At 30.5% G+C, this 121,896-nt stretch overlaps 1 protein-coding gene across 1 annotated transcript; it reads right to left on the bottom strand.

The window, feature by feature from the left end:
- Positions 1-4,133: 4,133 nt before the first annotated feature.
- On the bottom strand, positions 4,134-61,074 carry LOC133323832 (longitudinals lacking protein, isoforms H/M/V-like). The gene is made up of 6 exons (XM_061532731.1): positions 60,836-61,074; positions 60,362-60,770; positions 59,676-60,290; positions 58,420-58,500; positions 7,383-7,617; positions 4,134-4,322 (listed from the first exon to the last, which is right to left on the bottom strand). Exons 1-6 carry the CDS (start codon positions 61,007-61,009, stop codon positions 4,205-4,207), a joined length of 1,632 nt encoding a protein of 543 aa, XP_061388715.1. The 5' UTR covers positions 61,010-61,074; the 3' UTR covers positions 4,134-4,204.
- Positions 61,075-121,896: the final 60,822 nt, after the last annotated feature.

Here is a 121,896-nt window from a genome sequence, read left to right as displayed (position 1 = left end):
TTGCAATGAATTTGGTTTATCAATTTGACAAAATATTTCATTGTACTAAATATTTCATATTTGGGGTTTCATGTGATATTTTTGAAATATTTTCCGAAAAAATGATATTAAAATTTAAAATAAAAATGTCTTTGGCACAGGGAATTTAAAGAGGAAGAAATATTGAAGAGAAAATAATTTTGAAAACCCGAAAAGAAATCAATGGCGAGGGAGAAAAAATTGTCTTCTATTGTAAAGCCATTTTTCTGTAATTTTGGTAACTTAACATTTTGAACGATATTTCGATAATTTGTTGAGTTATGGATACATAATATTAAAAGAAAATCTTGTTTAAACTTTTATCATTCCAAAAAAATACAAATTTTATTATGATCCAATAATAAATTTTAAAATTATTGATCAAAAAGTATGATACGCTAAAGTATGAAATATATGGGGTATTTTGGGTGACTTTCAAATTTGCGCGATATCTTGAAAATTGTAAGGGCTACAAAAATATAAATTGAAAAAAATTTATAGAGGATATATCTATCTTTCATATTCATGATGTTTCATAAAAATCGAATGGAAATTTTAAAAGTTATGCCCATCGGAAAGACATTACTGAAAAAAATTTCAAGACACTGAAAATGATCAATATTTTTATTTTCATGGCACTATATCTCCGATTATTGTGAAGTTATGGGCTAAAAATTTGCATTAAGCTGCATGCTAATTTCCATATTTTTCCAATAAAGCCAATTTCATTTATATCTGTCAAAAAAACTCCCAAGTTATGACCCCTCAAAGCCAATACGCAAAAGCATAAGAAATATGGGGTACTTTCCGTAACTTTCATATTTGAGCGATATCTTCGTTATTTTCGCAGCTAGTGTAACACGATCCATAGATAATACATGGAAGAAATGTTAGTTGTTCCAAATAAAGTTATTTAATCAAGATCCATGAAGAAATGAAAAAGTTATGCCATCTTGAAAATGATTACCGAAAAAAATTTCAAGGTAGTGAATATCAAAAATATTTTCATTTTCATGTGACTATATCTCCGATATTTTTCGAGCTATGGGAAAATATTGCAAATAACATTTCGAGTGTATTTTCTCATCTTTCAAAAAACTCCATAATTTTAAAGATCCGTTAAGTAGTCACAAACTTATGGTGCCTTAAAGTAGTTGCACAAAAGCAAGGAAATATCAAGGCATTTTTGATAACTTTCAATATTGAGCGATATTTTGACAATTTGCAAAGCTAGGGTAACATGATTCGTGGTGAAGTTATAGCTAAGTTAATTATCTTTCAAAAATCAAGCTCTTTGATAAAGATAGGCCGACAAATTTTAATGTTATGGTCACTGAAAATGTTTACACAAAATATTTTCTACACCGTAAAAATTTGACATTTTCTCATATTTGTGAGGCCATATCTCCGATATCTGTGGAGCTATAGGAAAACATTGTGAGTAAAATTTAGAGGGTATTATGGCATCTTTCAAAAATGTACAAATTTAAAAATATCCCTTAAGAATTTTAAATGTTATGGTCCCTCTGGACAAATGCGCAAATTCATCGAAAATAAAGGTCATTTTGAGTAATTTGAGATTTGGGCGATATCTCGAAAATTTGCGGAGCTAGCGAAATACGGCTCGTGTAGAGTTTGTGGCCAACATAATTATCATTCCAAATCAAGTTATTTCATAAAGATCGTTTAATAAATTTAAAAGTTATGGTCACTGAAAACTGTTGACAGAAATAAATTTCTGGATACTGGAAATTTGAAATTTTATCATATTCATGGAGTCATATCTCCGATATTTGTGGAGCTATAGGAAAACATTGCGAGTAGAATTTAGAGGATATTTTGTTATCTTTCCAAAAAAGTTCATATCAATAATAATCTTTAAATATCTTCAAAATTGAGGCTCCTTAACACAGATACGCAAAATCATCGAACATAAGGGCCATTTTGCGTACTTTAACATTTGGGCGATATCTTGAAAATTTGAGGAGATAGTTAAATACGTCTTGTGTAGAGATTGTAGCCAAGATAATTATCGCCACAAATTAATTTATTTCATAGAGATCGGCTAATAAATTTTAAAGTTATGGTCACTGAAAACTGTTCACAGAAATAAATTTGCGGCCACTAGAAATATGATCTTTTCTCATATTTGTGGTACCATATCTCCGATATTTGTGGAACAAGATGTAAACTTTTCGAGTAAAACATGGAGGATATTTGATTATCTTTCCAAAAAAGTTCATATCAATAATATTCTTTAAATATTTTCAAAATTGTGGCTCCTCAGAACAGATACGCAAAATCATCGAAAATAAAGGCCATTTGGCGTACTTTAATATTTGGGCGATATCTTGAAAATTTGCGGAGCTAGAGAAATACGGCTCGTGTAGAGTTTATAGCCAATATATTTGTCTTTCCAAATTAAGTTATTTCACAGAGATCGGTTGAGAAATTGAAAAGTTATGGCCGATGGAAAATGATTACCGAGAAGTAATTCTACACCCTAAAAATTTTACATTTTCTCATATTCATGGAGCCATATCTCCGATATTTGTAGAGCTATAGGAAAACATTGTGAATAAAATTTAGAGGGTATTGTGTTATCTTTGTAAAAAATCCAATTTCATTACAATCCCTCAAGTAGTTTCAAATTTTTGACTCCTCAAGTCAGATACGCAAAATCATCGAAAATAAAGGCCATTTTGCGTACTTTAACATTTGGGCGATATCTTGCAAATTTGAGGGGCTACAGAAATATGACAGTGTAGAGTTTGTAGCCAAGATAATAAGTATTCCAAATCAAGTTATTTCACAACGATCGGTTGAGAATTTTGAAAGTTAGCCCAATGAAAAATGGTTACACAAAAGAAAAATCAAATAGTTTCATTATTAGAGGATATATCTCCGTATTTTTGGCACTGATTTTTTCAGAACTTTAAAAAGTTATTTTCTTCAATATTTAACTTCCAGTGAATGAAAAATAAGTTGTAATCCTTAAAATATTTGACTAGTCCAATTTTCAGAAAAAAAAATATTTCTTTGTACAAAGTTTTGGTAGAGAATTTCGAAAATGACAGTTTCTTTGAACTATTTTGTTTTTGGAGGGGGGTCAGAGGGTTAGTGTCGTTATATAATTAATTTTAAAGTCGTCTGAGGCCGACTACTTTAATTTTCCACTAAAATATTTCATATATATATATGTATATTGTTCATCAAATGTCCTAGCTGAGTTCATCTAACTTGGTTGTTGGTTTTTTTCCTTTTTTGTTAAATGTTAATTTAAAATTAACTACTATCGTTATTATTTATATAATTATATTATATTGACTATTAAAAATTAACAATATATATTTTTTTAATTTTTTTGTAATTTGTTAATCAACATTTTTTTAAACTGTTTTTTTTTTCATGTTCATTTCCATAAAAAATATGATGATGTGGCATCCAATAAATTCGTTTTGTTATCCATTTTTTTTTATTATTTTTTTTATATATTTTTTGTAACTATTTTGGTGGTTAGAGGGGGGTGGGTGAGGGAGCGGAGTATATGTTGAGGGGGGAATTTTTGGGATATTAAGGATATGAAGAGGTTACTTTTTTTGTTTTGTTCCTTCAAAAAATCTTCTCTGTATATATATGTTTGTTTCTTTGTATGTATGTAATTAACATTTTTTGTTGTTGTTGTTTTGGTTTTGTCTTGACTTAGATAATTTCTTGTTGTTGTTGTTGTTGGTAACAAAAAAATATATATGTGTTAAGGTAATAATTATAACAGCTCAATATTTTTTAAGGATTTTTTTACACAAAATTATGTCTCTCTATTTAAATATATATTTGTATGTGTGTACCTAACATGTGTATGTATGTCGGCTGTGTACTGTTTCTTTTGTTTTTTGTATTATAATTTTTGGTACTTGGTTTTCATGTTTGTTGTTTTATTGACTTGTTGTTGTTGTTGTTTTGTTTTCCAACACTTTTTGTGGTATATTTTCATTTTTTTCATAAATATTTTTTTGGTGTTTTTCTTCATTTTCTTCTTCTTGGCTACGATGATTTTTCTTTTCATTCTAAAATATTTGTTCGATTTGTTCTTGTTGTTGTTGTTGATATAATAATTATTGTTGTAATAATAATAATAATGATGAATTGTTTGCTAATTCTATGTTATTTTAAAGAAAACATTATCTCATAAGTAATATTTAACACAAACACCCGACTCCAGGTGTCGTTTTAGGTGGGAGCTTTGTGAAAATGCTTTACCGCACATAAGGCAGCGGAATTTTTTCTGACCACCACATTCATATCTATAATTGGGGGAGGGATAAAGAAATATACATATATATAGAGATATATATAAAACGGGCAGCAGATGGGTGGTATGATAACTAAGAAAAAAATTAACTAACCTAAAAAAATATTTTTGGAAAAAATATCATAGCAGAGTAAGAGAGTAAGAGAGAGAGAGAGAGCGTGAGAAGCAATTGAAATGTAAGAGAGAAAATTAAAAAACCCCATTCCCTTGAAGTTATGCATCAATTTTAGGCAAAATTTTGAAATTTACAAATTTTCGAAATTAATTTCGAATTTTCGAACATAGAAATTTTATAAAGAAAATCATGATTTCCTCATAAAATAGTCTTTATAAGATTTTAGAAGACATTTTTAAGCAAATTATCGACTTTTACAAATTTTCGAAATTAATTTCGAATTTTCGAACATAGAAATTTTATAAAAAAGATCATGATTTGCTTATAAAATACTCCTCATAAGACAATGGAAGACATTTTTTGGCAAATTTTCGACTTTTAAAAATTTTTCGAAATTAATTTCGAATTTTCGAACATAGAAATTTTATAAAGAAAATCATAATTTACTCATAAAATAGTCATAAGAAGACAATTTAAGAAATTTCTAACCAAATTATGAACTTTTGAAAATTTTCGAAATTAAGTTCGAATTTTCGAACATAGAAATTGTATAAAAAAACACGATTTCCTCCTAACTAGTCTTTATAAAACAGTAAAAGACATTTCTAAGCAAATTATTGACTTTTGAATAATTTTCGAAATTAATTTCGAATTTTCAAACATCGAAATTTTGAAAAATATATAATATTTTTACATAATATAGTCATTATAAGGCAATAGAAGACATTTTTAAGCAAATTATCGACTTTTACAAATTTTCGAAAATAATTTCGAATTTTCGAACATAGAAATTTTATAAAGAAAATCATGATTTCCTCATAAAATAGTTCTCATAAGACAATGGAAGTCATTTTTAGGCCAATTTTCGACTTTTAAAAATTTTCGAAATTAATTTCGAATTTTCGAACATAGAAATTTTGTGACAAAAATATTATTTTTACTAAAAATAGTCATTTTAAGGCAATGAAAGACATTTCTAAGCAAATGATTGACTTTTGAGAATTTTTCGAAATTAATTTCGAATTTTCTATGTTCGAAAATAGTATAAAAATCATAATTTGCTCATAAAATAATCATTATGGCAATGAAAGACATTTCGATGCTATATTCTGATTTAAAAAAAAAAAAATCGAAATTAATTTCGAATTTTCGAAACTAGAAATTTTGTGACAAAAATATTATTTTTACTAAAAAAAAGTCATTAAATGGCAACGAATTACATTTCAATGAAAAATATTGAATTTTAAAAGGTTTCGAAATTAACTTCTAATTTTCGAACATAGAAATTTGAATAGAAAAAAAATCATAATTTCCTAATAAAATTGTCATTATAAGGCAATAGAAGACATTTCTAAGCAAATTATCGATTTTAAAAAATTTTCGAAATTAAGTTCGAATTTTCGAACATAGAAATTTTATAAAACAAATCACTATTTCCTCATAAAATAGCCACTTGAAGACAAATATAGACATTTCGAAGCAAAATATGGATTTTTAAAAATTTTCGAAATAAATTTCGAAAATTCGAACATTGAAAATTTAAAAAATTTATTAAATATACATATTATTTTTACATAAAATAGTCATTAAATGGCAACGAAAGATATTTCGAAGCTATATCATGAGTTTTAAACATTTTCGAAATTAGTTTCGAACATTGAAATTTCTTACAACAATTCAAAAAAAACGTCCGAAAATATGAAGGACCGTGGTGAGTGATTAATTTTAGACGTTTTTAAGTAATTTTTTTTAACTTCGAAAACAATTTCGAAAATTCGAAGATAGGAAATATTACAAAAATATATGTCAATTCTATAGAAAATTACAATATATAACGTAAGATTTTTAAATTCAGCTTATTTTTATAATAGAAATTTGGTATTTTGAGAAATTTTATGTAATTTCGAAAATTCAAACATTGAATTTCTTTTGAAATGTTCACAAACTTGCTAAAACTATCTATAACTTAATTTCTAATGATTTACAGGAAATTAGAAAATTTCGAAATTAAGTTCGCAAATTCGAACATCGAATTTTTTTATCGAAAATAATTTTTTTTCGAAAAATATGTTTAAAACCATATATAACCTAATTTCGCATCATTTGTAAGCATTTTTTCGAATTTCGAAACTATGTTCGAAAATTCAAACATAAGAATTTTCTGGAAAATTTTTGATTTTTTTTCATTTTTCTTTAATAAAAAGGTTTAAAACAATCTATAATTGTATTTGTCATGAGTTAGAGACATTTTTCGAATTTCGAAACTAATTTTTTTTTTTAATTTTTCTTAAAAAAAATGTTTAGAACTATATTTGGATTTGTCATAAGTTGGAGGAATTTTTCTAATTTCGAAAATTCGAACATAGAAATTTTTCGTCAAAATTCGTAATTTCTTTGAAAAATGTTGTTTAAAGTCATTTAAAACCATATTTCTCATCATTTGGAAGCATATTTCGAATTTCGAAATTATGTTCGAAAATTCGAACATAAGATTTTTGATCAAAATGTTCATTTTTTGAATAAAAATTAAATGAAATGTCTTATAATTGAAAAAAATATATGTTTAAAACCATCATAAGTTAGAGGCATTTTTCGAATTTCGAAAATTCGAAAATTTTTTTTTTTGAAAAAATATATTTAAAGTGATTTATAACTTAATTTCCCATCATTTGAAAACATTTTTCGAATTTCGAAATTATGTTCGAAAATTCGAACATAAGATTTTTGATTAAAATTCACAATTTTTCGAATGACAAAATTAAATTACTTTATTTTACAAAAAAAAAATCTCACTCATTTAACTCTCTTCACTCTTCATCTCTCTCTCAAACGAGTTTTCTCTCTCTCAAAAGTCCCTTAATGGCCCTAATTCTCTTATTTTCTCTTTTAATTTTCAAAATTTAATAAGAAAATGTAATGGAATTTGTGTGGACTCACCTGATATGTCGCTGTAGAGAGCTGGCATCCTTGTAACTTTTTAAACAATTATAGCGTGGACACTGATAGCGACCATCGGCATTGATGAACTTGAATAAATCGGAAAATTTCAATTCATACCAATAGTCACGAATTAACGATTGTGGAGGCGGAGGTGGCGGTGATGTTTGACAATTTGACGACGAGTTGCCCGGATTCGAGAGGGATGATGATGAACAGCTGCTGGCACCGCAAGCTAAAATAATAACCAAAAATAAAATGATGGAACGAACGAAAGAAGAAAACATTCCAAAGGTACAGACACAGCGAGCGAGCGAACGAGAGGCCAAAGAAAAAAACACATGAAAGAAAAAAAAACGAGAAGAGAAAAAAAGAGAAGAGAAAAAAATTATTTAAAAAAATGTTGGTGATAAAAAATTTATAGTTAAAAATATTTTGTTTATATATATATAAAAATATTTTAATAAATATAATATATAAATATATATTTTTTAATATTAAAAATAAATTTTATTTTGTTGTTGTTGGTGGTGGTAAATTTGTTTTAGCAAGTTAAAAAATGGTGGTTAAAAAAAGTGTAGTGTTTTTTTAGCAATGCGTATTTTAGCACTTTTAAAAAAATGTGTTTTATTTTTTTTTAATTAGCAACATATATAAAAAAGTATTAATGTGTTTACAACAAAATAAAATTAAAATAAAAATTATTTGAAAATTATTAATAAAAAATTGTTTTAGAAAAAATGTTATGATATTTACAGTTACTTGGTATAGCGATTTTTTAGTGGTGGTGGTGGATGGATGAATTTTTTTGATTTGATATTCGGAGATGGTGGTGGTGATGATGATGAAGTGGTCGAATATTTACTCTCCCCAAACTAGCTGATTTTTTGCAAGCGAGCGAGCGTTATGAGCAATGGCAAATAAAAGCTTGGCGGTTAGGTGGTGGTGGTGCTGGGTGCGGGACTATTTTTTTAAATGAGTTCTTAAACGGCGATGTTTGAAATGAATGATGATTGTGATGATGATGATGGTGGTGGTTATTGAGTTATCTGCCTTCATGATGATGATGATGATTTTTTGCTCTCAGAGAAATAACTATGAAGAGGAGATCAACCCAACCCCTCTCTCTCTCTACAAAGAGAGAATTTTTTTCTTGGCTCTGGAAAAAAAGAAATCTCAACAAAAAAAAATCGTATCAAAAAAATAAATAATTGACTCGAAAATTCTATAGAAAATTTTGTTAAGACACATACGCCATGGTTCTTCTCGTAGTTTATATATATTTATTAAAAAGTACAAAAAATATATGTAAGTATATATAAGTTTATATAAAATTATTTTTTTTTTAAGAATAGTTGTAATTTTTTCCAAATAAATTATATATGGAATGTATAGGTTGTTACTTAACGATTTTCATCGATTAAGTATTACAATAAATTATAGGTAATTTTATATATAAATAAATATAAGCTTATATATTACTAAAGTAAAAACAACAACAAAAAGTTGTTTGTTTAAAAAAAATATTTGAAAAAAAAATCAGGAAATTTATGTACGAAAAAAATTAACAAAAATTAAGGAAATCTTTCAAATCACTTAATTTTATATTAAAAGTTAATAAAAAGCAAAAAAAAAAAAATCATGTTCGAAAATTTTCGGAATTAAAAAATTATTTTCGAACATTGATTTTTTTTTTCAAAAAATTACTCAGATAAGAATAAGAAGACAAAATAATATGTTTATAATGAAATTAAAACAAAAAAACAGTGTTCAAAATTTTCGAACATTGAATTTCCAACGAAAAATCACCTAAAACCCATGAAAAAACATTAAGATCTACGGGATAAGCAATTAAAGTTGTTAAAATTTGATTTTAGACAAGAAAAATTAAGTTCGAAAAAATTTCGAAATTTTCGAAAATTTAATTTTCATCGAAAAATCATCTAAAAATCATGTAAAACACATTCATATTCACAGGAAAAGTAATAAAAGTTGTTAAAACTTGATTATAGACATGAAAAATTAACTTCCAAAAAATTTGGAAATTTTCGAACATTAAATTTTCCACTTAAAATTCATCTAAAAACCCATTAGAATTCATAGGAAAAGCAATAAAAGTTCTAAAAAAATCGTTTTTAGACATGAAAAATTAACTTCGAAAAAATTTCGAAATTTTCGAACATTGAATTTCCATTGAAATATCATCTTAAACACATGTAAAACGCATTAAGATTCACAGGAAAAGTAATAAAAGTTGTTAAAACTCGATCTAAGACAAAAAAAATTAACTTCGAAAAAAATTTCGAAATTTTCGAACATTGAATTTCTATCGAAAAATCATCAAAAAACCATGAAACCACATTAAGATTCACAGGAAAAGCAATAAAAGTTATTAAAACTTGATTTTAGACATGAAAAAATAACTTCGAAATTTTCGAACATTGAATTTTTAGTTAAAAATCATCTAAAAGCCCATGGAAATTCACAAGAAAAGCAATAAAAGTTGTAAAAACGACAAGAAAAATTAACTTCGAAAAAAATTTTGAAAATTTCGAACATTAAATTTCCACTTAAAAATCATCTAAAAACCCATGGAAATTCACAGGAAAAGTAATAAAAGTTATTAAAACTCGATTTTAGACAAGGAAAAATTAACTTCGAATAAGTTTCGAAATTTTCGAACATAAAATTTCCATCGCAAAATCATCTAAAACACATGAAAATTCACAGGAAAGGCAATAAAATAAAAAGAGTTATAAAAAATCGATTTTAGACAAGAAAATTTAACTTCGAAAAAATTACGAAATTTTCAAACATTGATTTTTTGTGTGTAAAAATCATTAAAAATAATTTTTAAACAATTATACATTATTACATTCACACATTTAAGAATTTTATATAAGTTTAAGAACAAAAAATTCCATTTCGAAAATCTGCAAAATTTTTCGAATATTGAATTTTTGGCAAAAAATCAGCAGAAATCTTAAAACTATTACAAATATCATTAGAATATACAATTTTGTCATCAAATTTATGGAAAATTCAATTTCGAACTTAACTTCGAATTTTTCGAACATTGATTTTTTTGTTGGAAATTGAAAATTTACAAAGAATACATCTAAAAAAAAGCCTAATTTTTGTTAATTTTTACATAAATTTCCCAATTTTTTTTATATATATAAAATTAAATATTATTATTACACAAAAATAAATTAGAGAATAATTATTAAATTATATATAGTATATATGTATGTATAAATATGTATATGAGTATATGTATGTATGTTTTACTGTTTTTAACAATATCTTTGTTTTTCGTTTTTCTTATATATTATCGCAATAGTTTTTGGTTTTTCTTCTTTGGGTTTCAATTTTTTTTCTTTTTTTTTTTTTTTTATAAAATTTTTTTTGTAGTTTTTGCTTCGTTTTCTCTCAGTTTCTTTTTTTCTTTGTTATGGTCTTACATATCTATTCTATTCTCATAGTGAATTGTACTGTTTTCACAGGTTTCTATTTTCTTAGTTATTTATGTATGTATTTGGTTTGTTTTAAAAACTATTTGTTATCACTTCTTAATGAATGCGTTATCGTTTTGTATATAGAGATTTGTATAAAAAATAGATATATTTCAATGAGTAGTTGTTGTTTTTTTTTCAATATTTTATCGTTTTCTTTGTCTTCTTCTTTCAAAAAGGAACTTACAATTAATATTTTTTAGTATTCGACTTATAAGCTACAAAATTAGAATTACTTTCAATATTTAATTTGGCAAATTTGTTTTTTAATTTCTTTAATAATTAAAAAAATAATATTTCAAAAAATTGAAGAAAATAATAATTCCAAAAAATATTTTTTTAACTTAATTTCATAACTTTCAAAAAATAAAAAAAAAAAATATTTTTTTTTAATAACTTCAAAAAATATAATTTTAGTTTTTTTTTAAATATAGTTTTAAAAAAATATTTTTTGAAATTATTTAAAAAAAATATTTTTTGAAATTATTTAAAAAAATATTTTTTGAAATTATTTAAAAAAAAAATATTTTTTGAAATTATTTTTTTAAAAAAATATTTTTTGAAATTATTTTTTTAAAAAAAATATTTTTTGAAATTTTTCAAAAAAAAATATTTTTTGAAATTTTTTTTTTTTTTAAAAAAATATTTTTTGGAATTATTTTTTTTTTAAAAAAATTATTTTTTGAAATTATTTTTTTTTTAATTTTAATTATTTTTTGAAAAATACATTTTTTTAAAAATATATTTTTTTAAAAATATAATTGTAAAAAAATATATTTTTAAAAAAATATATTTGTAAAAAAATATATTTTTAAAAAAATCTACGCCTTTGAAAAAAATATATTACAAAAAATATATTAAAAAAAATATATTTAAAAAAATATATTTAAAAAAATGTATTTTTAAAAAAATAATTAAAATTTAAAAAAAAATTTTTTAAAAATACATTTTTTTTAAATATATATTTTTTTTTAAAATATATTTTTAAAAAAAAATTTTTTTAAAAATATATTTGTAAAAAAATATTTTTTTAAAAAGATATATTTAAAAAAAATATTTTTAAAAAAATATATTTAAAAAAATATATTTAAAAAAATATATTTAAAAAAATGTATTTTTAAAAAAATGTATTTAAAAAAAATGTATTTTTTAAAAAATAATTTCAAAAAATGTTTTTTTAAAAAAATAATTTGAAATATATTTTTTTAAATAATTTCAAAAAAATTTTTTAAAAAAAATATTTCAAAAAATATTTTTTTTAAAAAAGTATATTTTAAAAAAAATTTATATTGAAAAAATATATATATATTTTAAATTTATTAAAAAAATATATATTTAATAATTAATAATTCCAAAAAATTATTTCAAAAAAATATATAATTTCAAAAAATATTTTTTTTAAATAATTTCAAAAAAAAATTGTTAAAAAACTATATTTTTTTAAAAAATGTATATTGAAAAAAATATATATTTTTTTAAATTTATTAAAAAATATATATTTATTTTTTTTTTTTAATTCAAAAAAAATTTTTTTTTAATTATGGTTTTAAAAAATATCTTATTTTTCATAGTTTTTATATATTTTTTGAACCTGAGACGACTGGATTTAGTTGTTGTTGTTTTCTATTGAAAAAAAAATTTAGGAATATTTTTTTTTCATTTCAATAAATTAATTGCTTGAGTATTTTCTTAAATATTAATATAAATTATATATAAAAAAATATTTATTTTTTATAACCTAAATATAAGCTGTTGCTGCAATAATTTAAGCAAATTAGTTGAATTATAAAAAATACTGGATTCGAGAGACTCTTAAAATACTACCAATTAGGACAAAATTAAATTATGTTAATACAAAATTCGAAAAAGGGGGGAGATGCGGAATTTCAAATTTAAAAGTGAATGGAAAAAAATTAATTAAAAAAATTTCTCAGTATTTGGCTGAGTGAGAGTGAGAGGTGCTTCCCCTTATTTGCGCGTTTTTATTTTGATTCTGTTATGGAAAATTTTTTCAAAATATTTGAATTTTAAATTCTAACCTAAAATATGTGTCTGTGTCTGTCCACCTCTTTGGATGGCTTCTACGTTCCATGCATTTGAAATTATTTATTTGTCTGTTGGCCACAACAGAATTTTATATTGAAATGTGTTGTGGCTGCAGGTTATGGCTGTTGTTGTCACAATTGTATAATAAAAAAAATTTGCATAATTTTTTTTTAAGAATACAGGAGAAAGACTACAAATTTATACAAAACACACGTAAATCAAATGTAAATTTTATGCAAATTTTCTCAATTGCTAAATTAGAATATTTATGCAAAAATAAAGAAAAAATATTCACAGAATTTTAAAGAGGATTGGTGGATTGACAGACAGACACAACACACACCGAACATGACCAAAATACAAATTTAATTATTTGTTTGGTTTGTAAAAATTGTCTCCTCTCTTTGGCAAAACAAAGTCATATATCATATCGAAGAAAAAAAAAAACTTGGATTGGCTTGTCTCACTCGGCCAGACTTTGGCGTTCAGCAGTTGTGTGGCAATATTTTTCGTAAACACACACAAGTTTTTAAGGAGTGGAAGAAATCTAAATAAAAATTTTTAAATTTAAAAAAAAAATCCCCCTTTTTCCGTTTTTACAAAACTTAAGTTTACACACACATAGACAAAAATACATAATATATAGTCGGATAAATAAAATGGATATTCAATTCACCAATAGGAATATAATATATTAAAAATAAATTTTATATATAAAAAATATATATAATTTTTTTTTTTGTTAAAATGAGATCTTTTTTTGTGAGAGATGCGCAAGCACAAACACATGGATGGAAAATTAAAAAAAAAATAAAATAAAAACTTGTATGGGTGATAAAAAAGTGAAGCAAAAAAATGTCAGTGGAAAATGTTTTGTGAACTGTGTTTGTTTTAAAAAAACGTGTAGAGGAAACAGAAATATTTACATTCAAATTGTGAAAAATGTCTCAAAACTATTTAAAATTGTTAAAAAATTCATAAAAAGTAAATTTTTTGATTTTCGAACTTAAGTTCGAATTTTCGAAATTGAGAAAAATGACTCATAATACAATTTACTATCATTGAAACTAAGTAAAACTGGTAAAGAATTGAATTTCAATCATTTTTGGGAGTTAAAATTTTTTCGAACTTAAGTTCGAATTTTCGAAATTCAGAAAAATGACGCAATATACAAACTAGTATCATTGAAAGTAAATACAAATGCCACAGAATTGCATTTTGGTCACTTTTGGTACTTCGAAAAATTTCGAACATAAGTTCGAATTTTCAAAATTGCGAAAAATTCTTTAAAATATATATTTAATGGTGGAAAACTTCTTAAAACATTTGAAAAATGCTTTGAAATTCATAAAAATGATTTTTTTGAATTTTCGAACTGAAGTTCGAATTTTCGAAATTGAAAAAAATGTCTCAAAACATAATTTTTTATCATTGAAACTAAGCACAAATGCCAAAGAATTGAATTTTGATCACTTTTGGAAGTTAAAAAATTTTCGAACATAAGTTCGAATTTTTAAAATGGTGAAAAATCCATTAAAACATATATTCTTACAAAATTTAAAAGTGGAAAGCATAAAAACGTTTAGAAATGCTTAAAAATTCATAAAAAAGTGGATTTTTGAATTTCTGGAATTTTCGAACTTAAGTTCGAATTTTCGAAATTGAGTAAAATGACTCAAAATACAATCTATTATCATTGAAACTATGTAAAAATGATAAAAAATTCCATTTTTATCACTTTTGGTACTTCGAAAATTTTCGAACTTAATTTCGAATTTTCAAAATTGTGAAAAATCTTTTAAAATACATATATTTTTACAATATTTAATGGTGGAAAACTTATTAAAACTACTAAAAATGCTTTGAAATTCTTAAAAAAAATGAATTTTTTAATTTTCGAACTGAAGTTCGAATTTTTAAAACATCATAAAATTGAAGCAAATTACATCTGGAACTCATATATGATAGAAATACACAAAAATTTTAAGTTTTTGAACAATAATTTTCTTTTGAACTTAAGTTTGAATTTTCGAAAATCCATAAAATTGAAGGAAATTGCATTTATAGCTCATATATGATAGAAATACACAAAAATTTTACTAAAATTTGAAATTAAATTTTTCGAACATAGTTTCGAATTTACGAAATTTCATAAAATTAAAGAAAATGACATTTATTACTTAATTACGATGAAAATACACACAAAAATGTTAGTTTTTAGCCCTTGAAAATATTTTCGAACATAAGTTCGAATTTTCGAAACTTCATAAAATTGATGGAAATTGCATTTATAACTCATAAATGATAGAAATGCACAAAAAAAATCAATTTTTAGACATTTAAATTTTTTTTCGAACATAAGTTCGAATTTTCGAAACTTTATAAAATTGAAGGAAATTGCATTTTTAACTCATATATGATAGAAACACATAAAAATTTCAAGTTTTTTAAGCTTAAAAATGTTTTCGAACTTAAGTTCGAATTTTCGAAATTTCATAAAAGTGGAGGAAATTGCATTTTTAACTCATAAATGATGGAAATACACAAACAAATTAAATTTTTAGACATTTAAATTTTTTTCGAACATTGTAAAAATTTATGGAAAATGTCAAAAAAACACGTTAAAATGATTTTTTTAAATTCCAAAAAATTTCCAGCTCTTTGAAATTTTGCTTCACTTTTTTTTCAAAACCGATTTTTTTCAAATTTCTATATATATTTTTTAAACCGTTTCCATGTGCGATTGTTGCAATGTGCTTTGGATTTTCACAGCCAGCGGCAGGAATTCACGTTGCATTTTGGCAAAATGGGTTTTAATGTGTTTGGTGAGATTATCACTGCGCTTGGCAGCATAACTACACGAGGGACACTGAAACACCGGACGTTCGGCTGTAAAACGACACTCGAAACGACGATGACGCGAGAGGGATTTTCGTGTCTTGTATGTTTTGCCGCATTGATCGCATGAATGCTGATACCAGGTTAGCACAAAACCTAAAATGAGAGATCGAAAAAAAAAAGAGCGAACAAAAAAGAGAGGAACCCCCAAACATGAAGAAAAAAGAGAGGGGGATATGAAGATAGGTAAAGGAAACCAAAAACAAGAATACAAAACAAAAAAGGAAGAAAAATTAACAACAAGGATCGTTGTAAAGATGGCAGAGGACATCAGGCATTTCCCCCCACACACACACATAAGAGAGAGAGAGAGAGAGAGTTGTGTGAGAGAGATATAAAGCGTTATTTACATTAAATAGAGAGCGAGAGCGCACCATCAGAAACGATCACACAGGATATATGTAGATGGGTGGTGTTGGTTGTTGGGTGGTGATAGGAGAGAAAAAAAGAAAAACAAATATGACATGATGAGTATTTTTTGTTGTTGTTGTTGTTATGTGTAAATATGAGTATTATGATGAGAGCGAGAGCTGTTTCTGTTTAAGAGTAAATGTTGAAAGAGAAAAATCAGTACAAAAGAGCAACGGGGTTGGTGTTAGTAAAGTGGAGAAAAATTAAATGAAAAAATGAAAGATGGAAATGAAATTTAAAACTACTTAGAAATAGAATAAGGAAAATAAATTACAGCTAACCTAGAACTATTCGTGCAAAGAAAAAAAAAATTTTTTTTTTTGGAAAAAATTTCAAATAATTTTGAAAAATCGAAGAAAATTAACTTTAAAAAATTAATTAAAAATAAAATTTTGTTGACGAGATAAAAAAAGAAATTTTAAAACTAAACAATTTTTTGAATATTTAAAAAAATCATAAAAATTATAAAAATAAATATTTCGAATAAATTACACTTAAAAATTATAGGCCAAAAAAATTTTAATGATTTTTTGAAATAAAAGAGAAACATATATATAAATATATATATATATTTTTGAATTTATAATATTTTTTAATTGTAATAAAAATGTTTTATAATTTATATTTTTTTCTTATATAATTAATTATTATAAAAATATTATTATTTTTTTTTTTAATTATATAAAAACTAGATATTTTTTTCTTTTGTACACACAAACACATACACAGAAGACAAGAGAAAAAAGCCCACAGAGATGAGGAGTATAGTAGTTGTTGAAAGTAGTAGACCGATCGACCGTCAGAGAGTTCACACACACACAGACACACTGAGGAGAAATCTACTATATCTTATAGAATCAGTTTTTTTTTTTAGATTTTTGTTGATGATAGTAAAGGTAGTAGTGGTAGTAGTAGAGGTGTTGTTGTTCTTGTTGTTGATTGGTTGGTTTGGTTGATAGTGTACGGAGGAATATCTAAAAGAGATTTAGTTATAAAAATAGGTTAGAATAAAAAAATTCAAATTTTGTTGTTGATTTTTTTTTATTGATGAGACATTTTTGGAAAATTAAGATAGAAAAAAAATAGAATAACCAAAAGAAAAGGAAAACCAAAAGCAACCAAAAAGAGAAAAGAACCAAAGAAAGGAAAGAATAAAAAATATTAAATAATAAAAAATATTAAAAAAATCATAATATAAAAAACAAAATTAAAAAAAAATAATAAGAAAAATATTAAAAAATAATAAAAAAATAAAAATATTAAAAAATAAAAAAATAAATAATAAAAAAATAAAAAAATATATAAAAAAAAAAAAATATTAAAAAATAAAAAAAAAAAAAACTATTAAAAAATAAAAAAAAATATTAAAAAATAAAAAAATATTAAAAAAAATATATTAAATATATTAACAAAAAATATATTAACAAAAAAATATTAATAAATATTAAATATATATTAAAAAATATTAAAATATATATATAAAAAATAAAAAGAATATTAAAAAATAAAAACAGAATATTAAAAATAAAGTTAAAAAATAAAAATAAAAAACAATAAAAAAATAAAAATAAAAAACAATAAAAAATTAAAAAATATAAAAAAGTATTAAAATAAAAAAACATATTAAACCAGTAAGGAATGTAGTAAAGTCGGACGACGGGGCCGACTATATGAATATACCCTTCACCACTTTGGGTATATTCAACAGATGAATCCTAACAGACGTCGCATTTTTAAAGGACCCAAGTAAAATGAAATTGGATCCATAAACATGGCATTCTGCAACCGGATATAGAAGCTATATCTAAATCTGAACCGATTTTCAGGAAACTTAACACACATCACTCTAGATCTAATTCCTTACGCTGAGCCAAATTTCGTGCAAATCGAAAGATATATTCGGACTTTGGTGCAACATTTACATTAAATCGGAAGAAAATATATATGGGAGCTTTATCTAAAACTGAGCCGATTTTCAGGAAATTAACACACATCATACTAGACCTAATTTACTACGCTGTGCCAAATTTCGTGCAAATCGAAAGATATGCAGGGACATTGGTGCACCATTTACATTAAATCGGACGAAAATATATATGGAAGCTATATCTGAATCTGAAACGATTTTCGCGAAACTTAACACACATCATTCTAGACCTAATTCACTACGCTGTGCCAAATTTCGTGTAAATCAAGAGATATCTAGGGACTTTGGTGCACCATTTACCATAAATCGGACAAAAATATACATGGGAGCTATATCTAACTCTGAACCGATTTTCTTCAATTTCAATAGGGTTCGTCCTTGGTCCAAATAAGTGACCTCTGCCAAATTTTATATATATTTTATATATAAATATATATATATATATATATATATATATATTATAATACTTTGGTTCAAATCAAAATAATGTAAAACAAAAACAAAAAAAAATTTAACTAAAATAAAAAATAATTTAACAAAAAATATGTATAAATAAACATAAATATGTATAAGTTTAAAGTAATTAAATAATAAAAATTTTTTAAAAAATTTTAATTTTTTTTCTGAAAATATAAAAATTTGTATTATAAAAAATTCTTGTTGCAGAGAAGAGATTACAGTTGAATCTTTGCTGAAAAAAAGAAAATAAAAATGAATTGTTGGTGAGTAAAAAAAATATATATATTTGCAGTGTACTTTTCCAGGTTGGCTGTAAAAAAAAACGAACATCATTTGTAAGAGTGTCATCATCGGATCATCAATATCAACAATAAATAAATACACAATTTTATTTTTGTTTCGTTTTCTTGAGTTTTTTTCTCATTATTTTTTTGGTTGTTATTATTTTTTAATTGATTATGTATATGTTTTACTTTAAATATTACAGCTTAGAGAGAGTGAGAAAAAAAAATAAGAATAAAAAATATATATTTTTTTATAAATTCTTATATTTAGTATTTGTAAATAAGAAAAATGTTAATAAATGTAATTTTTAAATCATTATAAATTTGTTGTTTTTTTTCGCTTAAATTCTAATAATACATGGCAAGACAAAAAAAAATAAATATATGACAATATATATTATAATGAAAAATTAAAAAAAAAATATTATGAAATGTATATATTTAATATACATTATGAATAAAATTAATTATTTATCGAAAAAAATGTATAAAGAATTGTTTGGTTTTTATGCCACTCCAAGAGCTATGGCCATGACAAATAAAAAGTAAGTACAAATATTTAGCCTTTTTTCGTATTTTTTTGTTTTTAATTAAAATAGTAAAAAATTCAAATTTATGTAAAATTATTTTGAAAACTTATATTTATGTTATTTTCTATAAATAAATTTGAGATGTCTTCGTAGTTTTTTGGGAATGTTTGTTTGTTTTGTTTGTTCTTCATTTTGTTTTTTGGTAAATGTTTTTTTATACTTTTTGTGTATAAAAATGATCAAAGAAAAAAAGCAAAAGGTCGATAAAAATAGTATAAGAAGGAAGAGAGATTCACAGAGCAAAAGCCGTATTATTTATTATTTAAACGAATTTAGGAACGGAATTTGGGAAACGAAATTTTCAAAAAAAAAATAAAATAAAAAAAAAAAAATAAAAAAAAATGACATAAAAAAATCATTTGCGAGCATTGCCATACACGTTAAATATTTTTTAATAATTTTTTTTTTTTTTAAATAATCAAATATGTCAATATTCCAATTCTAAGGAGGTTTTTTTACAACAAAAAGTCTGGGTTTATAAAATTTTTGTTATTAATTTCTTAAAAAAAAATTTTCTTTAAAAAAATTATTTGTTTTCCAATCATTCAAATATATTATTGGACACTACATGCAAACATAAGAAGAGTTAGAGAATCAATTTTGAATTGAAATAAAATGAAATAAATTCCTTTAGGTTTTTTTTTTTTGTAAAGAAAAATTCCTTCCATCCCAAAATTTTTGTTAAAATAATAATACATGTTTTTGGTCTTTAAAAAAATTTTTTGTTTATATATAGAAAAAACGTATACAATATTTATTTTTTATTATTATTACAAATTATAATTATTATTTTTAATATTAATTTTTAATCACAAATTCGATATGAGTAGTAGTATAGTAGAGTTAGTTAAAATACAATTATATATAGTATATATATAAAAATGAAAGAGAGAGAGAGAGAGCCTTCCTCTCTTCCTTTCAGATAGACAGACAGAAAAAATGTTATATTTTGAAAACAAAATTGTCAAATAAATAAGACATATATATACGACGACAAAAAAATATTAAATAAATATTATATATAAATAATTGTGATGTAAACTAAATCTACACTAGAAAAATAATTATTGGGAATGCTTAAAAATAAAATATCATAGGGGCCAATAAAAAATGGAATGTTTGTTTTGCTTTGAGTGGTGGGAATGTGCTTATATGAAAAAAATTAAATTAATTTTAAATTAAATTAAGTAAAAGTGCATATAAAGGAGATCTTAAAATTTCTTGGTTTTGGAATATTTTTTTTTTTAAAGTAATGTAAAGAAAAAAATAATTGAAAATAAATTAAATTAATTATTAAATCTATTTATATATAATTTTTTGGTTTCTTTAAAGAGAAAATTTAATAAAATTTTTTGTTTGTTTCGTACAAAAAAATAAATTATATTAATTTCAAAATATTTATTTTTAAATATTTATAGTTATTTAAAAAATTAATTTTGAAAATATTTAAAAATTAATTTGAAAATATTAAAAAATTAATTTGAAAATATTAAAAAATTAACTAAAAACACTTTTAAAGAATTAAAAAGAAATTTTAATTAATTAAAATATAATTTTAATTAATTGAAAAATATTTTTTAATTAATATAACAAAATTTTAATTAATTAAAAAATAAATTTTTAATTAATAAAAATATAAAAAAAATGGTTATTAAATTAATTAAAAAGTAATTTTTTAATTAAAAAAATAAAAAAAAAATCATTTTAATTTATTGAAAAAAATAATTTAATTAATTAAAAAAAATAATTTTAATTAATTAAAAAAACTTTTAATTAAAAATTAAAAAAATATTTTCAATTAATTAAAAAGTAATATTAATTAATTAAAAAATCATTTTAATTATTTAAAAAAAATTATTTTAATTAATTGCAAAATCATTTTAATTAATTTAAAAAAATATTTTAATTATTAAAAAAAATTATTTTAATTATTTAAAAAAAAAATCATTTTAATTATTTAAAAAAATCATTTTAATTATTTAAAAAAATCATTTTAATTATTTAAAAAAAATCATTTTAATTAATTAAAAAAATCATTTTAATATTTAAAAAAATAATTTTAATTATTTAAAAAAATAATTTTAATTATTAAAAAAATCATTTTAGTTATTTAAAAAAAATCATTTTAATTATTTAAAAAATCATTTTAATTATTAAAAAAATCATTTTAATTATTAAAAAAAATCATTTTAATTATTTAAAAAAATTATTTTAATTAATTTTTTTTTTGTTTCTAAAAAAATTAAATTAATTTTTAAATATTTTCCAGTTAATTTTTAAATATTCTGCAATTAATTTTTTTCTTTTTAAAAATTAAAATAAATTATTTTTTTGGTTTAAAGAAAAAATTAAATTAAATTGTTGAGGGCAAGAGTATTTGGTTGGGGGTTTTACTTAAAGAAAAAATTAATATAAATGATGTCTTTTTTATATAGCGTCAAAATAATTCAATAAAAATCTTAAAAATTAAATTTGAGTATTTTTGTATAATTTGTGAGTTCGCTGTAATTTCGTTTTTGGTTTGAAAAAAATTTGGTTTTAAAAAAAATTGGTTTTTTGGTTTTTCAATTGTTGTTATAGGCAAATGGCAAATGGGTGTTCATTAGCCGCTCCTTGAGCAACGAATTCGAGATGAGCTGTAAGCTTAGCTTCATTTTCCACTCATCGTCGAGCATGCTGAGGGCGGCGGTTTTGTTGGGTGTCATTGGTTCCGATTTGATCATGTCCTTGCCTTTAATAACCGATGTGGTGGTGCTGCTGTTATCCTCATTTTCCGTTGTCGTCGTCGTTGTTGTTGATGCTGGTGGTAAACCGCCTTCAGCTCCCATTCCTCCAGCCGCTGCTCCACCTTCACTTCCATTAACCATTAACTCCTCCGATGCTGACGAGGACGATTCCATCATTGTATTTCTATTTTCATTATTTTCCATTTCATTATTATTCTCAGTTGTGGTACCAGCAGCTGCTGCATTGGCCTTGGCTGTGGCAGCAGCATGGGCCGCTGCGGCAGCTGCTGCAGCTTCGAGCAATATCTTGGCATCCTTTTCCTCAACATGGGCCGCCGCTGCGGAAATGGCTGTTATCGCTCCCGTCAAACCATATCTTGGCATGGGCATTATATGGGCTGGTGGTATGGGTGAGGTACCCGCCGTACCGCCACCATTACAATCACTACCACTATCACCGCTGGTTATGTGCGAGGGGCTGGAACCGCCGCCACCACCCAATTGCTGCAAATGATGCTGCTGTAAATGCAAATGACCGGAGCCGCCTCCCAAATGATCTGCCTCATAGTTTTCTTTCTTCATTGTGAGATTTTCAGGTCCATCGCCCAAGTCTTTTTTCATTGAAACGCCGCCAATGCCGCCGGTGCGATTTCCCGTTGTCTGTTGGGCAATAGCCACCGGTATGCCATGCTTCGAGGTCAGATGGCGCACCATGTGATACTTGCGGCGAAAACGTGACGGACACAGATCACAGCTGAAGCGTGGTGGTATGCCAATGCATTCATCGCGCATATGACGCTGCAGATGGCGTTTGCGCAGATAAGATTTGCCACAGACGGCACAGGCAAAACGTTCACCATATTGGCCCAGACCGGCGGAGTGGTTACCGCCGCCAGCAGTTAAATTCAAAATTTGTCCATCCTCGAGTAGAGTCTGGGAGAATTCGTAGGACATGTCTGATGATTCGATTTCGAACATTTATTAGTAAAAAAAACGGAAAAATGTGGAGGGTGGTTGGGTGTTAATGGAAAATCAAAATTTGGTGATAATTTTTGTAGGTGTTGGTGATGATAATGATGAGGTCGAGGTTATTAACATTGGATTGATTTTTTTGAGGTTAGTTTTATTTTTTGCCAATGGTGATGATGCGGATTGGGTTTTGGTGTGGTAGTAGTCGTTCGGATGAATGGATGCATGATGTTGTTATGTGTTTTTTAATTAATCATTTGTGTTTTTTTTTTCGATTTGTTGGTTAATGTTTTTTAGTTATAGCGCACGCACGCACACACACACATATTGAGTGTTAAGAGAGACACACATAACAAATGATAAATTTTTTTATATGAAATGAAAAGAAAAAAAAAACAGAAAATGAAAATAAATTAAAAATGAAAAATAAATTTCTTATAAAAAATACATTCTATATATATATATAAAAACATAAATTAAATTAAAATGCTAAGACTTAAAATTAAACATTTTTGTGAGAAGGGGAACAGATTTGAAGATGGAAATAAATCTTAAAACTAAAATGTTTTTTAATAAAATGGAAGAAAATACTAAATTACAAAATATTTTTTTGGAAAACAACTACAAAGAAATACAAATTTATAGAAAGTTATTACAAAATAATAAATAAAAAAAATTAAGTCGTAGCGGGAAAAAAACAAGGCAATTTTTATTATTATGAAATGTCCATAAACACAATTTAAACACAAAAATACACAGAGCTGTTTTTTTAATTTTGTAAAAAAAAAAAATAAAAAAAAATTAGAGTTTTTTTTATTGGTAGTTTTGTATATATCAATCAGTATTTTCGGTGGGCCTAGGACCAATATCGTATGGTCCGACTATACTGTCCGCTCACTGGTTTTTATTTGTTATTTTTATATATCATTTATTTTATATAATTTTTAATATATATATATATATATATATATATATATTTAATTTTTGTTTATTTTTTATTTTTATATATTTCTTATTTTTATATACCATTTAGTTCTTTAATTATATGTATTTTTAATTTATTTATTTATTTTTTTATATATGTATTTTTTAAATGTATTTTTTTTAATATTTATTTTTTTAAGTATAAATTTTTTTAAATATATATATTTTTTAAATTAATATTTTTTTAAATATATATTTTTTAAAATATATATTTTTAAATATATATATTTTTTAAATATATATATTTTTTTAAATATATATATATTTTATACCCATTTGTTTTATTTTTTTATTTTTTATATTAAATTGCAATTTTGCACTTAACATTTTTGTTGTCTTTCCATATAATTTGAAAATAATATTATTCTAACAATTTAAGAGATTTTGAGAAAATATTTGAAATCCCATAAAAAGTGATTTTAACAAAAAGTGCATATATGTGGTATACCATATGATGTTAATGTTTATATAATTTTCACTTCCAATTGATATCTTATATAATTTATTGTTTTTAATTTTTATATATTTATGTCTGTTAAGATTTTTATATATTTGGAACTTAAATTTTTATTATATATATAATGTCTACACATGTCAATATTTAATTTTTGTATATTGTTAAAACTTATAGCCTTTTTATATATTCATGGTAGACTTTTATATATGTTTCACATATAATGAGATTTTGTATGCTGGCCTTTTTTCATGCAGAACCAAGGTATTTACCTTATATATGTGTTTACTGAAGAAATGTCTTATATATGTGGTGCAATCGCGCATATTATATGATTTTTAGTTTATACTGATTATTTTAATGCTTTAGTAATAACGATTAAAGTACATCCGTATAACAAAAAATTATTTTTAAACTTCAAAAAAAAAGTTTTATAAAAATTTTATTTTTGGTATATTCTCAACGTGATTTAAATAAATTAAACAGGTATTGCTATCTTATTTTTTTGAGAACAGCAAACTATAGAACATGTTTCAGTTATTCTAAAATTTTCAGTTTACAAAAAAAGTGACTATACCACATTACCAACCTATACCACATTTGCATCACTTCCACTACATTTTTTTAAATATATAATTTTTTAAATATATATTTTTTCAAACATATATTTATTTAAATTTATATTTTTTTAAATATATATTTTTTAAATATATATTTTTTTAAATATATATATATTTAAATATATATTTTTTTAAATATATATTTTTTGAATATATAATTTATTGATGGTTTTTATTTATTTTTTTTATTTTAATTTGTATATATTTTTATTTTAATTTTTATATATTTTTATTTTAATTTTTATATATTTTTATTCTAATTTTTATATATTTTTATTCTAATTTTTATATATTTTTATTCTAATTTTTATATATTTTTATTCTAATTTTTATATATTTTTATTCTAATTTTTATATATGTATTTTTATTCTAATTTTTATATATGTATTTTTATTATAATTTATTTTTATGTATTTTTATTTTAATTTATTTTTTATATATTTTACTTTTTTATATATTATTTATATATTTATGATTTATATATTTATTATTTATATATTTATTATTTATATATTTATTATTTATATATTTATTATTTATATATTTATTATTTATATATTTATTATTTATATATTTTTATTTTATTTTTATTTATAGATTTTTTTTAAGAAAAAAATATTTTTATAAATATTTGTTTTAACAATTGCCTTGTTTTTTCCATGCTCATTATTAAAGAATTCTAATAAGAAAAAAAATATATATAATTTGTTTACAATGCAATACTTTTTACGAAACGAAAAAAAATAAATACAAAATTCGAAACTACAATCAATTGTACATTAAAATTAAAAAAAAAATGAGTAATAATAAAACAATTAGTAATTTTAAATATATATATATATATTTTTCAGAATAAAACATAAAATTTAAAAAAAATTATAATATGGTTAATTTGTCTATATACATCAAATACAGGGTTTTCATAAAAATCACTTATTTTTATAAAGAACAATATTCTGAAATTTGTATTTCATAAAAAAAATATTGATTCATAATTTTTTTACAAAAATATTTGCTAAAAAAATGCTTTATAAACTAATAAAAAAAAATATATTTATATATATATATATATAAAAAATATTTTATAAAAAAAATCTGCGATAAAAAATGATTTTTAACAAAAATATATAATATTTTTGTCTAATATTATTTTTTATTCCTTAAAATATTTATGTATTTTTTCCTACAATTTATGAAAAATATTCTTGTTTTTTAGTACAATTATTCATAAAATTGTTGTTTTGTTTATTTATGCATACGTTCCGTATGCTTGCGCAACGTTGTCAAATAGTAAAAGGGCAGCGAACACAATTCGCAGACATGTTGCGGCTCCTTGTGGCATTCAACGCGTTGGTGGCGCAACAGACTGCTGTAGGTTTGATACGATTTGTTGGGACATTTTTGGCAGATGAATTTATTGAGACGTGGAGATTTTCGGGGAGTGCTGCTGCGTCGATTGGCACGACATGATGGGGAGGGGGAGGAAGAAGAAGATGTTATTATCCTAGATGGTGGTGGTGGCAGTGGTAGTGGTGTGTTAATTGATGCTGAAGATGATGATGATGATGGCAAATTTAAACTACAATGAACTACCCGCTGCTGTTTATGACTCAGCATATCCTTTGGAGGAGGAAAAATTATTCTTTCCTGATTCGGAGGCGGCTGATTTGAATTCAAAATAAATAAATTCTGTTGTTGTTGGTGTTCAGAAGAAGAAGAGTAGACTTTATAAAAGAGATCACCTCCTATACACACAGACAATGAAAAATGAAGAAGGAGAAAAAAAACAACAAGGATGGGGGATGATGATGGGGATGTGTTGAGGTGTTATGGAATTAATTGATGGACAATTGTGTATGTGTGTGTGTGCGTAATTTCAGGGGTATTAATTGGGAGGGGAGAAATAGAAGAAAAAAAGACGAAGAAAATACCATTGATATTTGTTGAAATCGTACACATCATGTTGAATATTTAAAAAATATATATTAATTTTTTTATATATAAGCTATAACTTTATAAAAAATTCTTATAAGAAAATTATAAATAAACAAATAAATAATTTTTTTCACCTATTAAAAACAACATGATTTTTGATTATTTTTTTTTTTAATTTATAATTTTTTTCAATTCTTTAGAGATATTATGTTTTTTGTTTTTATTCTTTTTTGTTTCAATTTACAATTACATTTCGAATGAATTATATTTATATATAGGGTTTTTTTTGTAATGGAAACTACAACTAACACACACACAGTCGTTAATATATATATCTAAATATTTATATATTTTTTAAATATAAAAGGAAATGCTAAAAAAAAAAAAAAATACAACAAATTATTTTTCTTATATATATAGAAATATTATTTATATACATGACACAGTGGTTACAATATGTATATATAGGTATAAATACATAAATATTACTTGTTTTGGGGTTATGTTGAAAGAAGACGAAGAAGAAAAATAATATCAACACATTATTTCGAAATTTACATTACATAATATTTTGAGATTGGCGATCATTCTACATAAGCTTAAAAAATTGTTCAAAACTTCATCATAACCTCAAAAAAAAAAAAATATTTTTTTTTTTTGTTAAATTTAAAAAAATCTAACCTATTTTTTTCGAAAAAAAGTAACGCTTATTCTGATGCTGATATTTTGTGTTTATTGTGGAATCAAATTACTCCTTATATTTTTTACAAAAATATTTGTTAAAACCAAACTTTGGTATTTCAATTTTTTTTTATTATTAATCGAGAGATAATGTTCGAAGGTCATGACAACACTTGGGCTAGGGGGGCAAATATTTAAATAAATATATAAACAACATATTTCAAATAATTAAAAAGAAATTTTTCAAAAAATTTAAAAAAATATTTAAAAAAAAATTTAAAAAAATATTTCAAAAATTTTTAAAATATTTCAAAAAAATTTTAAAAAATATTTCAAAAAATTTAAAAAAAATATTTCAAAAAATTTAAAAAAATATTTCAAAAAATTTGTTAAAAAAATATTTCAAAAAATTTAAAAAATATTTCAAGTTTAAAAACATGTTTCAAAATATTTCAACAATTTAAAAACATGTTTCAAAAAATTTAAAAAAAAAATTTCAAAAAATTGAAAAAAAAATTTCAAAAAATTGAAAAAAAAAAATATTTCAAAAAATTGAAATAAAAAAAATATTTCAAAAAATTTAAAAAAATATTTCCTCTTGGATACGCCAATAACTTTTCGGTTCTATGTCCTTCAGGAGTAAATATATACGCCATAGAATACAAAATTTGTAATTTTTTACACAAAAGTCAGGGTCCATTTGACCTGGTAAATAAATATTGATCGATCCTTATCAAAACAGGCATGTTTATTCTTCTTTTATTCCCCTTCTCTATGGAAAAAATCGCGATGTTTTTGGGTCATAATTGCGGCCTCTAGAGCGACCAGAAAAACCGATAAAAATTAAGTATTTGGTCCATTTCACCCGATCTTTACCAAAACCAAGAGGGGTCTTCATTGGGCCGGAACCCATTCTAAATGCAAAATTTCGTGAAGATTGGTCCATAACTGTGGCCTATATACAATTTATAATGGACGGACGGACACACATGTCTAAATCGCCTCAGCTAGTCGAGATATGATGATCGGTATACTTAATGGTGGGTCTAGGACCAATATTTCGCGGCGTTACAATCTCTTGGGACTGCACAAAGCTATAATACCCAGACAACATAATTGTGTAGGGTATAAAAATATTTCAAAAAAAAAAAAAATTTAATTTATTTTAAATATGTTTTTTTTTAAATATATTTTTTTTAATATTTTTTGTTATTTTTTTAAATATTTTTTTTTTATATAAAAAAATTAACTTTTTAATTTTTTTCTTCAATCTTCCCCACTGTCCTTAGCCCATGTGTTATTGTTTTTTTTTTCTAATTCTGAAAACCTTCAAATCCCTCTCCTCTTCTAATCCCAGTTGTTGTCAGTTTTCAAATCCAAATCATGCGCCGACTTGGCATGCTGGACCAGCGAACAACGATAATAGTATTTGGTTAGACAAATTTTACACGAGAATTTCGGTTCTCGATTGCATTCGACACGAAGATGACGATTCAAATTGCATTTCATGGTATAGGATTTGGAGCAGTTGGGGCAGGAGAAGGGTTTGCTGCTGTCGCCGGTGGATTTTAATTTTTTGGTGGAGGAAGCTCTAACAGACATTCTTCGATGTTGTAGTTGTTGCTGCTGAAGTTTAGGAGGGGTACTGGGTGGACTATACAAAATTCCCAAATCCTCGTAATCATCATCATTGTCCTCGTTAAGATAATCGTCCTCAGCAGCAGCAGCAGCAGCACCCACCATAAAATTCCATCTGAGCCTTAGATGTTGTTGGTCCCGCCTCCTGCTGATCCCAATCTACTTCATTTTTAACAGTAATCAAATCAGACGACGTAGTTGCCACATTTTCCTTTTTGAGGAGGGAAATTCCCTCGTCTAGGGCAATATTTGTTTTTTTTTCCAGAGCATGATATGAGTAACAAGGTTTGTTGGGTTGGTATGGTTGTGTGTTCGTTAGTAGGAAATTAAAAAAATAGAAATAAAAAAAGAGGCAAGAAAAACAACTGATAAGAATTTTTTTGGAAAACAGACACAACAACAACAAACAAAAAAATCGATACGAAGCTAAAAAGAGCATTTCCACAACACTATGTACAAAAACTACAAATACTTTTTTTTTAAAAAAATGCACTTCAATTCAATAAAAATTAAAACGAAAAAAAATTGAAAAAAAAATTATATCAGCATAAGATTAAGTGTTACTTATTTCTTACAATCTATTTCGGAGAATTTCTAAATTTACATTTTTTTAAATATGTTTTACATATATATAGACAATTTTTTTATAAAATAGGGGGGTGGGGTGGATATGTATTATATATAATTTTACAATTATATTTCAAAAAAATAAATATATATATAGCACCAACTTTATGTTTATAAACATAAATACCAAAACAAAAATGTTGCAGCAACAAACAGGTTTCAGATACCATCATCGTATGATTTTAAATACGAAAAAAATTTAAAAATATAATTTCAAAAAAAAAAAAAAAATCTCTCGATTTTATTAACTTTTTCTAAAGTTAAAAAAAATTGAGACATTTTTTAATGAAAAATCTGCTTAGCCTGATTAAGAACCCAATTTTTTTAGTAATTTTTGGAATTCAGATTCCCTATCTAATAAATAGTGGGAAAAAGGGACAAGAAAAATTAAAATCAAATTCAAAAAATCGTCCAGCAAAATCACAACAATTTTTTTCAAAGCTATTTTTTCGGAAGTTCGGGTGCAGGTACCCGGTTATATCCGGTTATACGGATCTACGTATCCGTTTTAAAGGTTATAAAAATAACTTTCTATTCTATACTGGGTTTTGGACCTCGATTTTATTGAAAAAACTCCTTAAAAGTCGAACATGGGTCCAATTATAGCCCCTCTCCGATCCTGACTCAAATGATAGACCACAATTTGCCCTTTTCAAAATGGTGCGATATGTGGCTGTATCTATTGGGGATCAAAAGATATGGGGCCTTAGAACCCTATAAAAATAGAAAGATATTTTTATAACCTTAAAAATGATACCCATTTTATATTAACCGGATCCGTAGTAGAACCGGATATAACCGGGTACCCGTACCCGAAAATAATAATCGGGTAACCGGGTACGTCCCCATAATTAGGGTAAAAATCCTACCACATCTGGAAAAAAATCCAGAAAAATCTGATCGTTTTTACTAAAGTAGAGTTGATCCTATACTATTTTAAAATTTAAAAAAAAAATCTATTATTTTAAATTTTGAAAAAAAAAAATTATTTTTTAAATTTAAAAAAAAATTATTTTTTAAATTTAAAAAAAAATCAATTTTTTAAATTTTTGAAAAAATCTATTTTTTAAATTAAAAAAAAATTAAAATTTTTAAAAAAATATTTTTTTTAAAATTTAAAAAAAAAATATTTTTTAAAATTTAAAAAAAATATTTTTTAAAATTTAAAAAAAAAATATTTTTTAAAATTTAAAAAAATACTTTTTTACATTAAAAAAAATTACATTTTTTTAAAAATATATTTTCTTACATTTTTTAAAAAATATATATTTTTTTTTAAATTTTTTAAAAAATCTTACTTTTAATCTTTTAAAAAATATATTTTTTAAATTTTTTAAAAAATATATTTTTTAAATTTTTTAAAAAATATATTTTTTAAATTTTTTAAAAAACTATTTTCTTTAATTTTTTAAAAAATCTATTTTTTAAATTTTTAAAAAAAAATTGATTTTAATAATTTTTTTTTATGTTTAAAAAAAATAATTTTTTTAAAAATTTAAAAAAAATATTTTTTTGAAAAGATGAAAGTTAATCTCAATATTTCCTATGCGACACCTTCCTCCCTCTAAATATTTCAGTTCGATGTATGGTCTCAGAGACCCAATGGAGCTAGTTCGTTCTTTGAAGGATACGCGCTCCTTGGAATTCAATTTTGGAATATTTTTTTTTAATTCTCAATTTACAGGAAAGGAAAATCAGCTGCTATGACACAACAAAAAAAAGTTTTTCACAACTTTGGTAGTATTTTGCGTGACCCTCCCCAAAAAATAAATAGGGTAGGCGAAGAGGATTGGGTCCATACTCCCCCCATTTTACATCTTCTTATTATGTATGCCATGCTTCTGGCGCATGTGCAGCTTCAAATCGTATTTCCACGAGCAGGAGAAGGTGCAGAACTCACATTGAAAGACGGTGCTATTCGGTTTCTTTGCGACCAAAGAGGTGGTGATGGCACCCGACAAAGAGGTACCGCCGACCAATAAACCCGCCGCATTAGAACCAGATGTTAGTGAGGAGGAGGTATTATTGCTATTGGAGGAATTTGCCATAATTTTGGGTTTAACAACAACTCCCGACGAAGCCAAGGCCGATGAGCCCTGTTTTATATTGCTTGATGTGACGACGGAGGTGGAGGAGGAGGATGAGGGGGTGGTGTTCGAGGCCATTAACATATTGGAACCCAATAAATTGGCCAATTGATATGAGGCAGCAGCAGCTGCTGCAGCGGCTGATATTTGGCATTCCTCACAATTGTCGGGATTGGTGGTGGGGGGAGGATTATTGCAGGATGTTTTCAATGAAGTGTGGTGGTGATGATGATTATGGCCGGATGTGGAGGAACCCATTACAGAGGCCGCCGAAGTTGACGACGAAGAATGATGGTGATGATGATGATGTGGTTGTGGCGGCTGTGGCTGTCTCCCTGAGCTGTTGGAATTAACACCAGCCAGGGTTTCCAAACTAACCACTCCCAGACTACCCATCACACCACCACCACGACTAGAGGAGTCTCCTCCTCCTGCTCCGCAATTATTTGAACACATTAATGAAGAAGAATTTGGCAGACCTGTCGTCGTCATCAATGGCGATGAGGAGGCCGACGACGAGTTAAGTCGTTGCGGTTGACAGCATTTATAGATTTTGTGAATGCTTAGCTGAGGGTCCTGGTCATAGAAATCGTTGGTGGAAAGGGCGGAATTCAATAAATTTGTGGGACAATCTAAACTATTGCGACTGTGTGAGGATCGTGGCGTGGTTACACACGAGGAATTTGTATTGAGATTCGGGGCACTGGCTGTTGTTGTCATTGTTGCTGCAACATTTGCGGAACTTAGGGTCTTACTAAAACTAAGGCTATTGCTATTCGAATTATTTAAAATAATATTGGAATTGTTGTTGTTGGTGGAAGTTGTAGATGTTGTTGTTGTATTTTCAATGCCAAAACAACTGCTGCCACTAGTTTGTTGTTGTTGTTGGTGCTGATGTTGTTGCTGCTGCTGTGATGTGGCGGCCGCAGCTATAACAGCGGCTGCTGCTGACGCTATATTATACAGGGTCCGCAAATCTGCAAAAACAAAGCCATGATGGAGAAAATATGCAAAAAAGCTAATTGGTTTTGTTTTTTGTTTTCGATTTTTCAATTTTCGTTTGAGCAGAAATATGTTTTTAGGTTGTGTGGAGAAAAAAATTTAAAAAGTGGTCGAAGGACCAAAAAAATATTTTAAAATTATTTAAAAGAATTTTTCTGGAATATGCAGAAGAAAAAAAATTTAACTGAATGGTAAAATGAATGAACAAAGATCGGAGTAGTATTTTTTTGTAAATATATTTTAAAATAACAAAATTCGAAAAAATCACATGGTCGAAGGACCAAAAAAAATTTTTTTTTTTTAATCTTAAAAAAATGTGGAAAAAAATCCGACTGAATGGCAAAATAATTGAATTTAGCAGTATATCATAATTATTTATTTTCTTTGAATAAAATATCTAAAATATATATATATTGACATTTAATCGAAGGACCAAAAAAGTGAATTGAAGCAGAAAATAGTTGTGGGAAACTTTGGTTCGAAGGACCAAATATATTTCTAATTTTTATATCCTTCAACACACTGTGGTACAGGGTATTATGTCTTTGTGAATATGTTTTTGTAACAGGCAAAAGGAAACGAGATAGGCACATGGTCCCTTTTGAGAATATGCATAGAATCCGTCCGTCCATCCATCTGTAGATGTTAAATTGTAAACAAAGTACAGGTCGCATTTATGATCCGATTTGGTTGAAATTTGGCACAAGTCACTTATTTGGCTCCAGGACGAACCCTATTGAAATCGAAGAAAATCAGGTCAGATTTCGATATAGCTCCCTTATGAATTTTCTTCCAATTTAAGGTAAAAGGGGTACTAATGTCGCTATATATCTTTCGATTTGCACGAAATTTGGCATAGGGTACTGAATTTAGTCTAGAAAGATGTGAGTAAAATTTCGTGAAAATCGGTTCAGATTTAGTTATAGCTTCCATATATAGTTTCGTCCGATTTTATGAAAATCATGCATTAAAGTCCCTATATATCTTTCGATTTGAATGAAATTTGGCATAGGGTAGTGAATTAAGTCTAGAAAGATGTGTGTTAAGTTTCGAGAAAATCGGTTGAGATTTCGGTATAGCTCCCATATATATTTTCGTCCGATTTAAGGTAAATGGATCCGCGAAGTCCCTATATATATTTCAATTTGCACGAAATTTGGCATATGGTAGTGAATTAAGTCTAGAAAGATGTGAGTTAAATTTCGTGAAAATCGGTTCAGATTTCGATATGCTCCCATATATAATTTCGTCCGATTTTATGACTATAACTTTCGATTTAAACGAAATTTTGTATAGTGTCCTGAATTTAGTCTTAAATGACGTGTGCAAAGTTTCGTGAAAATCGTTTCAGATTTCGATATAGCTCCCATATATAATTTCGTCCGATTTTATGTAAATGATGCAGCAAAGTCCCTATATATCTTTCGATTTGCACGAAATTTGGCATAGGGTACTGAATTAAGTCCAGAATGATGTGTGTTAAGTTTCGTCAAAATCGGTTCAGTTTTCGATATAACTCCCATATATAATTTCGTCCGATTTTATATAAATGATGCATTAAAGTCCCGATTTTATATAAATGATGCATTAAAGTCCCTATATATCATTCGATTTGCCCGAAATTTGGCATAGGGTACTGAAGAATTATAGTGGTCGAAGGACCAATTTTATTTTTCTATTCAAAAATAGGTCATCTTTTCAAAAATAGGTCATTATTATTGTGACACAGGAAAAAATCAAACTGAATGGCAAGCATGATTGAATTGATTCGAGAAGATTTATTTTGTGCCTATTTAAAAAAAAAATGATAAAATAAATTATCGAATGGTCGAAGGACCAAAAAATATAATTGCAAATATTTCTTTGTTAATACAGGAAAATAAAAAAAAAATTTGAATTTTTTTTTTTTGCAAGAAAAATTTTTTTGAAAATTATTTAAATAGTTTTTTGAAATTTTTTTTTTCTTTTTTGAAAAAAAAAATTTTGAAAATATTATTTTTTTTTAAAAAAAAAAATTGAAAATATTTTTTAAATATTTTTCTTAATTTTGTTAATAAAAAATACTCAACAATTTTTTTACCATTCAGTTATATTTTTTTTATTCGCATGGTTCCATAAATAAATTTAAACGAAAAAAAATTAACTCCTAAAAGTAGGCAATAGTTTTGTTTGAAGACTCCCAATATTATCTGAGTGGTCGAAGGACCAACATTTTTTTTTACAAAAATAGCTGATACAGAGATAATCAAACTGAATGGCAAGCATGATTAAAATTGATTCGAGGAGTAGATTTATTTCGCATTTATTAAAAAAAAATTGTTAAAGTAAATTATCGAATGGTCGAAGGACCAAAAAATATAATTGAAAATATTTCTTTGGGTTAACCCTTTGACGTATCAATTAGCGCAACGAAGTTCGCTTCCAATTATAATATATATTATTGATTACATTATTCCGATGGTCTTCAATACGCCTTTGCCCTTGAATGAATTGAATTTAATAACAACTTACACCTCTAAACATTAATAGTCCGCCATGGTGTGGTATTTTTGAAAGCAATTTGGTAGATGTAAGGCTACTTGACACTTTGAGCATTCCCAGCTTGTTTCGCTTCGTATTTTGTGTTTTGTACACACTTTGCACTGCCTTGTTGGATTTTTCTTTCGAAGCGTCGAATCGATATGTTTAGGGAAATGGGCCCAATGTTGGGCTTGAAGTCGAAGAGGTGGTTCTTCACTTGGTGGTGCAGAAGATCTCTCACCACATTTTTTGTTGTTCACATTATTAGCTGAAAATAACGGGGAAAATTGCAATTCTCTTTTCATCAAATGTACACTTCTACACACACCAGCCACGAGTTAGACTCGTGATAATCAATTTTGGACACAAATTGTACCACGAGTGAGACTCGTGGAAATACGTCAAAGGGTTAATAAAGGAAAATAAAAAAAATATATTTTTTTTTGCAAATCTTTTTTTTAATATTTTATCTTTTCGAAAATATTTTTTTTTTTGATTTTTTTTTTTTTTTTTTTTTTTTGAAAAAAAAAATTTAATTTTTTTTTTTTTTTTTTTTTGAAAAAAAAAGTTTTTTAGAATATAATTTTTTTTTTTTGAAAAAAAAAAATTCAAAATATTTTTTTATTTAAAAAAAAAAAATTCAAAATATTTTTTTTATTTAAAAAAAATTCAAAATATTTTTTTTTATTTAAAAAAAAAATTTATTTATAAAAAAAAAATTTTTTTTATTTTTTTAAAAAAAATTTTTTATTTAAAAAAAAAAAAAAAAAAAATGTTTTTGTTTTTTTTTTTAATTTTTTTTTTTGAAAATATTTTTTTTTAATTTTTTTCGTTAATAAAAAATACTCAACTATTTTTTCTACCATTCAGTTATATTTTTATTCGCATGATTCCATAAATAAATTTAAACAAGAAAAAATTAACTCCTAAAAGTAGGCAATAGTTTTCTTTGGAAACTCCTAATATTATACCTTAAATTTTTTAAATTGAAAAAAATGTATATATAAATAAATATGTTTAAAAAAAACACACCACGCCAAAAATTAAATCTTAAAAAATAACCCAACAAAAATATAGATAATTTTTTTGTTGTTGTAGAAGAAAAATATACAAAACATAGTTTTCAAGGCCAAGGGGGATGGATACGAGAAGACGACAAAGGATTTTTTTTTTCGAAGATAAAAGTAAATGATGGTAATTGTAAGGAGCTTATAAAATAATTAAAGAATATATAAAAATAATATTAAAAAATATACAAAATTTGTATTAATGACCACATTATTATTATAATTATATATGTATGTTTGTTTCATCACTTATATATAATAAACTTAATTATTAAAAAAAGAAAAAAAGAATATTTAACTAAAAAACACAAACATGCAAAACCATATTTATAACCAAAAAAAAATAAAATACAAGAAAAAATTTATATAAATATATAAAAAAATTTAATAAAAATGAAATAAATTATCTGTAAAAAATAGATGAAATTAAAGGGGGTGGGGGTATGATGTTCGTAATTATAAAGTAGTGATAGAGGAGATATGTTTGGTGGAGAGGACGGACGGACCAATCATCTTAAGTTCTTTTTAGAGAAAGATTAAAACACATTGTTGTTTTTTATTTTTATAATTTTTTCATTTTTTTTTTTTTGTTCACTTTAATAAGATATTTTGTTTTTAATAAAAAAAATTTAAATTAAATTAAAAATTGTTATTATATTTGTTGTTGTAAAAAAATTCATAAAAGAAAAATTATTCAGTTCATTAAAAAAAAATCATCGTTGTAATAGAGAGAAATAAAAATATTAAAATAAAAATAATAATTTACATTTGATTTAAATATTTTTTTTTTTAATATGTATATAAAAATACTTGTTCTTTTTTTTTTTCTTTACACAAACTTTTTTTTTTGTTTAAAAAAATAATCTCAAATGCAGTTTAATATCTGTTAATATATGTACCTTACAATAACTAAATGTTAAATAAAATCAATATCATTTGTTTTTTTTTAAATCTTTGGTTAATTTGATTAGTTTTGTTGTTGTTGGTTTTTTTGAGATATTAACCCAAAATTAAGGAGTTGGTTTTTTTGTTTTTGTTAAAACATAAAAAAGTAGTAGTTGGCTTTTTTAGCACCGCTTAAATACTAGGGTTTTTTTGTATTTTTCCTATTCCTATTATTTTATTTTTATGAAAAAAAAATTGCACTTTGAAAAAAAAAAAACTAAAAGTATGTCTGAAAAATTAATTTGGAAAATATTGATTCATATATAGAAATTAATTTGGAAAATATTCGTTCATATATAGAAAAATATATATTTTAAAAATATGTATTAAAAAATAATATATTAAAAAAATAATATATTTAAAAAATAATATCTTAAAAAAATAATATATTAAAAAATAATATATTAAAAAAATAATATATTAAAAAAATAATATATTAAAAAAATATATATTAAAAAAATATATATTTAAAAAATATATATTAAAAAATAAAATATTAAAAAATATATATTAAAAAATATATATTAAAAAAATATATATTTAAAAATATATATTTAAAAAGTAATATATAGTTACAAAAATATATTTAAAAAATATATATTTTTTAAATATATATATTTATTTATATTTAAAAAATATATATTTAAAATGTATACATTTAAAAAAAATAATTTAATAATTTAATATTAAAAAAAAAATATTTACAAAAAAAATTTAAATTTGTTTAATAAATATTTTTTTTTTTAATATATGTTTGTAGATATATTGTTTTAATATATATTATTTTTTTTTTAAATTTTTAAATATATATTTTTTAATAATTATTTTATTTTTTTAAATATTTTTTTTAATTATTTTAATATTTTTTTAAATATATATTTTTTTAATATTCACAAATATTTCCAGCACAATGAATTAAAATTTTGAAAAAAAAAAACAGAGAGAAATAAAATAACATTTTGGCACTTTATTTTCGACTTAAGAAAAATAGCTCCTAAAAGTATGCATTTATTTCCAATAACCTCCAAGTATGTAAACACAAGAATAAGAAGAAGCAGTTAAAAGATGTCCTTAGATGGATGAAAAATTCTATGACGAATTTGAGAAGATCTTCTTTCAAACGTATACTCAACTTTTTTACAATTATCGCATTGACCTGGATATGTGCTCCCTAAAGTATGCAACACTTATTAAAAAAATATTTTTTGAAGTATACCAAAATAGAAGAAACATGTTACTCTTAATTTTACAAAAATTTGTAAAATTTATCCCAAAAATTTAGTCTTTTCCAATAGGAGACTCAATTTTTTTTAACAATTATTTCTCTCATTGACCTGGATATGTGCCCCTATAAAGTATGCAACACTTTTTTGAAAAAAAAAATATTTTTTGAAGTATAACAAAATAAAGAAAAATTTTGCTCTAAATTTGTTGAAAATTTGTAAAATTGATGCCAATCTTTTTTGGCCACGCCTTATTTTTTGTTACATACTTGTAGGTGTCGGTGAAAAAATTCCTTTTTTTTAAAAAAAATTTTTTTTTGTGAAGAATGAAGAATTTGAAAACTTTTTTAAACTATTCTTCGCAAAAATATTTTTTTAAAGTCTACTTTTAGGCAGAAAAAAAAATTAATTAAAAAAAATTAAATCCCAAAAATTTCAAAACTTAATTTTGTATTATTTTCCTAAAATTTATTTATTTTATGTTAACTGTGACCACACACAAGTGCATACTTTTAGGGAGGTGGTGGTGACTCAAAAAATTAGAGTCTACTTTTAGGCTGCAAAATTTGATCAATCTACTAATATTGCTTTGAAAATGAACTTTTTTTTAAATAGTTTACGGAAGATGTTATGAACTTCCTGACAAAAAAAAAATTAAAATAATTTAAAGCATACTTTTAGGATTGGTAGGGGGAAACAATTTTGAGAACCTTTAAACAATAATGGTTTGGATATTTTTTTCACAAATTAAATGAAAATTGTTCAACTCCAGGATTTGTTATGCTAAAATTTAGAGCCTACCTTTTAGAAAGGCCTTTGTAAAATAAGGTGGGGTATACTTTTAGGATGACGATTTATTAATAACAAAACACAGGGATAGAGGGTGGTAAATGCAAAATTCCTTTCGGTTGTAACGAAGTTGGTAAATTCTATTACGAAGACCCTTTGTTTTTGGATTATTTTTTATGGGGAGGCATCTTGAAAAATAATGGCATAGTTTTAGGGAGGCATTTTTAAAAAATTGTGGCATACTTTTAGGGAAGCATTTTGAAAGATTGTGGCATACTTTTAGGATGACAAATTTTGAAATATCAAAACCAAAAGCTTATTTTTAGGCGTGAATACAAACTTAAATCCTCTATGAAATAAAAAAAAATCCAAGTCGAAAAAATTTTGAAGCATACTTTTAGGAGAGTGGTTTTTGATAACCTCAAATAAAAACGGTAATGGCTTGGTTATTTCAGTTTATAAAAATATAAACAAAACAAAAAACGAATTAAAAATCTATTATCTAAAATTATGAAACTCTTTGTTCGGGGTTATTTTGATTTTCCGCACTACTTAAAAAAATACAACTCTCCGTCAATCTCATTCGATGGCTTTTGGTCACTCAAAAACTGCTCTCATTTTTTATACACACACAGATTAGACACATAAAAACATTTAGGGGGCAGGATGGGTGCAGCAGGTGGTGGTGAATAAAATTAGGACCCACTTTGACACGCCCACAACCACCATTCTTAAGCCCATAAAGTCATCCGGAACTTATTTTCTTCCTCTGCTTCATCTTTTCATATTAGGTTATTTAATGGCAGCTGAGGTGGTGGTAGCGGAACCAGGAACCTTATTGGGTGTTGATGTTGCCTGATGGTGTTGTTGTAATTGTTGATAAAAATTAGAATGGGGAGGAGGTGGAGATTCCATTCCCGTGTGAGACGACCCTGGTGGTGGTGTAGATGATTGCGAATTGGTCAGGTCCATGTGATGATAATTATTATCATCCTCATAACCAACATCGTCGATGTCGCCGTTTTCGTCCTCGTCTTCATCATCATCGTCCAACTCAACAATGGGTGGTGGTTGCAGAGGAGGTGATGAATGATCGCCGCCGGCCACCATCATTAGCTGCTCCTCTTCGTTGGGATGATTTTTCACCACAGCCTTTAGATTCAGGGCTGCCAAGGTGGCAGCAGCAGCTGCTGCAGCACCTAATGGATGACCCGCACCAGCACCACCACTAGAATCATCATGATGATGATGATGACCAGATGCCATCGAGGCATGAGCTACACTACTACCTCCTGCGGAATTCCTTCTCCTAAACAGAGAACGCATTGCAATCTCGGGATGCTTCTTGCGGACATGTTGCCTCAGATGATCGGCCCGTTTGGTACGATGGCCACACACCGAGCACACCATCGATTTGCCCTTGCCACATTCCTGACGCAAATGACGTCGGAGGGTGCCATGACGACGATAGGTGCGAAAACACTGGGGACAGGTGAAACTTTCTTCGTGATTCAAGAAGTTGTCATAGTTGCCGGTCATGTGAGGTGGTGGTGGGGGTAGGGGAGGCAAATGTGATGATGGTGGTGCAACATGTGGACTTGATTTCATGGGGGATAAAAGAGAGTCGTTGTTGTTGTGGTTAGTGATGTTGCCGCCGCTGCCGCCAGCACTGTGGGGAGATGAGGAGGAGGCACACGAGGAGGACGACATGTTCTTAAGGTGTTGTTGTAGGTGATGGTGTATCTGTTGTTGTTGGTGGTGGTGAAATTGTTGTTGTTGCTGCTGCTGCAGAAGATGACGATGATGGTGTTGTTGGGTTACTGGGGTGTTGTTGTTGTTGGTGGACACAAAGCCTGAAAATTGGGTTGTTGGTTTGTTCATGATTCAGATTTTTTTTTAAGGATAACATGTTTTGTTTTGCAGCTTTTTAACAAAATTTTCAAACATTTTTCATCAAAAATAAGGGGTTAACATTTTTTTTAACAAAAAAAAACTTTTATTTTTAAATTTAAAATTAATTTCGAAAAAAATTAATTTGAAAACAAAATTGAAAGAAATTTTATTTAGTGTTGTTGTTGTTTAGGTGGTTTGAGTTGTGAGTGATTCCTTGTTCGGCATGCCAATTCGTTAATATTTTGTTTCGGGTTAATCGAATTATTTTGAAGAGGGAGAGGAGAGTAATTAGGAGAGAGAGAGAGTTTGTGAAAAAGAGAACAACAAGCATTCGTTGTTTGAGGTAAGGGTGGGAGAAAAGGCATTATCTTGGTTAAGAAAATTGATTTTTTTTTTTTTTTTTTTAAATTTTTTTTAAAAAAAAAAAAAAAAAAAAAAAAAAAAAAAAAAAAATTATTTTTTTAAAAAAAAATATTTTTCTTTTTTTTTTAAATTATATATATTTTCAAACAAAAAATAAATTATATATATTTTCAAAAAAAAATATTTTTTTCAAAAAAAAAAATATTTTTTTCAAAAAAAAAAATATTTTTTTCAAAAAAAAATATTTTTTTCAAAAAAAATATTTTTTTCAAAAACAAATTATTTAAAAAAAATTTTAAATTAAAAAATAATTTTTAATATTTTTTATTGTCTTTTTTTTAATTTTGATCGCATGTTTTTAATCTGGTGTGTTTTTTGGTGGTGAGTAGCAGTTTGGTTTGAGTTGAGTTTTGAGGCTGTAGTTTTTTTTTTTAAGTAGTGGGTAAGTTTTATTGTTTTATTTTTGTAGGCAGGAGAGGGGAAGAAAGTTGAACGAACACAAGCAGGGGTTATTAAAAAAAATATTATATATTAATTAATTAAATAAAAAATATATAAAAAAATATATCAATTAAAATAATTTGTTGTGTGTTGGAGGAGCATATATGGCATTTAAAAAATTATTTAGAAATAAACAAACAAAAAAACACAGAACATTTGCAGCAAGCCATACCAATTTTTCATGTGTGCTTCTTCTTGTTGTTTGCTTTCATCAAGTGGTCAAAAATTATATATTTTGGTTGTTGGGACATATAAATTGTTTTGTGTAATGAAAAAAAATCATATCCTATTAAGTCTTTTTTTTTTGGGGAAAATATTAGCAAATCACCTTAAAGAAAAATATAAAATTGAAATGAGTAAAACCTCCCAATATACAGAGCTAATTTTTTTTTTGACAAAGAAACACATACATACACATACACACATAGACAAATAACTTTTGGAATTAGTATGAAAAAAATAAAAATATGAAGTCAAAGGACGAATTGAATTGAAATACAAGTAGAGGTATTTTATGTGAAAAAATCGGATTTATTTATTGACTTGAAATAATCCTGGTTTTATTCAATTTTTTTTAATATTAATCCAATTTCGACTAGAAATCTATTTTATCCTCGAAGGACCAAATACAAATATCGTCTACTTGTAATATTGCCGACCCGAAGGACCATTTTCAATTTGGAAGACTTAGTCGAAGGACCATTTTTTCAATTTTCATTATTTTTTCTCGGGCTATTCTCGAAGGATCAATGGCATTTAAATACAACAAATTCAAAAGTCGAGGAAAACTTAGTCGAAGGACCATTATTTTCTCAATATTAATATTTGCCTATTTCAACTAGAAATCTAGCTTAGCCTCGAAGGTTTACTTAGAATATTGCCGACCCGAAGGACAATTTTCAACTCGGAAATCTTAGTCGAAGGACCATTTTTTCAATTCTCATTATTTTTTCTGGGGCTATTGAAGGTATTTCTATATTAATTTTTTAAATATGAACTCGAAGGACCTATGGTTTTGAAATACAACAAATACAATAGTCGAGGTATTTACTTAGAATATTGCCGACCCGAAGAACCATTTTCAATTAGGAAAACTTAGTCGAAGGACCATTATTTTCTCAATATTAACATTTGCCTATTTCAACTAGAAATCTAGCTTAACCTCGATGGACCAAATACAAATATCGTTTACTTAGAATATTGCCGACTAGAAGCACCATTATTTTAAACTTGGAAAACTTAGTCGAAGGACACTTTTTTCAATTCACATTATTTTTTCAGGGGCTATTGAAGGTATTTCTAAATTAAAAAAAGTTTTTTTTTTTAATATGAACTCGAAGGACCAAATATTTTTCTTAAAAATCCAAAATAAATCCTATAATAAACCTATTTCAACTAGAAATCTTTCTTAGCCTCGATGGACCAAATATAAATATCGTCTACTTAGAATATTACCGATCTGAAGGACCATTTTCAATATGGAAAACTTAGTCGAGGGACCATTATTTCAATTCGGAATATTTTTCAAGGGGTTATTGAAGGTATTTCTATATTAAAAAAAAGATTTTTTTAAATATGAATTCGAAGGCATTGAAATACAACAAATACAAATATCGAGGTATTTACTTAGAATATTGCCGGCCCGAAGGACCATTATCAATTAGAAAAACATAGTCGAAGGACCATTATTTTCTCAATATCAATATTTGCCAATTTCAACTAAAAATCTATCTTAGCCTCGAAGGATCAAATACAAATATCGCCTACTTAGAATATTTCCGACCCGAAGGACCATTATTTTCCGACCCGAAGGACCATTATTATTTATTCAGGGGCTATTGAAGGTATATTCTCAAGATACATACAATTCAAATGTATTATATTTTATGCAAAAAAAAATCATCCATAAATCTTACTCGAAGGACCATAATGGGTACCGAAGGACCAAATCCAGGGATTTTCGAAAGACTATAAAGATAATTGAATGCATTGATATCCAAATTTCCATAATGACTCAACCCCCAGCAGTCTTTTGAGGACTATATATCCACGTAAAAAATCCAAGCTTTCCTAATGCCTTTCCCGAATTTATTGTATACAAATTGTGATAAAAATCTTGACACGATGTATCAAAATCTTGACCTTACAAGCTATCTTCTATCATTTAATGCTACTCGAAGGACCACTTGAATTGAATATACATATTCAAAGACCTTTACGAACCTCACAGAGCCCTCTGCAAAACCAAATTTGCATAAATCTTACTCGAAGGACCAAATTTCGAATTTTTTAGAATATTCCAAGTCTTGAATTCGTTCGTTAAAACTTTTACAAATTTTTACAATGACTCAACTGCTATTGAGGATCAAAATTCGCCCAGCATTCTTTGAGAGGACTATATTTCCACATAAAAAATCCAAGCCTTTCTAATTCCTACCCCGTATTTATTGTGTACATATTCTGATAAAAATCTTGACACGATGGATCAAAACATTGACCTTACATACTATCTTCTATCATCATTTAATGCTACTCGAAGGACCAATTGAATTGAATACACATTCAAATACCTCCACGATCCTCAAAGAGAGCCCACTACAATGCCCAATTTGTATTTCTATGTTAAAAATTCCTGCATAAATTTCACTCGAAGGACCATATTTCAGACTTTGGGAATTTTGAATTCTAGTATTTTTATTTTTTTTTTGTATTTTAATTTCTGAACAAATAATGGAATCGAAGGACCAACTCGAGGGATTTTAAATGACTTTAAAGATAGTTGATTGCTATCCAGCAACAGCCATAATGTCTGGCTTCCTCAAATTCTGATTAAAATCTTGACCTTTGGAAGATCTTACACAGGCTGGCTTCTATCATTTAATACTACTCGAAGGACCAATTGAATACATTACATACATTCAAAGACCTTCACGAACCTCAAAGAGCCTACTACAATACCCAATTTGTATTTCTATGTTAAAAAATTCAGCATAAATTTCACTCGAAGGACCATATTTCAAAAACTTGTTGAATTTTGAATCCTAGTATTTTTTCTTTTTTTTTGTATTTTAATTTCTGAACAAATAATGATATCGAAGGACCAAATCCGGGGATTTTTTAAAGACTCTTAAGATCATTGTTTGCATTGTTTGAGGTATCAAAACTTGGACCTTTGGAAACCCTTACACTGACTGTCTTCTATTATTTAAAGCTACTCGAAGGACCAATTCCATTTTTACCAAAAAAATCTCACTCGAAGGACCATATTTCAATCAATTGAATATTCCAAGTCATGATGTTTCGCATCGTTTAAACAACATACCCATCATCTTTCCCTCTCAAAATTGTTCGGTTCAATAAAAAAAAACTTCTTATTTTTTCAAGTTTTCAAAACTTTTTTTTGCATAATACACACACATATAATTTCAATATTTATTTAAATATTTTTTTTAAATCGATTTTTTTCTTCAAAAATATTCTAAGAGAAAGGGGGAAAAATGATCTTAGCTTAGTGTAGGGGGTTTGGATGGGGTGGCTGTACATTTTTTTCGGGGGGTCTATCGAATTTTACAATACATGACTTTTCCATAGATTTTTGTGCAGACGGCGATAATGATCGGCCAATTTGAAATTGTGATGAAAGCCACGATTACAAATGCGGCAGATGAATTTCTTCGGCTGATTGCATTCGCTGCGCATGTGACGTTTCAGGGTCGATTCGGCTTGATATTTGCGGCCACAGTTCAGACAATTGTAGGGGGTGGTGGTTGTGGCGGAGTTGGAGGTGGAGCTGCTGCTGTTGGTGTTGATGCTGAGATTGGTGTTGGCTGAGGTTGCTGCTGCTTCATTTAAATTAATATCTGCAGCGGAGGATGATGTTGTGGTCGGTGGTGGTGGTACAGGTGGTGCTGGCAGAACAGCTTCTTCAATTTTACTTATAAAAAATTTCGCTGTTGGTCTGCTGTTTTTGGCGGGGCGAAATAATGTGACAACAACAAAAAAAAGGAAGCTTTAAAAATGTTTTTTTTTAGGCACAGAAGTTGGAAAAAATAATTTTCGACGAGGTCAAAGGATTTTCGAAACTTGGGAAAAATATTAGAAATAAAAAAAAACTGTGGGGATGGGTGGGTGGTGTTAGGAAATTCGGTGAAGGCCCAAAGTGGGGAGGTTGGGTAGGTCGGTTGTGAAAAATAAAGCAAATTTGTTCATGTTTACCTGCGTTTTCTACTACTACGCGTAAACTCTCTGATATTTGAGGCTGATGAAACCCGCAATGTGGCTGTCCTATTTGATGATCTACGTTTGGGCTGTGGTGGTGCGGGTGGTGGTTTCATCAAACGATCTGGGTGGGCGGTTAGAGGAGATCCTGCAACAATTCGACTAAATTTACGGGAATGACTACTACTACCACCAACACCTCCAGTGGCAATGCGGATAATTGGTATTGTTGGAGGAGGAGGTGGACCTATAGATGATGATGATGACGACAATGATGATTGCGGTGGTGGTGGTAGTGGTGGGGAAGAAGCTACTACTAGTTGTGATGGTGGTGTTGCTTGTTGTTGCATTGCCTGCTGCTGTGGCATTTGTAGAAGAACAAGACGTTTTTGATCAATTATTTCATCTTGAGATTCTTCTTCTTCTGCAGAATAGACAGAGAGAGAAAGAAAGAATGATAACACAACAAATAAAGCACAATTATTTTTTGAATTTTTTCTTATAAGAAAATTTGTTAATTGGAATATTTTTTTTTTTTTCAAAATTTCGTTCCTTTTTTGGAAATTTAATTTTTTTCCAATTTTATTTCTTTTTTCGAAATTTTAATTTTTTTCTTTTCATTTTGTTCTAATATTCAACCACAAACAAGCAACAAAAACTTTTTTCTCATCAGTGTGTTATAAAGAAAGGAAAAAATATTGGGGGGAGGTGAGGGCGAAAAAAAATTAGGAAACAAAAAACGGCAATGCAACGCAACCAACCAACCACAGCACCAGCCAGAAGGAGAAAGAAATTGGATTCCCTTTTTTGTAGATTTTTTTAAAGGAAAATAAATTAAAAATATTATAATTTTTTTATAAAAACATTAAAAAAAATTGTAACACAACACCAGAGTGAAAAAAAAAATTGGGAAATAAAAGTTCGGAAAAAATGTATATTTCAGAGAAAACCCAACTAAAAGAAGACCATGTGGGGAAAGGACATTAAGTGGTAACAGAAAAAAATATATATATAGAAAAAAAACACCACCCTTAAATAATCCTCTTGTGTTCTTTTTTTCACCATAAACGGAAAAAATAAGTAAATTTTTGAAATATTTTCATCATGCGCAGTGTTGTTGTTGTTGTTTTTGTGTAAATGTGATGTGTGTTTTGTGCCACAAAAAATAAAAAAAAATCCAGTTTTAAAAAATAAATAACAAAAATCTGCAACCATACCTCCATCTTATTCTCAATCAACAACAAACAGTAGCAGCAGCTTCAGCATCACCAATCTCAGCAGCAGCAGACAAACAGATATCAGCAGCACTCATCGGGCAACAACAACAGCAAAAAAATCTGGGTCAAGGTCATTCGATTTGTATGTCTGGGTGTTTGTTATTCTTTTTTTTTTTTTTTTTTGTAAACATATATTCACAATACATGCGCATTGTAGCAATGGTGGTGTAGGGAAAAAATATGTGTATCACAGCCATCATTTGTAAGGATTTTGGGCCCTATTTTTCCCATACATTTTAGGAAATTTTGAAATTCCATTTCAAATTTTTTTATTTTTATTTTTCTATATTTTATTATTATTATGAAAATTTATAGACATATTTTCTTTTAAATATTATGAAAATAAAAATTTGGGTGGGATTTTTTTTATACTAGGAATTTCAAAAATATGTATATTTAAATATTATTATATACAATACACAAATATAATTAATTTAAACAATTGAGTTATTATTATAAAAAAAAACTCTATTATTTTTATACCCTACACAACTATGTTGTCAGGATATTAAAGCTTTGTGCAGCTCCCAAGAGTTTGTAACACCGCAAAATATTACATCTTTAAGTATACCGGTCCTATCACAACTAGCTGAGTCGATCTAGAGACATGTGAGTCCTTCCGTCTGGTCTGTCCCCGTCTGTCCATTATAATTTGTAAACACGATACAGGCCACAGTTATGGATCAATCTTCAGGAAATTTTGCATGTTGGATCGGTTAATATTTAGGTGATGAAATGGACCAAATATTTATATTTTGTCGGTTTTTTTCTGGTCGCTTCAAAGGCCGCGATTATGGCCAAACATCTCGAATTTTTACATAGAGAAGGGGTTTGGACCAAAGAATAAGCATGCCTGTGTTTTGATAAAGATCGGTCAATATTTAGCGGGTCAAAAGGACCCTGACTTTTGTGTGAAAAATGGGTAAATATATACGATAGCGTATATATTTACCCGAGAGACTAGACCCAAGAAGTTGATAGCATATCCAAGAGCAGTGATTGGCCTTTAAATTGATACCAATTATATGGTTGGATGAACTCGGATGAGGGAGTTATACGTAAATATTTCTAACTGTCTACGTGCTATGATATTGTTTAGAGGCGGAAATGTCGCGCTGATTGCTTTCAAATTTTACATAAAGGTCCGGTTTTTATTTTATGGGTTAAACATTCACCTCGGGAAAACCAGATGTGGAAAATATGCCAGGGTTAGAACGTGAATCTGTTGATTTATAATCCGTCAGGAGAGTGCAAATATCTCGAAATTTTGCCCAGGCTCAGAGAAACCGCAGAAATTATATATATATATATATATATACTGGTTTTATTTATTTTTTTTTTATTTATTTTTTATTCTATTTACTTTTATTCAATTTCAATAAAATTCTGATTGCAATATTTTAAGCAGAATATTTATGGGGAAAACGAAAATCGAGCTTAAGAGAATTTTACTTAAAGGACCAAATTTCAAGGCATTCTAAATATGTATGACCTTGAAGAACCTCAAAGCAAATTGTTTGAAAATAAAAATCTATTAAAGACCTGCCAACAACTTTCGAAAATATGAAATTCGAATCTTTTTGGCTCGAAGGACCAAATGTCAGGCTTCTGGAAGGCCTTTAGGAACGTAAAAAAATATATTTTCCAAATAATGGACAATCTTTACATATTACATGCCTCCTTCCAAAGCCCATTGTCTATCGTTAAATGGTATCGAAAGACCAAATGTATACCTTTGAAGACCTTCAGGGACGTCATCGTCATCGTCCTTCTATGTCCGTCTTTTCTCGTTTAAATTTAAACAAAGACTATATGTTTACCTTTGAAGATCCTTACATGGAACAAAAAATAAATCAACATCATCATAACATTTAATTGAAAATCCTAAAAGTATGCAATACAATTTATTCTCTTTGTTGCCCAGCTATTAACAATGTAGGAAATTTCTTTATAACGCCTTTGGAAAATTCCCTTGTATAGGATTGAAATAAAAAAGTCAGGAAGGCGGCAATTAAATATCCCTAAAAATATGCAAAAGAAAATGCCATATACTCATCCTAAAAGTAGGCAGCAAATAGTGTGTATGTAAAAAATATCTCCCTTTGATCTCTTTTGAACATATTCTACTCTGGTTGGACTGAATTTAAATTTTGAATACAACTGCTTTCCATCCACTGGAACAGTAAATTCATCATGATAGAATCGACAATGTGTATTCGGATCGAGTTCTATTAGCATGATAAGGCATAAATCAATTATTTCGATCCCCTAAAATAGAGAGAGATAGAGAAAGAACGATCTTTTGTGGACCCAAACAAAAATCTGAAATGGCTAGATTTGAAATATCCACAGTTAAAAGTTTCCATCCACTGGAAATATTTGAATTTTACAAGTTCTACGGAAAAATAATGGACATATTCATTGTTATCTATATTGGATTTTTTTATTATTTTATTTTTAAGATTAAAAAAAAGTTTCACAGTCTTTGTCTTCCTATCTATTGCATAAACATGTCGGAATTCTCTAATACAACAAATATTAGCAAAATAAATTATTCTCAAAATAAAAATAGTTGTCCAGACAACAATTTTTGTTTTCGATTTGTTTAACTGCAATTAATTAGAGGTGTTAGAGAAAGAAAATTTGAAATGTCGATTTCTTGTTTGGGGTCAACAAACGCTTGCCAAGCCACCAAGGCCACTGACTATTGGCAAAACAATTAAAAAACACTTCAGCTATTATTAAGAAAACTTAGAGAGGAGGAGGAGGAGGAGAATAAGAAGAACAAAAACAAATATTTTGTTTTCTATTTTTGGCGCATTAAAAACAACAACCAATCAAGCCAACTTTATTTGTTGTTGTGAATTAAGAAATTGCATCATAAATTAAAAAAACCATGACAATGACAAGTTTGGCAACAACAACAACAAAAATCCAGAATTAAGACAAACAAATTTTTGTAGTATAGAAGAAAGAAAAGCAATTACCACAAAAACATTTTTTTTCTGTCAATTCAAAACAGGTTTTAATATTCCAATTGTTGTCGCCGCCATGTTGAAGTGAAGTGAAGGAGAATATCATCTGTTTTTTTTTTTTGGTTTTGAAGAAAATGATAAATAACTCTTGAGATAACCAAAATAATTCCATGAAAATTTTCGCCTGAGAAAGCGTAGCATTCAATAATCAGAAGAAGAAGAAAAGTAATTTAATTAGAAATCAGGCAAAATGGTTTAATTTCTTTCCGTCTCAGTAATTCCTGATATTATATAATATGAATGCCCAAAAGTAGGCTACAAAAATTGATAAATTTATTTATATTTTTTAATTTTGAATGGGGAGGGGGGAAGGGGGATAGACAACCATAAAAATCACGATATAAATAAACCGATTTATCCACACCATTATCCATATTTCTGACCCGACAATTTGAATTAAAATTTTTGTATCTTTATGTTCTCCTCAAAGTATGCAGTAGAAACAAATTTCAACATAATCCTAAAAGTAGGCAATAAAACACAGATCCCACTGTGTTGGCGGCGGTATTTAAATTAAATAATTTATTAAATTTTCCCTTTTCATTTCCTGCAACTTTCCATCCACTGGAAAAGTTAATAAAAAAAATTAAAACAATTATTAAATAACACTTCTCCTTTTAACCAAATTAATGCGGAGGTGTCGATAGATAGATAGAAACCTATTCACATTTCAAAATCGGTGTACATAATGATTTGTTGGCTGACAAGGTGCCGGAGTCAAATGTTATCACAATCAGCGCGGCATGCCTTTGTGATTTTGAAAACAAACAACAAATTTTGGTTCTCACATTTTGGCAAATCTGTGCTTGATCTGTTCCAAATATATCGCAAGAAAGACTAATCAGTTTAAATTAAATATTTCGGATTATTGAGTTGTGGTGGTGAGATGAGTTGGAACTTTCCAATTTTTATGATTTTTTTTTTTTTTTTTTTTTTTTTTAAATTTTTTTATTTGCATTTATTTTGCAATCTTTTGCTGACGCATTCTATCTAGTTTTATTAAAAACATGTTTCCATTGCTTATATCAAAAATTTTATTGTGGCCTTGAACTTGATCCGCCACATTCAATTTGTGAATAGATTTTATTTTCTATGAAAAAAAGATTGCAATGAACAGCTGATGTGTCTATGGGAGGAGGCATAAAGGAAGGTAGAGATTAAAATGTATTTTAGAAAATTTCCAGCTGTTACTTGGGAGGAGGCATATATATATATATATATATATATATATTAATAGGCTTTTTTCAAAATTAAGATCAATATTGTATAATATATATATATATATATATTTTTTTTTTTTTTGAAAATGTCGATGGTTTAATTTAGGCGGGCGTGTGTCAAGGAAACATACTAAAATTATATTATCCGATAAATCGGATGCTAGGCAAAAAAACATGACGAATAGAACATGGAATATTAAATCAATATTTGATTATATTTTTACGGTTTTGTTATTCAATTTATTTTCGAATAAATTTTTTTGTAACATTATCTCCTTCTCCATCTCCATGCATCTCATATTTTAGATCCTTCTTGGCAATTGGGAGTCTAATTGTAGGATTTTTTTTTAAGGCGGATGAATTTTACAAATCAATTTGCCATTTTATTGTATTTTCTTCTTTAAAATTTTTCGAAAATATTCAAATATTCTTCTAACATTTTTATTATAATAGTACGTTTACATTGTACCGGATTTCGTTAACCCAGTGGGGTTTCAATTGTCAATTCCATTCTATACATGCCAAATAAATCCTCATAGAGTGGGTTAACCCGGTAAAAAGTTGGAATGTAAATGCCGTTTTATACCGGATTTCGTTAACCCAGTGGTTTATAATTGTCAATTCCATATATATGTCAAGTAAATCCTCATAATGTATAGGCCAACTCGATAAAAATTCTAATGTAAATGTCGTTAAGGGTGTATTTATTTTCCAGCCTCATGTTGAAAATTTTATTTATGTATTTATTTTCCTATTTTATTTGCAATTTTAGTCAGCATGTGTGTGTAATTTGAATTTTTTCTTATTTGATTTCATTCTAAATTTCATTAAATTTTTTAAATTGCAATTTAATTAAATTGTAATAAATTTATTTTATTTAAAGGTCTTTTTTGCATAAAACTCTCATTCAAAAATTATATTTTTCTTTAAATGATTTTTTTGCTTCATAACACTCCCAAAAAAAAACTTTCTATCACTCCTATATCAAACTTGATTTCAATTTGCTTTCCTGTTCTACTATCCACCCTAATAAACAAATATTTAACATTTCTTATATACAATAAAAAAATATATATAAAATCATCAATAAATATAACAATAATAATAATATCTACTTACAGTTTGGTTTTATTCATTTGTTATCGATTTATCGTTTGCTCTCTTCTCTCCAATCGAAATGTGTATGACAGACAATACGAGGAGATGCCCTCTCATTACATTTTGTCACCACAGTGTCTCCCTCCATTAATGGGAAAGAGAGAGAGAGTGTGTGTGTGTGTGTTTGTGGTGATACACTAAATGTAGTGAGAGATGTCTTCTGTTTTGTATCATTCACAATAGTTGGATGACAAGGATTGATTGCTTTGTTATCGATAACATGTGTGTTTGCCATTCTGCCAGAAATTAAAGCAAATCTTCTTTCGTTTTAAGTGTTTTCTTTTTTTTTCATTAGAAAGAATGGAATTTGCTGTTGGTTATTTTTGTTAAAGTTGCACACGCTTAGTTTTTGTTGTGTAGACGACGAAGAAGAATTGTTGATGATGGTGATAATAATAATGATGATTGAGAGGGGCTACAGATATGTAATATATGTATATTTTAGCAAGATATAGTGATGAGATATTGGTTTACATCATGAGAGTGAGGTGTTGGGGGGTACGTACCAAGAAAAAAGGACACACAATTTATTAGTGATTTTTGAAATAAGCTATTTAGGATCTTCTATTATTTAACAGCAATATTTATATCATGTAAATATTTGCTCTATTCAAGTATCTGCAAGATGAGTACGGTAACATACACGTCGTAAAATTTAATATGTTTTTTGATTTTTTTTGTAGAAATCGATTGGTTCCACCAAGGAATATTAGTAGTATGGTTTGCAATTTATTTAAAATCGGACTTTGAGGCTTCAAATTGCATTTTTGAATGAAATAAATAAAATAAATATTAATGTCCATGGCTTCAAAATAACTTGGCTATGGAATATATTTGGATTTTGACTTGAAAATATCTTGAAATCAAATGTATTTTTACAGATTTGGAATATTTTTAATAAGATGCAATCTTTTCATACTACACACAATGAACATTATAAGAAATAAATGGAAAGGGGGTTTTTTGTGATGATGATGTTGGTAGTGGGAAAATAGACAAAATTTGAAAAGCTTACCCGGTTTGTTGTATTCACAAAAAACTAAGCGTGCGGGGTGTTGAATTTAATCCTTTCATAGAAGAAAGGAGTATTTTCGAAAACCAACCTGAAAAGTTTCTTTTTTTGTTGTTGGGATGTATGAAAGTTGAGGAGAATTGTGGATGATGATTATGGAAAATGTTGTTTCTTTATGATGAGTGTAAGTGAACAAGGAGGAAGGAATTAGAGAATGAAATTAAAGAAATATAAAGAAGATATTAAAGGAAGGGGAAAAGGTATAATTTAGGAGAAAATTAGAAAGAATTGTGAGTTAAATAAAAACCAGAAGAGAAAATGAAAAAAAAACTTAAAAATTACAATTTTTTTAAATTCAAAAAAGAAAAAATAATTATTAAAAAAATAAATATTAATAAAATAATTATTAAAAAAATAATTATTAAAAAAATTATTATTAAAAAAAATTATTATTATAAAAAATAATTATTAAAAAAAATAATAATTAAAAAAAAATTATTTTTTACAATAATATATTAAATTTTAACAAAAAATTTTAATTTAACAATTACATTTTTAATTGCAATAATTATTAAAATGTAAAATTTAATTAAAAAAAATTAAATTTTTATAATTAAAAAAATATATATTTTTATTAATTAAAAAAAAATATATTTTTTTCAGTTAATTCAAATTTTTTTAATTAAAAAATATTTTTATTATTAAAAAAATATTTTTTATCATGTAAAACATTTTTAAGTTTTCTCATTTTTTCTTCAAGTAAATAGGAAAAAAATCAAAAACAGGAGGTAAAAAGAAAAGTCAAAGAAATAACATACCATAAAAGAAATTAGGGGGGTAGGTAACAAATCAAAAACTCAAAAATATAATAATATAAAAAGTATATATATCATATATTTTCAAGGCACTTTACCCGGCCGATACTGCCGGAGCAAAGTAATACTTACCTGAAAAGGGGGGCGGAAGCGAAGAAAGAATATAACCAACAAGTGAAGAGAGTCCACCACACATACCATACACAAAATCGCTGAAGACAAACCCCACCAGACCAGATGATGATGCTGCTGACAGCTACAAAACTGATGATGCCGACTGCTGTTACTGCTGCATACTACACTGCTGTTGTTGCTGGAGAGCGATGGGAGGAGTACGATATCAAAAGCTCAAACGTACCTCACTGTCTTTTTGTGGAAAAATTGTGGAATTTTTGGTTGAAATACATTACCTGTTTATTTTTCTCGTTGAAAAAAGACAGCTACATGCTTTATCAATCGTATCCCCTCGACAGACACACAGGATGGCTGGGAAAGCAAGAAGCAGAAGAGATCTGGGGCATTTTGCTGGATGGCTGGCTGGGCAGGTTGACTGGTTGTGACTTGGTTGTTCTGGTTGTTTGGTTTCAAAACACTTTTTCACTTTGTTTTTCTTTTTTTTAATATTTTTTCTTTACTTCTTCTTTTTTAAACACTTTTTTCACTAAAAATTTATGTTGTCAGGGGTTTTTTAAACCCAAAAACAACACAATAAACACTACCTTTTTAAGAAGGAGAAATTCAAAAAAAGGAATTCTCTCCCCAAAAAATTGGTAGTAAAAATACGCCCGTAATTTTCTTTTGAACGATGAACGCGTTTTCAAAAAAATATTGTGTGCCATTTAATTATTACTAATATATAATTAAAAAATTAAAAATCTAACAAAATCTATGTTCTTTATATAAACAAATATACAACAAAAAAAGTCCCGTCAACCAAAAAAAAAACTTAAATAAAATTAAAAACTATATTTTTTACACAACTATTCAAAAAAAAATTTTAACTAAAAAAACTTGAATTCAAAATAATTTTTTTTTAATTTTTTGTAGACCTAAAAAACTTATGCATGCGTATTTTTTTTTCTTTGTATTTCTTTAAATATATTCTTTGCTGGCTGAGAGAGGTATTTCGAAATAAATTAAATTTTAAGAGGGGAGTGGTGGGGTTAGGAAAATTAAGGGCATTGGCAAATTGAAATAGAACCGAGGAACGCTTCAACAATTTTAATGGGCAAGGTGTTTTAATAAAAAAAATATTAAAAAAAAAAAAAAAAAATTAATAAAAAAAATTTTTTTTAATAAAAAAAATATTTTTTAATAAGAAAAAATATTTTTTAATAAAAAAAATATTTTTTAATAAGAAAAAATATTTTTTAATAAAAAAAATATTCTTTAAAAAAAAAAATATTTTTTAATAAAAAAAAATATTTTTTAATAAAAAAAAAATATTTTTTTAATATTTTTTTTTTTTTTAAATCCAGAAAATAGTGGCCTCCCATTATTTTAGACAAAACATTTCTTCCCATTTATCTCTAGCCATGAATTTTCTAATAGAAGAGAGCTGGACAGAGAGAGCTCATAATTGCAATTGAATTGAAATGATTGGAGGAGGGGGGTCGGTCTATGACGTGGACTAGATTTCTAAATTGATATCTAAAAAATATATGTATCATTTGAATAACATGTACATGTATGTATGTGTTGTTTGGGTTTTTTTTTTCAAAATGGATTTTTTTTAAACTTAAATTTAAAAAAAAAACTATTGAATTTTTTGATTTGATACAATACTAATTTGAAATATAACACAACAATCAGCAGAGAGAGATAAATTATGCAAGGGCAATACTAGAGAGAGAGCATGATTAAACATGAAGCAGAGAATGGTATGATATTATATGAAGAACGAGCGAGCGAGCGCTTCAAATAAATGGGATGGATGATATGGTGATATGGATGGCATGATTGTTGATTTGTTGTTGTTGTAGCGTGAAGTGAGACGACTTGCTAATATAAATATTTTTCCTAATTTTTTCGTTTCATATTTTTTTTTTATGAAACCCAAAAAAAAATTTAAAATATATTAAAGAAATCAAAACAAATTGAAAAAATACAGTTTGGTTTGAATTTAAAAAAAAAATAATGCTACTACACAAACACCAACAAATTATAATTAAAAAAAAAAATAAAATAAAACACAATAAAAAAATAGCTAAACAAAAAATGTTAGTGTTAATCAATCATTTGTTAGTATTAGTTGTTCTTGTAATGAGTGGGTTGGGTTGATTTTTGTTTGTTTGGGGTTAGGGTTAATTTAAACAAAACTAAATTAATTTTAAAATATAACAACTTGCATTAATTAATATAATAAATAAAAAAATAGATAATATAATACAATATATGACAGCGATAGAGATGGTTTTGTATTAATAAAAATTAACAAACAAAATAGAGATAGAGTTAATACAAGAAAAAATATATGATTTTTATAATAAACAACAAAAATAAAAAATAAACCAAAGAGTTATTAAGGGGAGAAAATATTTAAAATATAACAAAAATTAAAAAAAATAGAGCAGTCATATTTTAAACATTTTCCCCCTTAAAAACAAAATAAAAATAAAAACTATTTAAGTAAGGAGTTTGGTGGGAGGGTTAAAAAAATCTTTGTTGCTTGTTTTTTGTTATTAAATTCTCTTCTTTTAATTATCTCTAAAATACAGATTTCTTGTTGTTTTTTTTTAAATAATTTTTAAAAATGAGCACGACTTTGTGATATTCTTGGGGGGAGTAATATAAAATTGAAAAGTAAAAACAGCTTTTTTAAAAAACAATAGTGGGGAAATTATACATGAAGTCGGAAGAAAAAATTCATTTCTTCCTTTTTTAAAATATTAAAATAAATTGAAAATAGTTTTAGAAAATTATGCTGTCTTTTGTTGTTGTAGTGTATTATGTGTTAGATTGTTGTTTTGAAATAAATAAAATAATTGAAAAAAGAAATTATTTTGCATTTAGTAGTCGTCGTCGTGCTCTTTTTAGCTTTCTTTTGCTTTTTCATTTGTTTATTACTCTTATTATAATAATGTATATATTTCATATATATATTCTGTTGTTTTTTTAGTTATTTGTAAAGTTTTCATTTTGACTCACCTTGAGGATCCCGTTGCTGTGCTTCTTGTGTTGCCAATAATAATTCATCCTGAGATCTATCGTGTTGCCAGGGTGCATATCCTGCAAAAACAAATAGAGAAAAGGAAATTAGTATAATTCAAAAAATAATTGTAATAAATAAAATTAGTAGACATACAAAAAAACTCGATTCTTTAATTTTTTAGCATGTTTTAAAACTTTTCCTAGTTTGATAATAATTTAAATATTTATTATAATTTTATTTTTGAGTTTTTTTTTTAATTATATATTTTTTGTTTTAATTTTTTTCAATTTACCTAGTTTAATTTTTTTTATTAATTTTTCAAAATTCATTTTTTTCTAATTTATTTTTTTTAACTTTCCAATTTTGTTATTTTCCTAATATTTTATTTAAATTTTCCTTTTATTCCATTTTCTTATTTTTAATCTTCTATTTTCTTTTTTTAATTTTCTTTTTTTTATTTTCCTATTTTTTTTTATTTTCCTATTCTTTTTTATTTTCCTATTTTTTTTATTTTCCTATTTTTTTATTTTCCTATTTTTTTATTTTCCTATTTTTTATTTTCCTATTTTTTTTTTTTTCTATTTTTTTTTTTATTTTTCTATTTTTTTTTTTATTTTATTTTTTTTATTTTTCTATTTTTTTATTTTTCTATTTTTCTATTTTTTTATTTTTCTATTTTTTTATTTTTCTATTTTTTTATTTTTCTATTTTTTTATTTTTCTATTTTTTTATTTTTCTATTTTTTTATTTTTCTATTTTTTTATTTTTCTATTTTTTTATTTTTCTATTTTTTTATTTTTCTATTTTTTTATTTTTCTATTTTTTTATTTTTCTATTTTTTTATTTTTCTATTTTTTTATTTTTCTATTTTTTTATTTTTCTATTTTTTTATTTTTCTATTTTTTTATTTTTTTATTTCTTTTTTATTTTCCTATTCCTTTTTTAATATTTCTATATTTTCCTATTTTCTTTATTTTATTATTTTTTCTGATTTTCTTTAAATTCTCCTGATTTTTTTAATTTTCCCAATTTTTTTATTTTCCTAACTTTTTTTCCTTTTTTGTTTATTTTCCGTATTTTTTTTATTTTCCTATTTTTTTTATTTTCTATTTATTTTTGTGTGTCCGAATGTTTTTTCCATCTCCTAATTTTTTTCTTGCGTTACCTTTTTCTCTTTTTTCCTAGAATCGAGTTTTGTTTGGCCTATCATTGTTTGTTGTTGTTGTGTGATTTTTCCACCACCTTTACTTACCTTGACTAGATCCTTCACCACCTTGACTTGTGCCAGCATTATGATCCAAATCATCCATACCCATATCCTCTTCATCTAATGTCAAATCCTCAACAGTTTCATCATTTGCTTCATCATCATATTCCGCTTTAGGTTCAATTACCAATTCCGAGCCAGTTACACTTGCAGTATCTTTTGATGCTGTGGCTTTCTGGTGGTGCTGTTGTTGTTTATGATTCGATTTGTCGGCAGTACTGGCATCTGTGGCGGCGGCATCGGTATCCATAGCGGGTGTTGCGGTGGCCATTGAGCCAGCAGCTGAACCTTGTACATTATCGGTATTAATGGCATCTTGTTGTTGTTGAGTGGATCCTTTAACATTGTCAGTCTTTTTGGAGGAGCTTAAGGTCGTGCCGGATGCTGCTGGGGTAACAGCTGATGAGGAGGATTGTTGTTGTTGTTGTGTAGCGGATAGGGGGACTACTGTGGATGCTAATGCGGCGGCAGCAGCAGCGCTTGATGGTACACCGGCAGCGGCAGCAGCCAATGCAGAGGCAGCTGCTGTGATGGCACCCAAACCGGGGGCATTCGACGATTGTGTTGGTTGTTGTGATGAATTGGAATTATCATGGACATCTGTAGAGGAGAAAAATGCAAACAATAAATATCCATTTTGCGTGTTGTGTTGGAAATTCTTTCAAACTTACCAGTCATGGCATTTTCAATGCTCCTGCGTCTCACTTTTCTACGTCTTCTTGATGGACTAGATGAACCCTCTCGTGAGCCCATTTCGCTGGCATCCATGGCTGGGCCAGCAGCACCTGTGATGCGTGCTCGTTTTGTTTGCTCTAGTGTATAGCCACCGCTCAATTTGCCGGGCATTGTGGCCCTATGATGTTCAGGATGTTTGGGCTGTGATGCACCGCCGCCAGAACGATTATCTGACAGACCCTTGATTTGTAGAGATTCTGCAGCCTTTAACAAAGCAGCCAATTGATCCTGGGAGATATTCACCTCACCACGATACATATAATCCATCATGGCTCTTAGTTCTTGATATTTCACATCTTTTAAAATGAAGATGGGATGTTTATCGTATTGCTCTTGTAGAAGGGTCTGCAAAAAGAAATTAAAAATAAGTTTTTGTTGGGATATTTTTTGTTAGATTCAGAGAAACTTACCGCAAAATAGGGACTACACGCTGAGAGCACAACTTTGTGGGCTTTTAAGAATTTGCCTTCGGCGGCCAATGTGCAATCGACTAATGTCTCATTTTCCAGCAGCGTATCGAATACACTGATTAGTGTACTCTGATGGTTGTTCCATCTTAAACAGAATTGCTGATCGTCATCCATGGTGGTGGACGATGATCGTTTAGTGTTGTGTGTTAGAACTTATTTTGACAAAATGATGGAGCCGCTACTTGGTGTTATGGCGTAGATTTCGGGGAGATTATAAGAAAGCGGGGATGGTGTTAGAAAGAGAGAGAGAGAGTTGCTCCTCCTCCAAAAACAACAAATGTGTTGCCGTTTCCTTTCGTTTCCTTCTTCCGTTTACACAAATTTTATTTCCTCTTGCCTTATTCAGTGATGATTGTTGTTGAAGAGAGAGATGATGTGTTTGCTTGCTTATTACAAATGTTTTGTATTTTTGGTCACTACAAGTTAATATATTTTTTGTTTTTGTTTTATTTTGAATCCTGAGTGTAATTACGTCAATTTAAAAATTACTTCTTTTTTGTCGTAGTTTTTCTTTGCTTTGCTTTCACAAAGTGAGAGAGACTTAGAGAAAGACTACTGTGAGGAGAGAGAGAAATTCTGTTGTAAATGTTCCCTTTTTTCTGTTGACAGACACCAACGGGGGGTATTTTTCTGCTTATTGTTGTTGTCGTTGGTTGGTTCTTGTTCTTCTTTGTTTTCTATTTTTGTTGTTGTAGTATGATGCTTCTTCTATTAGAGGAGGGTTAAGGTGGTTTTTCTTTTTATATTGTTTTTGTTGTTTGTTTCACTACTAGATTTTGGTATGTTTTTGTTGTTGTCGTTTTGTTTTTCATATGCTTGGCTTTTCTTCTGGGTTCTTCCTTTTTTTACACACTTTTATGGTATCATTTAGGAATAAATAGTTTGCTGTTTGGTATTTGTTGCTTTGCTTTAGCTTTTGTTTGTTGTTGTTGTCAAATTAAAGCTGTAAATAGAAAAAGAAGACACAAAATTAGTATTTCATTTTTTTATGGAATAACTAGAAAAATATTTTAGATTTTCCACAACAAATAGAGAGTAGGCGCTGTAGTGTGTGTGGTTGCTCATATTTGTTTTATTTTATTTAATTTCCATTTTAATTGATTTTATGCGTTTAATCGTGTTGCCTTGCTTGTTTGGCGCCAAAATGTGTGTGTGTGTTACTTTGATGATGCCATTCTCTGCGATTACCATCATTACAACAAGCCGTTATCATCATCACTTATCGATTGCTGTCAAAAGGGCCCGCCGCCGTTACAATTAAGGCGCTTGGCGTTTAACGGCAAATGGGGGAGAATTGAAGAAAATTTTGTTTGTTTGTTGTTTTTGTATAAAAGCCCTCGATTTTTTTGTATTTTAATAAAAAATTATAACGAAAATATGATTTGGACTCAATAATCTTTACATTAAAATGCAAAATAAATGTGGTTCGTAATTAATAATGCAAAAAGCAAATGTAAATTCATTTTTATTATATAACTTTGTAAAAAATTATTGAAATTATATTCCCACACATTTGCCTTTATTATCAATGTTAAGAAAAGACAATTGCAATCAGTACAGTCAAATTACTTGAGACTTAAAAATTCAATTAGGTAATCCCAAAATTTGTTTTGATGTCATTTTTATGTAAATTAGGCAATATAATAATTGAGTGAGTTGTTGTGGAACCTGATTTTGCACGATCAAATATTGAAGAGAAAGAAAAAAAAAACAAAACTGGCAAGTAAACAAATGAAAAATAAATTATTATTCCACATTTATACTGTGACAATGATAAAAAGAAAAAGTACCGTTATTGTGTGTTGGTTAAAAAAAACAAAACCTGATAGTTTTTGCATAAAACAAACAAGAATGTATTTTACTAATTTTTCTAACATACAATTTAATTGTATGCAATATTTTTTTCTCTAAATTAGCAGTATTTATAGACGAAAACTATTTAGAAAAAAATCATATGCATTCATTTGACATATATTTTTATGCATGCCGTTGTTGTTTAAATATTTATTTTTAGCCAATATTTTAAACTTGTTTAATCACTATTTTTATTCAAATTTCTTTCTGTTTGGTTTCATTATGCCATGTACAGACGAGCGTCGTTCGCTCTCTCATTCGTTGTTCGACCCTTAATTATGAAGTAATTACTTAGTTCCCCATACAAAATTGTCTGAGCGAACACCGATTTTTGTACGTTGTTCAATTCGAATCACTCTCTGAATAACCAATAAATTTGTCCCATCCCTAACAATTGAGAGTATTTATCGAAAATAAATTAATTTTGACAGTTTGAAAATATTTATGAAATTTTCAAACTTTTTCAGTAAAATTGAAAATTATGAATGAAAAGTAAAAAATTGTATAGTTTTTATATATGCAGCAGGATGTAAATTTTGTTTTCTACATAATGCAATATGCATTTCTTTTCCCTTGGTTCTAATTAGCGTACAAAACAAGAAACAAATGTGGGGCAACTCAAAAAAAAAATTCTCCAAAATTTTATTTGTGACAGTATGTGACATTTGAATTGAGAAAATATAAAAATGTATTAAAAACAACAACATTTTCAGAAAAAATGGAAAACATGAATGAAAAGTAAATAGATATGGGTTCATACTATAGTCAGGAGAAAGAGAATTATTTTTTCTATTTAGATCCCTATGTAATCCACTAAAATATGTTACATATTTGGTGTAAAACAAGAAACAAAAAGTTTGAAATAAAAAACTCTGATGATATGAATTATGAATAGTGTTGTATGAACGGGTTAATTCATGTACGTAATTCTGAGAGCGAACTACGTTGTTCGGATGCCCGTCAGAACATGGCATTAAACAGATGTTTTTTTTTTTATCACTGTGAACACTTATCGATAATTGTGTGAAGTGCAAGACAAGTAATCAATCATTCGATAAATGACGTGACAGTTATGCTCTCAGTTATTACAAAGAGAGATAACAAAGAAAAAGTAGCTGTGATTTTCTTTTGCATTTAATAAAGAAGTTATCAAAGAAAAATATAAAAAGAATGCAATTTGTTAAATATATATATATATATATATATTATTTCGTTAAATACATTTGATTGTTAAATTTACTTTCACTGCAAGTGTTCTCAGTCGTCTTCATCAAGGCCACCAACAATACACCGGTTTGCACAATGACAATAACAACGTAATAAAAAACATTCACTTCTTAAATCTTGAAAGAAGAAACAAAGAATTCCTGATCTGTCTAATGATTGTTTGACAAGATAAAGAGAGAGGAGATGGTGTTTGGTGTGATATTTTGCATTGTAAAATGAAACACACGCGTGCACAAAATAAAATGCACACACACAGACATATAGAAATAATTTACTAGTAATTATTAATGAAAGTAATTTATTTTAATTTAAAAGAAGTGATTTAAAAAAAATCTGGCAAATATTGCGGTTAATGAAGGAAAAACTTCACACCATGAGAAGAGTAGATGACAAACGATAACTGTGTACGAACAATGTGTAATCGATCTTATTGCTTCTGATGGCAACAATGTTGTCAATGTAGCGGTTTTGAATTGCATTTTACAAGAGACAAAGAAAATTAAAGTAAATTAGAAAAATGAAAAATATCAATATTAAAATTATAGTTTAAATGAAATTAAAACAATTTGAATATTTGTAAGGAAAGGAATGAAGTAAAATAAATAAAATGGTTAGTCTATTTTTTTTTTCGTGGGAAATTTTAGATTCTGGCATAAAAAAATAATGACAGATTATCTGCTAACTAGTATAGAAATATTAACTAAAAACAGCCAATTTTTGTGCAAACGTTTTCAAAAAGTTTAGAACAATAATATTTTATAAAGTGAATTAAATTGACTCATAGATAGTTTGAAAAACTATTTTCTAAGAAACCGAAAATTTGAAAAACGTAAATTAATTGGTCGTAATGGCCTTTAAATTTTTTTTTAGAAAAAAAAATTAAATTGGTAAATGTTACTGGAATTGTATATTTCTATTAAAATATTGTTCTGCAAAAATATTCTAATTATCGATTCTTTTTTCGATTTCTACTTTATAAATTAGATTTGGAAGAGACGTTGAGTTTTAAAAAAATATATTTTTTTAATTTTATGTCATGTTATGCACAAATTCACAAGTTTTATTTTATTATTTCGTTCTACACAAAACAAAATTTTATTTCTATTGTCATCTGTTTAATAAATGAAGAATGTTTGAAAATTATTTTTTTACACATATCCTCAATTTTATCAAATTCAGTAATTTTCCACAATAATTGCATAATAACGAGCAATGGTAATCGATTTCACACAAACTTTCTTTTAACTCAATTATTAGACCTTATAATCACAAAAAATGTAATTAAAAAATCACTTTATAGTGGCATAAAATCCTCAGAGACATTTTTCACCATTTATTTTTTCCTTTTTTCTATAATTTTTACGAAAAAACCCTAACAAAGAAACTGCAACCTAATCATTTGCCTGCAAGCATTTCATGTTATCGAAATGCCATCGATAACTCTTCATCGAATGACAACCATGTAATTGATGACACTCAAACTATAACAGATGTTTTGCAGAGAGAGAGAAAGAAGAAGCCCGCGTAAAGTGAAGTGACAAGAAAAAACATGATTATTATTGATTGTGAGACTTTAAGGAAAATTAAAAAGAAATTTAATTCAAAAATGGGAAATAAAGGAAATTAAGAAGTGTATTTAAATATATAAAGATTGATATATTATAAATTAAAAAAATGTCTTCTTTCACAACAACAATTTGCCTCCATTTTTATGCATGGCTTCATATCATAAATGCAATTTGTTTAAAATTAGAAATAAAAAAACTCCAATCATAAAACAACAATAGCAAAAATTTAAAACAAAAAAAGAACATTATGATAATTATTGTTTATGATAGTATGCACAAACGTTTGTATATATAATTTTTTTGCAAAGTTTGTTTATTATTATTGTTATTCTGTTTCTGTTCTTTGCCTGACTGCTGCCACATACAACGAACAATAATAATAAAAACACAGTAATTTCAAGGTCAAGTTCAAGTATTGCGAAAAATAATAAAATATAAAACACACACACACAGAGGGAGGCAGGCAGTCAGCAGCAAACACGAAAATGGCAAGTTGTGCACAAAAACAACAACAACACAATAGCAAAATGTTCTGCTGATGTTAATGTGTGTTTGGTTGAGGGAAAAGAAGAAAAAAGTGACGCGGCGGGGGTTTAGTACAGAAGAAAAAAAAATAAAACAAACAAATTGCACAAATATAATTTATGTATTTTTGTTTTCACACAACGAAACGACGACTACTTTGGTCTCAATCAATATTGTATTATAATATAAAAAAGAGAATGAGAGAGGGAGGTTGTATAAAAATTAAAACACTCACAGCACATAAATGACAAACTGCACTTGAACAACAACATCAACACAGAGAAGTATTTTTTTAATAATAGTAATTATTGTTTATTCTTGTTTTTATAGTGTATGTATTATTTTTATTTTCTCATAACAAGCTTATTTCACTTTGTTTTTTTTTTCCTTTTTTGAAATGGAATAAAATAGAATTGATGATTACTCGTTCAGTTACTTGAAATATATGTATGCATGTGATGAAACAACACACAAGCAATGCAGCAGTACCACACCACAAATCAAGTGAACACGAACGAACAAAACCTCCCTCCCTTTTTTGTTGTTGTTTCCTCCTATGTACCGTAGTATTAGTAGTGAAACAACACAACAAGAGTAAAAGAGTAAGGTAGAGCATAATTACCGAAGCCATAACACACAGTGATATGTCTGTGTGTGCTAGAGAGAGAGAGAGGGAGCGAGAATAGGAGTAGCTTTTACTGTTATGGGCAAATAGAGATCGAAGAAAAATAAAATATTAAGGGTTGCTTGCTAATGATGATGGCACAAAGAAAAATGGGAAATTTCAAAAGAGAAATTTTTATGTGTGAGGTAGAAGGGGAAGAGGGGAATTTCCCATTGTAGGAGAAATAAAATGGAAGAGATTTATTTTTTAACACAAAATAAAGAGTGACTGAACTGATATTTTGCAAAGAGTAGACAACTTCAAAGAGCAGCATTGTGGGGAAATTTACAACACAAAAAGAGAAATGCTCTTTGAAATCTCTTTTTCAACATAATGCAAAGAAATTGCAGTGGGGTTTTTTTCTGGTTGGAAAAATAAAAACCCTGCACTTTTTCACACATAAATTCGATTGTTCCAGAGACGACAACGCCAGCAAAGTTGTATATTTGTAGCTATGGTTTAGTTATGAAATTTAGGTAAAATGCTGTTTCGCTTTGGAAAAACCAAACTACCAAAACTACACAACAGACAGACAGACACACACAACTTTACTCTCTCCCTCCTTCCTTGTCGTTGTCGTCGTAATTGAAAAACTACAAAAATACATTTTCTGTGTTGTTGTTGTTCATTGGCAGCGGCATCATACATACATATTTGTTGTTGCCATGGCATAATAAGGAGAAGAAAGAGTGGGAAAATAATGACGCCTTTTTAATAATGTTATTATGCAGTTTTGGGGGAGGGAGGGAGATGAAGCAACGAAGCACAAATACACAATTATACTACATTTTTCAGTAAAAAGAAAAGAAATAAAAACGAAGTATTGCCACATGTTTTTTGTTTGTAAAGCGAATACCAATATTTCCTGCAATGGAAATGAATGAACCCCCACAGAGAGGTAAAATACAAAATTGATTAATGTTTTGAGAATTTTTCTTTAGCAACCTTACATTGTTATGAATTTTTGTTGCAGAACAAACTATGATTTTTTAGCAATTTTAATAAAATAAAAAATCCAGATTTTTATGAAATTACAAAATTGGGTATAATATTTAAATTATGGGTATAGTAAATTTTTTGGTATAGTAACATTGAAAAACTTCTGGAGTAAAAATCCAAAAATTTGCGAAAAAAAATAGAATTTAACCTTTTGGAAAAAAAGATATTTCTATAAATTTAATAAAAAAACCAACATTTGGAAAATATGTAGTTAACATCAAAAATAAAGAAGAAAAGACATTTGGGCGCCAAATATAAAATTTAGTTAGTTTTGGATATCAGCTACTAAAAATCTCCAGTTTAAAACTGTATTAATCCAATGGGGGAATTTCAACTTTTTTAATCAACTTTTCAAAAAAAAAAAAAACTTCAAAAAAAAAAAAAAAAAAAAAAATATGGCAAAAAAATTAAATTGGAATTTTAATTTCTCAATTTATTATTATGTTAAATTTCAAAATATGTACAGAATTAAACTATGATAGAAGTTGGGTAGGAACAGGAACTCACAAATCATATTTCAATCAAATAAAAAAAAATGATAAGCGGCGAGTCAAAAACATAGAAATATTATTTAAAAAGATTTGAATCTTCCTTTATATTATTAAAATATTAAAATTTACAAATTTAGAAGAAAAAAAAATAGTTTAAAAGCAGTAAATTTTCGATTTTTTATTGGGGAATTACCAATAAAAAAAAATAAATGCCTAACAAAAATATCAAAAAAAAAACAAACTTTGGATTGTTTGAAAAAAATATTTGGACAATTTTTTTAGAATTTTTTAGGAAACAAATTTTAGGAAAAAATTATTTTTTTGACAATTTTAGAATTTTATTAAAAAGTTGTATACATATTTTTTTGGAACATAATTGGAAAAATGCAATCTTTTAAAAAATGCATATTTGAAATTTTCTGAAATTTAAACATTTTTGTATATATAAAAGTATATTTTTTTAATCGCAAACGCTTTTTATCCATTACAATAAATGCCAAATTAAAAAAAAAAAAAACTTCGACTACATATTCTACAATTCCTATTTGAAATTTAATTTTCGATTTGAACAAATTTGTTTATTTATTTTTTTACTATTTGCAATAATTTATGTTATAATTTTTTATTTTTATATATTTTTATTTTTTTAATTTTTCTATACATATTTTTTAATTATATATTATTTATTTATTTTATAGTTATATTTTTGTTTTTTTTTTATATTATTTGTAATATTTTTATTTTTTATTTATTTTTTTTTTTTTATTTTAATTTTTTTTTTTATATTTTTTAATTTTGTTTTTTCATATTTTAATTTTTTTTTATATTTTATTTTTTTTATATTTTAATTTTTTATATTTTTATTTTTTTATATTTTAATTTTTTATATTTTTATTTTTTTATATTTTTATTTTTTATATATTTTTATTTTTTATATTTTAATTTTTATATATATTTATTTTTTATATATTTTATTTCTTTTTTTTTTATCTTTTTATTTTATATACATTTTATATATTTTATTATTTTTTATATTTTATTGATTTTACAATTTATTAGTTCCCCAGATCTATAAGTTCCCTTTTCCTTTTAGAATTTCCATTTTCCCCTGCTAATTATTTTACTTTTTAAGTTTAGTCCTATTTCTCGATCAATCATGTTTACATTGACACGGAGATTCCCCATCCCTGCTGTGCTTGTTCGCCAACAACATTAACCACATTTTAAATAGTCGATAAGGAGTTGCCACATTTATTTTGCATACCACAAACTCTCATAACTAGACAGAGAAAGAGAGTGGAGTGTTGGCGCACAAGTACAGTCCAAATCAGTAGATTACAAAAAAAAAAAACAACAAACAAAAAGAAAGAAAAAAGAGCCGTTATAACTCACGAAAGCCCTTTTGGTTGAATATCAACCAAAAAAAGGGGAAGTTGCGGGGGGAAAGAAAATGTATTCGATGATAATCCACAAATTTTGTTGAGATTCTGGGCAACAACAACAAACATAGAGTTGTTGTATTATATTTGCTGGTGATAGTGATGATGATGACGTCTTTTTGTTGTTGTTGAGGGGTAAAATGCTGCACATTTGAGTTATTGCTTTGCTGCTTGATTTTTCATGATTAAAATATGCTGCTTGTTTGATTTTGTCTGAAACAATATTATGATTTGGTGTGGGTTTCTTTATTCTTCATTTTTTGTTCTTCTTAATTTCATTTCTTTTCAATTTTCTTTATATTCTTCTTTTTTGGCATATAGAGCCAGTCACTCGTTGCTCTTTTTGTCTTGTTGTCTGGTGGCCCGAGACGAAGACGACCACGACTTCAATTTCATTTTTCGTTCGTTTTCTTTTTACTTTTCTTTTTCGATGTTGTTTTTCATTTATAAAAATAGCACACACTTCACCAAAGTAATACACACACACACAAACAAAAACTCACACCTCAACAACTGGTGGAGAAGACTACGGACGACGACAGAGACGACCAAGCAAGCACGACAACGACGAATAGAAGCGAGTTGAATGTTGAAGAAAAATTGATTTTTTTCGTTCGTTCGTTTGAAGAAAACGGAAAATTAATGATCGTTTTCTTTTATTTTTTTTTAATTGAAATAATCCAAAGTGTGGGGTAATTTATTTTATTAATTAGATTTTCTTTATGTAGGTTTTCTTTAACTTTTTTCGTTCTCTTTGTATGTTTTTTTTATTTTTCTATTTAAATTAAAATTTTTATTTGTTTTTATTATTGTTTTATTTAATCCATTTTATTTTTTTTGTTATTAATTTTAATTTTTCTTTTAATTTATTTTATTAATTTTCCTTTTAAAATTTATTTAAAATGCACACACATCTATATATCCATTGGAAACCGATGAAAAAAAGAGGGCCACACACATATTATATGTATATAATATACGACACACACACTCACATTTATGTATAATATAGTTGAAATTGTTGTTGTTGGTTTTTCTATATGTAGGTAAAAAGTGAAATTTCTATGAATTTCTTTTTTTGTTATAAATTTTTGTTTTTAGAAAAAGAAGCGCAAACACACCAAAAAGCTCCAAGAGCTCAAACGCAACTAAAGCGACAAAGCGTTATTTTCCCTTGTCAAGGCGAAGTAACCGAAATAACAGAGTAGCAGAGTGTACACAACTCACTTTGGCGCTCTCTTTCTCTCTTATGTTCAAATATATGGCCCTCTCTTTTTCACACACACAGAGCACAAACGCTCTTAAATTACGCTCACTCTCTTGTAATGATATTTATCACAGAATACTCTTTCACAAATGGAAAATTATGTTTGCTCTCTTTTTTTCTAGTTTCTTTCCACAATTTTTTTCTTTTCAATTTTTATTAGCTAATAAAAAAATTACCATTTAATTATTTTTTGTTTGTTTTTGAATTGCACCAAACCAAACTATTTTCGAACATAAACACAAGATAGAAACGTAGAAGTGTAGTTGATAGGAGGGAAAAAAGAATTTAAAACAGTAATGCGAAGGCTCCCCAATTTTTGTTGTTGTTTTTTTGTATATAAAAATTGTGAAATTTACCGAAAATGTACCGTTCAGTTGAAAGCCTTATGAAAAACTAAGCAAAACGGAGCCAACATCACTAAAACGACTCAACAAACGAAGCCAGTCAGCCACCACACACACCATACACACACACTCTCACACATCCATACACTTCCCACTGCAGCAGCGGCAGAGTAAAAACATCATATAACAACAAAAGCAACAACAAGAAAAACAAACACTCGGACTCAGACTCTTTTCAAACAAAACACAAAACCAGTAATGCTTCACTTATAAACAAACACACACACTCACGACGTACACACTCGGTTGGTCGTTCTTTCGTTTGCACACACAAGCATACATAGATATTGGCAAAGTTACATAGCGCCTAGCCTTAACCCAATAAAGAGCACCGGGAGAACAACGAAATAACACAATCGAATATGCGATTGTTTGTGGAAATGAAAGAGTATGGGAGAGGCTAGTGCGAGAAAGGTGGGAATTCGAAATGCAAAGGGAATGGGCGCCAAAAAAGCAAGCAGAAAGAAAACAAAACAACCGTACATAATGAGCAGCAGTGTTGCCATTTTAAATATTTGCTTGGTGGTATTGTCTGACTTCAAATGCCTATAAATCAAGAACCACTTGTCTGATTTTCAATTATAATACATCAAACATTTTGGAAATCAATTAAATTTTTAATTTTATTTAAATTTTAATTTTACAATGAAAAATGAAATAATTCATGATATCATAATAACTACGCCACGCTAAAATGACACATTTATCAACGAAAAAAATTATTTTTACCTAAAAAATCTTAAATTAAAAAAAAAAAATAATAATATATTATAAGAATATAGGGGTTAAACATGAAGACTCGTGAGTAAAGTAGAAGAAAAAACAATAAAATTGAAGCATACTGAACTTCACAAAATAATAGTGTTCATTGAAGAGAACAGAGTGGCGCCCAATTAGTTAACATGAATTCAAATTTGTCATATAAATCAAATGAAGTATTTTTTCATACATTTTAAACACAAAAAATGTGTTGAAATATGAAAAATATTTAAAAAATGTAAAAAATTTCTGATATCGAATTTAATTAATTTTTTTTTTTTTTGTAATTTTAAAAGGTTTTATCACTTTTTGAGTAAGGGATCAAAATAAATGTTTTTAATCCTCTATATAATGGTTAATAAAAACATGGAAATATATTTCGTAGGCCTTGAAAAAATATGTTTACAAGATATTGGTTCTTAAAGGAATATATTTAAAAAATCCACTTCACTAGAGTTGGCGGTTTATTTGGGATACCATTTGTATTTTGTTTTTGCAAAATAGTCAGGCTGAATCCCAGTATGTATGGCATTGTTTGCCGAGGCACCAGCGAAGTGAAGCACCAACGAAATTCTCATGCAGTTTATGTCGTTGGTCAGCTAAGTACTTCGCTTTGTTACAAGAGACATTTGGGTATGAAAGATTTTTTGTATAGAAGCAATAGCTTCTGGGGATAATATCCCAACAAAAAACTAAGGGAACTGATGAGGATCAGTGGCGTGATCCGAAACTATAGTTTTCCCTACCGTACCCCTCGACAAACAATGCCATACATTCCCCACTAACAAATAGTTGTTTTTTATGAATAAAAAAATTAATCTGAGTTTAAGAACTACTGCGAAAGAACTATCGCGATCCAACCAGTTACAGGCGGAGACTCAAATTCTGAGTCTGAACTCGGAAGTGGCGAAAATGATTGGGTCTTCGGAAAAACATACAAATGTCAATCTCGCAATAAAGTAAAAGATCTTCCCGTCGGCTGTTCTAAAGAAAAAGCCGAAGCAACCCAAAGATAAAGAAGACTGCCTCGAGAATCCTTCGACTGAGGACGGCGAATCTTTATCTGCATAAGAATCTTCGGTATAGAGCGGGAATCCGAAACCGAGACTTTACGAAAGAGTGAGATGATAGAAACAATTAATAGGGAGCTGCCATATTATGCGAAGATTGGCGGAAGGCAAATGTCGATATAAAACAAGACTCTAAAATACCAAACCACAGGAGATAAGGATGAATAACATCACAAACTCCCCAAAATATCGAAATTTTGATGTAATGATTATATGGGGCTGGGACCTAAAAGTTGACCGATTTTGTTATTTTGGAGATTTAACCTAGTGAGAACTAAAAAAAATCAAATTACAGCCAATTCGGCTGAAAAATGTACCCTAATTACGGGGTACCCATTATATGGAGGCTATATCTAAATGTTGACCGATATTGATAATTTTTAGTAAAAAACATTTGCTAATTAATGAGAAACCAAAATTATCAAATTACAGCCAGTTAGATTGAAAAACGTTCACAAACTCCTAAAAATGAACCGATTTTAATAATGTTCCTAGTGAGGACCTGAAACATCAATTAGAACTTAAAATATTAAATAACAACCAATTCGGATGAAAAATGTCTCCAAACTATCTAAAATGCTGAATTTTCGGGGCTACCGTTATATAGGGGCTATACCAAAACAAGGACTGATATTGATCAATTTTGCCAAGAAGATTTGACATTCAATGAGAATCGAAAATATCAAATTACAGCCAAAACGGTTGAAAAATGTCCCCAAATTCCTTAAAACTCCGAAATGCGGATCTCTACAGTTCATCTTCGGACTCGACTTTCCTGCAAACAAAAGATAATGCCATGCAAAATTTTAGCATCATATTTCAATTCCTTGGGAAGGAAGCGTGATTAAAACAGAGCAGTAATGTGACTAGATTGTCTTTAAATTTTACCCCGATCAAGAATATAATTTATAGGATCGAAAATTACTATATCGATGAGTTACAAAGGAGTGAAAGAAATTAATATACCCTCATGGAGGGTATAAAAACTAAATTTAAGATTCATTAATACATTTTTTGCATCGAAATTTAAAAAGAATTTAAGTCACCATTTATCAATGACATTAATGCTGTGTAGATTCTCGTCTCATTAAAAATATACATATTTTTCATTAATACAATAAAAAAAATCAATAATAAAACAATACCAAGCCATTTCATAAAGAAATTTGGCAGCAAACTATCGAAATTTAACATGTATCAAAGTCATCAGTTATCGATAACTATCTGTGATATTAACGCTATACAGTTATACGACTCTCATCAATATACAAATAAATAATTTCCTATTTAATTAAATAAAATGCCAATAATAAAAGAATATTCGACCATTTAATATCTACATTTTGGTCCATAAAAAGAAACCCACCCAAAATGGCAACATTAGACTTTGGCAAATAACACTATCCTCCGAGCAGAACAGTAGATGGCAAACAAAAGCATATCATAGAGAGCGCACTAAACGGAGAGAGTTGTTTTTTGTTTGAAAATGAGAGAATCTCCATGAAAAGTCTGAAATTCATAAAACACACGGAGCGACGGCTGTGTGTTCGAAAAAAACCGAAAACAATACAAAAAAAACTATATATTTCCAACATCGCCAAGAAGAAGAAGAAAAACTTTCAAAAAAGCAGCCGTATCAACAACAACAAAATTTAACAGAAAAATTTAACACAATTTTTCTACCTACAAAACAAAAATCAGCCATTGCTGTGTGTTTTCATTTTTGTGGGGAGAGAGAGGGAGAGTGTATGTGTGTGTGCATGGCAAATGTTGTTGGAACTTCCCTTTTTGCCGTTTGTGTGGTGCTCACCGTTGGCGAACATGACAATATCACTTCATGCTTGATTTTGTCGTCGTCGTAGTTGTTGTTGTTCTTCGTACCCCTACATTTTATTGCCATTTGGAATATGAGTGATTCCATCAACAGAGGGAGAGAGTGCGAGTGTGTGTGTGTGCCAGTGCTTCTTAAATTAACAACATCAGCTGTCAACTGCGACGCTGGCAGCCGAAAGAAACTCCCTTGTTAAGTTTTTCGTTTACGAACGATTTTTCTGTTGGTGATGACGATGATGTTGATGATTGTCGTTCGTTTGTCGTTGGTATTTCGCGGTGCGGTGTTTTATTAGTGTTGCTCTCGTTGTTGTTGTTGCTATTTTATGTATGAAAGTCTCTGAAATCATTTATATTTTTTCCACAGAAAAAAGGTATTGTTGTTGTTGTAACAATAAAAATATAAAAAAACTGGAAAACCAAAAATTGGAAAAAGAAGAAGAAGCATCAACGACAGACAGCACAGTGAAACATAGAACTCTTTTTGTGCTTCACATGAAAGCCCCTCTTTGATTTTTCTCTCCAACATCACCACACTCATTACAAATCATTATTATTGTTTATTTGTTGCTGTTGTGATTTTTCGCCGTTCGTCGTTGAATGTATGGATGACGTGCCGTATTCTTTCGTTACAGTCGTTGTTGTTGTTGCCAAGAATAGCTAATGTATGTTATGTGGTGATGTGCACTGCTGCCGTTTTCTCTTTGTATCTCTTTGTGTCAGTCATTTTTGTTGATGATCTCTCAGTTACGCTCTCACACACTTACTCTTAATTTAGTTCTGTTCAACTCTGTTTTAGTGGGAAGTTCGAAGTCTGTTTTTTTGTTCGCAGCAGAAACAAATTATCGAAACCCCACAGTAAAATGTCAACCATATATTGGTCAGCTGCTAATGTGTGAGAGAGAGGGTAGGGATGGAGAAAGGTGCAGTGAAGTTAAATTGAATTTATTCATTGAACGCATTAGGGGAGAGATAGATCATTAAGAAAAGTTTTTTTGTAGGTTTGCTGTTGGGTTTTTTTATTATTTTTTTTAAATAATTTTTTGATTTAAGTTTTCGTCATTTCTAGATATGGATTTTTTGCTAGGGTTTGTACTTTTAAATATTATTGGTCTCCGCGGTCGTATAGAAAATTGGGAATTTTGTAAGGCCTGATGTGTGGAAATGACACTGAAGATCGAATAAAGTGGAGTCTTGTTGAGAGGCAGAAAGTCTGGCCAGAAATAGTTGAACCAAATCTATGAAAAAATCGCTCAGGAGGAATTCAAAATAAAAATATAAATTTTATTGTGAAATCATAAAATTAGCTTAGCTGAATTAGATTTTCTTTAGGAAATATGCAATTCGTTTCAGCTGAATTAGAGTTCCGATGGGAATTTTTTCAATTCAGCCCAGCTGAATTGAGGTTTGCATATGACATATTGATTTCAAGTTGGTTGAATTAAGTTTTCCATAGGAAATCAAAAATTAAGTGCAGCTGAATTAAGGTTTTCATAGCCAACACTTCACTTCGGGCCAGCAGAATCAATGTTTTGTCATGAAATCATAAAATTAGTTTAGCTGAATTAGATTTTCTTTAGGAAATATGCAATTCGTTTCAGCTGAATTAGAGTTCCGATGGGAAATTTTCAATTCAACCCTGCTGAATTAAGGTTTGCATATGAAATCTTGATTTAAGGTTGGTTGAATTAAGTTTTCTATAGGATATCGAAAATTAAGCCCAGCTGAATTAAAGTTGCCATAGGAAATATTAACTTCAGACCAGAAAAATCAAGGTTTTATTGTGAAATCATCAAATCTGGTTAACTGAATTAGAGTTCCTTTTAGGAAATCTTCAATTTAATTCAGCTTAATTAGAGTTTATTTAGGAAATCATCAATTCGGTTTAGTTGATTTAGAGTTTCCATAGTAAATCTTCCATTTATATGAGCTGGATTAAGGTTTCCATAGGAAATCAAGAATAAGGTCCAGCTGAATTAAGGATTCCATAGCAGAATCTTGACTTCAGACCTGCTGAATCAAGGTTTTGTTGAGAAATTATCAAATCTGCTTAGCTGAATTAGAGTTGTTTTAGGAAATCTTCAATTTGGTTCAGCTGAATTAATGTTACGATTGGAAATTTTCGATTTAACACAGCTGTATTAAGGTTTGCATATGAAATCTTGATTTTAACTTGACTAAATTAAGTTTTCAAAAAGCATTCTTCAATTCAGAACCGCTGAATTAAGATTTCCATAGCAAAGTCTTCACTTCAGACTAACAGAATCAAGGTTTTGTTGTAAAATCATTCACTGAATTACAGTTTATTTAGGAAATCTTCAATTCCATTCAGCTGAATTTGAGTTTACATAGGAAATCTTCAATTTAGCCCAGCTGAATTAAGGTTTCCACAGGAAATCTTCATTTAAGCGTGGTTGAATTAAAATTTCTGAAAGCATTCTTCAACTCATGCCAGCTGAATTAGAGTTTTTTTGGGAAATCTTCAATTTAGCCCAGCTGAATTAGATATTATATTGGAAATTCTCAATTAAAACCAGCTGAATAAAGGTTTTCATATAAATCTTTATTTCAATAACAACTATGCCCAGCTGAATTAGGATTTTCATGACAAAATATTCAATTCAGATCAGCAGAATCAAGGTTTTGTTGAAAAAAACATCAAATCTGCATAACAGAATTAGATTTTTCTTTAGGAATTGCTCAAGGCATTCCGCTGAATTCAAGTTCTGGAACGAAATTTTCAATTCAATGCCGCTGAATGAAGGTTTGCATATGAAATCTTCATTTCAGGTTGGTTGAATTAAGTTTTCCCATGGGAAATTAACAACTAAGCCCAGCTGAATTAAGGTTTTCATGGCAAAATCTTCTCTTCGGACCAGTAGAATCAAAGTTTTGTTGTGAAATCATTAATTCCGCTTAGCTGAATTAGATTTTCTTTTTGAAATCTTCAATTTGCTTCAGCTGAATTCTAGTTCCGATGGGAAATTTTTAATTCCATAGTAAACTCTTCACTTCAGACCAACAGAATCAAAGTTTTGTTGTGGAATCATCAATTCCGCATAGCTGAATTAGATTTTCTTTTGGAAATACTCAATTTTTTCAGCTGAATTCAAGTTCCGATGTGAAATTTTCAATTCAATCCCGCTGAATTAAGTTTTATATAGGAAATCAAAAATGAAGTCCATAAATCTTCAATTTGGTTCAAGAGTTTATTTAAGAAATCACAAAATTCCGTTCAGTTAATTTATTCTTATTCAAAGTTCTCTTAAAAAATGATATTCCATCATTTTTTTTCAACCAAAAATTGAATTCCATTTATGTCTGTTTTGTCCTTGTAAAACTTTCCACAATTTTCCTAAAGCAAAGGAAAATTGATCCTGTCATTGTTTCACAAATATTTCCAAGAATTTTCTCTATTTATCATGAAAACCCAGAAACTTATTTTCCCACTTAAAATGATGATGAATCATCACCATCCGTGCAGCAGGACATCATCGCAAAATAAAACAATAGATGTGTGTGTGTGTGCGTGTATACGCCCATAGAGTGGTACGCAAACACACATACAAAGGTACGCAAATTCGACGAACGAACAAACAATCGCACAGATCTCTATTCAAAGCAAACGCAAACACCACAGGAGGAGTTTTGTATCCTCACAGGCAAACAAGCAAGCAAGCAATCATCATCAACATCATCTGGCAGGCAGGCAGGCAACAACAACAAACCACAAACTCCCCTTGTGGAAAAACAACCCTCACGTTCTGCCAGACAGGCATCCCAATGCATAAAACTTTCCTGCCAATTTCAATGGCGGCGTCGACATCGGCAGCAACTGTGCATGAACAATAATCGCCATGTTTTGTCTCCAACTGTACTTTGGCAAAATTTCCATCATCATCGTCGTCGTCGTGAGCGGTGAACGACAGCAGGCGAGCCAACCCGACGGCCGATGGCAACATCATCAACATTTGCTGTTATGCTTTTTTCCCCCGAACACAACACATCCTGTTGACGTGTTCGTTGTTGTTGTTTCATTATTCGTATCTCTGACTCGGCTGGCCTGGTGAAAATCGAGCATAACAACAAAATCGAGAAGAAGAAGAAGAAAACTTAAATTGCAAACTAAAATGGAGTAATAGTAATGCTCAGTATGTACCAGGCATAAAGAGAATTCTATAAAAGTAGCTAAGGGAGAGAGAGCGAGCGAGATATTGGAGAGTAAGGAAAATGAAGTGTACACACAACCACACAGGATCTAGTATGTGTGGTGGCAACAAACAACAACATGGACAACATGAAAAAAGGAACGAGGAAAGTTGTAAACCATGGAGAGTGAACACAAAAGCGAACCCTGACAAGTTCCTCGCACACACACACACACGCTCACACACAAATGAGCGAGTCATTTGAAGGTATACACACAATTTGTGTATCTATCTACCCAGCATAAGGATAGCGAAGCTAAAAAGGACTACCGTCTGAAGAGAATGTGAAAAACATATGCTGCGCAGAAATGCAAAATGATCCTTTTTTGTAGTTCCTTATTTAAATGAGGATGTGTGTGTATTCACAGGATGTAAGCTGCAGTTGTCATTGTGTGCCTGTGTGTGTGTGGTTGGTGTGGCATCTGTAACACGATAAAATATCCTTTTTTTGTTGTTCTAAAAGAAAAAAAACGCACACACAAAATCCAAATAAGGATTTTTTCGTTGGAAGAGTGGATTTGCTGGGTTGTTTGGATTGGCTTGATGTTGGTTGTTGTTGTCGTTGCTGATGATGATGATGATGATGGCGAGCATGATAATAATTTTGTTGTTGTTCGTTGTTGTACCTTCTTCTTCTTCATGGTAGATGATAATGATTTTTCATTCAAGTGCAAAAATAACAAAAAAAAAAAACAACAACAAAAATTGAAAATGATGATGCATCATATGACTCATCCATGGTGTTGTGAGTGTGCATGTGTGTGTGTGTCTGTGTGTCTGTGTGTACAAACTCTAAGCAAATATCTTAGACAAAAAAATGATTATAATGATAAATTAAGCGATGGAAAGGGTGTGATAGGAAACTGGGAATATTCCAAAAATATCGATAAAACCAAAAAATCGTCTCTTCAAATCATCGACAGAATGGAAAAAGGGTTCATGAAAATATTGTCGAAAACGGCGGACAAGGACACGCGTTAGAAGGATGAAACATTCTAAAAAAATATTCCACATTCGATAAATGACTGAATAAATGTAATCTCAACAATTATCTACAATAGTCGGCAAACAAGGGGGCAATCTTCATGGACCTTAGATGTATCAGACAAAATTTCATCACGCCATAACTCAATAATTGATCGATATTCCTATTATATTCCTCATTCGATTTGACTGAAGAAATGTAAACTCGAAAAGAATCTACTATAGCCTCAAACAAAGATCTAAAGGGGATTCTTCATGGAGCTTAGATATAATACCAGTCGGAAATTCATCACGTCATAACTCAAAAACTTGATCGATCTATGGCGAATTTGACATTCTGGATTCTCAAAATAGCGTTTTCATTCCCATCAGGAATTTTTTACACCCCCGATCATGATCTCAATTTTGAGTCACAGTGTTAAGAATAATCTTTGTATGTTCGAAGCCGATCCGCCCGCCCGTCCGTCTGTCCATGTATTGTGGTAAACAAAGTACAGGTTGTATTTATGATCCCAATGAAATCGGTTGAAATGATTGGCAATCTGTTCAGATTTCGATAAATTCTGCATATATGATTTTGTTCGATTTTCTATAAATAGTGAACCATAACGGCCAAAAGTTGTCCGATTTAGATGAAATTTTGCACAGCATAACGTGTTGGGTAGAGAATAATGTGTGCTAAATTTCGTTGAAATCGGTTCAGATTTAGATATGGGTTCCATATATAATTTCGTTCGATTTCCTGTAAATGGTGAACCAAAACGACCAAATGTTGTTCGATTTAGATGAAATTTTGCACAGCATACGGAATTGGTTATAGAATGATGTGTGCTGAATTTCATTGAAATCGGCGCAGACTTAGATATAGGTCCCATATATAAATTCATCCGATTTTCTTTAAATGGTGCACAAAAGCCCCTATATATCATTCGATTTGCAATCGGTTCAGATTTCGATATAGGTCCACATATATATTTTCGTCCGATTATAAGTAAATGGTGCACCAAACACCCAAAACATGTCCGATTGAGACGAAATTTCTCACAGCATACCGAATTGAGTATAGAATGGCATGTGTGAAGTTTCGTTGAAATCGGTTCGGATTTCGATATAGGTCCCATATATAATATCGTTCGATTTGCTGTTAATTGTGTACCAAACACCCAAAATTTGTCCGATCAAGACGAAATTTCTCACAGCATACCGAAATGGGTATAGAATGAAATGTGTTAAGTTTCATTGAAATCGGTTCAGATTTAGATATAGGTCCCATATATATTTTCATCCGATTTTAAGAAAATGGTACACCGAAGCCCATATATTTCTTCGATTTACACCATATCCTGCATAGTGTACTGAATTGAGTCTACAATGAAGTGTAATAAGTGTCACTGAATTCGGTTCAGATTTAGATATAGCTCCCATATATACATTTATCCGACTTCCCTTAAATGGTGCACCAATCTTCAAACGGTTTGTTCGATCGAAAAGAAATTTCGCACAACCTATCGAATTGAGTCTAGAATGAAGTGTACTAAGTTTCGTAGAAATCGGTTCAGATTTGGATATAGCCTCCATATATATTTTCATCCGATTTTAAGTAAATGGCACATCAACGCTCCTATACCTCATACGATTTACACCAAAGTTTGCATAGCGTATTAAATTGAGTCTAGAATGATGTGTGCTAAGTTTCGTTGCAATCGGTTTAGATTTAGATATAGATCCCATATATATATTTTCGTCCGATTTTAAGTAAATGGTGCTCCAATGTCCTATATATTTTTTCGATTTACACGAAATTGTGCATAACGTAGTGAATTGAGTCTAGAATGACGTGTGCTAAGTTTCGTTGAAATTGGTTCAAATTTAGATATAGGTCCCATATAGTAATTTTATCCGATTTCCTTTAAATGATGCGACAATCTTCAAAAGGTTTATACGATCGAGAAGAAATTTCGCACAACCTATCGAATTGAGTCTAGAATGAAGTGTACTAAGTTTCGTAGAAATCGGTTCAGATTTGGATATAGCCTCCATATATATTTTCATCCGATTTTAAGTAAATGGTGCATCAATCTACCGATTTAGACGAAATTTAGTATAGCGTACTGAATTGAGTCTAGAATGATGTGTGCTAAGTTTCGTTGCAATCGGTTCAGATTTAGATATAGCTTACATACATAATTTCCTCCGATTTGCTGTCAATGGGGCATCAATCTTCAAAACCTTTTTTTGATCGAGAAGAAATTTCGCACAGCATATCGAATTGAGTCTAGAATGATGTGTGCTAAGTTTTGTCCGATTTCATATAAGTGATGCACCAGAGCCCATATATTTCTTTCGATCAACGCCAAATTTTTCATAGGGTATTAAATTGAGTCTGGAATGAAGCGTACAAAGTTTCGTTAAAATCGGTTCACATTTTGATATTGCACCCATATAGTATATGTTCCTCAGATTTTCTGTAAATGGTTCACTAAACTCCAATTATTCGTTCGATTCGGGCGATATAGCTCCCACATTTGTATATTGTCGTCCGATTTATTGTATATGTATACCCAATGTGGTGAAGGATATCATATAGTCGGTACCGCCCGAATTTTGAACTCATTGTAATTGTCATCATTGATAGATATACATGAAATAGCAATACTAATCGATGGGGAGATCTTTTTTAACTCTATTCCCTTAGAAGGTCAAACAACAGTCGAAATCGTTTATAACGAGATCTTTTTTTTTAAGAATTATCGGTTATAACGAAGGTATTCGAATGTTCCGCAAAAAGTTGTTCCCCTATAACGAGTATCGCTTATAACGACCGATTTTGCCACTCACTTGACCATTGTTATAATCGATTTCGACTTTACTTATAATGGTGAAGAAATAGCCAAGACCCCACAACTGCAAGTATAATCAGATCTCAACGTTCTCCAATGGCTAGGCTACAGAGAGGATACCAATAAAGTTTTTTACTTTTAAGAAAACATTTTTTAATCATGTTTTTAATCATTAGTGGAGGGGACAAACTTCATGTCTACAATTTTATCCATAAAAAATTATCAATTAATACACATATATACATATAATTCATGACAGATCGCCGCCCCTTAATTACCAACCTTGCCGGTGTACTTGTTTACCGTTCAACCCCATATATCACGCACAACCCTCGTTTTAGATTAAAAACCCCTTTTTCTGTTTGGGAATATTGAAACGAACTTGGAAAAGCACTAAAACGAACAAACTCGCGTCTACCTATGGCAAACATGAAAACGAATGCCCTGTACACCATGGAAAGAACACACACACACATCTACAGGAATAATCGTTCATTTGTTGTTGTAAATGGAAATGAAAACTGTAATATAGTTCGTTTAACGGTTCTCCATATCGAGAACTCTTTATAACACAATGTTGTGAAATATCTTCTCTCTTCGATTGTTTTCCTTGATTTCATCATTAATTCAACTCTCTTTTGTGGAAATAGTTCTCTCATTTTGACAAGAAGGTCTAAGATGTTTATTTTCTTCCCCATCCTATTGTTGGGGGTTTTTTGTTTTGCTTATCGCATCACCATCAATGCCATGCATTGTAGCTGGCTTTTTGCTCACCGAGAGCACGACACGATACGACAATGATTTTGTGAGTATGGATGATGTGGTGAATAAGCATGTTTGTGTATGTTGTCACTCACTCACTGATGATGACGATGATATTTTCGAGCCTTCGCTTAGCTACAACTTCGCGACGAACGAACACACAGTCACATACAAACAAACCTCCACGGCCTCACAAATTTCTCATACAGAGAAGAATGTATTTCCGCTCTCTGGTCTCTCTCTTGCATGATGATGTTGGTTGGTGCACAAACGAACAAAGTAAACGATTGAATTGATGGACGTTCGTTTGTGGTTATGATTTGTATTGCTCATGCGCCCTAAATGTCAATGGCAACAAACAACATGGATACCATGGATGGGATTGTTGGAAGGCAACTTCCAAACAAAAAAAGGTTCTAATTCGATCCTAGAATAAATCAATGGAAGGTATGGGAGTCCTCTTACAAGGCCTTACAATTTTGGAAGGGTCGAAGGGCCACCTTCACTTTGATGGCCTCATTTTTTCTTTGTCTGCCATTTCATTATGTAGTTTCTGTTGTGTATTTTCTTTTGTTGGTTTGTGTCATACGCCAACACAACTTCATGCCCCTAACCCATTCGGGATGTGATCTCTCTCTCTCTCCCCCTCTGTTCTTGTTTAGGGGTCGAGGGTTTGTTTGAAATTGAAAATATGATTCGATTTGTATAACACAACTTCCACCTCTAAATAGACCAACTGTATGAAGAAGAGGAAGAAGCAGGCCCAACGAGTAATCGTGTCATTGCGTTCGTTTTGTGTAGTTGTATGTGTGTGTGTTGGTGTTTATTTCCCCCATAGATATGTTGACTACGAAACAACATTTTTGAGTTTGCCAAAGCAGATGCCTCTCTCAGGGGGGAATTTCACTATCGTGTCGTTCGTTGTTGTTGTTGTCCGACTGATGTTTTTCATCATCCCTCCGAGGTAGTAGAGAACTTCCCTTTCTTTGTTGTTGTTGTTATTGATGTTGTTGGTGTATTGTTGTGCATGCACAACAATCGATTTTTTATTAACTCGTGCCATACCCTGTTTCGTTTTACAACATGTTCAGTTGTAATAGAAACACTGGTTTTCATTTACAGTGGGGTAATTTATTTTTTAGAAGAAGTTTTAAGACAAAAATATAGAAGAATTTCTTTATAGAATAAAGTAGTCCTGAGGGACTAAAATTTTTTTCTTTAGAAAAAAATGTAGTCCTGTTGGCCTACGAATTTTTTTCTTTAGAAAAACATGTTGTTCTGAGGGACTACGAATTTTTTTCTATAGGAAAAAAATTAGTCCTGGGGGACTACGAATTTTTTTCTATAGAAAAAAATGTAGTCCTAGGGACTACGAATTTTTTTCTATGGAAAAAAATGTAGTCCTGGGGGACTACGAATTTTTTTCTATAGAAAAAAATGTAGTCCTGAGGGACTACGAATTTTGATACCAATTATGTTTTATAGAAAAAAATGTAGTCCTGGGGGACTACGAATTTTTTTCTATAGAAAAAAAATTAGTCCTGTGGGACTACGAATTTTTTTTCTATAGAAAAAAAATTTAGTCCTGGGGGACTACGAATTCTTTTCTATAGAAAAAATGTTGTCCTGGGGGACTACGAATTTTTTTCTATAGAAAAAAATGTAGTCCTGGGGACTAGGAATTTTTCTCTACAAAAAAAGTAGTCCCGACGGACTACGAATTTTTTTCTATAAAAATGTAGTCCCGACGGACAACGAATTTTTTTCTATAGAAAAAAAAAAATTAGTCCTGTGGGACTACGAATTTTTTTTCTATAGAAAAAAAATTAGTACTGGGGGACTACGAATTCTTTTCTATAGAAAAAATGTAGTCCTGTGGGACTACGAATTTTTCTCTATAAAAAAAAGTAGTCCCGACGGACTACGAATTTTTTTCTATAGAAAAAAAATGGTTTCCTAGGGGATTTAAAATTTTTGTATAGAAAAAAAGTAGTCCTGCGGGACTACGAATTTTTTTATATAGAAAAAAATGTAGTCCTGGGGGACTGCGAATTTTTTCTATAGAAAAATGTATTCCTGGGGAACTACAAATTTTTAAACCCAACACAACTATCTAGTCAGGGTATTATAGCTTTGTGCAGCCCCAAGAGTTTATAACGCCGCGAAATATTGGTCCTAGACCCACCTTTAAGTATACCAATCGTCATATCTCGACTAGCTGTGTCCATATAGACATGTGTGTCCTTCGGTCCGTCTGTCCATTATAATTTGTAAACACAATACAGGCCACAGTTATGGACCAATATTCAAGAAATTTTGCATGTAGGATGAGTTCTGGCCGATGAAGACCCCTATGGTTTTTGGTAAAGATCGGATAATATTTGGGGGATGAAATGGACCAAATACATAATTTTTGTCGGTTTTTCTAGTCGCTCTAGAACACCCGAACATTTCCGAACATCGCTAAATTTTACATGGAAAAGGGGATTGGGCCAAAGAATAAGCATGCCTATTTTGATAAAGTTAGGTCAATATTTAGCGGGTCAAATAGACCCTGACTTTTGTGTGAAAAATGACAAAATTTGTATTCTATAGCGTATATATTTACTCCTGAAGTACATAGACCCGAGAAGTTGGTAGTATATCCAAGATGAGTGGTTGGCCTTTAAATTGATATCAATTATGTTGTCGTCTGTACTTGGATGTGGGAGTTACACGTATATATTTAAAGGTGCTTACGTGTTCAGATATTATTTAGTACCACACTAGAGGGCGGAAATATACCGCTGATCGGTGTGAAATTTTCCCTGAGGATCCAGGTATGGTCAAGGACAACGCCTATAATTTTTGGTGATGATCAGATAATAATTTTGGGGTGAAGTGGACCGAAAACTTATTTTTTTTCGATTCGATCTATAGGCTGCAATTATAAGCTAAACATCACAACACAGCCCACGGTGAAGGGAATATGGACATGCAATTAGAAGGACTGTACTGAAAATTGGTAATATTCGGAAAATATGTCAGTGTATGGATGAGGTGCTGTTGGCCTCAAATCGGGCAAGAAGGTGCAACTATCACGAAATATTACCTAGGTTCGGAATAATAATCCGTAGAAAGATACGAGTTCTGTGTAGGGTATCATATGGTCGGCCCCGTCCGATTATACTGCTCCGCTCATTGGTTTTTTATTTTAGGTTTTAATAACACATAAAAAACTGTTGGCGTCATTTATTCCCTCAGTACACCCCGTGATCATAAAACCAACCGATCATGACAAAGCAAACATCTGTCGTTTTATTGTTACCATGTTTTCCCCCTACTTTGTTTCCCCAAATCGTTAAAAAAACTTGAGTTTTTCTACAAATTTCCTGTCATTATCCCAACAAAAAAAAAACGAGAAGAGAAAAAACGAACAACGAACGAAGTACAGCTGTCGATTTTCAAACCTAAACGAAGAGGGAAAAAACACAACAACTGCCAGGCGGCCCAACATCCGTTAAAAAAAGAACCTAACACAACAAGAATGGAGAATACCCTTTATTTTTGAGAACAACAACAACGGCGACAACAAAAAAAAAATGGGAAATGGAGAACACGAGAGACTCCCCTTTCGCTTTGTTGCGAAAAAAACACCCTCTCTTTGTGGTGATAGGGATTAAAGTTTTCTTTGTGCGGCGTTCTTTTTTTCCAATGCAGCCGTTTTTATGTGAGGTTCGTTTCCAATTTATGTTCTTCCTACGTTCGTTCGAGCGTTCGGTTTGGTAATTATTTTTCCCTTTTTCCAAAGAGGAACTCCTCTACATAAAGAACAGTCATGTACATTTTTACATGGTGGAGGGTTGTTTGGCAATGTGACGCCAAAAACGAACATTGCTGTTGTTGTTGTTGCCGATATGGCGAAAACGAAACCATCGACGAGTGAAACATAAAACGCACAAGATCGATAAAAATATACGACTACTAAAAACGATGACAGAACCCAGCAACAACAACAATAAAAACACAAAAAAGAACCCTCACTTCTTCACCATCATAATGCTGTGTGGAGTAGGTGGAAGAGGCTGGAAGGAGGAGTGCAAAGAGGAGGAGTGCGAAAATATAGAAGAACTAGAAAATTAAAATAAACGAACAGTAGGAATGTTGAGGATGTATGGCTGTTTCGTAGTCCCTCGGGACTACTTTTTTTCTATAGAAAAAAAATCGTAGTCCATCGGGACTACTTTTTTTCTATAGAAAAAAATTCGTAGTCCCTCGGGACTACTTTTTTTCTATAGAAAAAAAAATTCGTAGTCCCTCGGGACTACTTTTTTTCTATAGAAAAAAAAATTCGTAGTCCCTCGGGACTACTTTTTTTCTATAGAAAAAAATTCGTAGTCCCGAGGGACTACTTTTTTTTCTATAGAAAAAAATTCGTAGTCCCTCGGGACTACTTTTTTTCTATAGAAAAAAATTCGTAGTCCCGAGGGACTACTTTTTTTTCTATAGAAAAAAATTCCCGAGGGACTACTTTTTTTCTATTGAAAAAAATTCGTAGTCCCTCGGGACTACTTTTTTTCTATAGAAAAAAATTCGTAGTCCCTCGGGACTCCTTTTTTTCTATAGAAAAAAATTCGTAGTCCCTCGGGACTCCTTTTTTTCTATAGAAAAAAATCGTAGTCACTCGAGGACTAAATTTTTTCTATAGAAAAAAATTCGTAGTCCCGAGGGACTACTTTTTTCTATAGAAAAAAAATCGTAGTCCCTTGGGACTCCTTTTTTTCTATAGAAAAAAATTCGTATACCCTCGAGACTACTTTTTTTCTATAGAAAAAAATTCGTAGTCCCGAGGGACTACTTTTTTTCTATAGACAAAAATTTGTAGACCCTCGGGACTACGTTTTTTTCTATAGAAAAAAATTCGTAGTCCCTCGGGACTACTTTTTTTCTATAGAAAAAAAATTCAAGTAGTCCCTCGGGACTACTTTTTTCTATAGAAAAAAATTCGTAGTCCCTCGGGACTACTTTTTTTTCTATAGAAAAAAAATCGTATTCCCTCGGGACTACTTTTTTTATATAGAAAAAAAATTCGTAGTCCCTCGGGACTACTTTTTTTCTATAGAAAAAAATTCGCAGTCCCTCGGGACTACTTTTTTCTATAGAAAAAAATTCGCAGTCCCTCGGGACTACTTTTTTTCTATAGAAAAAAATTCGTAGTACCTCGGGACTACTTTTTTTCTATAGAAAAAAATTCGTAGTCCCTCGGGACTACCTTTTTTCTATAGAAAAAAATTCGTAGTCCCTCGGGACTACTTCTTTTCTATAGAAAAAAATTCGTAGTCCCGAGGGACTACTTTTTTTCTATAGAAAAAAATTCGTAGTCCCGAGGGACTACTTTTTTTCTATAGAAAAAAATTCGTAGTCCCGAGGGACTACTTTTTTTCTATAGAAAAAAATTCGTAGTCCCGAGGGACTACTTTTTTTCTATAGAAAAAAATTCTTAGTCCCTCAGGACTACGATTTTTTTTCTATATAAAAAAATTAGTCCCTTGGGACTACTATAGAAAAAAATTCGTAGTCCCTTGGGACTACTTTTTTTATATAGAAAAAAATTCGTAGTCCCTCGAGGACTGTTCTTTGTAGGATGTACCAGAGGAAAGGGCAGATGGGTCCCACCTTCAGACTTGATCTAGGCCTAGATAATAGGTTGGGCAAAGTTTGGTTCAGATCGGGCATTCCATTCACCTTATATTGGATTTATAAATATTGAAAATTTGGCCCTTTGTGGGGGAAGTACCAAAAGGAGTGGACCACTGGGTCCCATCTTCAAACTTGATCTATTCTTGGTTCAAATAATATTCTTTGTTCAAATCGGGCATTCCATTCACCTTATATTGGATTTATAAATATTAAACAATTTGGCCCTTTTTGGGGGAAGTACCAAAAGGAGTGGACCACTGGGTCCTATCTTCAAACTTAATCTATTCTTGGTGAAGGTAATAGGTTGTGCAAAGTTTGGTTCAAATCGGACATTCCATTCGCCTGATATTGAATTTATAAATATTGAAAATGTTGGCCTTTTTTGGAGGAGGTACCACAAGGAGTGGACCAATGGATCCCATCTTAAAACTTGTTCTAGGCTTGATAAAGATAATAGGTTGTGCACAATTGGATTCACATCTGACATTCCAATCGCCTTTTGGAGGTAGGTTCCAGAAGGAGTGGACCAATGGATCCCATCTTCGGACTTGAGCTACGCTTGGTAAAAATAATAGGTTGTACAAAGTTTCGTTAAAATCGGATAGCACAGATTTTGAACATTTTGTGGGGAAGGTACCAGAAGGAGTGGACAGATATTCCTCAACTTCGAACTTAAACTAAGTTAGGAAGAAATATTAAGATGTGCAATATTTGGATGAAATCGATTATTCCCTTCGAAAGTTATCGTGCGCACCAGCCATACAGACAGACGGACGGACAGTCGAACGGACAGGTGTAAATCGTTCAATATTTCAATGAGGCACATTTTCACCGTATCAAAGTGTATATACCACCCACATTAGCCATATGGCTAGGGTATACAAAATCGCAGGACTACATTTTTTTCATAAAAAAAATTGTAGTCTCCCAGACCTAAATTTTTTCTGTAGTCCCTCAGAATTAATTCTTTCTCACTTCTTCCTTGTGAAATTTAAAACGCAAAAGATGACGCGATGACTCATCATCAACTCATACTCTAGTCTCCACCAAGTATGCCCAAGACACTAACCTCCCACACCAGATCCAGATTAGAGCAGACTCCAAAATGGAAACGCAATGTGGCGAACGAGTAAAGGTGGAAAAAATCCACCCTCAACCAGAAACCATGAAACCAAGGATTTACGCAGGCAAAATTTGCGTATTTAAAAATGTGTATATTGCCGGATAATGTATGGCCCGCGGATCTAAGAGCCAGTGATCCTAGGACAGAGGTTTATTAAAAAAATGATTAAAATTCAACAAAATTCTAAAAATCATAATAGTGGTCGAAATGATGACAGCTGGAAGTTAAGAGACGATAAGGGAAGGGACCTGAAACACGCGCCATGTTCCCGCCTTTAGTTCTTTGTTGTTGTTATTATTATTGTTGTCCAGCCTAATAATAATAATGGTGGTGGTGTTGTTGTTGTTGTTCGAAATTCAATCATACATTTACGCAGTACCGAATTCATAGCCATCACAACCCCCAATGGAGGTTTCCATTGAAAAGGGTCTTTGGCAACTGCTGCACAAGTTCGAGACAATATCCTGTGGCCATGCAGAACGCAGAACAAAACAGCAGCCAACACCAGGTGGTTGTTGTGTAAAATTCAACACAAAACAACAGCATCACGAGCTGGAGCATCAGCAGCAGCAACAACAACAGCACCAACTACCCGCTGGAGTAAAACGGGAAACCTAATCACAATGGTGTTGTCCTGACTGATAAGAATGTGGCAGAACCACCACATAATGTTCGATTTTATTATGAAAAACAGAAACTACAACAAAACAGAAGGCAGGATCTGAAACAATTGTCTGTCAAAAGGTGGTGGTGTTCAACAATAGAGAAATTTTATTTAGTTATACACCCCACCCTCCCGATGCCATTGTCGGTGTAAGGATAATGCGTTGCCATGTCTGTCTGCCTCTGTATGTGTGTGTGAATGTGTGCGCGTTTGAATATATTTTTCGGGAGGTATGCCATCGATATTGTTGTGCGTGTTTTGGACAATTTCGTTGTTACATTTTCAAGGGTAACGACGTCAGCAAGGACAGACAGACAGACAGTCAGCCAGCCAAGCAACCAACCAGCCAGCCAACCATTCATCCAGACCAGCCAGACGAAAGGTGGCTGTAGGCAGTCACAACCAGACATAGCCGAAATTTTATATTCATTTTCATGGCCTTACACACAAACACACACACATATTTTCAAGCTTATGGCCACCAACTACTAGAACAAGAGCAGCAACAACAAGAAGAACACCAACAACAAAAATAATGCCGAACAACTAACTAGGGTCATGTGGAAAAAATATTGTCAAGGACTTGAAGGAAAAAAGGTAATCAACCCCTAAATGAGGGTTATTTCGTGTTGGGTTTCATAATCACGAATGCACACACACACATCTACAAACAAACGAACATATGTATGTGTGTGTGTGTATGTATTGCTGTGTGAGTGTGTCTCCCAGCACGATTTTGTAAACGTGTCCTTGTATTTATTGTTTATCAGAGAACAGGAGAGGGAGGGAAAGAGAGCGAGAGGTAGTGAAAAGAGTGGAGGAAGCTTGCTTGTAAATAAGGGGTCCTGATGATCCTGATCCCCCACAGTCGTTATATGCTTCCATATTTTTCCACCCTAATATTCGTTTGCTTTGAAAGTTCATTAGTCTTTATTCGATGTTCGGGGTAGAACGCCAAAAAAAAAGCTTTAAGGGATATTTCCACCCCTGTGTACTATGGCCAAAGGGAGTTGTGGCAGATCGTGGCTTAAAAGGTTTTACTGGGAAGGGAAGTCATTTTTTGGTAGGGAGTGGAAACAAGGGAGGAAGGTGAACATGGGGAAGAGAATATATGTGGAAGTTGGGAGGAGGAAATAAGAACAGTGAATAGTTATTAGGGGTGGGTTTTCTTTGGCTTTAATAAAAGGAAGCCTTTGGGGGTTAAGGGACATTTTCGAACCTGACAAATTGAAGTATCTAGGATAGGATATTAAAATAGGGACATGAGACTATTTCAAAGGACATCGAAATAAAAATATTTTTGAAATTAAAATCGATAATAGAATTGTTTGCAATATCATAATTGGAAATTTTAAAGGCTTCCTGATGATGATCTCCCATAGCTGTTGTTAAACGCTTGTATATTTTTCCACCCTAATATTCTTGTGGTTGGTTTCTTTTTCTTGTGAAAGTTCATTAGTCTTTATTCAATGGTCGGGGGGAAACGACAAAAAAGCTTTAAGGGATATTTTCCACCCCTGTGTGTTATGGCCAAAGGGAGTTGTGGCGGATCGTGGCTTAAAAGGTTTTATTGGAAAGCGTATTATTATTTTTTTTGGTAGGGAGAGGAAGCAAGGAAGGAAGATGGGACGATGAAATAAGAACAGTGAATTGTTATTAGGGGTGGTTCTTTGGGTTTCATAAAAGGAAACCTTTGGGAGGATAAGGGACATACTTATGGGTACCAAATGGTACTGAATTTGGTACAATTTGAATTTTGGATGAACTCATAGAGCTGGCATCGTGAAATTTGGAGTTATGAACTTTGTTGGGATGTAGGATTGAGCTATGTAGTGAGTTTTGGAAATTCCGATAGAGCTGGAATCTTGAAATTTGATGTTATGATGAGTGTTGGGTGCAGGATTGGGTATTAGAGGTAGTTTTAGAAATTGCACTAAATTTAGTACCATAATAAAATTTCCATTGGATCGCATGATGTAGGTAGTAATGGAAATTAGTACTTATGTGTACTAAATGGTACTAAATTTGATAAAAATTTGGTTTAGGGTCCTTGAAAAAATATTCTTTAATAAATCTCGCCTTGTTAGGGTCCTTAAAAATATTCTTTAATAAATTCCCGCCTTGTTAGGGTCCTTAAAAATATTCTTTAATAAATCCCTAAATCCAAGTTTCAGGATTCCAACTCTATCGGTTCACCCACAATTTAAATTGTACCAAATTTAGTACATAGTAGTACGAATTTCCAAAACCTCCTTCTTACCACAAACCTACACCTCCATAGTGATCCTAAATCCAAGTTTCAGGATTCCAACTCTATCGGTTCACTCACAATTCAAATTGTACCAAATTTAGTACACAGTAGTACGAATTTCCAAAACTTCCTACATACCCCAATCCTACACACCCACACTGATCCTAAATTTATGTTTTAAGATTCCAACTCTATCGGTTCACCCACAATTCAAATTGTACTAAATTTAGTACATAGTATTACCAATTTCCAAATCTTCCTACATACCACCTCCACAGTGTTCTTAAATAAAAATTTCAAGATTCCAACTCCATCGCTTCACCCACAATTTAAATTGTACCAAATTTAGTACACTTAGTACAAAATTTTAAAACTTCCTACATACCCAAACCATACACCCTCGCAGTGGTCCCAAATTCAACTTTTAGGATTCCAACTCTATCGATTGAGTCACAATTCAAATTGTACCAAATTTAGTACACATTAGTACTAATTTTTAAAATTTCTAAAACTCACTCTTACACCTCAACAGTGATTTGATTTGAAAATACTGAAATTAGTATAACCTATCGTGTTACAAGTTTCGTTGAAATCGATTCATATTTGGATATAGCTTGCATATATCATAGGCAAATGGTGCACCAAACTCCTCATGTTTGTCAGAATGACATGCAATCTTGTAGAAGTACAGATATAGCTCAACGGATGTCCGATTGATTTTTGCTTGAAATGGATTGATCTATGTCGGTTCACATTTAGATAAAGATAATATTTCCAGTTCATCCAATATCATGTTAATGGTCCTTCAAAAATGCGATGTCTGTTAAGATGCATCTGTTTAATATCGACCCCATCCCACTTTACGTACTGGTTTAGTTTTGTATCACAATACCTTCCTTCACGCGAAATATTAAATAGGTAGGTGGTTTTATATAGGGGCTAGACCTAAATGCGGGCCGATATAGTCATGCTAGAACCTCACCTCACCAAAATCCCCAAAATACTGAAAATTGAGGGGTACCGTTATATGGGGACTATTAGAAAAAGTCGACCTATATTTAAAATTTTTGGTGGAGAAATTTGAGAGCAAATAAGAACCCAATGTACCAAATTTCAGCGAATTTGGTTAGATAACGCGCTCCAGGAACCCCAAAATACCCAAAAATTTGGGGGGTACCCTTATATGGGAGCTATGCCTAAACGTGGACCAATATAGCATATCTTGAAACTTGGCCTGCCTACAGACAAAAAACGATTCTGTGCAAAATTTTGACGATCTATCTCAATTCGTTTAGATCGTCTTAGAATTTTACGCTGGTCAAGAATATATATACTTTATAGGGTCCGGAAATGATTATTTCGATGAGTTACAAACGGAAAAAACAAAATTAATATAACCTCCATACTATGGTGGAGGATATAAAAATAGTCTTCGGTTACCAGGCTCAATGGTTCTCCATTTTTATACCCTCCACCATAGTATGGAGGGTATATTAGTTTTGTTTTTCCGTTTGTAACACATCGAAATAATCATTTCCGACCCTATAAAGTATATATATTCTTGATCAGCGTAAAATTCTATGACGATATATGTCCGTCTGCCTGTCTGTTGTAATCACTCTAGCGTCTAAACGAATGGAGATAGATCGCCAAAATTTTGCATAAAGTCGTCTTTTGTCTGCAGGCAGGTCAAGTTCGAAGAAGGGCTATATCGGTCCACGTTTAGCCATAGCTCCCATATAAGGGTACCCCCCAATTTTCGGTATTTTGAGGTTCTTGAGCGTGTTTTTCAAACGAATTCGCTGAAATTTGCTACATTGGGTTCTTATTGGGTACTAAATCTCCCCACTAAAAATTATAAATATAGGTCCATTTTTTCGGATAGCCCCCATATAAGGATACCCCCCATTTTCGGTATTATGGGGTTCTTGAGCGCGTTTTTTAACCGACTACGCTGAAATTTGGTACATTGGGTTCCTATTGGGTACTAAATGTCTCCACAAAAAATTATAGAAATAGGTCCACTTTTTCGGTTAGCCCCCATATAACGGTTTACAAACGTTATATGGGGGTTTTCAGTATTTTGGGGGTTTTTATCGTATTCTTCCGCCGAATTAGCTGTAATTTAGTAGTTTGAGTTCTTAGTAGGTACCAAATCTCTCCACAAAAAAATATAAATATAGGTCCATGTTTTCGGATAGCCCCCATATAAGGATACCCCCAATTTTCGGTATTTTGGGGTTCTTGAGCGGGTATTTCAACCGAATTTGCTGCAATTCGGTATTTTGTAGTCGTATATGGTAACAAATCGCCCTACCAAAAATTATTAATATTCGCCCCATTTTTGGGGTAGTCCCTATATAACCCCCTTTTTTATATTAAAATAGTTATATGATTTGTGCCGCGTTTCGAGTTTGGTTCCAAGACCCTGTAGTAATCATTCACCTGCGGAGGATAGCGATAGCGGAGGATCTGCATTTAGACCTAGCTCCTGGACCGATATTCCCCATCTTCGAATTTGAACTAAGCTTGGAAGAAATAATAAGATGGGCAAAGTTTGGTCCAAAGAAACATGGGGTCTAGAACCAATATTTCGATGGCGCACATTTTCACCGTTTTATAGTGTATACATCCTCATTAGCCATAATTATATATAAATTTAATTCATTTATTATAAAATTAAAATTCTAGATTTTTTTTTAGAAAATTAAAAAAAATCTCCCGGATTTTCAATTTATTATAAAGATCGGAAAAAAAGAAAGAGAAAAATGACTAACCACAATTAATTCACATACAAAACAAAAATAAAAAACCGAACAAAAAATTATTTATAAAAATAAAGCAAAAAAAAACCCCAAATGAAATTAGAATAAATTTAAACTAGTTTTTTTTCGGGGACTTGAACAATAACAGCAACAACAACAAGAAAATATCAACAAATAAACAACAACAAAAAACAAAACAAATGACCATTTATGTGGACAAGTGGTTAACTGGGAAAGATGAAGAAGAAGGCGACGACATAGAGGGGTATGGAGTTGCGATTCAAACAATCTCTCCATCCCCGAAATGAAAATAAAAAAAAAAAAAACAAATCAACAACAGCTTAGAATTTTTAATGTCAGCTCTTCTAAGTCGAACAACATGTTTTGTGGTTTTTTGTCTCGGTTGTTGTTAATGTCCAACAACAACAACAAATAAATAAAAATACAAAATTCTATAAAATAGCAACAAATAAGAAATGTGATTTTTCAGCAAAAAAAAAAAAAAAAAATCTGAACTCAAAACAAGTTTTTGAATATTTTCTTTTTTCTTGATTTTTTGTGAATTGAGTTGTTGTTGTTTTTTCTGTGAAGTATCCAGAATTTTAGATAAAAAAAACCAAAAAAAATTATTTGCTTAAAACCCCAAGCTGCGCAGTTACAGTCAGTCAAGTCACCACCACAAAAAATCGTTATTTTAAGAAAACCAAAAAAAAAACTTCTTTCGAATATGGCCACCATCACCGCCAGCATCCATCAGCAGCAGCAGCCAACAACAACCACAACAACAATACGAAAAATAACCCAACTTTGAAATGTTCATAAAAAAGGCACTCGGAAACTTGCTCCCCCTCAAAGATCTTTGTGAAGAAAAGTTTGTTTTTTATTTTCTTTTTTTGAGTTATCAGATAGGGAGAGAGGAGAGAGAGAGACGACAGAGATGTGAGGGGAATGGTTTTTCGAGGCCACAAGCAAGAAGAGTTGTTCGGTTATTTTTATGGACCAATATTTGCATATGATTTACACCAATGATCCTCTCAAGCATGTCAGCCAACCAGCCAGTCAGCCAACAGCTAGCTAATGTCAGCAACTTCTCACGTCCCCTTCTCCTCCACCAAACACCACTAACAACACACCACGTTGTGTTGGGGATTGAGAAGATGGTGTTATATAAAATCTATTTCCGCGGGGGGAAAATTTGGTTTTCGCCAGCCAACAAACAGCTTAAATAGCACAAAGCAAACAAAACCAAACCAGTTGGTGTTGTTGTTGCTGCTGTTGCTGTTGGCGTCAAACATTCCATCATTGCCCAACAAACACAACTCAGACTCAGTCTCAGGCAGTGGGGACCCAAATGGAAATCGTAAAATCGAAAGAAAAAAAGTCACACATATCGACATACAGTCAGTCAAGCAGGCCAGCCAGCCATCCAAACCTCCAGCCAGATCATAGAACACAACCCAGAGAGAGATAGTGAGATCGGGAGCAACTCTATCCGCCGCAGTTTTTCCCAATTGATCTGTGAAATGTTTGTTCAATTTGTCGTCGTAGATTTTTTTTGTTCTTCTGATTAATTTCAATATTGCTCGTATCACTCGATCGAACCACTTGATATCGATTCCGTAGTTTGCAAGTTTTGTAACAGCTGTAATTTAAAACTGTAACTGGTCGGAAGAATTGGAACAAAAAATAAAATGGATATGGAAATGGAATCAAGTTCAGATCATGGAACTGCTCGATTAATTTAATATTCTATTCAAATGGAGTAATTTTCTGTTTGTTTGTTTGTTCGAACGTCACAGCAACACATGTGTTGTGTGGCGGCAGTCAAGTTGCCATGAACTTAATGAAGGTGACGTACATACATACATATTTACAATGATCATGTAATGGAGGGATATTAGAGATTAAGTGGCCAATCGTATTCGAAGTTATATAACAGGTTTTTAAGTGTAGTGATTTTTATGTTTCCTGGGTATTATCTGAATATTTTTGTACCGTCCACCTTATAAATAAAAATATTTGCAACGCCTCGAAATGTTCACCGGAGACCGCCCCACAAAGTCTTTTGAAGCCACAATAGAAATTTCGAATATTTAAAATAGAGCTCAGAAATTTTGCACAGACATTGCTAGAACTGATAGGATGTTTGCATATGGCATATCTCGGTTCACGTTTTGGCGTAGCCCCCATATAACGGTACCCCCCAAATATTCGGTATTTTACGGATTTTGGACGAATTTTCCAAACGAACTGGCTTTCATTTGGTATTTTGGGTTCCCTTTGAATAACACATATCCGTACCAAAAATTATTAATGATGACCCAAGTTGCATGGTAGCCCCTATATAAGGGTAACCCCCAAGTATTCGGTATTTTTGCGAGTTTGGACACTTTTTCCAACCGAACTGACTGTAATTTGTCATTTTGGGTTATCATAGCATCGCACATATCGGTACCAAAAACTATTAATATTGACTCAAGTTTCATATAACGATAACCCCAATATTCGGTATTGGACGCATTTTCCAACCAAACTGTGTGCAATTTACTATTTTGGGTTCTCAATGAATAACACATGTCCGTACCAAAATTTGATGAAATTGACTAAAATTTCCGGGTTCCCATAAAACGGTACCCCCAATATTCGGTATTTTGGGGATTTTAGACAGGTTTTCTAACAGAACTGGCTGTAATTTGGCATTTTGGTTTTTCATGGTATAACACATATCCGTAACAAAAATTATTAATATTGATCCAAGTTTCAGGGTAGCCACCATATATATTTTCAATTCAAAACATCAACATCAGAATTGCTGTCATGAATTTTAATTACAAATGAACAAGATTTCTTTAAGTGTATTTGTACTTTTTTTTTCAAAAAAAAAAAAAAAAAACAACAATATCGTCTGTGGGGGGATGTTAAGGAAAAACGATTTTCCTACATAAAAGTTTTCGCCGTTGATTGTCGCCGTCGTCATCTGCGACGACGTCGTTGTTGTTGTTATATAAATGGTAATAATTTTTATTTTTTCACACTGTTTAACAGAATTTTTTTTATAATTTTTTACAGTGAACACTCACCAACACATTCTTCGGCAGACATACATATGTAAGTATACATACATGTGTGTGTGCGTTAGTGGGCACGTACAAATATAAAAAAATGTAAACGAAAAAAAACTACGTCGTAATTTCATAAACTTTATGAGAAGTTGTAAAAAAAATCTCAAAAAATATATTTTCCCCCTCCAACAACAACAACAACCGCGTCCCCCCTTTTAACACACACTCGGATAGAAGATCTCCAGTAAAAACCACAACAACAACACATGTAAAGTATCAACAGCAACAACACTAGAAGACACACACACACTATGACACATTCGGTTTTTTTTTGTGGAAAATATTCACAACAAGTTGCTGTTACACTGCTGATATGTTCACCAGGGAGGGGTAAAGAGATTTTCAAAAAAAAAGAAATTATATTTTTAAAAATTTATTTTCAAAAATAAAAAAATATATTTTCAAATTTCTTTTTAAATATTTTTTTATGTTTTTCAGGATCTTTAGAAGGGGTGGAGTTTTTTTAAATATGTTTCAGGATCCATAGAAGGGGTGGATTTTTTAAAAAAATATTTTTAAGGATCCTTAGAAGGCATGGATTTTTTAAATGTGTTTCAGGATCCTTAGAAGTCGTGGATTTTTTAAAAGTATTTTCCAACCATAAGGCATTTTGCTAGGCACTTTCCGTAAATGAAATTATAATATAATTAAAACAAATATAAAACCGGTTTCATGACCCGAATAATCTTTTTTACATACAATGGGGAAAAATAAATACCAACGTTTTTGAAAATATAATTGAATTTTAAATATTTAAATTTTCCCTCTACCATACCTATTTACTTGTACCTCAGTGTCTTAAAAAATACATTGGCACAAGTTGTTATTGTTTTTGTTGTTGAATAAATTTACTTGGTTAATATTATTTACATATTTAGTATTATGAATATATGAACTTATGAATCGAGTTTTGAATGGGAATTATTTTTAAATATTGAAAATCAAGAATCTCACGTATTTGTTTTATTTTTTTATTTTTACATGCTTGGCAAAGCGAACTTCTATTTTGTTGTTCGTTTATTTGTGCTCTACTCTACTCAGAGAATATGCCTCCTAAATCGATAACGGACCAACGATTTGTTTAAAATTCCATTGAATAAAATTTTGTTGTAGTTGCTGTTGTTGTTTTTGTTTGAAAATGATAACGTAGAAAAATTTGTGCTAATCGTTACAACAGTTTTTTTTTGTTTGTTTCCAAACTAGTTGTTGGTGGGAAAAACAAAATTCTATAAGGGCTTTGACATTTTTGCGAATAGAAAATAATAATAATAAATAAATAAATTAAAAAATGTATAATTTTGCACAGCTCATTTATTTAGCCCAAGGACGAACCCTAACCCGAAATTGGGAAAAATCGGTTCAAATTTAGATATAGCTCCCATATATATTTTCGTCCGATTTAAGGTAAATGATGTACAAAAGACCCTCTATATCTTTCGATTTGCACGAAATTCGGCATAGCGTTCTGAATTGAGCCTAGAATGATGTGTCGTAAGTTTTGTGAAAATCGGTTCAGATTTTGATATAGCTTCCATAAATAGTTTCGTCCGATTTAATGCAAAGACCCTATATATCCTTCGATTTGCACGAAATTCGGCATAGCATACTGAATTGAGCCTAGAATGATGTGTGCTTAGTTTCATAAAAATCAGTTCAGATTTAGATATAGCTCCCACATATATATTTTCGTCCGATTTAATGCAAATGGTGTACCAAAGTCCCAATATATTCTTCGACTTGTACGAAATTTGGCATGGCGAACTGAATTGAGTCTAGAATGATGTGTGTTAAATCTTGAGAAAATCGGTGCAGATTCAGATATAGCTCCCATATATATGTTCGTCCGATTTAATGTAAACGGTGCAACAAAGTCCCTAAATGTGTTTCGATTTCCACGAAATTTGGCATAGCGTACTGAATTGAGTGTAGAATGATGTGTCGTTAGTTTTGTGAAAATCGGTTCAGATTTTGATATAGCTACCATATATAGTTCCGTCAGATTTTATGTAAATGGTGTAAAAAAGACCCTATATATCCCTCGATTTGCACGAAATTCTTCATAGCGTACTGAATAGAGACTAGAATGATGTGTCGTAAGTTTTGAGAAAATCGGTTCAGATTTAGATATAGTTCCCATATATAGTTTCGTCAGATTTTATGTAAATGGTGTACAAAAGACCCTCTATATCTTTCGATTTGCACGAAATTTGGCATAGCGTATTGAATTGAGCCTAGAATGATGTGTGCTTAGTTTCATGAAAATCAGTTCAGATTTAGATATAGCTCCCATATATAATTTCACCCGATTTAATGTAAATGGGAGACCAAAGACCCTAAATATATTTTGATTTGCACGAAATTCGGCATAGCGTACTGAATTGAGCCTAGAATGACGAGTGCTTCATGAAAATCGCTTTAGATTTCGATATAGCTTCCATATATAGTTCCGTCAGATTTAATGTAAATGGTGTATCAAAAACCATATATATCCTTCGATTTGCACGAAATTCGGCATAGTGTATTGAATTGAGTCTAGACTGATGTGTATTAAGTTTTGAGAAAATCGGTGCAGATTTTGAAAATTTACAATACTTAGCAAGAGATTAAAAATATTAATTATTTATTTTAAATATTACCCCGAACCCAAACATTTTAAAGTCAGGATGCTATAACCTTGTTGCCCTTGCTTTCCAACCACACCACCCCACCTCTCATAATAACTAATAATACATAAATATCAATCACAGGTAAAAAACGGAGTGTGTGTTTGGCAACAAGATTTGAATTACAGGTAACAGAGAGACAGACAATAAGCCAGCAACAAACACACAAACACACAAACAACCTATTTTACTGGCTAAGCCAGCCACACCACGGGCATCCCAGCTTTAAGCCATGGCAAAGCAAAACAAAACAAAAAAACCAGCTAAAATTGGAAAATCGAGCATTAAACTGAGTGGCTGGCTGACAGAGCGCCTCTCCGACTGACTGACTGGTTGGCTAAATGATTTGCCATTCAGGCATGTCCGTCGTCTTAACGACCAACGTCTTAACGACCAACCGAAACGATTATCTTGTTTTACACCTACACGTGTGTCAGTAGTAAAATAAAAATGTACAACAACAACAACCAACAAACATGGAAATAAAATGAAAAATAACAACAACCAGTTAAGAAAATATTTCATATATCTCAGCAAAGAAAATAACAACAACAAAAAAGAGACGACAAAGAAAACGACAACAAACGAATAGCGCGCAAACATTCAAAACACACAAAACTTTGAAATTTATGAACCACCAATGAAGGTATGTAGGTATGTATGACTTCGGGATGATCATAATGCGATATCATTGTTTCAGCTTGTACCCAGAATATACACTTTAAGAAAAAATTAAATGGGTTGATATTATTTTTAAAAATTTCAAAAAATATTCTTTAAAAAAATCCACGCCTTGTTGGTGAAGCCTTGAAAAAATATTCTTTAAAAAATCCACGCCTTGTTGGGAGCCTTGCAAAAAAATTCTTTCAACCAGTGAGCGGAGCAGTATAGTCGGACGGGGCCGACCATACGATACCCTACACAACTACCAAGGAACTCCAACTTTCTTTGGATTTTTATTCCGAGCCTGGGTGATATTTCGTGATAGTTGCACCCTCTTGCCCGATTAGAGGTCAACAGCACCTCTTCCTCCCTCGGACATATTTTCCGAATATTACTAAGATTCGGTACAGCCCTTCTAATTACCTGGTCAGATTCCCTTCACCATGGGTTGTGTTGTGATATTCAGCTTGTGGCCTATAGATCGATTCGAAAAACACAAAAAATAAAGTTTTCGGTCGACTTCATCGCAATATTAACAGCTGATCAACGCCGAAAATTATAGGCGTTGTCCTTAACCATAACTAGAACCCCATGGAACATTTCAAAGCGATCAATGCTATAGTTTCGCCCTATTTTCGTAAGCACCTGTAAATATTTAAGTGTAACTCCCACATTCGAGTGCATACCACATTGGTATCAGTTTAAAGGTCAGCCACTCCTCTTGGATATACTACCAACTTCACGGGTCTATGTCCTTCACACAAAAAAGTCAGAGTCCATTTGACCCGCTAAATATTGACCGATCTTTATCAAAGCAGGCATGCTTATTCTTTGGCTCGATACGCTTCTCCATGTAAAAATTTGCGATGTTTGGGTTATAATTACGGCCTCTGGAGCGACCAGAAAATCAGACAATAATAAAGTTTTTAGTCCATTTCATCCCCTAGATATTAACCGATCTTTACCAAAAACAATAGGGGTCTTCATTGGCCAAAACCCATCCTACATGCAAAATATCGCGAAAATCGGTCCATAACTGTGGTCTGTATCGTGTTTACAAATTATAATGGACAGTCGGACGGACGGTCACACATGTCTAGATCAATTCAGGTAGTCGAAATATGGCGATCTTGTTAGTGCCTTGAAAAAATATTCTTTAAGAAATCCACGCCTTCTATAGGCCTTGAAAAAATATTCTTTAAGAAATCCACGCCTTATATAGGCCTAGAGAAAATATTCTTTAAGAAATCCACGCCTTCTATAGGCATTGAAAAAATATTCTTTAAAAAATCCACGCCTTCTATAGGCCTTGAAAAAATATTCTTTAAAAAATCCACGCCTTCTATAGGCCTTGAAAAAATATTCTTTAAAAAATCCACGCCTTCTATAGGCTTGAAAAAATATTCTTTAAAAAATCCACGCCTTATATAGGCCTTAAAAAAATATTCTTTAAAAAATCCACGCCTTATATAGGCCTTGAAAAAATATTCTTTAAAAAATCCACGCCTTGGATAGGCCTTGAAAAAATATTCTTTAAAAAACCTACGCCTTGGATAGGTCTTGAAAAAATATTCTTTAAAAAACACGCCTTCTATAGGCCTTGAAAAAATATTGTTTAAAAATCCACGCCTTCTATAGGCCTTGAAAAAATATTCTTTAAAAAATCCACGCCTTCTATAGGCCTTGAAAAAATATTCTTTAAAAAATCCACGCCTTCTATAGGCCTTGAAAAAATATTCTTTAAAAAATCCACGCCTTATATAGGCCTTGAAAAAATATTCTTTAAAAAATCCACGCCTTCTATAGGCCTTGAAAAAATATTCTTTAAAAAATCCACGCCTTATATAGGCCTTGAAAAAATATTCTTTAAAAAATCCACGCCTTCTATAGGCCTTAAAAAAATATTCTTTAAAAAATCCACGCCTTATATAGGCCTTGAAAAAATATTCTTTAAAAAATCCACGCCTTATATAGGCCTTGAAAAAATATTCTTTAAAAAATCCACGCCTTCTATAGGCCTTGAAAAAATATTCTTTAAAAAATCCACGCCTTCTATAGGCCTTGAAAAAATATTCTTTAAAAAATCCACGCCTTCTATAGGCTTGAAAAAATATTCTTTAAAAAATCCACGCCTTATATAGGCCTTAAAAAAATATTCTTTAAAAAATCCACGCCTTATATAGGCCTTGAAAAAATATTCTTTAAAGAATCCACGCCTTCTATAGGCCTTGAAAAAATATTCTTTTAAGAATCCACGCCTTCTATAGGCCTTGAAAAAATATTCTTTAAAAAATCCACGCCTTATATAGGCCTTGAAAAAATATTCTTTAAAAAATCCACGCCTTCTATAGGCCTTAAAAAAATATTCTTTAAAAAATCCACGCCTTATATAGGCCTTGAAAAAATATTCTTTAAAAAATCCACGCCTTATATAGGCCTTGAAAAAATATTCTTTAAAAAATCCACGCCTTCTATAGGCCTTGAAAAAATATTCTTTAAAAAATCCACGCCTTCTATAGGCCTTGAAAAAATATTCTTTAAAAAATCCACGCCTTCTATAGGCTTGAAAAAATATTCTTTAAAAAATCCACGCCTTATATAGGCCTTAAAAAAATATTCTTTAAAAAATCCACGCCTTATATAGGCCTTGAAAAAATATTCTTTAAAAAATCCACGCCTTCTATAGGCCTTGAAAAAATATTCTTTAAAAAATCCACGCCTTCTATAGGCCTTGAAAAAATATTCTTTAAAAAATCCACGCCTTATATAGGCCTTGAAAAAATATTCTTTAAAAAATCCACGCCTTCTATAGGCCTTAAAAAAATATTCTTTAAAAAATCCACGCCTTATATAGGCCTTGAAAAAATATTCTTTAAAAAATCCACGCCTTATATAGGCCTTGAAAAAATATTCTTTAAAAAATCCACGCCTTCTATAGGCCTTGAAAAAATATTCTTTAAAAAATCCACGCCTTCTATAGGCCTTGAAAAAATATTCTTTAAAAAATCCACGCCTTCTATAGGCTTGAAAAAATATTCTTTAAAAAATCCACGCCTTATATAGGCCTTAAAAAAATATTCTTTAAAAAATCCACGCCTTATATAGGCCTTGAAAAAATATTCTTTAAAAAATCCACGCCTTCTATAGGCCTTGAAAAAATATTCTTTAAAAAATCCACGCCTTCTATAGGCCTTGAAAAAATATTCTTTAAAAAATCCACGCCTTCTATAGGCCTTGAAAAAATATTCTTTAAAAAATCCACGCCTTATATAGGCCTTGAAAAAATATTCTTTAAAAAATCCACGCCTTCTATAGGCCTTAAAAAAATATTCTTTAAAAAATCCACGCCTTATATAGGCCTTGAAAAAATATTCTTTAAAAAATCCACGCCTTCTATAGGCCTTGAAAAAATATTCTTTAAAAAATCCACGCCTTCTATAGGCCTTGAAAAAATATTCTTTAAAAAATCCACGCCTTCTATAGGCCTTGAAAAAATATTCTTTAAAAAATCCACGCCTTCTATAGGCCTTGAAAAAATATTCTTTAAAAAATCCACGCCTTCTATAGGCCTTGAAAAAATATTCTTTAAAAAATCCACGCCTTCTATAGGCTTGAAAAAATATTCTTTAAAAAATCCACGCCTTATATAGGCCTTAAAAAAATATTCTTTAAAAAATCCACGCCTTATATAGGCCTTGAAAAAATATTCTTTAAAAAATCCACGCCTTCTATAGGCCTTGAAAAAATATTCTTTAAAAAATCCACGCCTTATATAGCTCTTGAAAAAATATTCTTTAAAAAATCCACGCCTTCTATAGGCCTTGAAAAAATATTCTTTAAGAAATCCACGCCTTATGGGTTGGGAGCCTTAAAAAATTTTGTCTGCATTTAATTTCTAAAAAAATGCATTCCATTCATAATCATAAAATATGGAACATCGGCGGGTTATTGACTCTTACCTTGCTTCCTGCTTGGCGAACACAAAACGAACGGGAAGGCACAATCGCTTTCATTAACAAATCAGTTTATAGAAAATCTGAAAATAATAGAAATAATATAAAATTACAATGAATGCAAAAAAAAAATTAAAATTTGAAAAATCAAGACCCAGGGGGGTTGGTAGGTTTGGAATGCAATAAAACAAGCGGCACCTAAACAACCAGTGGCAGTAAAAAATAAAAAACGATAGTGTTTAACAACAAAGTGTTTGGACATTTGATGAGTGCTTTATTGTTGTTGTACAAAACATTTTTTGTTGTTGTTTTTGTTGTTATTTATAAACGATTTTAAATTAGCAACTTTGTTGTATAATTTTTATGATCTTGCTTGCAACTATTTATTGCAATAATGGTTGTTGTTGTGGTTTTGCCATTTAACAACAAAGGAAAGTCTATCAAAATTTCAAGGGGGTCCCCATACCTACCCCCTTGTAGTTTTTTGTTATTGTGTTTATTTGTTTTTTTTTCTTAATAAGTGTGAAAATAAAAACGCGATAAGTTCAATGAACTAAGCGGAAAACACAAACATTCATACACACACAAACACTATGACATACGAATATCAAACAGCCAGCCAGTCAGCTAGCCAACTAAACGATTGAAAAAAACAACAAAAAACGCTAACTGAAAAAAATTGGTGACGATGGCGAAGCTGGCGGAGACGGGCCCCAGCAGAACCCAGAATATGTGGGCCAACCGAGTGAATGAGTTCGGGGACAATGTCAGGTGGACAGACAACTTTCAACAGACAACAAAAAAAAAAATATTCAAATTTATAAAAATTAAATAAATTAATGCTAAATTGTGGTTAATTATATATTTAAAAAAAAAAGGTAAATGGCAAACGATGCTGACCAAACTATTTTTCCAGAAAAACTAGATCCAAGATTTTAGGAATATTTTTATAATAATATAAAAAAATTTAATTTGCTAAAGCATATTTTTTCAAGGTTAACACAAGGCGTGGATTTTTAAAAAAAATATTTTTTCAAGGCTAACACAAGGTGTGGATTTTTTAAAGAATATTTTTTCAAGGCCCTAACAAGGCGTGGATTTTTTAAGAATATTTTTTCATGGCTAACACAAGGCGTGGATTTTTTAAAAAATATTTTTTCAAGGCCTATAGAAGGCGTGGATTTTTTAAAGAATATTTTTTCAAGGCTAACACAAGGTGTGGATTTTTTAAAGAATATTTTTTCAAGGCCTATAGAAGGCGTGGATTTTTTAAAGAATATTTTTTCAAGGCTAACACAAGGCGTGGATTTTTTAAAGAATATTTTTTCAATGCTTTAAAGAATATTTTTTCAAGGCCTATAGAAGGCGTGGATTTTTTAAAGAATATTTTTCCAAGGCCTATAGAAGGCGTGGATTTTTTAAAGAATATTTTTCCAAGGCCTATAGAAGGCGTGGATTTTTTAAAGAATATTTTTCCAAGGCCTATAGAAGGCGTGGATTTTTTAAAGAATATTTTTCCAAGGCCTATAGAAGGCGTGGATTTTTTAAAGAATATTTTTTCAAGGCGTTGATTTTTTTAAGAATATTTTTTCAAGGCCTATAGAAGGCGTGGATTTTTTAAAGAATATTTTTTAAGGCGTCGATTTTTTAAAGAATATTTTTTTCAAGGCCCGGATTTTTTTAAAGAATATTTTTTCAAGGCCTGGATTTTTTTAAAGAATATTTTTTCAAGGCCTGGATTTTTTTAAAGAATATTTTTTCAAGGCCTGGATTTTTTAAAGATTATTTTGTCAAGGCTCCCAACAAAGCGTGGATTTTTTGCAAATATTTTCCCAAGTCCCAACAAGACGTGGATTTTTGAACATATTTTTTCCAATCCCCAAACAAATACAAATTACAAAAATACTTTTATAAAATGCCCTCCTCAAAAATTGTTTTTAAACCCATGCCTCTTGCATATTTTATATCTCTCGTATTGCTTTCTCAATCCACTGTGCACTAAAAATTCTACCATAAAATGAAATTGGAACAATTTACGCATTTTAAAGGTCGTCGTGACGATTGCTAGCCTCCGCCGCTACTACAACACCACCACCAACAACAACAGCAACAACACCGTTCGAATAATGTAAACAAAAAACGCTACAACAGCATGAATTTCTTCAGCGACGTTGGCGGCTTTGATATGTTGACGACATCGACGTCGTGGTCGTAGTCGCCGTTATCGATGGCGGTGGTGACGATGACAGAGAGGCCACAACAAAACCAGGAAATTGAAAAATAAATTCGACCGAATTTTTCATAGCACTTGAACGTAAAAAAATGAGAACAGTTGGACATAAAAGCTAAGCAAAAAAAAAAAAAAAAAAAACAACGAACCTAAAAAAAAATTGCAAGTTCAACGAAATTGTTTTTTTTATTGGCGGGCGTCTATCCACTCCGGCTGGCTATGCATTGCCGAAATTTTGAGTTATTTTATAAACAGCCTGACTATTTTGCAAAAAACATTTTTATAGTTCTTAAAAAAATTGGGTGAAGAAAATGAGCGATAGAAAAAAAACATAGTGGTGAAGGGTATCATATAGTCGGACGGGGCCGACTATATGATACCCTTCACCACTATGGATATATTAAACAGGACTATTAACATGAAATTGGATGAAATAAAATATGTGATATTTATCTAAATGTGAATCTACCTATATATCCATAAGTTATATAAATCGACTTCAATCAAATATAAATAGGTTATCTGTTGGGCTATGTCTGTACTTCTAGAAAACGCAACTACGTAATGCTATGCTCAATTTTGTACGTTGTGCAAAATTTGATGTCAACCTGACTAGCATGAAGAGTTTGATGTCCAATTTACTTAAAATCGGGCGAAAATATATATGGAAGTTCTATCTAAATATATCGAAGGATATATAGGGACTTTGGTGCACCATTTACATGAAATCGGACGAAACTATATCTGAATCTGGGCCGATTTTCTCGAAACTGGGCAGACATCATTCTAGGCTCAATTCAGTACGTTACGCCAAATTTCCTGCAAATCGAAAGATATATAGGGACTTTGGGGCACCATTAACATGAAATCGGACGAAACTATATATGGGAGCTATATCTAAATCTGGATCGATTTTCGCGAAACTGGGCAGACATCATTCTAGCCTCAATTCAGTACGTTATGCCAAATTTCATACAAATCGAAAGATATATAAGGACTTTGGTACACCATTTACCTTAAATCGGAGGAAGATATATACGGGAGCTATATCTAAATCTGAACCGATTTTCACGAAACTTTGCACACATCATTCTAGACTTAATTCAGTGCGCTATGCCAAATTTCGTGCAAATCGAAAGATATATAGGGACTTTGGTACGCCATTTACCAAAAATCGGCCGAAACTATGTATGAGAGCTATATCTAAATCTGAACCGATTTTCACGAAACTTGGCACACATCTTTCGTGGCTCAATTCAGTACGCTATGCCAAATTTCGTGCAAATCGAAAGATTTTCAGGGTCTAAAGTCCGTAAATCGGGCGAAACTATATATGGGAGCTATATATAAATCTGAACCGATTTTCACGAAACTTGGCACACATCTTTCGTGGCTCAATTCAGTACGCTATGCCAAATTTCGTGCAAATCGAAAGATTTTCAGGGTCTAAAGTCCGTAAATCGGGCAAAAATATATATGGGAGCTATATCTAAATCTGAACCGATTTTTCCCAATTTCAATAGGGGTCGTCCTTGGGCCAAACAAATGAGCTGTGCCAAATTTCATCCAAATCGGATCATAAATGCGACCTGTACTTTGTTTACAATTTAACATGGACAGACGGACAGACGGACGGACGGACGGACGGACATGCATAAATCGATTCAGAAAGTGATTCTATGCATATTCTCAAAAGGAACCATGGGTCTATCTCGATTATTTTTGCCTGTTACAAACATATGCACAAAGACATAATACCCTGTACCACAGTGTGGTGAAGGGTATAAAAATAAGTTTTCGGTCCACTTCATCCCAAAATTATTATCTGATCATCACCGAAGACTATAGTCGTTGTCCTTGGCGATAACTGGAACCTCATGGAACATTTCAAAGCGATCAGCGCAATATTTCCGACCTCCGGTGTGGTAATAGTTTACTAATAAATAATATATGAATACGTAAGCACCTGTAAATGTTTAAGTGTAACTCCAACATCCAAGTACATTCGACAATATAATTGGTATTAATTTATAGGTCAATCACACCTCTTGGATATACTATCAACTTCTCGGGTCTATGTCCTTCAAGGGTAAATATATACGCCAATGAATACAGATTTTGTAATTTTTCACATAAAAGTCGGGGTACATTTGACCCGATTTGATATGACGATCGGTATACTTAAAGGTGGGTCTAGGACCAATACAAACTCGCCCGGAGGTTTATAGCCACTCCAATAAGTACATTAACGTGAAAGTTATTTTGTCATGGGAGTGGCTCAGAACTGGACACTCACATACTACAGGATCTGCTCAGTTTCATAGCCAAAGCTGCTAACATTAGAAGGTTCTCTACATGATCTCTACAATGGAACACTCCGTAAATGGGGATAAAACGCAAGAGGAAATACGATCATCTTTAGACTGGCAAACCATAGACTAACCTCTGTCCGTTTTAGTAGTCGATTTTTCCAATCGCCGATTCAGTGAGCTGGAAATCTCCTCAGATCTTCGGAAAACTAAGAGGGGGCTTCCGTAAAAACGTCAATACTGCTGCGAATGCATTGGTCAATAAACGCGTCGTCGCATAAACCCTGAAGGGCCTAAGGGGTGAGCGAACTTATTGATCCTGAAGTTAGCAGGGTAGTATGTAACCAGAAAAAAGGACCAACTGTATCAATATTGTATTGCTTATTGATACCGCAACAAATATGTTATGGGAAACGGTTAGGGTACTCTCGAACCGTAAAACGGTGGAAATATCCCAAAAAGGTGGACTTAGTTAACGGCGTTACATCAAACGACCCGAAGAGGTGTACGTGTTATTTGTACCGGTAGTTTATAGATCACGCCCAAAATTGACAGGAACAAGACGAGTCTGCTATGACGTTTAAGTACCCTCCCCCATCTAAGGATGTACCACCACAATTTACGAAGGACGATTTTTCAAATGTTATCAAAAACTCTAAGGGTTCGAAAGCGTAGGACTCGTACGGATGATCCCTGCTACTAAATAAAGAAATCATAAGTCATCCATATTATCCCTGAGTGTCAATAGAAGTGAATCGTACATGCCGATCTCACTTCAGTCGAAATTGTTTATAAAGACATATCGGTTTAAACGACGGTATCCTAAATGTACCGTAAAAAGATCTGTACTTCATTTCATTTGAATTGTCCTTGGTTGTAATTTGCCATATCGTGTCCATACAGGTTGAAACATAGTTCTGCAAACGTTTTATTAGAGGAATATAACTTGACAATCTGATATATAAAAGTCCCATACATTTTTTGGTATTTTATTCCGAGGTTTCGTGCATTGTTTAGGTATTTTGAAGTTCCTACGAACATTTGACTTTTAATTGACATTCTGGATTCTTGGAGGTTTTAACATAGCCACGAAGAAATACCCAGAAAAAAATTAATATATTATATTAATAGTGTTCAGAAAATGTTGCCAATGTCGGGATTTCCGCATTTCATGAATGTAATTCATAAAACTGTAAATACCGGTTCCTCTTATCAGAGAGAGAGAGAGAGAGAGAGAGGGAGAGTGTGTGAAAAAACCTCGGAGTGTTGTGTGTGTATTTTCTAACATAAATGTCTGTGTTTTTTTCCATGAGAATAAAAAGTACCCCATCAGATATTTTGGTTGTCATTTTTGGTACTGATTTCTGGAAGTGTACAACCCAAATTTTCACATGGTCTCATATACATAGGTATTTTGATGGCCAACGGAAGAGGCTGAAATCGGCATTTCCAATTCTTGGAGTTTGAAAGTAGCTTCGCAGGCAAATCTCAATATGGGTTCAAGTTTTGACGTAATCTCAATATAATGGTTCCGATCCATTTTCTTCAGTATGTATAGCCAAATTTTCCCAAGAGTCCGTATTTTTTTTTTAAATAAAAAATTTCCTGTCAGGCAATTTGCCCCCATATAAATGTCCCGAAAAATTTTTCGATATTTTTAATGCACACCCCACCAAGGTGGAGGATATTTGGACTGGTCGGAAAAACCGCCTTTTTACTTATTTTCATTTCGAATTTTCCACTTTAGTCATTGGTCTAAAAATATTGAACTCAGTTTTTCATTACAAACACACACCCTTAATTGTAAATGTTAGTATCTGATTAATGACTTCTATTTACTTTTCTATGTAAATATGTATCATTAATTTCTAATAACCCATACACGACGACCAAGATCGCCCAGGCCCCAGACACAAAGAACGAAGAAAAAATGGGAACACAACCCCCAACAACATTACAACGAAATTATTTCTAATGTTCGCATGGTTTGATTGGGGTGCTGGCAAACTATGTAAAAAATAATCATTAGTTGAAGTTCTACATAAAAGCTTAACTGCGCAAAAACAATTAGAAAAAGCAGCAGCAGCAACAACAACAACAAGAACAACACAAATAAATAAATAAAAAATTACACACAATGTCAACATTAATCGAGCAACTAATACAAAAAGAGATTTGTTTTAAAGAGAAGGAATGAATTTTGCTCCCCAAAAGAGACTAAGAGTTTGTGTGGCTCTCTTTTCTAGGGGAGCCATTGGGGATTTGTGGCTTGATTGCTAAGAGAAATTTCTTCCCCACACAAATATAAGCTTTCTATTAGTGGTGATACTCTCTCTCTCTCGCTCTTTCTCTTATTTACATGATAGTTGTTGGGCCATCTCTATTAGAGATTTAACTTTTCTGATTAGATGTTGGGGGCCCCAAAGTTTTTTTGTTTGGTTTTGTTTTGTTGAGCGCCAAGAAGTGAGCATTAATTTCAAAATGGCTACTTCAATGTTTGTTGGCGGCCTGCTGTTGTTCGTCCGCCCGTTCGTTCGTTCGGCTGCTCAATAATGCACTTCTCCTCTGCGCTCACACACACACACAGTACTCTATGTGGCGCATTTGTAGTTTAGTAGTTTTGCTAGTATTTAATTTTTATTTGTTGTTTTTTTTTTTTGTTGCTGGCATGATGATGTTTGCCCAACGTCGTTGCCTCGTCGTTGTTGTTGTTCAAGTACATTAAATCTCTATTAGAGATTTAACTTTTCTGATTAGATGTTGGGGGCCCCAAAGTTTTTTTGTTTGGTTTTGTTTTGTTGAGCGCCAAGAAGTGAGCATTAATTTCAAAATGGCTACTTCAATGTTTGTTGGCGGCCTGCTGTTGTTCGTCCGCCCGTTCGTTCGTTCGGCTGCTCAATAATGCACTTCTCCTCTGCGCTCACACACACACACAGTACTCTATGTGGCGCATTTGTAGTTTAGTAGTTTTGCTAGTATTTAATTTTTATTTGTTGTTTTTTTTTTTTGTTGCTGGCATGATGATGTTTGCCCAACGTCGTTGCCTCGTCGTTGTTGTTGTTCAAGTACATTGGAGAAAATTGAAAGAAAAAACCAAATAAAAAAATAATGAAAAATATTTCCAAAGTGTAGTGAGTGGGAGGGAGGGTGGAGACGACAACGGCAACGACATTGAGTTGGTGTTGGTGGAAATGTGTTGTGTGGCTGTGTGAGTGTGTGTGTGTGTGTGTTTGGTGTACAACTTTGTGCTGATTGGGGCCACCACATAACGTAGCGGTGGCCCCATAAAATAACAACACAAAGAGGAAGGAAAGCCAAACAAAACAGGCACACACATATACATGCTGTTGCAGTCAACAACAACTACTCTCTGCAGAGCAACAAAAACAATAATAATTGGGGATATGGGTAATTGTTAGTGTTGTTGTTATTGCTGCTCTTGGCTTGGGGCTGCATGTTTCGGTTTATTTTGTTGTCTTCTCAGCCTATATGTGTATGTACAATGTACATACAAACATAGATAAGTATGATAGGTTATGCATATGATGGTTGGTGGGTTTGGGGGTTCTCCTTCAATCGACAAGCAACAGAACAGCACAGCAATGATAATGACGATGATGACGTTCACTGCTGCCGTTGATAATTATGATGACATGAGAAATTAATGGAACACACAACAAAAACAACAACAACAACTACGAGGAAAATTAGAGAACAGAAAATACACAAAAGTCAAATTGGGTTGCCAGATTAATTTTAATGCAATTTTAATGTGAATTTAACAATAGTTTGATGATGATGTTGTTGTCGCATTTTGTTGCTAAGTTCACAAACTAAGCAGCACACACACACTCGTACACATCCATTAATGTCTCTGCAGTTTGACTTATTTGAAATATTGTGTTTTTTGTCGATGTTGTTTTAGTTTTAGAACGAAGGTGTGTGCACTGAAGCATTAAAAATGTCATTTTTTTGCAGTAATTTTTTTTCGAAAATTGCTCTAAATATAGGTAAAAGGGAGCGGATCATGACATTGCGGGGAGGTGTATTGCCATAATGCAAAACATTTCATTAGAAAAACTATTATGGAAATTTCGAGTATATGTACATACAAATAAAAACTTATTTGAGGACATCGATTATTTGGTTTGATCCCTAGAATAGGAATTTGTTTCACATGATTTTTTGGTATTAAAAAATTTCAATAATAAAAGCTGAAAGTAAAGGTTTTCCACTAGAGAGTGTTTTTTTTCGGAATTCAATTAAAACTTTTGAATTTTTGGAGATAAATTATCGTCGGTTTTTTCATAATAAATGGTGCAGACCGAACATTTTTTTATGAGGTGGACATTCAAAATACCAACAAGTAAAAACGATGTTAAATTCGCCCGGCCGAACTTTTTTATACCCTCTAGCAAATTATAACAATCAAATTACCTAAAAATAATGGGAGCTCCGGGGAGAAAATTCATATTATGACCTTGAAATTAACGAAAAATTCCTGAGAAAAAGATTATTGAAATTCCAAAATATCTAATAGTTAGACTATACGGAGATCAATATTGATATTTTTTGGTGGAATACAAAATACCAAAGTACAGCAAAATTCGGATGAAAAACATGTTCGAAATTCTCAAAATACCTACTTGGATGAATATTAATTTTCTAGTGTGGGGGTGTGATGACACCGTCATGAGAACCCAAAAAAACAAATTACAGTTAATTTGATTAAAAAACGTGTCAAAAATTCTCTTGTTACGGGTACCAGATTATGGGACTCAAAAAGTGGGTCAATATTAAAAAATTGTAGTACGAAAATGTGCTATTCCCTGAGAACCCAAAATACCAAATTATAGCCAATTCGGTTTGAAAACTTGTCCAAAATCGCCAAAATACCGAATATTTGGGGGTTCCGTAATATGGGGGCTAACCTGAAACCTTTGCCAATATTACTTATTTTTGGTACGGAGGTGTGCTATTCCCGGAGAACCCAAATTGTCCAAAATACCGAATATTGGGGGTACCATTATATGGAGGCTTCCTTTAAACTAGGGTCAATGTTAATATTTTTTCGTACGTAGATATATTATGCAATGAAAACACAAAATACCAAATTAAAGCCGTTTTGGTTGGAAAAGGTATTCAAAATCCGCAAAACACCGAATATTTGGGGGTACCGTTATATGGGAGCTACCCTAAATCTTGAGCCAATATTAATAATTTTTGGTACCGAGATGTGCTATTCCCTGAGAACCCAATGTACCAAATTAAAGCCAAATTCAGTTTGAAAACTTGTCCAATATCCCCAAAATATCGAATGTAGGGGGTACCGTTATAGGGGGTACCTTAAACTTAGGTCAATATTAATAATTTTTGGTATGGATATAAGTTATTCAATGAGAATCCAAAATACCAAATTACAGCCAATTTGGTTGAAAAGGTGTCGAGAATCCCCAAAATACCGAATATTTTAGGTTACCGATATAAGGGGACTACACTTAAACTTGGGTCAACTTTAATAATTTTTGGTATGGAGGTGTGCAATACCCGGAGAACACAAAATACCAAATTACAGCCGATTCGGTTGGAGAACGTGTCCAAAATCCCCAAAATACCGAATACTGGGGTGGGGGTACCCATTATATGGAGGCCACACAAAAACATGGACCGACATATGGCAAACATCCTAGGACTACTTGCAATATCTGTGCAAATTTTCAGAGCTCTATCTTAAATATTGCAATCTATATCGTGATTTTAAAAGTCGGACGGACATGTGTAAATCGACATCGAATTTTATTCTGATCAAGAATATATATACATTGCGGGGTCTCCGGTGAATATTTCGCGGCGTTGCAAACCGAATGATAAAATTTAATATAAACTCCAAGTTATGGCGGAATTTATAGAAACAATACCTGACCACAACGAGCAGAACACTTCTAGGACCATATCACTTTCATGGAATTTTGTCTCGTGGCCTGAATGGCCTCACGATGTGCGGAAATTTTACCAACGAGTAAAACACCAAACTGAAGGCTTTGGTGCAGACACATCCTCCTGTAGAGATGAAGAAGGAAATCTGGTGACAGATACAGACAGCGTGTTGAGGATCTAGAAGGACAATTTTGAATAGCTTCTGGTATCAAATAGTAGCGGTGAAGAAGATGCCCCAGAACCAACAACAGATGACCGTATTGAGTGTATACCACCTAGACATGATGAGGTCAGAATAGCAATCAATCGGCTGAAGAATAATAAAGCAGAAGGTACCTATGGATTACCAGCCGAACAATTCAAGACCGGTGGTCAGATGCTGCACAGGAGCATGTACCAGCTGATTAGTACAATTTGGCTAGAGGAATGCATGCCCAATGATTGGAACCTCAACATCCTGTGTCCCGTGCACAAAAAAGAAGACAAGACGATATGTGCCAACTATAGAGGAATAAGTCTCCTTCCCATCGCATATAAAGTGCTATCCAGTGTGCTGTGTGAACGACTAACGCCAATGGTCAATGAAATTATTGGACCATACCAATGCGGCTTCAGACCTGGCAAATCCACCATTGACCAGATTTTCACTCTACGTAAAATACTGGAAAAGACCTACGAAAAACACATCGGCACATTCCACCTACTCGTCGACTATAAAGCCGCATTCGAAAAGCCCTATCCGTTCAGAGGTGTTTGAAGCCATGTTTGAATTTGTCATTCCTGCAAAATTAATTCGGCTATGCAAGATAACTTTAACAGGCACAAGATCAGCAGTTAAAGTCGGAAAGGACCTATCGGAGCCCTTCAATACCGAACGAAGATTCAGACAAGGTGACAGTTTGTCGTGTGACCTTTTTAACATCCTGCTGGAAAGGGTCATACGAGAGGCAAAAGTGAACAGAAATGGCACTCTGTACACCTAACAACACATGTTACTCGCCTACGCCGATGACATCGACATAATGAGTCGAACATTGAGAGCGGTAACAGCCACCTTTGAACAAATTGAGAAGGAGTCTGCCAAAGTGGGCCGGGCAGTAAATGTCGAAGAGACCAAGCTGATGGTATCAACGCGCAAGACGTCCAGTAGACTTCGGACCAACTGTGGAACTTGAAAACTACAGCTTCGAGGTATTGCACGATTTTATATACCTTGGTACCGCCATAAACGAAACTAATAACATCAGCTATGAAATCTGCAGGAGATGCTACTATGGCCAACAGATCATACTATGGTCTGAGCAAACAAATGAAAAGCAAGGCCACCTCCCGCCAGACCAAACTCACACTCTACAAGACCCTGATACTACCTGTGCTGTTATATAGATCTGAAGCATGGGTACTTGTGCAAGCAGATGAGGCAGTTCTTGGGGTGTTTGAGAGAAAAAAATTCTCCGAATGATCTATGGGCCGATCAATGAGCCATGAGTTGTACCAGCTATTTTCGGATATCGACATTGTTAGACGTATTGAGCTGCAGCGACTACGTTGACTAGGTCATGTTGTGAGAATGGGTGAAGATGCCCCAGCTCTAAAAGCCTATAAAACGAACCAGCTGATGGTTCATGCAGTAGGGGAAGGCCACGAATAAGATGGAAAGATCAAGGGGAAGATAACATTGCCGAATATGGTCTTTGAAATTGGAAAAACTGCTCAAAAGACCGACGCGCCTGGAAATCTTTTTTAAGCTCGGCTTATGGAACGAAAGTTCTGTCACAAACCAGCTATGTAAGTAAGTATTTCGATAATGTTTGTGCGAAGTCATTAATTCTTTTCCATACACGAGCCAGTAGTGTACTCTTTCTAATGTCGTTGGTATTTTCGGATGCCGATGTTCCACTGAGGAATTATCATGCCCGCCATCGGATATGCGAAATGTGAGATTTTTCCTTCTAAGACGATATTTGTTTGGTATTCCTGGTTGGCAATGTTGGAAGTATAGGAAGATATCGTCCAAATTCGTCGATATATCCACATTTGAAAAGTGGAGAAAGCTGATTAAGATTTGAATGTGAAACTGCCGGTTCGGCCATTAGGGTCACTTTTATATATGTACATTGGTATTAAAGGAACATTTTCTGAATGTGACACCAAAAAATTCTTCTGAAACATCCCTGGGACGCATTGTTCCCCCAGGCCTTATAAGGATATTGTTAAGGTCAAGGTTAACTATGCTGGTCACCAATTTTCTATTTAAAATTTTTCTTTCATTCGTCTAAATTTACATCTCTCTCTCTTGGTACTACTAAATGCAAATGTTTTCTGTTCCTTAGCTCCATATAGTTCCTTTACTCCATACAGTTCCTTTGCTCTTTATAGTTCCCTTGCTCCATATAGTTCCGACTCCTACATAGTCCCTGTGAATCTCTCTCTTTCATCGTTCTTTTTGTTTTTTTTTTCGTTTTTATACCCTTCACCACACTGTGGTACAGGGTATTATGTCTTTGTGCATATGTTTGTAACAGGCAAAAGGAAACGAGATAGACCCATAGTTCCTTTTGAGAATATGCATAGAATCACTTTCTGAGTCGATTTATGCATGTCCGTCCGTCCGTCTGTCCGTCTGTTGGTGTTAAATTGTAAACAAAGTACAGGTCGCATTTATAATCCGATTTAGATGAAATTTGGCATAGGTCACTTATTCGGCCTAAGGACGAACCCTATTGAAATTGGGAAAAATCGGTTCAGATTTAGATATAGCTCCCATATATATATTTAACCGATTTAATGTAAACGGTCCCTATATATCTTTCGATTTGCACGAAATTTGGTACAGCCTAATCAATTAGGTCTAGAATGATGTCTGCCAAGTTTCGTGAAAATCGGTCCAGATTTAGATATAGCTCCCATATATAGTTTCGTCCGATTTCAGGTAAATTGTGCTCCAAAGTCCCTATATATCTTTCGATTTGCACCAAATTTGGCATGACGTACTGAATTGAGCATAGAATTATGTCTGCCAAGTTTCGAGAAAATCGGTCCAGATTTAGATATAGCTCCCATGTATAGTTTCGTCCGATTTCATGTAAATGGTGCCCCAAAGTCCCTATATATCTTTCGATTTGCACGAAATTTGGCATAACGTACTGAATTGAGCCTTGAATGATGTCTGCCAAGTTTCGAAAAAATCGGTCCAGATTTAGATATAGCTCCCATATATAGATTCGTCCGATTTCATGTAAATGGTGGACCAAAGTCGCTATATATCTTTCGATTTGCACGAAATTTGGTACAGCCTAATCAATTAGGTCTAGAATGATGTCTGCCAAGTTTCGTGAAAATCGGTTCAGATTTAAATATAGCTCCCATATATAGTTTCGTCCGATTTCATGTAAATGGTGCTCCAAAGTCCCTATATATCTTTCGATTTGCACCAAATTTGGCATAACGTACTGAATTGAGCCTAGAATTATGTCTGCCAAGTTTCGAGAAAATCGGTCCAGATTTAGATATAGCTCCCATGTATAGTTTCGTCCGATTTCATGTAAATGGTGCCCCAAAGTCCTTATATATCTTTCGATTTGCACGAAATTTGGCATAACGTTCTGAATTGAGCCTAGAATGATGTCTGCCAAGTTTCGAGAAAATCGGTCCAGATTTAGATATAGCTCCCATATATAGTTTCGTCCGATTTCATGTAAATGGTGGACCAAAGTCGCTATATATCTTTCGATTTGCACGAAATTTGGCATAACGTTCTGAATTGAGCCTAGAATGATGTCTGCCAAGTTTCGAGAAAATCGGTCCAGATTTAGATATAGCTCCCATATATAGTTTCGTCCGATTTCATGTAAATGGTGGACCAAAGTCGCTATATATCTTTCGATTTGCACGAAATTTGACAGACATAGCCCAACGGATGACCTATTTATATTTGTTTGAAGTCGATTTACATACTTTATGGATAGATCTAGGTAGATTCACATTTAGATAAATATCACATATTAGTCGGGTATCATATAGTCGGCCCCGTCCGACTTTACTACTTTCCTTACTGGTTTTTTTTCATATAGCACCTTTACCCCATATAGTACCTTTGCCCCATATAGTACCTGTACTCCATACAATTCCTTTGTTCCAAATAGTTCCTTTGCTCCATATAGTTCCTTTGAATCTCTCTCTTTCATCGTTCCATTAGAATATAGAAGGGAACATGTAGACTAGAGAAGTCATGAACCTCGGGACCTTTATTCACCTCCATGTCATTTCACTCTGGTGTAAACCATGATCGGGGAATTTCCCAATTTTCGTTTCGTAAGAATTTCATTATCATGTTCGTTCAAACAGAAACGAAAAGTCCAGAGAAAGTTCTGCTATTTGGAAAACCTCAAATGCCAGTTCCATCGAAAAAAAAAACCCAATGAATTTCATTTCAATCAAAGGAAAAGCTTCGATGTGTTTTCAATAACACCAAAAAGCAGCAGCAACAACAACGAAAACCTCAACGAAAAACCCTCACTGAAATTTTTAAGTACCTATTTCACAATGAAAATTTTCCTCTTTGCTGCACTCCCCCACTACTAACTAAATCGCCTAGGCATTGTAATGGTCATCAAATGGATGGCTGGCTGGTTGGTTGGCATTGCGCCTGGCCTGATAAAACACCAGAGACCGAAAGTAGGAAGGTGGCCAGGGAAATGGGAGGGTGGGCAGTAACAGTGAAACAGAAAACACAACAAAATTGTATGTGA

Source organism: Musca vetustissima, unplaced genomic scaffold, assembly GCF_032173495.1.
Source record: "Musca vetustissima isolate MV318-11 ecotype Yass unplaced genomic scaffold, APGP_CSIRO_Mvet_v1 utg17403, whole genome shotgun sequence".
In the NCBI taxonomy this organism is placed as follows: domain Eukaryota; kingdom Metazoa; phylum Arthropoda; class Insecta; order Diptera; family Muscidae; genus Musca; species Musca vetustissima.
The sequence above is the reverse complement of the archived record's forward strand: the minus strand, read 5'-3'. Positions and strand labels throughout refer to the sequence as shown.

Bases quoted from the DNA above. Each gene is read 5' to 3' on its own strand.
- LOC133323832 (XM_061532731.1), bottom strand. From the start codon at position 61,009: ATGGATGACGATCAGCAATTCTGTTTAAGATGGAACAACCATCAGAGT. The intron at 60,771-60,835 runs GTAAGTTTCTCT...TTCTTTTTGCAG, and splicing joins CGTGTAGTCCCTATTTTGCG to ACCCTTCTACAAGAGCAATA. The intron at 4,323-7,382 runs GTGAGTCCACAC...CCCCAATTATAG, and splicing joins TCTCTACAGCGACATATCAG to ATATGAATGTGGTGGTCAGA.